The 144,179-nt window shown below is 40.1% G+C and overlaps 8 protein-coding genes across 10 annotated transcripts; 4 read left to right on the plus strand and 4 right to left on the minus strand.

Moving 5' to 3' along the window:
- Positions 1-6,366: 6,366 nt before the first annotated feature.
- pargl (poly (ADP-ribose) glycohydrolase, like) lies at positions 6,367-15,282 on the plus strand. Of its 2 annotated transcripts, none has more exons than XM_034096065.2 (18): positions 6,367-6,518; positions 7,900-7,980; positions 8,262-8,345; positions 8,658-9,475; positions 9,965-10,084; positions 10,269-10,355; positions 10,742-10,813; positions 10,906-10,992; positions 11,083-11,243; positions 11,315-11,388; positions 11,474-11,546; positions 11,922-11,997; positions 12,088-12,235; positions 12,875-12,953; positions 13,577-13,685; positions 14,135-14,231; positions 14,313-14,441; positions 14,521-15,282. In XM_034096065.2, the coding sequence occupies exons 2-18, from the start codon at positions 7,902-7,904 to the stop codon at positions 14,637-14,639; spliced, it is 2,412 nt and encodes an 803-aa protein (XP_033951956.1). In that variant the 5' UTR covers positions 6,367-6,518; positions 7,900-7,901; the 3' UTR covers positions 14,640-15,282. The 2 variants fall into 2 exon arrangements, with proteins under 2 accessions (XP_033951956.1, XP_071061127.1); XM_071205026.1 differs by lacking the exon at positions 6,367-6,518 and adding an exon at positions 7,132-7,200.
- Positions 15,283-24,270: 8,988 nt separating this feature from the next.
- On the minus strand, positions 24,271-47,781 carry ogdhb (oxoglutarate dehydrogenase b). Its single transcript, XM_034096504.1, has 23 exons — positions 47,653-47,781; positions 45,950-46,350; positions 43,421-43,609; positions 42,463-42,556; positions 34,575-34,690; positions 33,984-34,138; positions 33,702-33,848; positions 32,912-33,002; positions 32,451-32,630; positions 32,235-32,363; positions 31,810-31,989; positions 29,855-30,007; positions 29,121-29,223; positions 28,887-29,015; positions 28,652-28,802; positions 28,266-28,393; positions 27,889-28,067; positions 27,691-27,762; positions 27,109-27,234; positions 26,952-27,024; positions 26,669-26,832; positions 25,950-26,104; positions 24,271-25,804 (listed from the first exon to the last, which is right to left on the minus strand). The coding sequence occupies exons 2-23, from the start codon at positions 46,181-46,183 to the stop codon at positions 25,684-25,686; spliced, it is 3,069 nt and encodes a 1,022-aa protein (XP_033952395.1). The 5' UTR covers positions 46,184-46,350; positions 47,653-47,781; the 3' UTR covers positions 24,271-25,683.
- A 1,204-nt stretch (positions 47,782-48,985) lies between these two features.
- Positions 48,986-90,617, minus strand: LOC117456043 (calcium/calmodulin-dependent protein kinase type II subunit beta). 2 transcript variants are annotated; one of them, XM_034095761.2, is made up of 21 exons: positions 90,377-90,617; positions 86,543-86,637; positions 84,995-85,054; positions 84,008-84,062; positions 83,128-83,193; positions 79,348-79,420; positions 75,634-75,736; positions 72,658-72,741; positions 72,473-72,567; positions 72,260-72,382; positions 70,705-70,788; positions 69,450-69,492; positions 66,945-67,016; positions 65,683-65,717; positions 57,029-57,094; positions 56,221-56,265; positions 55,617-55,665; positions 53,314-53,389; positions 52,200-52,294; positions 51,871-52,107; positions 48,986-51,262 (listed from the first exon to the last, which is right to left on the minus strand). In XM_034095761.2, the coding sequence occupies exons 1-20, from the start codon at positions 90,436-90,438 to the stop codon at positions 51,872-51,874; spliced, it is 1,617 nt and encodes a 538-aa protein (XP_033951652.1). In that variant the 5' UTR covers positions 90,439-90,617; the 3' UTR covers positions 48,986-51,262; position 51,871. The 2 variants fall into 2 exon arrangements, with proteins under 2 accessions (XP_033951652.1, XP_033951651.1); XM_034095760.2 differs by having other exon boundaries at positions 65,683-65,720.
- Positions 90,618-92,368: 1,751 nt separating this feature from the next.
- On the minus strand, positions 92,369-97,958 carry nudcd3 (NudC domain containing 3). The gene is made up of 6 exons (XM_034095722.1): positions 97,602-97,958; positions 96,699-97,102; positions 94,902-95,034; positions 94,663-94,806; positions 94,390-94,578; positions 92,369-93,387 (listed from the first exon to the last, which is right to left on the minus strand). Exons 1-6 carry the CDS (start codon positions 97,797-97,799, stop codon positions 93,277-93,279), a joined length of 1,179 nt encoding a protein of 392 aa, XP_033951613.1. The 5' UTR covers positions 97,800-97,958; the 3' UTR covers positions 92,369-93,276.
- Positions 97,959-98,201: 243 nt separating this feature from the next.
- Positions 98,202-100,733, plus strand: mrps24 (mitochondrial ribosomal protein S24). Its single transcript, XM_034096051.1, has 4 exons — positions 98,202-98,437; positions 99,748-99,825; positions 99,923-100,034; positions 100,244-100,733. Exons 1-4 carry the CDS (start codon positions 98,396-98,398, stop codon positions 100,525-100,527), a joined length of 516 nt encoding a protein of 171 aa, XP_033951942.1. The 5' UTR covers positions 98,202-98,395; the 3' UTR covers positions 100,528-100,733.
- Positions 100,734-101,171: 438 nt separating this feature from the next.
- Positions 101,172-116,298, minus strand: gnsb (glucosamine (N-acetyl)-6-sulfatase (Sanfilippo disease IIID), b). The gene is made up of 13 exons (XM_034095580.2): positions 115,980-116,298; positions 114,496-114,555; positions 113,922-114,125; positions 113,131-113,196; positions 112,880-112,978; positions 107,443-107,610; positions 107,274-107,356; positions 106,649-106,767; positions 104,905-105,008; positions 104,711-104,812; positions 104,515-104,625; positions 103,979-104,089; positions 101,172-103,242 (listed from the first exon to the last, which is right to left on the minus strand). The coding sequence occupies exons 1-13, from the start codon at positions 116,157-116,159 to the stop codon at positions 103,093-103,095; spliced, it is 1,557 nt and encodes a 518-aa protein (XP_033951471.1). The 5' UTR covers positions 116,160-116,298; the 3' UTR covers positions 101,172-103,092.
- Positions 116,299-118,169: 1,871 nt separating this feature from the next.
- polm (polymerase (DNA directed), mu) lies at positions 118,170-136,029 on the plus strand. Its single transcript, XM_034096582.2, has 12 exons — positions 118,170-118,501; positions 121,799-121,976; positions 122,411-122,509; positions 122,605-122,775; positions 122,854-122,925; positions 124,320-124,440; positions 124,523-124,655; positions 124,744-124,846; positions 124,959-125,294; positions 125,368-125,451; positions 125,535-125,657; positions 135,943-136,029. Exons 1-11 carry the CDS (start codon positions 118,314-118,316, stop codon positions 125,619-125,621), a joined length of 1,572 nt encoding a protein of 523 aa, XP_033952473.1. The 5' UTR covers positions 118,170-118,313; the 3' UTR covers positions 125,622-125,657; positions 135,943-136,029.
- Positions 135,966-137,772, plus strand: ved (ventrally expressed dharma/bozozok antagonist). Its single transcript, XM_034096520.1, has 3 exons — positions 135,966-136,185; positions 136,775-137,034; positions 137,422-137,772. The coding sequence occupies exons 1-3, from the start codon at positions 135,966-135,968 to the stop codon at positions 137,770-137,772; spliced, it is 831 nt and encodes a 276-aa protein (XP_033952411.1).
- Positions 137,773-144,179: the final 6,407 nt, after the last annotated feature.

Here is a 144,179-nt window from a genome sequence, read left to right on the forward strand (position 1 = left end):
TCACAGTAGGATGGAGTGAATGACTCCTCAACAACATATCTGCACACAAAACCTGAGACATCAGTGAGGCGTTGAGCCTCCTTTGACTCTGAGGCAATGCTGCAACAACCTGACCTCCAGGAGGAAATAAAAGGGGGGGGGAGGGAAATGGGGAGGGTTGAGGAGACAAAGAGAGAGTAAAAAAACAAAGCTGCCTGCACTCACAGATTAAAGAATGTGGTTAATCTCGCTTTTTTCCCCCCGAGGCAAGCGAGGAGAAAAACGGGGACAGGAACAGTGCCATCTTTTCTAAAACTTGATTATTCTCATGGCAGTTCTATAGAGTTCAGGCAGATGGCTCACCATATTGCACACATAACTCTAGGTGTTATTTTTTAATATTCATGCATAAAAGTGGTTTAGACAGAAAAGGCATACAGCTGCCACCAGGGGAGACACATTTACTCTGGGCATGTCTCCTTACTTTCAGGCCTTTTTAAGTCATCCTTGTGTTTCTGAAGTGTTATGTGTGCATAGCATTGTAGTGACTTCTCTTTGGCATGAGGCAGAACATTCCAGGGAAATGGCTGACCCTGTGTAACACAGGGAGGAAGTGAGGTGCTCCACCCTTTTATTGCACAAGCTGCTGTTTCCTTACAGACACATGACATTGTGTGTGGGAAAACACAGCCACACATAATATAGGCAGCTAGAATAGCAGCATGACTATCATCACAAGAACACATGACAGTGTTTCCCCCTCAGCTATGTCTTAAAAAAACCATACAAAATCTTGATTTTCACCCTGCATTCATCAATGACCTCCCATTTACTCCAGTACAGTGCTGAAACAAGAGAGCATTGAGTATTGTTGTGTTGCTAATGACTGAAACAATTAATCTATCATTGAAAAAGTTGCCAATACATTTTCTGAATAAATCTCGGGCTCAACTCAATTACTGTACTTAAGTGCAATATGTGACACATTAAAGTGTTACTATTTAAACTTATTTTTCTACTTCCCTTGAGAAAAATATTGTATTTTTTACTGCACTACATGTATCTGTCAGCTATTGTGACTGTACAAATTATCATTTTAAAAACATAATTAATTTATAAATATAGTGCATTTTTAACTTAAAAAAAGAGTGTATAGAATAAAGTTAAATAAGCCATCAACCACAATTATTAATACATACCGATAAAAAGCAGGAGTAATTTTTTTTATTTCATATTTTAGGAACTAACATTACTCATGTACTTTTAGTTCATTCATATTCTAAAAATAAATGATTTAATGTGAAGTGGAGTACTTTCACAGTGTGGTATTGCTTTACTTTTTAAAAATTATATAAATACTTTCTCCACCACAGCCATAACAGATAACTCCTTTTCTCCTGATGTCTCTCTCTCTATATCCAGCTTGGCCATCTGTGTGACCCTCCATTTGTGCGATGTGATGATGCAGTAGTGTATGTTTTTATTGTTACTCCAGTCTCACTGGTTGAAAGCAGTTTGACGCAATTAGCATGAACTCCAAATCATCCTTCTGTCCTTAGACCCCTAATTTTCATCTTTTTACATGTTACTCCTACGACCATCTGGTGCTACAGAGACTCACTTTTCCTTTCTATTTTCATCTCCACAGAAATGATACAGCCCTGTGAATGAGTTGTTGGATTCTCCTCAGCAGAAACTTACTGCATTTTATCCAGAACATCAGGAGCAGCTTGACCAGAGCTGTGCCCCCCTGATGGTACTGTAAATCCCCGGGTATGCTTCAGCAAGCAATGGGGGGAATTATCTGAATACATTTTTTACAGCTATTTTAACTTTTCAGATTAGGTTTTACAGTTAAATATTATAACAATAACAGATTTTTAAACCTGTGTTTTTCCCTTTTTGGCTCATCTCAAAAACGCAATGTCTATCGGAGGCCTATTTTCATGGTCTGGACCCAAAAAGGGAAGAGAATCCAATATTTACCCAAAGTTAGAACTTAGTTTCTTTACTTTTTTTGTTTCCACTTATATACAACCCATCAGATGTATCTGGTGACCAATTGCAGGGGCCCATATTGGGGGGGCCAGCTGGTTTACATGGATGTAATGTGAACTATAATATACACCACTGAGTTGTTTGATCTGTAACATTATATTGCATTTGATAAGCTGAAGATATATTGTGTTTAAAAGATTAATTGGTTTTAAATAACCAGTAACCACCGTTGTTAAATAAATAAATGGGGTGGAGTAAAAAGCAGAGGTGGGAGAAGTATAGATCTTGTAGGTGGGGTAGGTAATTTTGGAGAAACCAGCGAGTGCGCTAGAATTTGAAAATACACAACCGGAAAAAATCTGCCACTTCCTTCAGACTTCCTTATAGAGCCCCTCCTCCAACACACACAAACGCGCACATGACCAATGAGGGCACGAGATAAGTTTGTGCACAGATGGAAGGCAGACAGGCAGGTAGGCCATCCAGTTATTTTAGCCGGGCCGGATCAGATGATTGGTCGTGCTTTTTACAGTACTACAGCTTCCACAGATGACTTTTTTTTATGGATTTTTTGTCAAAGCACTTAAAATATTCATTGCTATCGGGATGATAAGAGCATTCATTACATTACATTACATTGCATTTAGCTGACGCTTTTATCCAAAGCGACTTACAATAAGTACATTCGACCAGGAAGATACAACCTTGAAGAAAACAGAATCATATAAGTGCATCAGGTTTCATAGAGCCAAATATTTCAAGTGCTACTCAACTGGCTTTAGATGGGCCAGTCCTTTATTAGTATATAAGTACTCTGTTAGCAGTTCTTTGTTAGCAATTCTATCGCTCGAAGTGGAGTCGAAAGAGATGAGTTTTCAGTCTGCGCCGGAAGGTGTGTAAGCTATCTGCTGTCCTGATTTCAATGGGGAGCTCATTCCACCATTTTGGAGCCAGGATAACAAACCCACGTGTTTTTGCTGATGGGAACTTGGGTCCCCTTCGCAGCGAGGGTGCAGCGAGCCGTTTGGTTGATGCAGAGCGGAGTGCACGTGCTGGGGTGTACAGTTTAACCATGTCCTGGATGTAGGAAGGGCCAGATCCATTTGCAGCATGGTATGCAAGTACCATTGTTTTGAAGTGGATTCTAGTAGTTACCGGAAGCCAGTGAAGTGAGCGGAGGAGCGGTGTGGTGTGGGAAAATGTTGGAAGGTTGAAGACCAGACGAGCCGCTGCATTCTGGATGAGCTGCAGAGGTCGGATGGCACTTGCAGGTAGACCAGCCAGGAGGGAGTTGCAGTAGTCTAGGCGTGAGATGACGAGAGCCTGGACCAGAAGCTGCGTTGCTTTCTGGGTCAGCTGGGGACGCATCCTCCTGATGTTGTAAAGCGTGTATCTGCAGCAGCGGGTTGTAGCAGCGATGTTTGCCGTGAAGGACAGGTTGTTATCTAGGGTCACACCCAGATTCCTTGCAGTCTGAGTCGGGGAAACAACAGAGGTGCCGATGTTGATAGTCAGGTCAAGAGTGGGACAATCTTTTCCCGGAAGGAAAATCAGTTCAGTCTTGTCAAGGTTGAGCTTGAGGAGGTGAGCAGACATCCACTGAGAGATATCAGCTAGACAAGCAGAGATGCGTGCGACCACCTGGGTCTCTGAGCGGGGAAAGGACAGAATTAATTGGGTGTCGTCAGCGTAGCAGTGGTATGAAAAACCATGCGGGCTAATGTCAGATCCGAGCGAGTTTGTGTACAAGGAGAAGAGGAGGGGACCAAGAACAGAGCCCTGAGGGACCCCTGTAGTTAATTGACAAGGGTCGGACTCAGACCCTCTCCAAGTTACCCTGTAGGTGCGGTCTTTGAGGTATGAGGTGAGGAGGGAAAGTGCAGAGCCTGAAACTCCAAGTTTTTGGAGAGTGCGAAGGAGGATCTGATGGTTCACCATGTCGAATGCAGCAGACAGGTCCAGAAGGATGATAACAGAGGAGAGGGAGGCTGCTTTAGCAGTGTGCAGTTCCTCAGTGACAGCAAGGAGGGCAGTTTCTGTGGAGTGACCTGCCTTGAAACCAGACTGGTGCGGATCCAGAAGGTTGTTCTGATGGAGATAACAGGAGAGTTGTTTAAAGACAGCGCGTTCAAGTGTTTTAGACAGGAACGGGAGGAGAGAGACAGGCCTGTAGTTTATAACATCAGACGGGTTGAGAGTGGGTTTCTTTAGGAGAGGGTTTACTCTTGCCTCCTTGAGACTGTTTGGAAAGTGACCAGAAGTTAGAGAAGTGTTGATGAAATGGGTGAGAAACGGTAGAATATCAGGAGCGATAGTCTGAAGGAGGTATGAAGGGATAGGGTCCAGAGGACAGGTGGTAGGGCGGGCAGAGGTAATGAGGGTAAGAACCTCACTTGGCGAGAGAGGGGGAAAGGAGGTTAGTGTGTGGGTGGAAGGAGGGTCTGGTGAGCAAATATCATCAACCTTTTTTTCAAAGTGGTTAACAAAGTCGCTTGACAGAAGGGAGGAGGGGGAGGGGCTTTGGGAAGGTCCAAGAGGGTGGAGAAGATGGAAAATAGTTTTTTAGGATTGGAATAGAAAGATTGGATCTTATCTTGAAAGTGCTTTTTGCCTGAGAGATCGAAGCAGAGAAAGAGGAGAGGAGAGCCTGATAGGTTAGGAGGTCGTCATGGTGTTTGGATTTCCACCGTTTCCGCTCTGCTGCCCTAAGGACGGTTCTATTAGCACGCAGTGCGTCATTTAGCCAGGGAGCAGGAGGGGACTGACGAGCCTGCCGAGATGTTTGAGGACAGAGAGAGTCCAGACAGGATGAGAGAGTAGAGAGGAGAGTTTCTGCAGCAGAGTTTGGAGGCAGGAGTTGGAACGAGTCAGACGAAGGGAGGGTTGAGAGCACCGATGAGGCAAAGGTAGAGGGGGAGAGGGAACGAAGGTTACGGCGGACAGGTGCAGGATGAGAAGAGATTAGTTCGTTATGTTTGGAAAGGGGTAGAGAGAATGAAATGAAGAAGTGATCGGATGTGTGGAGCGGGTTTACAGAGAGGTTAGAAGTAGTGCAGTTCCTTGAGAATATGAGATCAAGGACATTGCCAGCTTTATGAGTTGGTGGGGACGGAGACAGTGAAAAGGCAAAGGTGGTTAACAGAGATGTTAGTTCGTCTATCTTCCCCGTCTGGAGGTTGAAGTCTCCGAGAAGTACAGCGGGAGGGCCAGTTTCAGGGATGTGTGAGAGGAGATTATCTAATTCCTCCAAGAAGTCCCCCAAGGCGCCTGGTGGACGGTAGAGAACAACAATGGTTAAATGTATAGGATGGGTTACTGTGACGGCATGGAATATAACAAAAAGGGTATCGCAAGCCGGTTTCTCAAACTTACCTACCCCACCACAAGGTAAAAGTACCAGTGTAGGAATACTCTGTTACAAGTAAAAGTCCTGCATTCAAAATGTTGCTCAAGTAAAAGTACAAAAGTATTAGTATACAAATATACTTAAAAGTACCAAAAGTAAAAGTACTCATTATGCAGATGTTTTGATTATAATTATTGATGCATTAAAGTGTCATGGAAAGCTGGTAAAGGTGCAGCTAGTTTTAATGACTTTGTATACTGCAGGGTAGCTTGTGAATTTACTCCAGGTATAAATAAAGTCTTATTTAAGTGTTGATTATTACATTATTAATCAAAATCTGCAAAGTAACGTCTAAAGGTATTAAATAAATGTAGTGGATTAAAAGTACACGATTTACCTCAAATGTGGAATGGAATGGAAGTACAAAGTAGCATGAAATGGAAAGTATCTCAAAGTATTTATATAAAATACTTTTCCCACCAAAAAAGCATGATATACTGTTTTAATTTTAAAATGTAATGTATGAAGTATTATTATTATTATTATTATTATTATTATTATTATTATTATTATTATTATTATTATTATTATTATTATTATTATTATTATCTTGCATGAGTTTGACATCCAAATGATAGAAATAACACAATTATTTTTGAAGTGGTTTTGTGGAAATCCTGCAACAACAACAAAATCACAGCTGGTCTGCTGCTGCCACCTTGTGTTAAAAATCTCAACTTCACTTCCTGTAATACTGTTTTGGTACCAGGCTGGTAAAAAGTGTAGTTTAGAATACAAATAAAACATAAATAAAATAAAAGGTTAGTATACATAAGGAACCTGGTAAAAATAATTACCATCAAATCTAATGTCCCTATTCTCCGCAATAAGATTATAGTTCATGCTGGATTAATCTAAATTTTAGTTAAAACGAATGTTCTGTTGCAGAAGGTTTTTAACATATTATAATGGAAAACTGCAATACCACAGCACCGTTTCGTGGATAATGTATAACTCACAGTTTCATTGCAGAAGAAGCACTGGCGCTTTAGTTCACTTTCGTTTTCGCTGCAAAGTGAAAGTAAACTTTAGCCTGTGTTTGAGGAGTCTTAACTGCGTTTTCATCGATGAACGCAGTTGTTGAAGATAATTAAGTGAAATCTGAACACATTATACTCGCTGTCTTTTGTGAAAGGTGAGTATTTTGATTATTGTGCTTTGTTGTGTACTGCAGCTCCTGCGTGACAATGACAGACAACATGTCACACTCGTTGATACAGTATATTTCATTTGTTGCCTTTCTGCTCTTAAAACGTAAGATTTGTGTGTGGGACAAACTAGCAGTGGTGGAAGAATTACTCAGATCATTCATTACCTTAATTGAAAGTCGAAATGACACATTGTGAAAATACTCTACAAACTTATTGTACGTTCAATGTAAATTATTATCCTGGACTAACATTATTGATGCATTAACGTTTAGTATATCCAGTGGCGGCGGCGCCAGGGTATGGCTGGGGTAGGCTACAGCCATACCAAGAAATGGCTTAGCCCCACCATGAAAAATTATGTTAAAGTAAGCTAAATAAAGTCCGCCAACTCGCGCGGAGTAAATTGCACAGACAGCAGTTTGTAAGATTGATTTCAGTAGCCACTTGTCTAGAAATACCGAAGACTAGAAACTGTTTTGAAAACGTTTGTCACGTAGTGATTGTCTTCTCAATAGAACATCTTTGATAATGTCTTCTGGCCAATCAGAATCAAGATAACTGCGTGGTGTTGTTGCAGGAAGTCCCAACGGAGAATACTTTTGCGGTAGTACATCTCTATTCGATACAACATTACGGAATAAGACCCCACGGTTTGATGATTGATAGGTGTGTGGGCTGTCTTTCATTTTGACAAACAGAACAATGGGGGCTGTCCACCCTTATCCACAATGTAAAGTAATTCACACAGGCTCTTCCCTCTTCTCTCTGTGGAGCAGCAGGTTCAGCTTGCAGAACAAAATAACAAAAAACTAAAATGGCTTTCATTTTTTTTTTTAAATATGTCGTGTAGTAATAGATTTATTTATTTTTCTTCTCAAGAGAGTAGCAGAATGTGTATGTTATGTTAGTATTTCAAAAAAATCTCCTGGGGGAGAATCCCCCCAGACCCCCCTGAAGGGGTTGGGTTTTCAGCATGTCAACTCTTTCACCTGTGGGGAAATTGCAGGATTGGCTCCAGGTCGCCCTTTTTATTTACTACAAGACAAATGTGCCTTTTTATTTCATACAGTTCGATTGGGATTGAGACAGGGAACTAATCTAAACCTCACACATGGCGTTTCACTGTCAAGAGGAGCGTGTATGTAATTACATTGCAAATACTGACTTGAGCCCCACCACTGTATGGGTTAGCCCTACCATAGAGTACCCAACAAAAATACTCTGGAGCCGACACTGTATATATCAATGTTAAAGCTGTTATGATCACCTACAATCAGTCTTTGTAAGGCGGTCATGAGGTCAAAAGTTTAGGACCAATCCCTCACTTTCTTTTTACGAACTGTCATGTTTTTGTCTTACCTCCAGGGATGGCTGAGGGCCAAAGCAGCAACAGCTCCATGGAGATATTGAAGCCTGACATACTGCACAATGGCAAAAAGAACTCAGGTGAGGCCTCCTCTGCATATAACTATTAAAAGAGTAAAAGGAAATGCAGTCCACTTTAATTCCACTTCATTAAAAAAATGTGTTTTGCTTCTTGTTGCTTAGTTTACTGTAATTTAGCTTCACAGTGCAGGATGTTGAATGAGGAACATTTCCCTGAGCTCACATTACATTTCAGTTTAACCCCTGGACATACTTGCAGGATTAGTTGGAAGCAAATCAAGGTCTGGCATGAATCTTAAACAAGTGATGTAGAGAGTTGAAGCCTGCTCTCTTACCTCCAGATGTGGCCGACGGAGGAGAAAGCAGCAAACGCTCCAGGGAGATGACAGAAGGGCTTCAGACTGGAACACTGCACAAGAGCAAAGGTCAGGCCTGCTCCTCCTGCATTTAGAGATGAAATAAGTAGTTGCCTATAGATTATAATATCAATGAGGGAAAGTAGGGAGATTTAATTCACAGTATTTATAAAGAAGGGAACTTGAATGTTTTAATTGGGAAATCGTATCAGACACAAATTATAATTCCCAGGAGAGAGAAATGTATTATATTACAAGTTTGAAATGTCCAGCAACATATTCTGGATTTCTGAAAAATCTTGTTCTTCTTAAGTGTTACCTAGAACCTTTTTGTGGGTGTCAGCCACTTCCTTTTCACTGTAATTTGTCTCTCACCTCCAGAAATGTCAGTGTACGGCAGAAACAACTCTGATCAGGTGAAACAGTGTTTTCAATCTGCTATAAATCCTGATGGAAAGGCAAGCTCAGTTCAGGCAGGCCGCTCATCCCCTGGACCCCCCTACCCTGCACCTTCCTCTACTGGACCCTCATACCCTGAACCCTCCTACCCTGGACATTCCTCTACTGGACCCCCCTACCCTGCACCTTCCTCTACTGGACCCCCCTACCCTGCACCTTCCTCTACTGGACCCCCCTACCCTGCACCTTCCTCTACTGGACCCCCCTACCCTGCACCTTCCTCTACTGGACCCTCATCCCCTGGACCCCCCTACCCTGCACCTTCCTCTACTGGACCCTCATACCCGGAACCCTCCTACCCTGAACAGTCCTCTACTGGACCCTCATACCCTGGACCCTCCTACCCTGGACATTCCTCTACTGGACCCTTCTCCCCTGGACCCTCCTCCTCTGGACATTCTTCCTCTGCACCCTCTTCCTCAGTACCCTCCTCCTCTGGACCCTCCTCCTCTGCACCCTCTTCCTCAGCACCCTCCTCCTCTGGACCCTCCTCCTCTGCACCCTCTTCCTCAGTGCCCTCCTCCTCTGGACCTTCCTCCTCAGTACCCTCTTCCTCTGAACCCTCCAGTTCCCAGGATGTTGTAAGTGCTCCACATGTTGAGGGGGACAAAGAAGTGAGGAAGAAGATGGAGGACGGCCCTTCATCTTGTTGCCTGCTGAAGGATATGAAGAGAATTGCACAATGTGACAACACGCTGGGACCTCTGGACTTCAGCAACAAGCACACTGTCCTCGTAGATGTAAGATGTTAGCCTTCTTCTTCTATCTCCAGTAACTATGTACATTAACTCAAGTGCTATACTCAAATACAATGTTGAGGCACTTGTACCTTAACTAAGTAATTTATTTTTCTGCTACTTAAGACTTCTACTCCACCAACAACTAAGATCATTCACCAAATTAAATTATGAATTCCACAATGTAGTAATACTCTTTTATAAGTCGTGCAAAATGTATACCTTATGCAGTAAATGTACTCATCCTGCAGGAAAATATGCACTAATATCTGATTATATGTGACATTATTAGATTCATCAATATTAGAGCAGCATTTTACCTTTATAGATGATTGATGTTAAGCTACTTATAACTAGTTTATATACATTGAGCGTGTTCAGTCAGATGGTTCCTCTCAGGGGTCAAGACATGATTAATGGGGGAGGAAATAAGAGATATTATGTTCCGTTTTATAATTTTCCTCTCATCGTTTTTTCTTATTTTATACTCAGGTGGACGTTTTCAACTGTGGAGCAGGACCTATACCTCAGGACGGAAGAGACGTGTGGCACAATGACTTTGTGAAAATGCCGTTTTCTCTGTCGAGTCACATAAAGACTGGATATACGAAGGTTAGTTTGAAGCTGTTCACATTATGTTTATCCAGAGGTTGGTAGGGACAAGACAAGTTGTAGGAAATATATGATGTCCTCATTTTCAGGGATACAGATACATTCTCCTCCAGACTAATGGTGGATTATATCAAAACGAATAGAGTAAATGTCCTGAGAAGTTATTTGATTTTTCCATCTACAGCAAACCAACACGGTTAGGTGGGAAGTGATCTCCAAGCAGCTGAAATCTCTGTCCAAGAAGAAGACAGCCAGCGTCAAAGATTTGGAGGTAATCTGGCTATTCCATCACCATTTGCATATTTTGTTTTGCACGTTGACCATATTTCTCATACTGTGAACAATAATTTCCTTCCTCTTAGTTTCAAACACTCTATACTTGTTTCTTTTGAATGTATGTATTTAGGCGTCCCATCTCCTATCATAGCGGTCACTATCAATAAAGGACAAGTGCCCCACAAACATACATACATGTTTTGTAGTACATTTCCGTTTTATATTTTTGAGGCTTGACTCTTTTCTCTCACTGTTATTTGGGACAAGAAGTAAGGCACAACCCATACTGTATATACGTCGGCAATAAACCTGATTCTTATTCTAACGTGTCTGCAGTACACATGGATTGTACTCCTTCAACCTGTGTATCTCTCTCACTAGGATGCTATCATCAAATATAACCCAAAGTACAAAGGTCAGTGGTCCTTTGATGCCCTCTCCAGCTTGGTTAAGGTCAGTGCCCACGTGTTAACACATTATTCAAACATCTGTTTTGTGGCAGAAACCCCTTTAATCATTTTGTTATAATTATATTTCATCATCAGGCCGACCCGAATGGAAGTAATTACTCACCCAAACTATTTCAAAAGATAGCTGAGCTGGCCTTGAGGCTGCCTGAGCTCGTGAAGAAGGTATGACACTCACTGTCTCAGCTTCACTCTACAGTAGTCACTATCACACTGATATTTGATAATTGACCAAGTTTGCATCTATGTTTCCAGGCCGTCCCGCTGCTTAAGAGGGGACACCCTGCAGCCATCACCCTGTCACAAACTCAGATAGCCTGCCTGCTCGCCAATGCATTTTTCTGCACTTACCCTCGCCGCAACTTCTCCGGTCCTAAAGCAGAGTACCACAACTACCCCTCCATCAACTTCACCAGGTCAGAAAACACCCATACCACTCTGTTACACATCCAATTGCCAAGCCTAAATACTCTATTCTTCTGTGTAGTCTGTTTGGTAACTCGTCGTCCCGGAAGGAGCAGAAGCTGAGGGCCATCATGCATTACTTTCAGGAAGTCACAGGTGAGAGATAGTTGATGCTGAACCTCATCTTCCTCCAGTTTGTGAGGAGTGTCAGTGAAGATCTCTGACTGTTGATGTCTTTCAGCCAAGAAACTAACAGGACTGGTGACGTTTGAGAGACGCTGCCTCAAAGACACTGATCTACCCAACTGGAGAAGGTAATAATATTATTAATATGTATTTATAGAGACATCTCAAACAGTTATACATGCTAGAATAACTAAAAGAGAATTCAAGTTAAATATAAAAAGACTATAGCCATGCTAGCAGATCCTGTGGGGCCAGCAGTGTTCATGTCATGGATTTATATAACGATGTTCCAACTTGTAAACATAGTTGAACCTTTTTCTGTACGATCTTTTTAAAGCTTCAGGTATATTCAACCTGTCTATTACTAATAAAGAAATACCTTCAGTATAATCAAACGAACAACTTACGTATGTTGACCTTAAGGTGGCACCATATGAAAAGTAAGGATCACTAACGTTTGTGTAAAAAAGTGAACTCATTATTCTTTTTTTTAATTGTGGCAGCTGTAAAAAGAAGATGCATAAACTGCACGTTGCCTCACATGGCACCATTGAGAATGAAGGAAAAGGAATGCTTCAGGTAAGATCTGAACTAAAGCATCGCGGTCCCTAGCTGTTTTTGTCCAGAATGTATTTAAATAAGATTTCTTGTACCTTTGTTTTTGTGCAGGTGGATTTTGCCTCCAGCTGGATCGGTGGAGGTGTGCTGGGCTCAGGTCTGGTGCAGGAGGAGATCCTGTTCATCATCAATCCAGAGCTGATCGTGTCCCGCCTCTTCACTGAGAAACTTGGGGACAAGGAGTGTCTGATCGTTACAGGTACCGTAGTGGAGAAATTATAAATGGATTAGTTATTGTTGATCAAATTAAATGTTTTAAATTACTTAGTAAAAGGTTTTATGTGATTGTAAACTGAATACCTTTAGGTTTTGGACTTTTGGTCGGGCAAAACAAGACATTTAAAGATATGAACTTTTTTACTATTTTTTTGACATTTTACAGACTAGAAAAGTGTATGTGTAACCATAAGGAATCAGTGACCAAAGCACACAAACTGTAGTTTACAGACATTGCCTGATCTCCTAAATACTGACCCAATTGTTGATTAATCCGATTTAAAATAGTCCCCAAAAAATGTGCTTTGAATCGTTTGGGTTGTCTTCTATAAAAATGTCAAAAGAAGTGAAATGTTTACGTCTTTACTAACCTCCCCAACTGCTGTGGATAGCTTAAATGATTATCAATCTCTTCTCTGGCGTTCCCAATGTGTTCTGCTTTTATATGTGATTTTGTTAATATTTTGGACTGCCGTTTAGACAAAAAAAGGATTATGTTTGTGTAGCGTTCTTAAAGATTTACCATTTCAGTAAGAACCAATGGGCTTGGAGCTGAGAGAGACAGGAAGTCAGAAAGTATTGTGACAGACTAACTCAATGTTGGCTTTTCTCTGTTTCTCAGGCTCCCAGCAGTTCAGCAATTACTCTGGTTTCGGGGACACCTTTGAGTGGAAAGATCCTCATGAGGAGCGCCTCAACAGGTATAATCACTGTCATGGCCTGGCTCTTGGCCATAACAAAAACGTGGAACAGACATGATATAAGGAAGATATTTATTGTAAACCAAACGACTAAACAAAAAAGAGCTACCACAATGGGATGTGTTAATCAGTAAGATCAGTAGTGTAGGTGTGGGTGTGTGAACGTGGTGTGGTGCAAGGTGTTGAATGCCAAACTAAGAGGAAGGGAAACACAAGCATATAAGTCAGGTAGCTGCTCTCAAAAACAGATCCTCCAACCGAGAGAGCGAACGAGACACTGGCCGTTTCTCAATGTCGAGGAGGCTTGCTTGGTAGCACATGTATGCAGGCCATTTAAACAGTGATTCGGTGCCACTCGATGATGTAGCATCCTTGAAATAGTGGCTCTGGAGTAGCCTTCCTCGACATTGAGAAACACGCTCTGGCTCGAGCCTTTAACTCCTCCGGTACTGGCGGCCAGGTGCCCTCAATCAGCCCTCAATCAGTGCTGATAGGGAGGAAGGGAGACCGTTAAAGGGCCATACACACACAATAGGAGAGAGTAAAGCAGGGGTCGTCACATCACTTTTATTATACGAGCCATATTTGAATACATCCGGTTTTCTCACATTTGATCTTTATAGAGACGAGTGGGCTCGGCTGCAGAGGCAGATCGTGGCAATCGACGCTTTGCACTTCAAACACAGAAGTGAGCAGTACAATATGATCGATGTCACACGGGAACTAAACAAGGTGAGCTGTGTGTATTGTTATTTTGTCATTAATCATTATTTTCATATTATATGACCTAATAATCATATACTAAAAGCCCATATATGGTATATTATCTTTTTGCTGTTGCCTTAAATCAATGCATAACCCACCAATCTTTTCCTGAAATAAACGTATAACAAATCTTAAAGGAAGTATCCAACCACAACTTATATTTTTGCCTTTAATTTGATTAAATGTTGTATTTTTCTTAATTGATCTTTTGGCATGCTACAAACAGAAGTAATAAAGTGTTGGCTCTTGTTTTGGAAAAGTATGTTTGCTTCTGGCTTTAATTCAAAGGACTTCTCAACAGTAATTGTATTATTCTGCTTGACCAAACATTCTCTATCAGTAGTAAAGGTACATTTGCATTTTATCAGGCATTGTTTTATCTATAGTAATAATTTTTCTTTTTTTCCTTAAAAAAGGCATACTGTGGATTTAAGGGTCATCAGTCCAATGAGCCCGACATCGCTACAGGAAACTGGGGCTGTGGAGCTTTCAATGGAGACAAACAACTCAAAGGTACTTTTTCAGTCTCCATCCATTTATTCTTCATCCAGGAACGCATTCGACACTTGCCTTGAGCTTTTCCTTCATTTCCAGCTGTGATCCAGCTGATGGCAGCAGCACAGGCAGAGCGAGATCTGGCCTTCTTCACCTTTGAGGATGAAAGTCTGAAGCAAGGCCTGCAGCAGACATACCACCTGCTGGTCACAGAAAGAACTACAGTTGGTGAGAGATTTCAGGACATCAGACTTGTCAAATGTTTCTTGTTGGTTCAAAACGTTTCTAATAGTCTTATATTTTGCAGATAAACTGTACAGACTCCTTCAAGACTACTGTGCCACTCAGCAAGTGTATGGCAGTGTACATGTGGATCTGTTTAAGTTCATCAGGATCAACTTCAGCACTTCCAAGAGTCTGCTGTGAGGACTGATTCATCCCTACCTCTGCATCTGAATTTGCACTTAAATCTAAAAGTGATCTTTAAGTAAAAGAAATGAAGAAGCGTCTGTATTGATTAAAGATCATCTTTTGCAAATGTACCTTATTTTGATCGTTAAAAGCGTAGCGATAGCCAGGAAATCTGGGCAGAGAGAGATATGATGTGTAACAACGAAGAAAAGACATGGTTATTGAACACGGCATTTTTCAATGACATGCCTTAAACAAGGCTTTAGATCAATTAATCCAGAAGGTGTTTTTGATTTAGTTTCTACACTTTGATTTATTCACTTTTTCCTCAAGCCGACTGGCCAAATTGAGAAACTCATAAAAAATCAAATGTCTCGGTGTGAATCATATGTCACATTTTTAGCTCCATCAGTTGCTCTAAAGCCTGAGAGAAGTTAGCGTTAGACCAGTACTCTCACACTCAGTCAGCTGCTGCAGGTTTTGCAAGTTAATCCATTAACATTCAGCTTTACAAACCATTGTGACAAGGCAGTTGTTAGTGAGTCTGCTGTACTACCTCTTACTGTACTACTTAATATTACAGCCGTTTCAAATCAACTGAGGTACATGGTGTAGGAGTTACATGTGACTGTGCTGATTAATAAAGATTGAAAGCATTCTCTGCATGTTGTGGAATTTTTGTTTAGTATATGACACCCACTTGAGTTGGAGAATCTCATTTTGGCTGGGGCACTAGTCAATACAAAAATTACAAAACACATAAGGAAAAAAAAACATAGCATACACTTCACATACAGCTCTCTTACAGCTGTTAACAAGAACAATTGGCTACAGTGATCCCTGGATAATAAATCAAATACAGGTATTGTACAGGTTCATCAGCACACACTGATTCTTGAGAGTCGGGACAAAACAAGTCTTATTTATATCAAAAATAAATAAATAAATAATGATTGACATACTCACAAAGTTAGAATTGTGAATACTGATGTTCTGTTTTAGCATAGATAATTACTTTTTTGAGGGATATTTGTTTAAATGTATGACCAGTGGTTAGACGGCCCATGTTATTTCTCTTGTCCTCAGCAAGAGGTCACAATATTCACCAGCCCCCAAAATCTTTAAAAACCTCTACAATTGTGAAAACATTTATATCAAATCAAACATAAGGGTTATTAATGTATAAAACAATGCATGCCATGAACATCTAAAAATATTTCCCATAGAAATCTGCATATCAAAGTTGTGTCCTCTGTGTCCGTCAGATTTTGTCATAAACCTCATTAAATCAGGCAATAGCATGGTCAGCTATATCCCTGAGGGTCCCTTTTCATTCCCCTGGCTGTGGTGAATACATCAATACCACACATTGTCTGGTATGTTTGACATTTTTTGATATTTTAGATGAACAATGTCAATTTTCCTATGGTCACAGCTGGAGCATGTCAACACCATCTCTCTGTTATGATACCTTTTAATAAACCATATTGGACTCAATGAAAGTATTTTATTGAGATTATGGAGACAGCTAGCAATAGCCAAAAAACTAGCTAGCTAGCTGCAGTGTTTTTTTCTGCAGAGGGAAAAAACATGCCATTTCGTCAACTCCTTCAGTCAACTCCGTCAGGTTTTATGTCTGACGGAGTTGACATGTAAGCTGACGGAGTTGACAAATCCACCAATAACCGCTTAAAGGTGGGGTAGGTAAGTTTGAGAAACCGGCTCGAGATACACTTTTTGTTATATTCCATGGAATGCTCTTAACCCTATGGTATGATGTTGCCTCCAGGCAACATACCCATTTTTTGCCTTTTACATTCACACAATACATCTCAAATTATGATGCAATACTTTAAAAAAGAGGCAGGACCATAAGGAACCAATAGTAGTGTTTGAATTTGTCCCATGACTCTGGTGGCCAATTTGAAGACCCTGTTTGCTGCCTTCCCCACAAGGATCAGCTCAGCCATTTCTTTCCAAGAAATGTGTCTAAACACGTCATTTCCTGCGCATTTCTTGTCTGGAAATTTTTTTATTCACAATAATAGGTGAGTAAACCTTATTTTCTAATAGTTTAATATACTTAATTTGCTAATTAGGTAATGGAAACTTGTTAAAATGCAAATGTTGCCTGGAGGCAACATCGTACCATTATGGTCAATTGTAAATGTTGCCTTGAGGCAACACCGTACCATTATGGATTCACCATGACATTGGGGTATTGTGTGTTTAGGTATAAACTGTTCAAAAGCATACCATTCATCATAGATCTCTACAATTTAACCAAGATACATTTTATGTTAAAGCGAACCCAACGATCTGTGCAAAGATGGGATAAGAAAAATAAAGAAACATTGCAGGTTACCGGCCCAAGTGTCGTGCATGCATAGAATAAAAGTATGGGAGGAGTGGATCTTCTAGACTCGCTGATTGCTCTCTACAGAACAAAGATCAGGTCAAGGAAGTGCATCCCCAAGAAAGAAATGTACAGCCTGCTGAAATTCAAAGCTGAAGTTGCCAGTTGTCTTTGCAACGAGAGGAAAGTCTTGAAAAAGAGGGGGAGACCATCTCATAATGTTGACAGAGACCTGGCTGAGAAGAAGCACAGAGGTTCTTCCTCATCAGTGCCATCAACACATGTGCATCAAGACCACACTGACCATTGGCCTGTGCGGGTGGAGAAAAAGGGCCGGTGCAAATACCCTGGCTGTAAGGGTGAAAGTGCAGTGATCAAAGTGTGTCACGTACCTGCTTCACTGCTGACAATAACTGCTTCATGAACTTCCACAAGCAGTGAGTCTATTTTGTCAAATGGCTCAATAAAGTTTGATGAAAGATGCCTGGCTCTTCGCGTATTTATTCCTAAAGGTTGTTTCACAATAGTAGTAGGCTACAATGTGCCTGTAGGCAACTTTCAGACATGTAATCTTGTTAAAATATAAAAAATAAAGATTTTCACATTTGAATTGGCATGCAATTTAACCTGTTGAGGCTATTTAGTATTTTGCATGAGTTTTTAAATACATTTTGTTCAAATTTGAAACAATAACTCTCTTTTTCATAACTTACCATTATGGTACAGTGTTGCCTCAAGGCAACGTACCCCAAAAAGTACCCCCAAATAATTATTTATTTAAAATTTCTTTAGATTATGTTTATTTAGTCTATTATATGACAAAAAAACACTCCAAACATTTTTTCCCCAAATGGCATCATAGTGCGTACCATAGAGGGTTGTTTAACATCCCGATAGCAATGAATATCTAAAGTGCTTTGACAAAAAATCCATAAAAAATGTCATCTGTGGAAGCTGTAATACTGTAAAAAGCACGACCAATTATTTTAGCCGGCTCGGCTAAAATAACTGGATGGCCTACCTGCCTGTCAGCCTTCCATCGGGGCACAAACTTATCTCGTGCCCTCATTGGTCATGTGCGCGTTCGTGTGTGTTGGAGGAGGGGCTCTGTAAGGAAGTGGCAGATTTTCTCCGGTTGTGTATTTTCAAATTCTAGCGATCTCGAGCTGGTTTCTCAAACTTACCTACCCCACCTTTAATGTGCCAATATTATACTATTTTCGAACATAGTAAAGGAATAGAATGTTGTAATGGCTGTGTCTTATCTCCCACTACTTCCACTGGACATTGATTTTGTCTGCACAAGCCAGTGTATGTTTTCAACATCTGGTTGTAGACACACACTGCACCTTTAAGATTTTACATCAATCAATAAATCAATCAATCAGTCATGTTAAGTAAATGGACATCTGATTCCATACTAATATTCAAATACATTTGTCATGTCTTTTGTATTAAAGGAAAACATGGCTAGAGAGAAATTGTCAGTTGAAGAGCGAAGGAGAAGAAATAGAGAGTACCAACGAAAGAGAAGAGAAAAATTAAACAGTGACCCAGAGAAGAAATATGCCATGCAAGTAGAGGACAGACAGAGGTGGAAGAGGAGAGTTCAAGGCGAAAAAGTAATACAGATAGACAAGATGGGAGACAGGGCACAGAGGAATCTGAGAAAGTATAGGAGAGAGGCACAGAAAAGGTCCAGACAGAAAAGGTCCTGCGAAGGTGCAGTGCAGGAGGCAGACACTCTCCCAGATAGTCCGCAAGATCAAGATTTTCTAGAATACAATGCCAGAGAGTCTCGCAGACAGGAAAGGGAAAGAAAGGAAAGAAGTAAAACACGAAAAAGCCATTCAAGAGAAATAAAAATGTTGAAAGAGAAGCTTAACGAAGCTTAACGAAACAAACTAAGAAAAACAATATTGCGCACAAAAAAGGCTACAGTTAAAACACCACTGGACTCTTCAGGGACAGAAACAAAGAAGATGCTATCAGGAAGCAACATAAGGAATCCAAAGATCAAAAAAGTTCTTCTATTCCACAACATCATCAGAAGAGCGCTGAAGAAAAACAAACAACCTCCTGGGCCACGGCGCCAGAAACCAGCACTCAGTGTGTCATCAGGCAAGATCCTAAAAAAGTACCGTCTTCTTTACCAAATCCAGCAGTTTGTCTCTGCACGTGTGACAACTGATAAGACTGTCACAATCACCAGGAACAAGATCAAGCAGCAGAGTCCATGATCAACCTCCATACTGATTTTCTTATCAGGAACCCCACTGTAAAGCTGAGCTATTCTTCATTCTGTGCTCTGAAGCCCTTCTATGTCACAGCACCAAAAGCATCTGATCGGAAGACCTGTCTGTGTCAAATACATGAGAATGCATGCTTCATGCTTGATGTCCTTAGAATGTCTTGTGTTGTGAAGTCAAACAAACTAGATGACAGTTTTCAATTAGTTTGTTGCTCTCCAGCAAGGGAGGCCTGCCTTTTTCGCACCTGCTCACGATGTCTAAACAAAGGGACAGTTACAACCCAAGAGCAAGAGCAAATCCATGTTCAGTGGAGGCAGTGGGAGAGAGTTCAAGAAGACGCAGGCAATGGAATCCACATCAACACTAAGCTTGTCCAACACAGTGGCAGCCTTTCAGAGCTCATAAAACTCTATGGGCAAAAACTCAGAAATCAAACCACAACACATGTTCAGTGCGAAACCAGTCAAAAGCATACATCAACACAATTGAGTCCTGTGATGAGAGTACAGCAATCGTCCATGTTGACTTCTCAGAATCCTGGAGATGCAAATATAAATCTGAAGTTCAGGCCTGCCATTTTTGACTAAATCTGCCACAGATAACATACATACTGGAATGTATTACACAAAGGGGGGAAAGGCAGCATTTTGCACACTGTCCGAGTCGAAGAGACAAGATGCTGCGGCAATCTGGACACACATGGAACCTGTCTTAAAAGATATCAAGACTAAATATCCACAGGTCACCACTGTGCACTTCTGGTCTGATGGACCAAGTGAACAGTATAAGAACAAGAAGAACTTTTTCTTTTGTCTGCTATTCCACTTACACTAGGGTTTGAAAAAGCAACGTGGAACTTCTTCCCCACATCCCACGGTAAAGGCGCACCAGACGGCATTGGCGGAACAGTAAAAAGAACAGCTGACAACCTGGTACTGAGAGGAAATGATGTGACAGATGGACAACATTCTTTGAGAAGGTCTCAAACAGTCTGAAGGGTGTTCAGCTGCACTACATTGTAGAAGAAGACATGGAAAGATATGATACACTTCTCATAGATCCTCTCAGACCGGTTCCCTCAACAAGACAAATACACCAGGTAATCGCCCATGAGAACAGGATCCACTACAGACAACTATCCTGCTTTTGCAGCAAGATGTTGGATTGCCAGTGCTTCTGCCCAGCTACCTTCTATTTTCAGGGCCCAGATGAACAGCAGAGTGATACCCGTAGGGCAAGAAAGAAAATACCTTTAAACTTGTTGTGGGGTGAGATGGGAGGGGAGATGGAAGAGGATGTGGAAATGGAAGATGTGATGGAAGAGTTGGATGAGGAGCCATTGAAAGGTCCTGAGGGTACTGTGACAGTAACGACTGTTAGCAGCCTTAATAATGGAGACTGGTTAGCAGTAGTATATGATGACCACTGGTGGCTTGCCAAGACCATTGCTGTGGATACTGAGCATCAAGATATGAAAGTGGAATTTCTGCATCCCCATGGTCCAACAGCAAAGGTTAAGCCCAAGTGTGGCAAGAAGGATGTCTGTTTCTGCCCAGTTCAAGACATCATAGTAAAACTAATGGGAAATGCATCACCAGTCCAATCAAGAACAAGAGAGATCTACAGTATTGCCCCTGATGTGATGGACTTCATAGAGCGTGAGCATGTCCGACGCCTGCTGCTCAAGGCACAAGTCCCTTGTGTGACTGCATTCATGCTTTAAAGCATAGTGTGTTTTTCAATGTAAGCACCTCCTCAACACGTGTGTTCCTGCTCTCTTCTTTTTCCTAGTTTTGAAGTATGCCATGTTTTGCAGCATCACCTATGGCTGATTGTTAGCTTAATTACATTTCTTCACTTATTTTTTGTAATAGTTGGAAACGGTGCAATTTGTTATAGTTTGAATCGCTTTATTTACAGTTTGTTTATTTCAGTTGAATAAAAAATATGTTCAGTATAAGACAAGGAGTTGTTATTTATGAATCTATTATTGTCACTTCCATCTGTTTAAAAAAGTATTTGTTCATTAATCAGAAATGCAAATACAATTTTGTCAACTCCGTCAGTTTCCTGTCAACACCGTCAGATCTTCATCAGAAACCTCAGATGTATGTTTTTGTAATTTTTCTGGGAAAAAACTAATTCTTTCTTCAGTTTTTGTTGTTTAAGTAATAAAGGATCATCAGATCTACACCCTCTTGTGTCTTATTCCCTTAAGGATTTTTTTTCTTTAGTGGCAAAATAAAAGTGTATTCATAACAGTGTGAAATTAAGCCGTTAGTTTATATATTATATGTTATTGCATATAAGAGTAACGAAACACTATTACAACATACATCAGAACTTAAGATTCTTGTTGGGCTATTATAATTATATAATTATATACTTTTAGTGTGTCTGACGTAGTTGACACAAATCAAGTTTTGTGAATTTATTAAAAATGTGTTTTAACCTCCAGCCTGCACCTTTACATGGTTAAATAGCACAGATCGTAATCTACATGAATATATAACTCTAATCAATATAGTGTACATTTTCAAAAAATGTTTTTCAGAAAGTGTTTTGTCCCGACTCTCAAGAATCAGTGCAAGAAATGCACTAATTAAAAAAAATAAACATTGATTTATGAGAGAATAAGATTATTCTAAATGTAAAAACAGCTTTATATCAAACTGACCTGGGTCAGGTCAGGTGGTCTGGTGTCTTGTCTGGTGATGGAAAAAGCGGGAAAGGGGTTAATGCGAGTTAGGAGGGAGGGATCTGGAATCACCTCGTAGGGCAGTGGTTCTCAAACTTTTTCTGTCATTCCCCACTATGAACAGGTGGGCCTTTTCAAGCCCCACTTGTTCCTCATCGCTCCAATAAAATGGTAGGCCAAGCTTACAATTGTCAAATGTATCGTTCTATAACAGGGGTCTCCAACCTTTTTTAGGATGAGGGCTACTTTAAAAAAATAAAACAAGTCGTGAGCTACTTTTACTCCTCTTTTAGTTTTTTTGCATTTTGTGTATATATTTAGCACATTTTAACATTATTATGTGCACTTTGAGCTAGGGCTGCTCAATTTTTTTTAAATAGGTTTTTCAGTTGAATTATACTTAAAGTTCAGGGTAATCAACTGTTAAAAACATACTTTTCAAATTATTTTCTTCAATAAATTGATATTTTTCAAAGTAAATGGTTAATCGTTTTTAATAATCGTGATATCAATTATTGACCCAAATAATTCGAGATTATGATTTTTGCCATAATCGAGCAGCCCTACTTTGAGCCCAACATGAATTTATGGATACAGCTCTCAACACTCAGATGAAAGGGAGCTGTATACTTTTCAATAATCCAAACATCTTTAGAATATGATCACAACCAACAACAAATCATTTGAACTCGTTTATTCTTATTTTATGTTACCTTGTTAGCATTCTTTCTTTTTATTTATGCATATTTGACTAATCCCTCCCCTTTTAAACTTTTTTACTGTCCTATAGTACACATTGGAATGATTTCTTACTTTATTTTTTACAACTTTATTAAATAGATAAAGGTGTGCTCTCTCTCTCTCTCTCTCTCTCTCTCTCTCTCTCTCTCTCTCTCTCTCTCTCTCTCTCTCTCTCTCTCTCTACACATTTCTTTTCTTTCCAACTGCAACGCTGTTGTGTGTGTCTGTGAGAGCCTTTCAGATGTGTGTATGAGAGATTTTTTACCAGTGGCGAGCCTGTCTCTGAGGGCCTAAGATATTCTACTAAATAATATTTAAAAACATTAAAACAAATTATATTTTTCTTTATATATTTTTTAAAAATATGTTTTTAGTAATATTTGTCATTAGTTTTACCAAAAGTAACTTGATTAAATTGTATTTAAAATAACATTTCCAAATAAATCCTTTGAATCTGCCTATTCAGTTTCTGTTTGAATGTGAAGGGTTAAATGAAAAAAGCTCCTCTGTGAGTCTGTGAAGACAGGAGCTGATTGGACGTCCAGCTATGAATTCACAGAGGGCCAGCTATAGTAACTGAACGAGAGAGTAATGTCAAATGACAGTACAATTGACCAATCATATGTTCCCTCTAAATGGGTGGCCTTTATTATCGCGGACTTTATGACAAGTTCCGCCCGCTGTGAAACGTTTCTTGTTTCCATAGCAACAACAACAACAACAACAACTGTCAACAGCGTAAACTCGCCTTCAAAATAAAAGCATGCCAAATTACACTTAAGACATACAACTGCAACGAAAGTAACAAACACAATGCAATATCCTTTTCAATTTCAAAGAACACAAATTGGGTTATCTACAGGTGTTGTTTTGTGTGGCAGAGGGTCGCTTTCATTGATGCGTTTTGCACCCCGGCGGGCTGTTGTTTTGATATTCCACCAGTGTGAAAAAAAAGAAAAAAAAGTTTTAATTTTTTTCAAAATAATTTTGTTGTATTTCGCGACCCACGTTTCACATCTCTGCGCCCCACACTTTGAGAAATGTCGTAGGGTAAAGCATTCATATTATACATCCATGGGGTAAAGTAGTCATTTTCAAATATTGGAGGCTTCTAAAAAAGAATGTCGATATACTTTATACATTCAAAAGTAAATGTACACTAGTATTTTCAATAAAAGTACACAGTTTTAATCTTATGATTTTACCCATTGTGCAGAATGGCCCCATTTCAGAGTAAAAGGCTAGATCTAGAATTATTCAATTATATATAAGGAATTAATGTAGTTTTCACTTAAATGCTGCTATAAATGTATGTATATAGGCTACTTCTGTGTATCTTGTCAATTTCAATACACTAGTTTTATCATAATCTATAATTCACAACATCATTATTTAGTTGATTATATTTTGTAGAATTATAATATATCTGCAAAGTAGACTACCTTTAGTTTTTCAATAAAAAGTTATAAAGACAGTAAGAGTTACATATTTAAGTATAAAGCACATAATTCAATGTTTAAAAATGTATAATATAAAAAAGACTATACAAGAGGTTTTAGTAGCTCAAATAAACTCCAACAGCACTGTTCACCAGGAACTATAATCTTTATTTTTTTAAAACAATAAAACATACAACACTTTATGAAAATAAATACATCCTACAAATCTGAGCAGCTGAGAAATCTCACATGTTGTATTACAAGTATTTTCCATTGGAGGCATGATTGTGTTTTTGTTATTGAAATGTAGTTTCAAGTAATCCATTACATTTGGCACAAACAGACGTTTACAGTGATGAGACAGGACGTTGAGGGAACCATGGAGGAGGAAGAAGATTTCAAGCATCATATATGAAAAAACAACAAAGTAGGTCAAATGAACTGAAAAAGGGGTGTGTGTGTTTATGTTACTGTAAAGGAGATGCACATGAAGCCTCCCCTCTGTTTGCATATAACAACCTGGGTCATTGTAAAGTCGCTGCTGAACTCAGATACAAGTGCAGAAATACATTCATACGGGTCCCTTTAATCTAGTTCTCTCAAAAGGCAGACATTAATGTTTTCAAAAGGTTTCACTTTTGAATGTAGGGGGTCAAATCAAAAACATAATAAAGGAGCTTAAAGACATCCCTTTATCCCATTATTTAGCTATTGTAACTCAGCCTTTCAAATAATCAATCAACATTACATGTGTATAGGTTTACCTCATTTCACTTGTCCACTATCACACTGTAGTTGTGAAACATTCTTGGACATTCAACTCCATTTTAAAAAGGAATCGTTTAATATTTTGGGGAATACGCTTATTTGCCTTCTTGCTAAGAGTCAGTTGAGAATATAAACGCTAAATATGACACTACTCTCGGCAGCTGGTTAGTTTAGTTTAGCATAAAGTATGTACACGTGGGGAAACAGCTAGCCTGGCTCACAGTTCCTTTTTTAAATGTCCCTACTAGCACCTTTAAAGCTTAACCAACTTATCGCGCGTGGTTTTCCAACTCATCTACCTCTCGACAAGAACACGCTTATGTCCTTGGAAATCAAACCATCCTTTAAATATGTGCACTGAAGTTTCTTCATTTCCTATGGTGGTCTAAAACCTTTTCCTTTGTAGGCAATCTGCAACAGATCAATTCATTTTTTTAAAGAATTCTTCTGGAGGTGATTGCATACGGTTTGTTGTGTGGATGTGCAGAGCAGGTTGCTAATACTAAAATGAAGATCGAGTATTTGTCCTACAAATTAATGTAATTGCAGGTGAACTTGCATTATTTTCTGTAATAGTGTCAAACACTGAACACGAGGTCTTCATGGTAACAGTGTTAAAGGTCATTGTGCGCTTTGTTTGAGGAGTACGACTGATAGTACTGTAGGTCTGATATGCAGGTATATTGAGGAAGAAACACATCAATGTAAAGTGTTGTCGGTACAATTTAAAGCCAGTCTGGGGAGGGGTCCTGCACTGAAACTAGACAGGCAGGTGAGAGCAGAGGAGAGGGAGAGTGTAAACCAGTTAGATCTTTCCTGAGAATGCATCCAGATCGAACGCTGCGTCCACTAAGCGCTGCAGCTCCGTGAGGTGAGTCTTTTTGTTTCCAGTAGCTGGAGCTGCTGCAGGGTCACGACCAGCATACCTGCAAACACACACACGCGCAAACACACACACACACACACACACACACACACGCACGCAAACACACACGCACAAACACACATATATAAGTGTCCATACATTCAAAGCAGAGATAGTTCCTGAAACTGTATTCCTGTAGAACTCACCAAACGGGGCGGGTATGGTTGGTGGTGGTGCAGATGCGGGGCTTGACGTAGTCGTGGTAACCCTGGTTCTTGTGCTCTTCCTGACACCACACCAGGTCAGCATTTGAGTAACGATCAGTCTCTGCTTTCACCAGATCAAACGGGAAGGGGGAGAGCTGAAAACAGAGAGAAAGGTCTGATGTTAATTATATATTTGGGCGATAATCCATTGTCATTCCCGTTGGGGGATATGGGGGACAAATGTTAGTTAGCGTTAGCCGTTTGCTACAACTTCATTCGTAAATTGTCAGCATTAAATGTGTGCTAAACTAGCTGTTAGCAGTTCCTGTTAGCAGTGTACCCATCGATATATAGATAACTATCACTGGATTAATTTGATACTAAAGAAAACGTCTTTCTACTCGACCGATTTCCCAGCTAATTTCTTTTATTTACTCACAATGTAAACCAGAGATTAACTATTTGTATATCTTTAGAAAGTGAAAGTTAAGACCCCAAAAACAGAATAAATAATTTACAATTGTGATCATTAGTCTTGACCGAAATACTTGTATGTCACAAGTGAAGCTGCCTTTATACAAACCAGGCACATACATCACCTCCAAAACTGGTTTTGTTGAAAACTGAAATCCATACACCCACTGTGCGTTCCCTTTCCCAATTTCTCCTCTTCAGTTTTAACTCTCTACTTACACACATCACCTTTACTCTTTTGTTACCTGTTCGATGCGGATCACAGCCACAGTGTCGTCCATGCCTCTGCTCTTGCGTTCCCGGGTCAGTTCATAATAGATCTTCCCGCTACAGAAAACGATTCTCTTCACCTTTTCTGGGCTGGCAGCTGCAGGCCCCTCGTCTGGGATTAGTCGCTTGAAGATGGTGGCTGCAGAATAACAAACACACACACACACTTTAAATAACACAGCAAGAAGCCAACCAGTGTTTTAGAGGGAAAGACCTCACCACCTTCAGTTTCCTGCCCATCTTTCTGTCAGTACTGACCTGGCAGCATGTCATCAAAGCTGGACTTGGCCTCAGGATGGCGCAGCAGCGACTTGGGAGTAAACACTATCAGCTAAAGAAAGAGCACAGGGAAATGCTCAGTGACCTTGAACCACATTATCTTGTGCTTTGAGTCCATTTAAGGTGTGTCACTCACAGGTTTCCTGAAGGGCTGCAGGATCTGTCTGCGGAGGACGTGGAAGTAGTTTGCCGGAGTGGAGCAGTTCACCACGATCCAGTTACAGTCGTACAGCTGATGCACTGCGAAGTTCTCAGTGATTTTCTGTGAGAAAAAAGTAGAGTTGCAATTCAGAGCTAAGGTAGAACTCATTACCAAAGAAACGTGCAGTCACCTGTTCATATTCTTTGTCTTTTCTTTCTTTCCAGGGAGAATCATTCTGTTCATTTTAGAACTACCCTAACCCTTCAATTCTTAGCCTACGAAAAGTACGATGAACTCTATAAACTCTCCATATAAAGTTGCCAGGCTCCACATCTGATCATGAGGTCAAACAAACATCAGACAAACAAGGAAAGTCATCTCACTATCTACACCTCCATGATTTTAAATCAGCGTCATTGTAAGTCAGGTTGCTACGGTCACTAGCCTTTTCTGATTTCACCATAAAGACAAACAAAGAGCTGGACTGAAAAGTGTCATTCTGATGAATATGAGCATCATCTAAAGTTATAAGGAGCAGTGACGGAGGGAGAGACATTTTATGTTTTTGACACTCACAGGGAAAACATCAGGGTCATCATTGCACATCTGTAGAAACCTCTCAGGGCGGGCAGACGAGTGCTCTGGACCCTAAGAGAAAGGGACACAAATGAACACCAATCAATAATCGACCGGTAAGATGTTTTTAACAATCTCCTGTGAGAATGTTGCTCAGCACTGGTGGCATTGCAGCGCCATGAGTTTCTCAGTTCCTACCATCCCCTCCATGCCGTGAGGAAGCAGCAACACAATGCCGTTCTGTCGGACCCACTTGGCCTGACCCGAGCTGATGAACTGGTCGATGATACACTGGGCTGTGTTATTAAAGTCTCCAAACTGGGCCTCCCACAGCACCAGCGCATTGGGACTGGCCATGGCAAAGCCTAGTTCAAAACCTACACACAGAAAACAGGCACAAACGGAGCAGGTTCAGTAAATAAAACACTATCCAACATTTACATAAGGTTTGTTCTCCAACTTGCTCTACTTCCAAAGTAAATACAATCCCAAGTGGCTTCCCTAGAAAGAGTTACCCATCAAGTTACAGGTACCACAGATTAAAAAGTACCACAAGTTGTGCGTATGCTACTCACCTAGTACTCCATACTCAGATAGAGAGCTGTTGCACACAGTGTAAGGAGCTTGATCAGGAGAAACGTAGTTCATGGGGATGCAGATCCTCTTGTCAACGTTCTGGTCGTGAAGAACATGGTGTCGATGGCTGTGGAGGAAATCACTTAGTTAAGTCAGTTCACGTGAATTTGATTTATATAGCACCAAATCATTACAGAGGTTGTTTAATGGTACTTTTTATACATAGCAGGTCTTATTTTCCAGTTGAACGTACAGCAGTAGTTAGTGGACAGTTCTCATAGTGTGGGGGGGTTTCTCTGAAGTCACTTTTACACAAAAGTTGCCCAAAACACAGAGAAAAATAAACAAAACATCAAGCAGTGAATGTTTTTTGTGTCAGGATTACCTGAACGTGCCTCTCTCCACATCCTGTCCACTGAGGCGAATGTGTATCCCCTCTTTGAGCAGAGAGCCAAAGGCCATGTATTCTCCAAGAGCCCAGTCACACATCCGCTGATCCACCATATTTGCACGGCCCTTTAGGATACGACTCAAACCTGAAGCATGGAAACACGGCATTAAAAAACAGACATGACAGCACAACAAGGGGTTGTTTGAAACCGGAGAAGATCATAAAGTACCTCCGTGTATCGTGAAGTCTTCCACAGGCACAGAAGAAGCGATGTTTCCAATATGTTTGAGCTCCTCTTCACTGATGCCAGTCGGAGGGCTGTGCATAGTTTTGGGTTGTCCATCCAGGTTGAAGAAATCTGCAGACAGACACACAAACGCATCACAAGGAAGAAATGTCCAGACCACATTCTGTAGAGAAGAGATACAAGTTATAACACAAATAAAAGAACAAGACTCCTTACCAGGCCATGGTGAGTCCAGCCAGTGTTTGATGTGAAGGATCTTCTCATCTTTGGAGCGGTTGTAAGCATCTTCGCATATTTTGTCGTACCTCACTACTTCCTCCTGAAAAACATTGATGCAAGTTCATTGAAATCTTTAGTATATCCGTCTCCAAAGAAGCAACTTTCTGTCTTGTGTTTAGTATATAGGTCTCCAAATATATTCACCTCCTCCAGAGAGTTACAGCGTTTGACAGCCTTTGATTTTGGCGTGACTTTCAGAACAGGAAGGATTCTGAAGAATGACCTCATTAATGTCTCAAAGAACTGACATGATTAATTGCCCTCAAAATGTCCTGTCTTTGTACAGTGCTTCATTCAATCCTCTTTTAAGTGAAGCTCCTCACAGGAATTGGAATTAGAAATGCATAAATGTTAAATCTCTTTATTTGTGCCTGAAATGCATCCATTATTCTGTCTCTGCTGCTATCACAACATCCATTTGCACAATTCTTTGTCAGACTATTCAATCCCCCTTTCATTGAGATGCTTCATAATGTCTCAGAGCCGAGACGTCTTTCACACTGCTGACAATGAAACCTACAGGGTTTTTCAATTTGCAAAAAAAGCTGCTTCCACGTGTTTAACCGGCACCACATTGTAAATGATCTCAATGGACATGTGACTCTTTTTTTGGCTTGTACATATTGAGCGTGCTTGATAAGCAGTAGCGACAGCAGGGCAGGCTGCTTTACCTCATATGCCTGTGTTGTGACCACTCCCTCAGCAATGACTTTCTCAGCAAACTTCTGCAGGACCCCTTTCTGCTTCTTGATCTGCTTGTACATGAGCGGTTGGGTGAACATCGGCTCATCCATCTCGTTGTGGCCATTACGTCTGTAACACACCTGAATGTGAGAAAACAAGAGATTAGGCATTTTCTTATGTCAACAATCAAGTGACCGACTCGGTACTTTACCTGTGTCACTCTTAATTGCTCTCTTGTCTCGTGCTGGTCAAAGTTCAAGGTTCAATATATGTATAACCACATTATGTTAGTTATTTATGCATGTTTTCTTTGTATTCCCTGTTCCTCTATGGATAATAAACCTGAACTGCTTTCCCTGCCTGTCCCCTTACGCCACTCTTAGCCTGTCGACCCCAATAACAAACAAGTGGGAAAAACTAATAAAAGGCTTCAATATACAGTGCCAGTTTTTTATTTATTAAAATTGTTTCTACATTGTAGATTAATACTGAAGACATCAAAACTACAAAATAACACATATTCAATTATGTAAAGGAAAAAGTGTTACAAAAATCCAGAATATGATGATGCTGGTTAAGTCTGCCTTGAATTCTGAATAAATCCCCAACAGTGTCACCAGCAAAGCCCCCCCCCCCACCATCACACTTCCTCCTCCACGCTTCACAGTGGGAACCATACATGCAGAAACCATCCGCTCACCTTCTCTGCGTCTCACAAAGACACAGCGGTTGAAACCAAAAATCGCAAATTTGGACTCGTCAGACCAAAGTACAGATTTCCACTGTCTAATATCCAATCCTTGTGTTTCTTGGCCCCAACAATTATCTTCTTCTTGTTGTTCATCCTCAGTAGTGGCTTCTTTGCATCAATCGACCACGAAGGCCTGATTCACGCAGTCTCCTCTGAACAGTGGAGGCTGAGATTTGTCTGCTACTTGAGCCCTGTGATAGTTGATGTGGGCTCTAATCTGACGTGCTTTAACTTGCGGTTCCTGCGGCTGGTAACTCTGATGTATTTATCCTCTGCAGCAGAGGTAACTCTTGCTCTTCCTTTCCCGGGGGGGTCCTCATGAGAGCCAGTTTCATCATAGCGTTCGATGGTTTTTGCGACTGCACTTGAGGATACATTCAAAGTTCTTGACATTTTCCGGATCGACTGGCCTTCATTTCTTATAAAGTGATGATGGACGGTCGTTTCTCTTTACTGAGTTGAGTCGTTCTTGCCATAATATGGATTACAACAGTAGTCAAATAGGGCTTTCCACTGAGCGTCACCCGACCTCTGCACAACACAACTGATGGTCTCAAACACATTCAGAAGGCAAGTCATTCCACAAATGGACTGTTGACAAGGCACACGTGTTCATTGAAAACCATTCCAGGTGACGACCTCATGAAGCCGACTGAGAAAAGCCAAGAGTGTGCAAAGCTGTCATCAAGGCATAAGGGGGCTACTTTGAAGAATATAAAATTATATTCTGGAGTTCTTAACACTTTTTGTTTACTAGATAATTCCATATGTGTTCTTTCATACTGTAGTTTTGATGTCTTCAGAATTAATCTACAAAGTAGAACAAATTAAAATAAATAAAAAACTTCGAATTCAAAGGTGTGTCCAAACTTTGGACTGGTAGTGTACTTTATCAAAAACAGCGGTTAGTTTATTTACCTTTCCAAAAGTGCCTTTGATTGAAACCTCCTGCTGACAGTTGACCAATTTCTTTAATTTAACATCTCTAGTTTCTCTCCCATTAACCTGTCCCCAGCTGCTGTCTCTCAATGTATCACTGGAGGATTTAGGCATGAACGTGACCTTTACTTTCCTCACAACCAGATTCACAACTTCCTAGATTTGTCAGGCTTCTCTTTCAAATTTCAACGAAGATGGATTGGTATATTATTGACATTATTTGACTTGACAAAACACCTCCTATAAACTTACCAGGTCTACGACTACGTCTTTGTGGAAAGTGTTTCTCCATTCAGATGCCACTTTACACACATATATTACAGCCTCTGGGTCGTCTGCATTGACGTGGAAGATGGGTGCGTTGACCACGCGTGCTACATCTGTCGGATAAGGAGAGGAACGTGCCATCCTGGGATCTGTGGTGAAACCAATCTGTGTGGATGAGAGTTTTAAATTACTACAATAACAGCTGTTATCATCATCAAGTGAAAAGTTGAAGACATTTTTATGATCTATTATGCCCTCAAACTTACAGAGAATAACATTAATGTAGCTGTACTGTTTTCTTTTCCATTTTATTTTGGTAATATTCTAAATGACTTTAAAATCACAGTATCACAGTATATGCTGAAATAAAAATATGGACACGATAGCATGCTAGCTGTGAATAAAAATACCTGGTTGTTGACCACCACATGAATGGTGCCATGTGTAGTGTAGGACGGCAGGTCAGACAGGTGGAAAGTCTCGTACACGATACCCTGGCCTGCAAATGCAGCATCACCGTGAAGCAGAATAGACATCACCTGTGCAATCATTCAATAGGTTACAAACATGTTAAGAACAAAAGGAAAGGTACTTCTTTTCTTCCATGTTTGAATAAACCTCAGTACCCTCTTGCCCTCGGTGTCTCCGCTGTAGAACTGCTCAGCTTTGGTTTTGCCCTGCACCACGGGGTCCACGGCCTCCAGGTGGGACGGGTTGGCCATGAGGGACATTGAGATTTCCCGGTCGCTGACCCGGTTCATCCTCTTGTGATACATCCCCAAGTGATATTTCACATCACCAGAACCCTGAGAGCAGAATATCACAAACATCAACCTCAGGAAGACAGTTTAGCCTTAAACTTTTGGTTAATTGATGGCATTTAAAAGGAAATAAATAAAAAAAATTATTGTCAGTTGAGGCTCTTTATCAAGTCAATAAATATATTTTCTTTTACAACAAACAAATAATCACTGAATATAAAATAATCAACAGATTCATTGGAAATGGTCATTATCAGTCCTTGCCGCCTTAAAACCACTGATACCACTGTAACCATCTAAACCAACATTTAGTGACCGATTCAGACCTCATCAGCAGCCTCTAGCTTGGAGTCAAACTGGCAGAAGATTTGGTCCAGCTCTTTCCGGATCACGTTAGCGAGAACATTCAGCCTTCCTCTGGAGATGGAGAAGTTACATTAGGAAGGAAAATTCGAGCAAAGCCTTTTTCATCAGATGCTATCATGTGACAAAAAGGGTTGAAACCCCCCTAAACTGTAATCACCGAGTTTATTAGAGACACTGATATTCGTCAGGGATCAAATTCATAAAGTGGAATAACATCATCTTAGAAAACGGACAAGTCAAATCAAGCAATCTGATTGGTTCTTAGCCGTGACATACTGAGCGTATACCACGGGTAGAATTGAAGTTACCCTTCACAACAAGTCAGTATCCCTCCGCGTCTGAGAAAAACTGTATACAGTTGGGCTGAAAAGCAAACTGCCTGTTTGTCAAACCACGCCCCTTAGCTGTGATATAATGAGCATATACCACGGCCTGTCGTGAGCTATTGCTTAAGTATATCATTGTACATGTGAAAATACACATATTTAAAAAAAGAAAACACTCATACAAGACAGTTCAACAATAGTTATTAAAGGATGAAGGAGTTAACAAATCATGATCATAAATGTGTGTATGATCAAAAGTCTCATATCTAAGGTGGGAACATCTACTAAACCTTGATTTTATCTTCCCAAGCGTCAACAATGTGTGCATTTATGACAGGCAAACGCTGTAGGAATTGAAATAGATTTTGGCCCTGAAAAAGACCGTTTGATATCTTATTGGATAAGATGTAATGTCATTGTCTACCTGTGAGGCATCCCCATGATCACACTCTCCACTCCGCTCAGACTGGACATGTCGATGATGGTTTTGAGGGCCGGGATGAGCGATTCACAACCCTCCAGACCAAAGCGTTTCTCTGACGACCATTTCCTCTGGAGGAACTCCTCAAACCTGTGAACAGGTGATGCTGCTGCGTCACATTGTGGCTCAGAACATCTATCCCCCTGCCCAAACTCCCCCTGCAGCTGCTTTGCATGCTTTTATAGTTGAGGAGTATAAGGAGTGTTGAGGAATGTGTAGACAGACCTTGTGGAGCGGATCATTCTGGCCAAAAGAGTCTTCTTCTCCTCCAGACTGAACTGCATGATTCCAGGTGTCTCGAACTTCTCTCTGATCCACTGGCACTGCTCCAAGTCGTTAATGAACATGAACTCTACTCCAATGTGTTGACAGTAGGCCATCTAAAAGAGAGAGAAGAACGTTTTAACTCTACTCTTCACTATCATGTCGTGGTAAAGCTTGAAGCTGATCTCAGTGTTCACTTGGTTGCTCAAACGCATTAAAGGGGCCTTATTCTGATCATTTTCAGGTTCACATTTGTATTTTTTGCTTCTACTGTGACATGTTCACATGCTTTAATGTTCAAAAAGCTCTTTACTTTTCTCATACTGCCTGTGCTGCTACACCTTTTCTCACCCTCTGTCTGAAACCAGAGCCCAGTCTGCTCTGATTGGTTAGCTGGCCGGCTCTGTTGCGCATGTTAAATAATTGCTATCAAATGTTTTTGTTATTATTAATTACATTTTTGTACTAAATTTGTTTTTATCCTGTTACTATATACTTTGAATGGCACCACTGCTAAAAGGTGTCCATTTTGACACATTTTAAATACTTCACCTCCAGTCGTCGGATAATCTCTCTGAGAGGCAGAGATTTCTCGCTGCCCCCGATGAAGGTGGTGGTGGGGAGCCGGAACACCTTGTCCAGGTCGGATTCCGCCAGTCCGTAAACACCTGTTTCAAAGACATTGCCATGAGCAGAAAGCGTTGGCATGCAAATCAGGTCAAGGTCAGGGTTCAAAACAGCTTGGAACAGAAAAATACCACATGACTAACATATTATTAAGACACAGAAGAGGAGGACACATCTGTAAATAGAAGACTATCTGGAATGTGTGACCCCTGCTTACTTTTTTTAAGTTTACTTTTATTACCATTTAACTGCCTTAACAGCTGTCTCAGCTGTCAGATGACATTTTGTCCAGATTACTAAAAACATGGGAGCGGTGGAGATGAGGAGGTGTCGGCGTTATGGTGATTTACTCGGAAGGCTTCAGTAGAAGCTGCTGGGAGTCCCAGCAGCTTCTACTGAAGCCAGTCCCCAACTCCGGGGACTTCCGGCCGGGGACTTCGGGTGGCAGTATACGCCGTGAAGTTGTTTGCGGCCTGCCAGTAAACCCGAAGAAGAAGAAGAAGAAGAAGAAGAAGAAGAAGAAGAAGAAGAAGAAGAAGAAGAAGAAGAAGAAGAAGTGACGTCAGCGGCTTCATTTGCGTAATCCTCCGTCAGGGACTTATTCCGGTGTGAACGCGATCCACTCTTTAGTTCCATGGGGGAACTAAGTACGGCAAAGTACTTGGTGTGAAAGCGGCAGAGACAAAGAAAGGACAAAAAGTAGATTATGTTCTCATTATTGGATCATTAAGAGAGTTTGAGAACACCTCATTATATCAAATCGGTCACATAATTGTATCTTTTGTTCCCTGATGAGGCCAAAGCTCTCTTGTGGTTACTACAGAATCATCACTGAACTCAACACAGTTTTAAAGTGTCCCAGCTTTCAGGCCCCGAGGCTCTGGGCAGACCTGACAAACAAGGCAAGGCAAGTTTATTTATATAGCACTTTTCAACACAAGGCAATTCAAAGTGCTTTACAAAAAATGAAAGACATTAAGCATCAAAAATAAAAGCTAATAAAATAAACATTAAAAGGAAAAATACATGGATAAAAGTTACAGTGCAGTCTAAAATATGAATAGTTCAATTAAACATTAAAAGAAAAAGTACATGGATAAAAGTTACAGTGCAGTTTAAGATATGAATAGTTCAATTAAAAGCAGCGACAAAAAGAAAAGTCTTCAGCCTGGATTTAAAAGTAGTAAGAGTTGCAGCGGACCTGCAGGTTTCTGGGAGTTTGTTCCAGATATTTGGAGCATAATAACTGAACGCTGCTTCTCCATGTTTAGTTCTGACTCTGGGGACAGAAAGCTGACCAGTCCCTGAAGACCTGAGAGATCTGGATGGTTCATAATTTAGCAGGTGGTCAGTAATGTATTTTGGGCCTAAACCATTCAGTGCTTTATAAACCAGCAGCAATATTTTGAAATATATTCTTTGACACACAGGAAGCCAGTGTAAAGACTTCAGAACTGGAGTGATGTGATCCACTTTCTTAGTGTTAGTGAGGACTCGAGCAGCGGCGTTCTGAATCAGCTGCAGCTTTCTAATAGATTTTTTAGTGAGACCTGTGAAGACACCATTGCAGTAGTCCAGTCTACTGAAGATAAAGGCATGGACAAGTTTTTCCAAATCCTGCTGTGACATTAGTCTTTTAATCCTAGATATGTTCTTTAGGTGATAGTAGGCTGATTTAGTAACTGTTTTAATGTGACTGTTGAAACTCAGGTCAGAGTCCATGACTACACCTAGATTTCTGGCTTTATCTGTTGTTTTGAACATTGCACACTGAAGCTCAGCGCTAACTTTTATACGTTCTGCCTTGGCTCCAAAAACCATTACCTCAGTTTTATCTTTGTTTAATTGGAGAAAGTTCTGACACATCCAGTCATTGATTTGTTCAATGCACTTACTCAGTGTTTGAATTGGAGCATAGTCTCCTAGTGAAATTGTTACGTACATTTGTGTGTCATCTGCATAGCTATGGTAACTTATTTTGTTGTTCTTCATTATCTGAGCCAGTGGTAGCATGTAGATGTTAAAGAGAAGAGGCCCCAAGATGGAGCCTTGAGGAACCCCACATGTCATATTTGTCAACTCAGATGTGTATTTACCTATAGAAACAAAGTTGTTTCTGTCCTTTAATTAGGATTCAAACCAATTTAGAACTGTTTCCGAAAGTCCCACCCAGTTTTCTAGTCGGTCTAGTAATATGCTGTGGTCAACAGTGTCAAACGCAGCACTGAGATCTAATAATACTAACACTGAAGTTCTGCCACTGTCTGTGTTTAAGTGGATGTCATTAAAGACCAAGATCAGACATGTTATGTGTCTTTCAAATCAGCTTGAAAGGTTTTCACCTGAAGCTGTGGCTTTTGGCATCTTGTTTTGTTTGTCTTTGTAATGCAATGTTAACTTTATTAATCTAGTTTCCATTTTGTTACTGCCTCTATCAGCATTATAAATTATGATAAAGCCTGACTTTATAGATCTGTTATTTGTGATGTTCTTGTAAGAATCCAAAGAAAGAAAAAAAGGTTTAGTTGTTAAATACTATATTTTATTCATTCATTATTTCTTCATCTATAAAATGTGCAATAAATTATACTGTGAATCTTACTTAAACGCTTGCTTGACAACTATATAGAAACTGGTTTATAAATAATCTGTTATTTGATTCATTAATTGATTTGTTCATATCTAAATGCTGCTAAAATAACATTTCAGTGAGTAAGTCAACTATTGAAATTAGAGGTTTTGTTTTTAGTTTAGAACAATTATCACATTTATAATTAAACTAAGCTATGACCGAACACCAAAAAATGCAATGGAACAAAATCATATTTTTTTTCACTAATGCATCAACTAAATTGTCACATTTTATAACATTCCTTGTATTTATGAGTTTATTTAAACAATACTTGACAGGACATTGCTAACGTCACCTTTGACTAAATTGCACAGTATGTTAAACAAGACACAGTAAAAAGCAGCTGACGTGGTTTAAGCAGGAAACAAACAGGACTGATAGGTTGGATTCTGTGTGAGACACTATACAGTAGCTTGAGCTCGTGTTGATCTAAAGCAGTGTTTCTCAAACTTTTTCATACCAAGGACCACTTAACCAATAAAAAAACTCTCGCGGACCACCTAACTCCACTATTATCCAAAAACACATCGTTTTTTACAAATCGCCTGAAAATGGTACAAACAAGTGGCCACATGTGTGATGAAGGTGTTTATCTGGGCTATATCATGCAATAGAAAGTGAAACGTAAGCTCGCTCCATTGCGGAGATATTCCCGCGAGAGTGCGGAAAACTTAAATGTATTTATTTCTTTCAAATGTGAAATTGTACCAATATACTCACGGACCACTAGGGGGCGCTCACGGACCACCAGTGGTCCGCGGACCACACTTTGAGAAGCACTGATCTAAAGCAGTGGTTCTCAAATGGGGGTACGCGGACCCCTAGGGGTACGTTGGAGTACTGCAGGGGGTACGTGAGATTTATTTTATGTTAATGAAAGAAATACGTAATTAATGCATTTAAACAAACTACTAATAGTAGATTAACTACTTTCTTCAAAAGTTTACAGTAATTCTGGATAATAAAATGGGAACAATAAACGGGGTGCTCTCTTTTCCTCTCCCTCTCCTGACAGCTCGTCAGGCTCGTGCAGCTCGCTGAACCTGTAATAAGTGACCCGACAGTAAAGAATAAACATATGTATAACTAGTTTAGCTTGTTCCAGAGTAGATAAACAATCTAAGTGTGTTAGGTCTAACTCTTAGTGTATTTTGCTCCACTCAACGGTCCGTCACAGCGGCGGAGCTTTGATCCGGAAGAGCTGCGTGTGCTCCGTCAGCAGCAGCTGATCTGATCTCTGATCTCTCTCTCGTGTCTGGTTAGACTTCACTCGCGTTTATGTCCAAATCTATCAGATCTAGCTAGTTCTAGTTAATGATATGACTGCCTGCTTATCAAAGGACCTAAACAATAAGCGTTGCTTGGCAACGGCGTGTGGCTGCAAAGTATAGCATTATGCATATGTTTATATGAGGGGTCAAAATCCCATGCTCATAAAATGCTCATATCTTTTTCTCTTCATTCCGCACGCCCCAAAATATACTAATTTTAGGAAAAGTAACGAAGTTTGAGCAGTGTGGGTTTTATATTAACAGAGTAACACATATCAAAACGCGAAGTGCAGTTTGCCTCCCTGTCAGAATGACAAAGATCCTCAGTGAAGCTCAAGCCCATGTTTCTCACTTCATTGTAAGTACAACTTATTAAAAAGATCAGTTCAATGGAACTAATGTCGTCTTAGTGTTATTTTAGTGATGGATTGTAAACATTTGAAATGTAGCATTTAAGTGTTTCTCAGTTACAAGGTTGTTGTTATAATAAATAAGACTAAATGAAACAGAGGAGGGGGGGGGGGGGGGGGGGGTGTATCTATGTGTGTGTTCGTACACCTCTGTCAGCAAATGAGTGCAGGCTGCTGTGCTGAGGACAGGGGGTTTACAATCCAATATGGCCGAGTACGCTCTCTGTGTTACATAAGAGATCTTTAGACTCTCCTCTGTGAACAGCCCCTGCATGACATTTGAGAAAACACACTTGCTTTCTTTGATGATTGCAAAGTTTAAGCAGAATAATTTAATGCTATAATAAATAAGTGTCTGTGTCCAATCTAATCGCAGTAACATTTCAATGAAGAAGGCCCAGATAAGCCCGGATATGCTCTGTTTGATGCCACTGGCAGCTGAGCAAAGGTTAGACGCAGCCAACAAACACACACACGCCTCCTTTCCAAGCATTACTCAACACATTTTCCACAAGAAGAGATGAAAACCAACATGGAGTAGAGCAGGGAGAACCACAACACTATTTAATGAGCTAATGATAAACCACAGGAAAGTGGTTTCAGGAACACCACGCAGCAATAAAAGAGCAGAACACAAGGTTTTAAGTTCTGCTCCTACCTCTTATCAGATTTGACAGACGTTCTTTAAAAAAAGATAAATCTGGAGGCATGGAGACACACTGTAGTTAAGTATTTCACAGAGCCTCTCATTAATTCTTTCAGGCTGATTTGGACCCCTAAACCGACCCATTGCTCGACCTCTGTGAACCTCAGCGCCACCAGGACAAAGCAGAACCCGGTGAGACTGAACAATGGCCCGAGTATCTGTGGAAACATCCTACAACAGCTCATAACAATCACCTGTGTTTGAACTCAGAGGCCTAACCTTTTCATGAGGAACAATGACAGTTCGATGCAGGCATGCATAACTCGCCACAGCAAACACACACACACACACACACACACACTTTCCACTTTTGAACTATTTGCACTCCTGCGACAAATCTGACAAGTCAGTGTTTGGTTAACACAGTAATGAAACATGTTTTAAAAACTGAATACCCAGTAATGAAATACCATGGAATTGGCTGATGTTGATCACTCCCCAATATATGGTGTTGTGTTAACAACCGCCAAGCATGTCTTCCTATCTTGTTTTCCTCAGAAACTATAAAATAATATGCCTTACAGTATGTGCTGATAACAGGAGGGACATAAAGATATCCCTCAATAATAATCTGGTCGAATACATTTGAGGTATAAATAATTACAAAATAAATAAAAGCGAAGGCACCCCATTTAGTAGGGCATACTTTACTTGAATACTTTATATCCCGTCCATTAGGGATGAATTATTGTGTAATAAATTGTTAGATATTTAGATTAAGTAATAAGCATCAATAAAACATCCTTTTGGGTTGACAGATTGTGCGAGGCGTTTGTCCTCCTCTAACACAACTCCCTTTGTCTTGTTATCTTGCCCTATGTTTCATATTGATAGCTTCTTAGAAAAAGAAAGCATTGGACCATGTATTTATGACTTACCCACAATAACAAATAACTAATGCAGTTATTGCTGTTAGCAATTATTTATCAGTCTCCTCTTCTATTAAATAATCTACTATGTCTGCATTCTGACCTCAGCACAGGGTGACTTAATTAAAAACACATGTGAGGGTCAATTTAAAGTGGACCTATTATGTTATATTGGAAAAATATATTGTAGGGCCATACCTATATAAAACATGTCTGTGAAGGTTTTTTTTCAAAATACCAAACAGATCACCCATTGTAGCCATCCCTCATACTGCTCAAACCCCTCTTTTGCAGCCCTGTTAGAGAAACACGGACTTTGGGTCCTTAGCTTGAAAAAAAGGAAAGAAGAGGAGGCGGAGCTAATGCCTGATCAGAATTCTACCGGAGATAAAGTTAAATTCTGCTGTGATAAACCGCCATCCTGTTTAAACCACGTCAAGGATTATTTCTGAAACAGTATGGAGCTCAAATGCTTTTTCTCTTGCAGGTTTATCACAAGGGAGTTCTTTTTTAATTTCCTGCTTTTTTAAACACATGTGCTCTACACAGTACAGGTTAGCTCTGAGTGTTAGCGAGGCTTGCTAATGTAAACAAAGACGTCCAAAACACGTCAGGCATTGTTTCGGATAGCAACTTTCTCTGGGTCCGCCGACGTCACCTCGGATGGACACGTCAGTTCGGATGGAAATCTGTATCCGCTCGTTGTACACCCGTTTTTAAAAGATTTGGGTACGGAGGAAAAGAGAGAGGGTTTTATTTTCTGACGCTGCGTGAGTTCCCCGACGCACCGGGGACACATATTTATGTAGAAAAAACATCACAAAGTGCATTTTTCATGATAGGTCCCCTTTAACAAAACATATGGACACATTGTATCGCCTCCAGCAACATTTTGAAGGTTAACCGTAGTTGTTATATTTGGCATATGAACTAATGAACTGCGGTGTAAAACATGTTGTCTGAGTTCATACCAACACCAACAATTGTAATGAGTTAATCTTCGAGTCATGTTTTTGACAAAATAGGGCCGTCGAATGGGCAACTCAAAGCGTTAATTCTCAAAAACAAAATGTATCAAAATGATACAAATCTAGGTAACAGTAAAACCTGAAAAACGGTTTGATAATTCATTGTCTATTAAACTATAGAAAAAGGAGAATATACGCCTGCCAGAAGTTGATCTTTTAATGTCTAAAAATAATAACTTAATTATTTAAATATATTTTTGTATATATTTTTGTATTCATCTTTTATTTGCTTAATTGTAAAATGCAGCAACTGTCATAAAACTACATTTCCCCTGTGATAAATAAAGTAGAATAAAGATAAATACAATTCTAATTCATAAATACACCCCAAACATCCACAAGTAGAGCAGAAGTTATTTTGTTTTAGGAAATGAGATCAGCTTTTGGCTACATCAATAGTTGTAGAGGAAAGTGATAAGGACTTTTATTAATGAAATGGAAGCATTTTCACAAGAGTCTGAGCAATTGCTCTGAAGCCCATCGCTCCTGCTCATCTGCTTGTCACTCAGTTTGTTATGGGAGGGCTTCAGCTCGGCAGCCATGATGCACTGCGGCTTCAACTCAGCCACGTGGTGACCTCTGACCTTCAGCAAACTCCATGAAAGGAGGAGTGTGTGTTGTTCAACGCAAGTAAACCAAACAGGTGGGAGGCCGATGGCAGAGGGGAGCTCACTCAGGATAAAGAACTGATGGATGTGTGACACGGACAACAGGAAATACAGAGTGGTAAACAGAGGAGAGTAGAAAGACACTCATTGAAAGGTGGGTGGCGTTGCGTAAAAAGAGATCAAGTGTTTGAGGTAAAAAGGGATCCAAATACAATACAACAGGAACTGTGAATGACAGGGACAGAGAGGAACATCTTATAGAACATGTCAGGAGGTTTCTATTTCTCACCAACGTTCTGGAAACCGACGGTACAAGGGGTATCGTCGAAGTCTACACAGCTGATCTCCAGGGGGTCCAGCTTGGCTATGTGATGCCCTCGTACCTACACACAAGGCAACGCAGCTCATTAAAAGTGTGTGGATGGTTTCACAGGTCAACCCATTCCTGCAGATCAGTGTCTGTCTGCTTTAGGAAACTGCTGACCACTTCCTACAAGATTTACTAAACTATCTACAGGTTAGCAGAATCTTAAAAGCAGATGTTGGAAGTTTTTGTAAAAAAAAAGAAGAAAAGTACTGCTAACAGATTTGATTAACAGGACATTCATTAATTAAACAAACTGATATACTCGTTGTGCAAACCTACAAAATATATTTACCCAAGTGGTAAAACATCATATTAAATATTTCAAAATGTGCTACTGTTTACTTATTCTCTACTAAGATTCAGAGGCACATTTTCAACCTGACAATATGTAGTCACCGAATACCAGCTGCAATGCTTAAAGTACATAAAAGGCTTAGAAACATATAATATCATCTATATAATAATATAACAGTAGTTTACAAATGAATAATATGACATCTGCTACTTTTGTGTTTTGGCTTTATTTCATTATCCTGGATCCAAAAAAAACATTTAATTGAACATTGATTTTGTTATGTCTTTAAAAATATTGGTTGATATGTTGTTGTATGATATTTTAAAACTCCCAAGCATCAGTATCAGACCCTCAAATTCAGTATCTACCGTCTGAACTTAGCACAGCTCTAAAATGCTTCGAAGTAATAATACTGTAAAAAAAAGTATGAAGAGGAACAATAATGTGTATAAAATATGTTTACGTTCTGAATTATAGTCAATGTCCCTGTCAGAAAATAGTGTGGAGTTCTAGAAATGATATAAGAGCTAATTCAGTGGTAAAAAGGATTGTACATGTGACATAATCAGCTCAGGTTTAGTTTACCTGGTACGCCCGTATGAGTGAATGCACTGCTTGATGATCCTGCACCAGTTTCTCCAGATTGGGCTGAGCCCCCATCAGGGCCTGGACCCCGAGCAGTCCCTGAGACGACCCGCTGAGGGGGGGGGGGCTCTGATAGGCCGCACCAGGCGGAGCCCCGGCGTTAGCGTTCCGGAAAAATATATCCCAGGACTGCAGGGAGAGACAGGAAAGAGAATACAAGAAGGTTAGTACTCACCACAACATTTGAACTGAGGCATTAATGGGAATGGGAATTATTCCCATCAGCCTCAGTTCCTATCTGACGATGGCCCTATTTAAAACCCTATTTGGAGCCATCAAAGTGATCTTTATTTGATTTTATAACTTTTTACTGCAAATGTTGTCCTATGGGGGCCCTATGATATGCCTAGCAATTTTCACTTCAACACATCCAATAACTTAGAACCAGAATGTCAATAAAAAGTCAGATAATCGGACATATTTTTGCGAAACATTGTCTTTGAACCATAAATGTCTTAGCCAAATGTTGTGCCAGTCCATCTAGTTGATGTCGAGCAATTGCCTTGAATACTGGAACATGTGATCTGCTGAATAAAAAATAAAAACTTGGAGGATCACCAATGTCATGTGATTAGAAAAATGATCCTTGAGGTTCCCTTAATCTGTCACTGTGAGGAAGCACAGCATGATGAAGGAAACCTGTGTGTTAATCATTTGCCATAACAAACTGGCGGTGTCTTCCTGAACGATGATAAGGTGTCCTGAATTACTCGGCTGCACTGTGAAGATGTTGCCTTGTTCTAGCTTAGAGATAACGATTAATGTACTATATTTTCCCGGCATTGCAAATGTCAGTGTGAGCTTGCAAAGAAGAACGTATTGTAACGTTTCTTCAGTGCTGGCCTTAGCTATTTGACTGAGCTTTCAGGTACAACCATAAAATGTTTTAATTCAATCAGTTTGCCCTTTTGATGATGTGCTTTACAATACTGCAATTTCCACCATACATGTCAGGGCAATCAAACAAAAACATTGAGATATTTCAGTCCGGACCAAAGTTGTGCACACTGCACTATGCTTGACCTAGCATCTGTGTTTCTAAGCAGAGAGGAGAGTAATTGGTTTATTTATCTCAGAGGCTTTTAGGATCAGTAGTCGCAGCGTAAAGGAAGCTTCTTTACTTCCGCCTCTGAAGTGGCATATCAGCTTACAGGTAGAGCGTTACATAACATTTTTACTACGCCGCCGTAAAGGGATATTAACTCTTGGAAGCACATGCCTCACTCCATTACTTGCAGACAATGAATAGAGCAGTCATTGTGCTTAGACACATCTTAATACATGAGCAACAGTAGAACTGGCTGAAGGCATGAGCAGTCCTAAAGCAAGAGAACAACAACCCTCACATGAATACGTTACATGAAAAGAAAACATGTATATTACAAATCGTACTATATAGGTAAGGATAATCTTCTGCCCTTTGCGGTCTCGACACCGTGGCTGTTGAACTCAGTATCCTCTTTTAAATCCCTCCTCAAAAACACATTTTTATCTCAAAGTTCAGAGTGCATTTTGACTAGAGTAGCATGGACACTTGGTCTGTGTGGGGGAAAATTCTGAAGCAATTGGAGTCAGGGCTCAGAGAGAGCCGCTGGAGAGCTGGAGCTTTGATGGCAAACACTGACGGTTTATTTGGAGCTTCGACCGGAGAATTCACAAGACATGTCACGGGCCACGAGTTGACCACACGGTAGAGATGCCACAATCAATTCTGAAGAACTCTACCCCAGACCCGTGTATTTAGATAGTTCTGAGAGAATAATCCACATTGTGCACAAGATAGAACCATAACACCTCGATCAGCTGACGCCAACAGGCAGCAACATGCAGGCAAACCACTGAGAGCACAGCAGCCAAGGTTACAGGTGCCGGTGCTCAGCCACGACAGTATGTGCTGATAAATCATCATCATCATCATCATCATCATCATCATCATCATCATCATCATCATCATCATCATCATCATCATCAAGTAAATCAAGTCATTTAAATGTAGATCATTTAAACCCTTTAACAGGCTGACGTCAGTTTGGCCACTTAGGTGCTAATGAGGTTTATTGCAGTAGGGATGTTGTTCAAAAACTTCTATATGATATTAGTACAATCGTAATGAGATATGTAATTGTACAACGTATGTAAACCTACTTTGTTTCCTGGGTTCAACATCTTTCAACGTGAAATAAGCACACTCACAATGTGTGTTTTTTCCTCTGCTGTGCTGCGTGTCATTCACTTTTTGCTCGCTGCTGTGGTTCCTGAGATGTCAAACATCGATAAGCAAATACACAAACACACACCAGAAGTGTCTACGCTTACCTTTACCCTACTAACTGCTGGACAGGTATCTGTAACCATTGAGAAACATTTGTTGTCGGGCCTATCAGAAGGAAAGTGAAGGGGCCCTAGTGAATAGTAAACCTGACCTGAACCTGTTTTGTGTGAACATATCAAGCACAAGCTGTACCTTACCTTGTGGACATTCCTGGGGTTTTCCAGCCATGCATAGTACATCTCCTCCACATAGTTAGAGCTGGTGCCATTAAGAAAGGGCTCAGCAGCCACAGATGTGTTCAGGCGCCTCGCAGGCTTAAACGTCCGTAAACCCCCTTCTATTGCCAAGAGTCTGGGCTGCGATATGCTCTGGGCTGACTGTGCAGCCGTTAAAGGCCGAAGCCTTGCCATTGTAGTCCTTAAGCGATGCATGGCTGCAGATCAGCCACAGCTACTATCCCTCCTTATTCCTGGAAGAAAGATACAGCAGCACTGTCCCCGAACAAAATAGATCCTCCAGGCTCCTCAACAGCTGCCTTCTTGTTCCTCCTCTGCTGGCTTCTTCTGCTCTTTCTCTTCTGCCGGTCGTCCACTGGATCCTGTTGAAGGAAAACAAAATATTGGGCAACCGAAACATTGTACATCATGTGCAACAAGTTAGCAAAGATAAGATTATGTTTCTGACATAAGGAAAATAGGCCTTTGTGTGGACTATGTTTAGTGGTGGATTAATTCACAGTTTCAAGTCAGTTTTTGAAGCAGCAGGAGAGTTTATGTATCAAGTCAAATTAAACTACTGTATTTATTGTCATGAAGCTAAATATCAGGGCACACATGTGGGTCCTTAGTAAAATAGTTTAGTTTGGTTTTGTATTGTCATTTGCACAACTATTACAGAGAGGCAGTCGTTGGCAATTGTAGATCTCAGACACAATGCGTAGAAAATATGTAGACAGTACAAATAAAACCATAGTGGGTTAGTTAAATATAGTGATAACTTATACCATATATATTGAATTACTATGTGCTGTAAAGTCATGTACATGTAAGGCAAGTCAAGGCAAGTCACGGCAAGGCAAGTCAAGGCAAGGCAAGTTTATTTATATAGCAGCTTTCAACACAAGGCAATTCAAAGTGCTTTACAAAAAACGAAAGACATTAAGACAATGGCATTTAAAATCACTCATTAAAAAGAAAAGTTATATGTTGTATAGATCAGATGATAAAACTCAGTACATTAGGTACTGAACATCCTAAATATAGCTAGACCACCTATACCCATGGGGGAGCGTCCCACTCATAACCAATACATCTGGGTCGGACACACACACACACACACACACACACACACACACACACACACACACACACACACACACACACACACACACACACACACACACACACACACACACACACACACACACACACACACACACACACACACACACACACACACACACACACACACACACACACACACACACACACACACACACACACACACACACACACACACACACACACACACACACACACACACACACACACACACACACACACACACACACACACACACACACACACACACACACACACACACACACACACACACACACACACACACACACACACACACACACACACACTTCCTAGCATACATTGCTTTAATCGAAAAGATGCGAGTGGGTTTTCAATCTGAGCAGCTATTTGTCCGGTAAAACAAGTTAATTCACACGTATTCACCCACAGCTCCACGCTGGAAGCAAACAAACTGCATTTCAGTCACTGTAACCTCACGTGCAGGACACACAGTCCGTTAAAGTAACGTGTCTCTCTTCTAAGTTGACTGCAAAGCTTCAACTTTCGCAATCGTTAAAATGTTTTCTCGAGTTTGTTACCTTTTGTCACTGGTGTTCGCGTGGCTCTCTGCCCGGGTGAATGAGGAGCAAACTGTCCTGAAATCCAGAGCCCGGCCGGATGCGGCGTGTGCGAACTAAAAAAACTCACTGCAGCGCGAGAGCTGAGGAGCTGAGTCGCGCGCCCGAGCACTGTCTAATCACTCTAGTGCTGATCTGCGTCACGCGGGTTCGTGACGTCTGCAAAAGTATGAACTGTCCTCAAATGTGTACTTACTTACAATTACAACACAGAAGTAAATACTTTGCTCCTTCGATGATGTAAACATTTACAATATCTCTTAATATAGAATAGTAAAAGTATTCAATTCAAATGTTTTATTGTGATGTGCAAAATCTCTTCAGCGAAGATCTTGGCAATGAAAATATGTAGTCCCTCTTCCAACAGTGCAGCAGACAATAAGACTTAACAAAACAAAAATAAATAACATAGTGCAAGAATTAGAATTGTGCAAGTAAATATGCATGAGTATGTAAACTGTACATGTCAAATTGAAGATAGGACAGAATGTACAATAAAATAATATTGGAATAAAATACTGCCTATTGTATAAATATATAAATATGTGGATTGTTGACAGATGAGCTATAAAGACATCTAAAGAGCTCAGGAATGAATAAACCTTATTGCTGTATCGGAAAATGTTTTACCATGAGTCTGTTACGATAATAGAAATATGAAAGTAAAAGTAGCTCCAAATAATGCTTTAGGCTTTACATTATGTACTCTTGCTACTACTAACCCTAACCCTATATAAGAGCAAACGACTTTTTTAGCCAGATCATTCAACCACCATTTCCCTGTAAATATCACAACAGTATGTCTGATTTCCTGACTGCTGATTTCCAACATGATTTGTTACAGGTTGTACTTTAACAGCAGGTACATTAATATGTTCTGCTTCATTGCTTTCTTTAATAGATGACTGCATTAAAGGCACTGACTGCCTGGAACAGAGCAGTAAACGTCAACCTTCGTCCTCCTGACGCTGATTATGTGAAGGCAAGTTAATGAACTTCCCATCCGGATAATGTTAACATTGCTTTTACTATTTTAATGCACCGAGAGAGTATTTATCACACCTTCATATTTATTCGCTTATCTATAGAAGATCTTAAATTATAAGAGTATAAAGATTTAGTGGCATAAAAGGGAAATAGTTTTAAAAAAGTTGTATTCTTTATCAGATGTTTGATCAACACCCACTGATTCCTTATATTGAGCTCTTTCTACTCCAACATGTTAAACTGTGCCCTGTAAAAGTACAGGCAGATGGTAATTGACCAATAAAATCACTAGACGGGTAAAAGCACATTCACACAAAGAACATATTTGCATTGTCATTTTATTGATTCACACACTGATTACATCTGATCACATTTTAATATTGATTAGACTTGGAATGCACACTATTGTCATAATTTTCAGTATAAGTATAATACATTTTTAAAAGAAACAAGAAAAGCTTTGTTTTACATACAGGGGCGTTCATTTATTATCATTAAGATGTCTCCTGATTGTGTAAGGCTCTTTTAAAACAGTTAAAATAGTGTTTGAGATAAACAAATACTAAATAATGGAATACTAATTGTTGGTTGAATAAGAAATTAATGACCAGTGGCCTTTAAAGCACTGGTAAGATTAGACAGTAGGCCTACAGGAAACTGTTCCGGTTTGAAGACCTTTATGCTTATGGTACAAATTATAATAAAATAAACATAATTCAACCTGCACACAATGCTGTCTCGACTTACAAAGTATTCATTTGGTTTTTTTAATTGTATTTCTTAGGTATTTTGTTATATTTAATCCTTTGTACTCTTATTTGCATCCTTCTTAGTTTTACACAGTGAAAATAAACCAAAGCAATCGTAATAAACTTTAAATGTAGTTTGAAATGAAGTTACTGGAGTCCTGACAACTGTCTGTATTGGTTTGTCATTGTGTCTTTCTCACACTCTGCTTATTATCTCACCAAACAGATCACATTTGAATTTTAAACCCTGCATTTGAACTCAGATATGCAGGAATTCTATGTAGTTAGACGTCAGCGCCCTCTTGAGGAAAGACTGGTGTATTGTCAGGAAACCGGAATAAGATATTTCCTGTATTACACAGCACTTTTTAGATGCATGGTTCTGACTCGACAGAAACCTCTTTATTTGAAAATTATAACTGAATGAATAAAAAATATATCATTTTGTCTGGTCAATAGTTTTTTAGTCAGGATTTCTAAAATCCTGAGAAAACAATCCTGATATAATTGCATTTATTTGCTTTCCAAAAATATTTTGGGGTATTTTATTTAGAAGTGCAGTCAAGTAGACAGCTCCATTTAAGAAAACTAAATACATCTTAATTTAGCCCTAATGGGAACTTTTAGTTTAGTAGCATTTTCTTCAGTCTGGTCTAAAAAATAAGAGTTGGGACCTCAGTATTTTTGTCTTTGATTAAGTTAAGAGACATTTTGAAACTGGATCCAGTCATTTCTTTTAAAGGCATATTCTGTCATGATCCTCACCACTATAGTACACTATTATACTAACACAAAAAATAGTTTATGCACTTACAAAGCCCACAAAATAGAGGCAATAGATTATATCTCGCTAGCAGTTCAGTCCAAAAAGAGAAAAATCAACAAAATGCACGATAACACCCAACTTACCAATGTTATTAACTTGGAATATCATGCAATGAAATACCATCTACAGCATAATTGTAGTTAAGTCACCACGATGAAACTGGAAATGTACAAAAACAGCGTGATACTATAATTTCAACCATTGTCATAATTTCTGTAGTTAACTTGCAATGTTCAGTACATAGAGAATCAGTTAAGAACAACAGTAATATGTTAGCATGCTGCATGTTTTTCACTGTCTCACAGAGCGGCTTAGAGGGGTCCAGTCAACAAACGGAGGCGTCGGTTTGGGGTCAACTGCACACCAGAGGAAAGCAGGATAATAACAAACAGAAAACTCCATTGAAGAACAAAACAAAACGGATAATTAAATACACCCACTGGTGTCTCTCTGTGAGACATGCGGTACCGTTTGTTCATTTCACACAGGCAGCATTAGTCGTGCAGAAAAACAGCCACAGGGAACAGAGGTAGGAGTCATGCTCGTCATAAAAAAAAGAAGAAGATACCAGAATAAAAGGTTTAAAATGACTGATAAATATACTGTACAGTTGAAAGAGCACAACAATAGACTGTAGCCATACTAATACTAGAAGTTAAGTGACAATAATTTATGTTTGAGAATAAATAAGAAGGTAAATCTTCAGCAGGAGAGTGCACCGCTGGAGGCTTCGCAGCACAGAGGACAGATGTTGTCCAGGTGTGTTGGGCAGCTGCAGGGAACTGAAGACATGACGCAGGCTATAAAGAGTTTCCTTTTTCTTTTGGCTGATACGCCCTCTGCTGTAGTGTAGGTTTGATGATGGTAGCATAGGTGTTACTGTCCGTTGTTGAGGTTGTGGAGAGAGAACAGCGAGATGGGTGTGCAGAACCTCTCTCAGAGCTGCTCTCTCAGATTTTCGATTGATTTATTCTCTGTTCCTCACGGCTTAATCATCAGTCTCTTTTATCTGGAAAGAACGGAGACAAATAGTTATATTTAGCTGTTTAAACCTGCTATGGGAGAGTTGGCCACTTGGGGGCACTAGAAACAAGCTTTAAACACAACACTGACATAATACAACATGAAGCTAAAACCTGTTAGCTGACAGTGGAACTTACACAACAACACATACGTTCAAAATGTACTCTGTGTAGCCGTACACAAACACAATTATGTAGAGTATGTTTACGTGTATGGTTTATTTAAAAAAAAGAAAAGATTAACGATTATAGGTTTAACAAAATAAATAGGGAAGAGCCCCTAGTTGCATACCCCCCAGCCTTTCTTCCCTTCCGTTTCTTTTTTTGTTTTTGTCAACTAAGTATTTTCCATCTTTACTAATATAAAAGCCAGAAAGCCAATGCACCCTGCCAAGAAATAGTCAACACAGCACATGACCTCCATTGAAACACAACATGCCATTTATACAAATAAACAAAAAAAGGAAGAAACAGTACGTTTTAGGGGTGTTTTTTGATTTGGTTAAACTTTGGACGGAGCAAGGCTAGCTGTTTCCCCCTGTTTTCAGACTGTATGCTAAGCTAAGCTAAGTGTGTGTGAGTGTTGACTGTGCACCTCATCCCTGCAGCGGGGCAGCGGGGGCGCCTGAGCAGTGAAAGTGGACGTTCTGCCACCGGCTCTCCCTGCGGTGCCATACTCTGGTCTCTTCTGATTGGCTGGAGCGGGGATGTCCCTGCACGTCCACAAACTGGGTCAGGCGGATGTAGGCGATGCAAGCGGCCTCGTCCCCGATCATGTGCACGTGAGGGTTGAGGATGGTGGTGTGGATGGGTTTGCTGTTCTTGGAGAGGACTGATGGGAGAGAAGGATTACATGTTAGAACATTTGAATTAACCAACAACTCAGTCTCTAATGGATGGAATCATTTTAATTAGTAGTCTTACGATTGTCAAAGTAAAATCTATGGAAGTCCATCCCCTCCACCAGATTACCCAGCCCCTCTGGCTCGAATGAGGTCAGACCGGGGTCGCAGATCTTCCTGTAAAAAACATGGCCAGAAAATCTCCTTTAAATGTCATCATCAATGATCAATTATGCTTGTGAAGTATGCTTATGCTGGTACAACTCCTGGTTAGTGAACAATAATAATCCAAACTATTATTTTAGCAATTATTGTACACAGTTATATAATAGCAGAACAGGACGCAAATGTTCTTTGCCCCATTTTGATGACATCATAGTACCATTTTGCGGTATTGTGATGGGAGAAGAAATGAATGGAAAGTCAGACATGAAATTATAAAAGCTTAACTTATTAATCATATCGAATTTGTTGATTTTGACTTAGTATCTCTTAACTCTTAAACGCTTTACATTTTCTCCCTAAAAAGTTGTAATCATAATTTTGATTTGTTAGCTTTAAGTTTGGAATAACTGTCAAATAAATGTATTAGGAAATAATAATTTAAATCAAAATATGTAATTATTTGGACGACTTTTGACCAACAATCTCCTTTACTATTTACTCACTGTATTGTCATTTTACTTAGTAGTCAAAGTGCATGTTTTTACTAGCAATTCACATCTTTAATAGTAACGTAAAGTAATAATAAGTAAATCAAAAATGTGACTTATTATCAAATAATTAAGTAGCTTTAGTATCTTTATATTGTACTTGATTTAGTAAATAACATACTAAGTATTATCACATCATGAATATTTTACTTTCATAATGCACGATTCAACATCTATTGTCTTCTCCTGGTCTAAAAGGTCTCCCACCACTGCAGGCTCACTTTGTCCAGCCCCCCCCCCCACCTCCCACTCAATCTGCTTAAGCATTATTCCTAAGTATGTGGTGGGCAGACAAAAAGAGAGCGTGAAAGGGTACAACAATGACTGTAATCGCTCTTGTATCTGTTAGTGCACAGACAGACCACCTTTGTATGTCAATCAGACGAATGATTCTCTGTGGCTGGCCACTTTATTTTCACAGTATGGAATCAAACTTTTCCTACAAGCTGTGGAGAAACCAGAAAGAGTTAGACGTGGACTCACGCATACGCCTCAAAGTCTCCATTGTTCACGGCTTCAATAAGCTGCTCTGTGATCTTTATGATCTCCTGCTTGCGAGCTGCAGAGAAGAAACAAAGTGATTTTATTTCACACGACAATTCAACCAGATAATAACTTAACTCTTAACTCAGCTCATTAGGCAACTCATTCACAAACATTAACGGCCACACTGAGGATGCACTCACCGAATACCACGTTATTCATTGTGAGTTTTATCAGTCCTCAGTGAAAACTCCACCATGCTACAGCACATATCAACACTTCTTCCATGCAGAAAGTTGTTCCCCTCTCCGTGATCCTCGCCTACATATCCACCTTTTATTAGAAATGCTAAAAAGTCACTTCCTGCCCGGTGTAGTTGCTGTGCCGCTGTCCATCCATCTCCCATCACATCTCTTGTTCGCATGTGAAGTTACTTGAGCTCATCGCGCTATTCTTGTCCCAGCGCTTTAGATGAGATTTACTGTGTCCTGCTTCTCCCCTCATACTTACTTCCACTAGAGGAGGCTTAGCTCGCTCTAATTTACTCGCTCTCTCTCCCTCTCTCCCTCTTACTCCCTCCCCTCACTCAGTATCTCAGTCTCTCTGTCTGTTTGGAGTTCTTTATTTCATCTTAAGCCTCCATACCAGACCCCATTAGGACAAATATATTTAAAAAATACTGAGCCGGGTTAAGTGTGTAATATCCCCCCAAAAACCTTCTATTTTCTTTATATTTAAAGTTATTAATTTGTGAGATTTTTCTTGTACATTTACCACTGTGATATCAAAGTGTTTTCTTATAAATGTTCCACTTTATTCTAGTGAAGTTGAGTTCGATGCAACACAAAAGGCTCTGTAAAAGTAGAACCATCACAGTATAAATGTAATATTTGATGGAAAGGTTAATTTCACCCAAACACAATATGTACTTACCTACCTCTATTAGTGCACAGATCATTTAGTGTTTTATTTCTCAAGGCTTTGAGTTATATTTTGGAAAGGTTTTTGCCTTCACATGATTACAGTGCATTGCACCAGGCGGTCTAGACCCACCAAGGGGTCGAAGGTTCTATCTGGAGGGCTTTCAAGGCTTAAGGTTCGGATGTACTGTCTTTGTAAAAGATTACACCTTATTATGGAGATAGAATACAACTATTAAAGAAAGTTATGTTATCATAACATCTCCATCATATCATGTTACAGTTATCTCATGGTTACTAATTGACTGTTTTCTTCCATTATTAAGGGCTCACTCCTTTTAACTTGCAAGAAGGTGCCACAGGTGATCAACAGTTTTGAATCGTGTTTCCTTTAGGTGTTAACAAAGATTCCTGTCCATATTTGCAAATCAAAGTGAGACACTTGTGGTCCGGATTCGTTCAAAAAACATTACAGCAATGGTTATTTAAAGACACTCATGGCCGAGATCTGCACTTTTTAAGTTAATAATAAACTGATGTGAAATGTACAGTTACACTCTCTAAAGGCATCATTTATGGAATATTAATGTAGCTAAAAGTAGCATTACCACAGTGTACTAAATGATTGGGATTAAGTACAAGAACAAAAGTGATTACCTATGTGATAACTTTAATGTTGCAGCAGGTAAAAGTGGAGTTCAATTCATAATAATAATAATGATACAACTTTATTGATATAGCACCTTTCATGCAAGATGCAGCCCAACGTGCTTTGCAGAGTAAGACAAGATACAGAATAAAGAGTGAGGAACATCATTAAAAACAAGTTATAATCAAACAAAAATAGTTATTTCACAGAACCGTGGAACGATAAAACATGAACAGTGATCCCACTAAAATGACCAAATTAAAAAGATAGGTCTTTAATTGACATAAAACAATTTAAATGGAGTTTGATAAGATCCAAGGGGATCCCCAGATTTCTTGTAAAATACTTTCTGTACTGCTAAAAGAAATGCATTGGAGGATCTGAGTGTCCTTGTAGGTTTTTAAAATGAAAGGCAGTCACTGTGTGGAAGGGCAAGGCTATGTATAGCTTTGTAAATCTTTAAAAGCACTTTAAAATCAATTCTGAAAGACACTGTAAATAGTACAGCACAGGGGAAACGTTATCTCTTTTTTGTGTTTGTTAAAATCCTGGCCGCAGCATTCTGAAAGGTTTGCAATTTCATTAAAGATTTTTTAGGGAGACCATTAAAAATAGAATTGCAGTAGTAAAAAAGTGTATATACCGCAGGATAGATGTATCATAATAATATGTCATGAGCTAGTCTTGTTTTAATAATCTGAAGCAAAGTAACCAATGCTTTCAAATAAGCTCACCTTTCACATCCTCATCCTCAACAGTGGTGCTGCTGCTGTCAGAGGATCCCTGCAAAGCGCACAGACACACATATTAATTGCAAAATCACATTAAAAGCATACACACACTCGCAGAGACACACTCACTCACACCATTTCTGGCATCGAATCTACAGCACGACTCAACTTTAACACACCGGCCAAAAATACAGCAACAGATACAGCTGTACGTGTGACTCAGTAGCACACGGCTGACGGACACACACAACTGCAAAGCACATGACGTTTAGCCACCGCGACACACACTCTCCACAGCTGGGTGTCGGGGGGGTTAATCTGTGAACAGACATGGATTCCTCAGCCAGCAGCGGGACCCACGGAGCTCCATTCATCTGAACACAGAGGGGCAGTGTAACACAACCACCTCACCGGAACCACAGCTCCGGCCTCTCACACTCTCTCCATCCCTCTCATGCGTAAAGAAAAATATATTACGCCAAAATACACACATCCAGCTTCATCTACGTACAGCTTTACCCCACACAGACAGAGAAACGGAGTGCAGACGAGGACGAGAAATGAAAAGAGGACAGGAAATAAAGAGATGGAGTGAGGGAAGATGTACCTTGTTCCCATCTATTGGATTATAGATGACAGTAGTCTGAGGCTCCTGGAGAAGAATGGGGAGAAACGAGAACATGGGAAAGAGGCAATAGAGAGGGGAGCTTTCATGGGGACACAATGAGAGTTTGAGACATAAGAGGACGATTAATAGAGAGTCAGACGTGAGCGGGTTAATGATGGAGGATGGTTGTAAGAGTTCCTACATTTAACCATCTATGCTAATGATCTGTGCTAATGCTAGATATCATTCTCTCTCACACACACTCACACACTTTGAATTACAAATGGAATCATTAAGAATATAAAACAAGCAAAACATATTTTTTTCTGTCTATATGGCAATTTACTTCTTAACCTTAAAGTGCTGTTTGCAACACTGATGCAGCCAGTAGCCTTCATAAAGCGGTCAGACACATGTAGGCAATTCAACATACAGTATTTCCCTCTGAGATGTCGTGAGGCTAAAATATAAAGTTAGCATAAAAGGGAAATATTCAAGTAAATAAAAAAAACCTTATCCTTATTGTAGTAAGTTACATTTAACCACTGGCTAACCGTCTCATGGCGCTGGCTCCCACTCGTAAACACATTAGAGTGTTTTCATGTAACTCCTGGCAAGAAGGGGAAGCAGTGCATTTCCCAAGTTCTCAACACATTCCTCAAAAAGCTGCAACCCTTGAATTAATAAATGAAGTCATAGCAATACATCACGCCTCTCTCCCCCTCACGTTCTTTCATACACACTCCTACACACTCTCCATTTGAAAAGTGTAAAGACCCGACAGACAGACGGACACGGAGCTGCGTACCAGTGCAGCGGTGACGTGGCCTTTGGGACTGGTGACTGTGCTGTTTCTCGTGCTGTTTGTCTGCGGCTGTGCAGGGAACACAAAGTGCTACATTAGTGCTCAGCAACAATGGTGAGAGGTGCCATCTGCCGCTTGTCAAGTGGGTGGTTACTTTGGAAAAAAGTGTAATACCACGCAGAAAAAATCACAGATAGGATCAGAAGAGTGCTCCAGAGTCAAGAATAGAAAAGAACGGAAAGCACTCAACTTCCAGAGAGCAATCAGACAGAAAGCATGACGCGCTGTACATCAACAAAGGTTTCCTCACATTTCTCACTGCAGAATTCATTAGATAAAAAGCTTTTCTACAATTCATCATGTCTTTTGTCCCTGCAGTAAGATTGAAATGAATCCCAGTCAGAGCTTTGATACTCCAGCCTTGGTCTTTTACGTTCTCATTGGCCTCTCCTGCTCGGGATGCTGTTTAGCAGATGGTGAATACAAACCAATGACAGCTGTGCACCTCTGCAACATCTGTCAGACATACACGTCCATTTTGTCGAACTGCATGGGCTCCTACATTAGAGTCTCTTAATGTATCTCTCCCGAGAGACACATATCCAACTGCATACAAAGACACACAGCGCGTATGAAACAGGCCATTCACATAAGACACCATGAACAGCCACCAGCATGCTAAACATACAGACACCTTGTTTTATAAGGACGCACATACCAACAGCTCCTCTGACAGCAGGCACAAACACACACATGCAGGCACGACGCGGCGACTTCATGCTTTAAACCAATCAAGTCTCTATTTTTCTGCTCATTATATTCCTCGGCAGGGCTGCCTTTAATTGGAGAGTGTTCGACTGAATAGGAAGAAAATGGTCTGAAACTAAATTCTGGTCATTATAGACGGAAGATAAGAGAGAGAAATGGCGGATGTAAGACCACTCGTGAATATGTAGATTTCCCATGATACCACCTGTTCCGTGTTTTTGAGTATTTTAATTTGATTTCTGGGAGACAAAGGGTCACTAGGGTTATCAAACTGACACCTCACAATGATAGAAAAACACTTTTTAAGTGACTCCATACTTGCTTTCAACACCAGTGTGACTTTTTACCCTGCGTCCTCTTTAAATGCAGGTCTTAGAATAAGTTAGAGTTCAATATTACAGGAATCCACAAATATGTGTCTTAATGATACAAAACAGATACATCTGAATTCATAGAAACAGTGCACCCAAAAGAGGCCCTGCGGTGGGCTGACCACCCGTCTGTATTAATCTCTCACCGCAACTCCAATGGGAAACAAATGAAGAAATATTCCCGAGTCAAACAGGAAGTGTGTGACAGTGTGTGTAGCCCTGAGGTGACCCCAGCTGTGGCATTAACTCGAGCATAAAGGTCGCCTATTAGCGTCACTGACAATCAAAGGGCAAAAATCAGCCTGTGTATTTCCCAGCATTGGATTTCCCCTTTGAAGGTAGACTTGCTGTGATGTTTATCCAGAGGCATACACGAGCATCCAGCCGGAAAGTCCCATTTCAAATCCATCATCTCTGCAGCCTTTTTCTGTGCTGTCCATATTTCGAGACTCCGTGAACACGTTGGGATATTTTGGTTTGGAGAGAAATGTCTCTTTTTGATGAATTGATTTGTAATAACTTGTGTGACTTTTACGTCCACTATCACCTCAAAGTTTGGATGTGGCCAATACTTTGATTCATCATCAAATACCTCCAAAACAAAAGACATTTACACGAGCCTCGTTCCTATTTGAGCATGTTAACATTGTCATTGTGAGCATATTAGCACGCTGACAATAGTTTAGCTGTTATGAATTTGAGGCATTCTTCCTTTGTAAATAATGAAAAGGGAGAAGGAGAACAAAGAGAGCAGTGCATCATATATTGTGTTGAAAGCAGTCTGTAATCGAGAAGGATGGACCTGATGTTTTTGGAGGGGGGAAGTGATTTGTATTCCTACTTCATAAATTATCTTTGAGTTACAAGAACACAAAAGACAGGTTCAGCCTTTTGAAGTGAGCGTGTGCTGTGAGACCGAGTAATGGTGTTTAATTGAGCAGGAAACAGAGGAAAGGGGTTTGCTCCGCTTGCACATTAATTACACCCTTTGTGTGAGAAGCTCTGAGTCGGCCATTGTTTGTGAGTCACACTCGGATTCAGCTAAACATCATTTTAGATGTATATACGAGGTATTGTTCTCTCGCTCCCAACAATGTGTGTTGAACACATTTGTGATGATTTCATGTGAAATGTACATCTTTGTCAGATAGTGATTACATGTAATTAAAGCAGCGTTAACTGGGATAAATAATAATTGCTCAATTGTAACTTAAATATTTACGCTATTTCCACCAACTACTGGGTGACACGGTGACACATCTAGCTGTGTGGCTTCTAAATGTTGGAAAGTTACAAAAGCAATTCTCTGTTGGTGCATGTCGATCAGCAACACCTTTCACATTTGAAAATATTGAATTTAAATTGAACAGCAATGGAGCTAAATGTAATTTATCTATGTTTCTATCATAACTTAAGTACAACTCAACAGGATTTGCTGCATTCAGACTACGTTTCTGTGAGACTAGCACTTTCTAAATCTGTTCCAGCACATTTATGGCCTGATAATAGTATTGGAAATGTCAATGGCTCACCAAAAACATTAGGCTTTATCCAAATTGTAAAGTAATCTGATGAGTAGTGTGTCATCACTTCTGTTATCAGAGCAACAAGAAGCACATGGCTCCATAGGACACTCAGTATAAATGGATTGGAAAAGGCAAACTGAGAAAGAGAAGAAAGGAGCATATTCCCAGGAAATGGCTGGAAAGTGAGAAGAGAAATAGAGAGAGGAATAGAGAGAGAAATAGAGATAGAAAGGAGAGAGAAAGGAGAGATAAATAGAGAGAGAAATAGAGAGAGAAAGGAGAGAGAAAGGAGAGATAAATAGAGAGAGAAATAGAGAGAGAAAGGAGAGAGAAATAGAGAGAGAAATAGAGAGAGAAATAGAGAGAGAAAGGAGAGAGAAAGGAGAGAGAAATGAGAGAGAAAGGAGAGATAAATAGAGAGAGAAATAGAGAGAGAAAGGAGAGCGGGTGCCCGTGCTAATGCAGGAATATACTGAAATAGCTCCAGGGTTGTGTGCATTGGTGTGACGTCAGGGTGCAGCAAAGGAGAAACTGTGATTATGTAATGATAGATTAATCATCTGGTGGGAAATAATCTGAGATTAGCATCAGGCCACCCGAGGAGAGAGGTGGGAGGGGGGGGGGTGAGGGGGGGTGTCAGGGGAAGAGAGGAAGGAAGAGGAGAGGCTGAAAGAGGGAAAAATAGGCCCAGGTTAATGAAAGAGAGTGTGTCATAAGGAAACAGGTTAGGAGAGACTGAGCGAGAGGAGGAAGATGAGGAGGAAGATGAGGAGGAAGATGAGACTCCTCTGCCGGGGGTCCTGCCAACCCTATGTCCTGTGCCGTTGGAGGTCCCGCCAGCTATTCTTCTGCCGGGGGTCCTGCCAATCCTATGTCCGTGCCGTTGGAGGTTCCGCTGAGGGTCCTGCCAACCCCATGTCCTGTGCCGTTGGAGGTCCCGCCGACTGTTCTCCTGCCGGGGGTCCTACCAGCTCCATGTCCTGTCCCGTTGGAGGTCCCGCCGACTACTCTCCTGCCGGGGGTCCTGCCAACCCTATGTCCTGTGCCGTTGGAGGTTCCGCTGGCGGTCCTGCCAGCTCCATGTCCTGTCCCGTTGGGGGTCCCGCCGACTACTCTCCTGCCGGGGGTCCTGCCAACCCTATGTCCTGTGCCGTTGGAGGTTCCGCTGGGGGTCCTGCCAGCTCCATGTCCTGTCCCGTTGGGGGTCCCGCCGACTACTCTTCTGCTGGGGGTCCTGCCAACCCTATGTCCTGTGCCATTGGAGGTCCCGCCAACTACTCTCCTGCTGGGGGTCCCGCCAACTCCATGTCCTGTCCCGTTGGGGGCCCCGCCGACTACTCTTCTGCCGGAAGTCCTGCCAACCCTATCCTAACCACCGTAGCCTAACAGTTGCACGTTACAGAGGCACGTCACGTCACCTCGCCACGCAACCCCCCCCCAAATATATTTCAGATCTGTGGGAAACACTGCAATCTTGTATGAACATGATCCATATCTTTTGCATATGATTAATTATCTTGTTTTAAAAATATCCATTTCCTATGGACACAAAAAGTATCTTGCGTAAACAAGATAGATATCTTGTGCATATTACATTTTAGTCTTCTGTGAACAAGATCCAAATCTTACACATTATTTAGTGGGAACTAGTGTTGTCACGATACCAACATTTTGGTTTCGATACCGATACCAAGTCAAGAATTGCGATTCCGATTCTTTTTCGATACTTTTCTTAAAAAAAGGGAAAAAGTCTTAAATATAATCAGGGATGCAAACTCATCAGGTATGAAAAAGGTGACAAGGATCCGAGCCCCCCGACCCCACGGAATATCGGCTTTAAAATTAGGAATAACATGATTTTAGCAGTCAGAACAACTAAAGCAGCAGTGTTAATAATAACAGAAACGCCAAGAGTCACATCTAATATAAATATATATAAAAGCTTTTATTTTAATTGTGTAGCAGTGAGTTTAACATTTTGGCAGCACTGTTGAGCATTTTTAAAATGTATTTTCATGCCTCTGTGCAAGGCTGAGTCTTTCTATCTTTATATTCACTGGTGTAAAGTAACTAAGTTCATAAACTCAAGTACTACTTGGGTACAATTTGTAGATACTTGTACTTTATTTAAGTATTTCAATGTTTCTTTTGCTACTTTGTACTTCTAATCCACTACAGTTCAGAGGTACATGTATTAATCCCTTTAGTTACTTCACAGATGTGGATGAATGATGTGAAATATAATCAAGTGTTGAATCAGACTTTAGTTCCACCTGGAGTAAATCCACAAGCTGCCCTGCAGTCTACAAAGTACTTCAAACTAGCTGCACCTTCACCAGCTTTGAGAACACTTTCATGATCAATCATTATAAAACATATCATATATATTATTCTGAAATGGACCAATCTGCACAACGACTACTTTTCCTGTCGCTACTTTAATACTTTTACTTGAGGAACATTTTGAATGCAGTACTTTTACTGTAACAGAGTATTCCTACACTCTGGTGCTTCTAGTACAAGACCTGAGTACTTCTTCTTTTACTGTCGCTACTTTAACTATATTTTGATGATAATACTTTTGTACTTTTATTTGAGGAACATTTTGATTGCAGGATTGTTCCTACATTCTGGTACTTCTACTTTAACTCAAGTACAAGACCTGGGTACTTCTACTTTTACTCAAGTACAAGATATATACTTATACCACCTCCGTTTATAGCCTATGAAAAAAACTAATAGAAAACGAAGGCTAACGCTAACGTTAGCAGATAGTGATGCTAGTTTGCTAGTTAAGTTTGCTCAACGATAATATTGCGACAAAAAAACTTTTCAGTGCACATCACGCTCTGCCGCTCCGACAGGGAGCTCTGCTCTGAACACCTGAACGGCCCGTTCACAGACTTCTGGCGTCAACAAGCCGAGGCGCAGCGGCAGTTGCACTCCCACTTGCAGCCATGCTTCTCGTTTTCTCACATGCTCTGGCAGCTAGCACGTGGCTGCGTGCACGAGAAATGGGAGGGACTTAGAACGTGCTTGAGAGGAGCGGGACTGCAAGCACGGCTGCAGTGCAGGGAGTGGAAGCAGAGCGCTGAACACACGCGGCTCTTATTAAAACTGCGCTTTTTCACGGGAGTACTTTTCCCCGTCATTCTTAAAGTACCGATACTAATGAAACGGAGGAATCGTACCGTTTTTAACGGCAGGGTATCGCGGTACCTTTCAAGTATCGGTACACCGTGCAACACTAGTGGGAACACTTCATTTTAACATATGCACATGTTTGTGGCAGCTACCTTACCCTTTTTATGCTTCTAAAAATAGCTCGAGATTATTATCATGTGGAGAAGATAATACATTTGTGTACTTGATGTTGTCCCAAGATAAAAACTAAATGTCATGCTTGTGGAGTGCTATAAAAAGGTCTATTCTTCATCCGAGACAAATCTAACCCTAACCTTCATTGAGCTGCTCACTTAGAGTTTACACAAAGGCTTCACACCGACTCATGCAAGCACACATGCATAGCAACACAGCAGACACACACACACACACACACACACACACACACACACACACACACACACACACACACACACACACACACACACACACACACACACACACACACACACACACACACACACACACACACACACACACACACACACACACACACTGCGACAGAGTGCATTAAACACTGACCACAGACACTTGATGAGTGCAACACATTACAAACACTTGTGGGACTGGAGAGGAGAGAGGAGCTAACAGAGGAGCAGCGATAACGTCAGTCACGGCAGAATCTGAGTACTCTCTTCAAATGAGACGGAGCAGGGACCAATACTTTAATGAGCTTAGTTTTGGCACCGGGATTTTATTTTGGATGAAAAATGTCTGCAGTGGAGTGATGCAAAAAGCGAGCTGTGCCAAACTGAAATGTCAGCGGAGAGGAGGAAATGCAGCTCCATAAGTGAGCGTCGGAAGTGAGAGGAGACAGCCTTCAAAATAAAAGTCCTTGTCGTGTTTATATTCCTAAAGTGAGATTTTACGTCAGAAAGTGTCCTTTTTTCTTTAAGTTTGAGTTTGTATTTAATTTGTACACTTAAAGTGACTTTTGTGATGTTTTTGAATGACAGTTTAGACAATTAGACGCCTCCAGCTAGTTCAGAATGCAGCTGCACGTCTTCTTACTGGTCATAAAAAGCGCGACCATATCACCCCAATTCTGGCTTCATTGCACTGGCTTCCAGTTCGGTTCAGAATAGATTTTAAACTCCTTTTATTTGTTTTTAAAGCCCTAAATGGGCTGGCTCCAGTCCTGCCTTTATAGCCGAACTCCTCCATCGCTACACCCCAGGCAGAGCCTTAAGGTCGGCTGATCAGCTGCTGTTGATAGTGCCTAAGACCAGGCTTAAAACCCGAGGGTATCGAGCTTTCGCAGCGGCTGGCCCTAGGCTCTGGAATACTTTGCCCTGGGGGTTTTTAAATCAACACTTAAAACTCACTTTTTCTCTTTGGCTTTTGTTTAATTATCTATTTATTTATTTATTTATTCATTTAGTTATTTATTTTAATATTTATAACATAACATAGGATTTCATAAAGTATTTTTAAAATAATTTATACATTATTCAAATATAGGAATAGTAGATAGGATTAATTAAAATATAGATCCGGAGTTGAGGCTGATCCTCTTGCTGTAGTCCTGTGTCTTGGATCCTCTATCCTGAGTTCTGGATTAAGTCGTGGACTTCGGGTCGTGGAGGAAACTTTCTCTGCGGTCCTGCCTTGGGTCTCGCCATGCTGCTTCCCTGATGGCTTCCACAGGATTGTAGCTGACATCCTCGTGGATTCATCTTCTTATTACAGACACATGCATTTCCTAACATTCGGTCTATATGCTGTCAAATGTATTATCTCTTCGATTTACACACGGCATCTATTGCACGTCTGTCCGTCCTGGGAGAGGGATCCCTCCTCTGTTGCTCTCCCTGAGGTTTCTCCCATGTTCCCCTTAAACTGTGGGTTTTCTCTGGAAGTGTTTCCTTGTACGATGTGAGGGTCTAAGGACAGAGGGTCTAAGGACAGAGGGTCTAAGGACAGAGGGTCTAAGGATAGAGGGTGTTAAATAATGTTTCAAAGAGTGTTGCTACACACAATGCTAACAGGATGTTTTGATAGAAATGACATCCATTTCAGAGCATTTTACAATATCTAATAATTGGATATTGTTGTATCTTAAATTGTGTTTTCGTGAGTGTTGTCTGACTGATATATTGTTCTATTGTGTTTTTCAATAGAATTATTATTATTATTATATTGTTTTTGAAATATTACTCATCTTTAAGAAGAAAAGGTACATTTTGAAATTCCAAACATTGCCATTGGTTCTTATTTTCTATTATTCCACATGTATTCTAACACTTTTTTTGTAATAGACTATTTTAAATAAAAGATGTTAACTATTGTATTTGATGGAGCGAAACTACATAAATAATACTCTATACTAATCTGGTTCTTCAGCCAGTTTAATTATTTATTTATCAGGATTGCTTTAAAAAGCTACACTTTCTGGGAACTATCAAATATTCAGTTGTGTCATATTTACTGAAAGTCATGAGGTAAATACAAAAAGAGGATTTTCAATCTCAATGAGACGGCTCCTGGCTAAATAAAAGTTGAATACATTTAAAAAATGAAGGTAACGATGCCTCTCTGAGTAACATGAAGGAATGACAGAACTGGTAGAGCAGTAAATGACAAACAAAATCTGCTGTGCCTTTAAGGCTGAAAAGACTGTCTTGAAAAAATATTAAAGTGAACGCTGCAGCACTTGACAAAGTCAAATCACCTCGTACGCCTTTGGACGAAATATTTATAGAATAATAAAAGTAGTTCTGAGCGTGAAGGGCGTCCGAACAGCGGGCAGAAAAAGGATTGTACAGAGGAAACGAGGCAGTGAGGTAAGAGAAGAGAGCAGCTAGCTTACCTTGACATCAGTCTTCTTGTTGAGGAGACTCTTGGCTGCTGCAGAGAGGCAGAAGGACACACCCTCAGATGGGAGAGTACACATCATACACCTTCAGATGACACAGCTCTGGATCTGCTCACTCACACACAGCTGCAGATGCACACTGATGCATGCACTGGCTAAAGTGAACCACTCAACACTGAACATGCAGACCACAAACAGAGTGACAAGGCTCGTCTGTCCACATGTCCTCCCCTTCTCCACCCTTAAGGGAAAGACAAAAAGCCACACTGTACAGGATGTATCCCTCCCTCTAAACAGAAAAAGAAAACCCTCCCTCCGTCCTGTAAAAAGACATTAAAAACCCAACGAATAAACACACACTTCCAAAAACCACCATCCAACTGGCACCTCCTAACCCTGATCCAGTGCCCAACGCGTTAGATAAGCAGAGGGCATCATGACGGGGAAAAAAAGTCAAACTAATTCTCCATATAATCCAAATACACTCACGCACACACAGCTACAGATAAAGGGGGGAGATTAGGAGGAAAGCATGCTGGGAAGTGGGATGGCGATGCAGGTATGTGATAATGGGTTTGTTAATCTCAAGAGTATGGATTAGTATGAATAACGGCAGAGGTCATTTATGGTCAGGAATTATAAATGACACTTTAATAAAGCGGTATATCAGGTCAAAAATAAACATGCAGAAGTTGTCACGTGTTTTGATGCTGTGTATGAATGATTTAAGACACAAAAAACTGCCTTCACTTTTCCCTTTGCACCTCAGACAAATGCATCCCTTTCTGAAAACACAGCTACATTCAAGCTACCGCACGCGCACACACACACACACACACACACACACACACACACACACACACACACACACACACACACACACACACACACACACACACACACACACACACACACACACACACACACACGTCCTATTTGTCTCATAATTCCCCTCGGGACATGTGACTGTATTGCACAACCCATGATAAGCAAAGATATCTGAACAGTAATACTCTCTGCTTCCAGATAGGAGATGTGGATGCTTACCTTGGCAGACGTTGGAGAAGCATTAGAGGAAGGAGAAAAGATTTAGGAGCAGAGATTAAAACAAGATGAGGGTTAGTGTGGGATGTTGTGACTCTGGGGGGATTTCCACTTAATCTTGTCCGAGTTCAGGGAAAGGGAAGGATGGGAAGTTTTAGGAGAGGAGAGAAAGAGTAGTGAGTAAGGGTACAGTTGAGATGGGTTAGCAGTACCTTGCTCCACGATGCCAGAGGTGGTCCCAGGCACGTTGCTGATGGAGGCGGGGGCTGTAGTCTGCCGACCCACTGGACCACAGAGAGGAAGGGAGAGGGGGAGGAAGTACAGTTATTGGTTAATGGAGTGAATCAGAATGAGATCCAGAATGCTTTCTTTTTCCAAGGACATTTCATTTTTGACAGTTGCTCCTTTTCAGAATAAAATAAAAGATACGATACAAAATAAAAATCTGTATATAAACATAAAAAATTAAATTAAAATGTGTGAAGGAAATATAATCACAAGAAGTCAAATGTCCAATAAAAGACTAAATAAAATAATTTATATACACAAATAAAAGTAAAATGTCCAAAAAATATATATATTTATGTAAACATAAGAAGTAACATTTTCATTAAAAGACATAATAAAATAAAATAAAAGATACATTCAAAAATAAAAACATGTATATAAAGTTAAAGCAACATGTGCGAAGTAAATATAAAAGAAATATATAATTAAAAATAGATACACACATATATATATTTATATATAAAATATATATAAGAAGTAAAATGTCTGATAAAAGACAAAATACAATTTATATAAACAAGAAAAGTAAAAATATGTAGTAGCTATTCGTTGATAATGCTGTTCTTTTCAGAATAAAGATGGCAAGAATAATATGTTCTTATTGGAGATGTACATCTTTAAAAACACGTTTTAAAAGAAATCTCAGCTGTTTCCTTAAAGATCTGGCCCCTGTCGTTTTATCAAACAAACAGGAGTACAAAGTACATGTGTGGGGACAACAATGAGCAGCAGGGTGGCGTGTGTGGGATTAAGTTGAACGTGTGTGTTCACAGTAATGAACAAACATGTCACCCAGTGCAACAGGGGTGCTAATTGGTGTGTTTTGATAGTTCTTTGGACAATAATGGAGCTCTATGGCACAGACTAAGAATATGTAAATTGTTTGATAAACACACAATACTTGTTAGTAGATGTATTTAATCAAATAAAGGAAAACCTCTTTGAAGAATAGTGCATTGCGTAATATGGATATTCGTTACATAAAATAGTCCATCTGTCCATTGTGGGGTTATTCTTCCAACAGTAGACTTCCACAGGGTAAAGTAAACAGATGGATGCATTAGAGTGTGTGTTATGTCATTCCTGTTATAAGGCTCCTCTGATTGTGATTGGTTCAAAGATACACTGGTCAGGCTTCACTTATTCTATAGTCTACTGTGTAACAGCTGATATCAGCAACTGCTGTAAGCTCTTCAAATATGTTTACATGACAGGGTACAGGTTTGCTTTTAGGTGACAGAAATGTGTTGAAGAAACAGTTTCCCCCATGTGGTACTTTAACTTAAGTAAAAGTACAAACACAACAATGTAGAAATACTATTGTACAAGTACTGCTTTATAAGTTAGCATCAAGGTGTATCAAGTAGCAACAAGTAAAAGGACACAGGATAAAATATATGATAGTATTGATTTAACATGATTGATGCAATAATGTGTTTATTACTTTGAAATTGGTAAAGACGGTGCCGATTGTATTTATTTTGTATACAGTTTGTCAACAAGAAAGTATTCAAACTGTAAAAGTACATATACATCTTAAAAAAATTATTTGACGAACAAATCTAAAGGATCTGATTAACAAAATGATGTGAGAAATGTGAAAATTATGATGTGTTTTTATGTTCAAAAAACATTCCTGTGGTGAAGGAGAAATATCATCTCTTTGCATTGTTCTTGGTGGGGAACTAGCTTGTATTTGTATCTTGAAAACATAAACTATCAAATATGTGATTATCTTGGGATTATTAATGTGCTCTTCAAGCCATCACATTCTGACCAGTTCATATTTCTTGTGTATAAGCAGCAATATAGTTACTATGAATAGCATCTAGGTCATGTAATCGCATACCAGGAGAGCACTTTACATACTGGAACTACACATGGTAGGTTATGGAGATGAATGTGTTTTTATTGTGAATAAACCATTTGGAAGCCTGCTTAGCGCCGGTGGAAAGACTACAGCAGGATTCATTCGTCTACAGCGGCAATAAACCCACCACACGGGCCCCCTCGCAATAAAGCGGGATCTCATTACGTGTGACATTGAATATGATAAGTTGTGTACAAAGAAATGTGTTGTGTACTTCGTGATCGATCGGATGTCACCGAACAGAGAGGCTCGACAGAATCAACTCAGACTGCATTTAAGAATCAGACAAACAAGTTATACTGTGTGAGAATACGGACATTAAAACCGAGCAAATATCTCTGCTGAGTTTCCTGCTTACTCTAACACTGCCGCCCATCAACCTGCTGTGTGTGTGTGCGTGTGCGTGTGCGTGTGTGTGTGTGTGTGTGTGTGTGTGTGTGTGTGTGTGTGTGTGTGTGTGTGTGTGTGTGTGCGTGTGCGTGTGTGAAGAGATGGCAGAAGACAGATGGCATGTCAGCCTGCCCCCCCCCCTCTCTCCTGCTCAGGGAGCTGCACTCACCAGAGAAGTTCCTGGAGACGAGCATGGTGGTCAAAATGGCCCCCTGCGGAGGAAGAGGAGGAGACGAGGGTTACATAAAAATGCGGGACACTCTTTCAGACAAGCAATCCCTTTATGATAATATGGCCATTTTAAATGTTGTGTATAAATAAGCACCCACAAAAGCACTCTCTCAGGTCTGACTTGTAGCATTTTTTTGAATCTCTTTTGAATGAAATGCTGCAGAAGCACGAGGTAAAACATGCAAACAGAGAAAAATGGCCATTGTGTTTTCTTAATCTTCATTCGTTATGCATACATGTCATGAAATCAATCGAATTACCCATGAAACACTATGATGCTGTTGATGGGGAGATTACTGTCATATTAGATCAGAGTTACAGTAGTTCATGCCCTCGCTGTGGGACCAGGGGAAACGAAAAGCGTTTGCACAACCAACAAGGCCAACAACTAACATTTAGTGCAATTGTAACCAACTTTTCTGAACATCTGCAGAAAGACAATTGAAATGGAGGCTCGTTTCTCTCCACACTTATCCTCCATCTTCGCCTGGTGACTCCTAGTGTTTTCAATCTTCCTTTATTCAAACAATATGAACGAACACATTTCCAGGAGGCTTCACAGAATTTGAACTATTAAGCATTAAACAATAATACAAATGTAACCTCCTGCCATTCCTTGCTTTAAAAAGACGGCAGGAAAGAAAGCTACATTCCCTCTCTAATAACATTTCATTATGAAGCTGATGTGCAAGTGTCTCGGTGACGCATCACTCGTGATGATGATGATGATTATTAAAGCATCAAAAATACGTTTCAAAAGCCTGCCAGATGACAGGAAACACACCTCGTCCTCACTGCCACCATTTATATCTCATCTCTGTTCTCTCTCTCGCTCAATTCAACTTACATTATTGCCACGGTGAAATTACATTTTCCACTCCAGAACAAAATAGACGATCACGGAATGACAAGATCTCTCTCTGAGCGCGTGAGGTGCCAAAGCACTTCTTTTTGTAAATGTGGTCTCTGAATAAAACATCAATGTAAAAGTCCGAATGAGAGGAAGCTGTCACTTTCCCAGACCGAATCAACCAGTAATGCTGCATGCTGCATATCTGAAAGGGGCTTAAGGTAGATAAGATGGCACCCGTAAAACGATGAGATATTTGGGAGGATCTATAGATTCAGGATTGAGTGATGTTACTTGGTAACCAGAGGGAGATGCAGAGAAGGGAAAGACATCATGTTCACACCTTGAGTTTCCTCCTGGCGTTAAACTTCTTCAGGCACTCCACGGTCTCCTGTCTGTGCATCATAGAGGCCACTGTGGAGCGTTGCTGTGAGGACACAAGAGAGGAAGAGATAAAACATTAGAGGAGCGGCTCCGACAGTGACAGGTGTATGTGGGCAGGAGCTGTCGGAGACACTCGCTTCCCTGACGTCTGTTGGTGCTGAAGCTCTTTAGGGGACGACTTTCCGGCAAAATCGTGTGGGGGTATTTTCAAACTCTGCCTGCGGTGCCTCTTTAATAATAATAATAATAATTCCTTACATTTATTATAGCGCTTTTTCAATGACTCAAAGCGCTTTTACATATACACACATTACACATATATCATACATGCAATGGTCAGATACTGTGGACAATACCCACAGGAGCAAGTTCAGGTGAAGTGTCTTGCCCAAGGACACAACGGCCTGACGCAGTGGCGGCGGGAGCAGGTTTCGAACTGGAGTTCCCCAGCACTCCCCCTTGATCTAATGATCGGATGCACAGACCACTGCGCCACCCGTCTCTTTAGATACACCTGGCTTTGGCATGAAGACAGACTGTAGATACATTCAAACTGTTGACTGTTATAGGATTGATCACGGGCGAGTGGAGACACTTGCATAGCGTTTAAAAACACAGACTGGAAAAGGTCTGGTCAAACTCTTATTTTCTCTTCCTGGACTTTAACTGCACATTTTAGAGTCTCCCGGGTGTCTCCAAAAGCTGATGGTCCTGATACTCTTGAAGATGAAGAGCAAACAGAAGTGAGACAGGTTGCTCTTCTGCCCTCCTGGGTACTACATGTTTCAAGATAAGCTGACCCAGAATCTGCAAATATGAGAGATTGCATGTTTTGAAACAGATGGTGCCGATATCTGGCAGCTGGGGACGGATGTTCATAAACTTGCTTTTGGAGGATTTATAAATGACACATTTGTGTGAGTGTGAAACAGCGGCAATGAACGATTCTGGTCCGCAGGAACAGAGTGCGTCGTATACTTTTCTTCTTCTTTGCTTGAATAGCACGTAGCAGAAATAGAAACAGTGCAATTCAGACACGGAATGTATTGTTTACATTTTAAAATATCGTGCTCATTTCCAGGTTCATATGAGTATTTAGTGCCCCTACTGGGACATGTCTCATACTGCCTGTGCTGCAGCATCTCTTTTCACCCTCTGTCTGAAACCAGAGCCCAGTCTGCTCTGATTGGTTAGCTGGATGGCTCTGTGGTTGATCAACAGCTTAGAGATGTCCCGCCCCTTAGCCTATCATGTACACTGTGTTGGAGTGCTAGCCAATAGAAGCAGCATGGAGCTGCCAGTTTCCCAGGCTTTACAAAAACAAAAGTGACCCTCAATCATTCGTGTGATTTCTCTTTTGAATGTTGAGCTGATTACCTGATCTATTTCAATAAGTGCTCATTTTACATTTCTATTGCAATAACATTCAGCAATGTAGTTGAAAGAATACCTCTAAAAGAGCTTGTTCGAGGCATCAGCGTGTCAACATGTCAAGTGTTCCTATATGTACTTACGCAGACCCACGGGTGCTTCAGAGCCTCCTGGGCAGTGATTCTCTTGGCTGGGTTGATAGTCAGCATCTGGTTGATCAGATTTTTAGCCTCCGGAGTCACAGTGTCCCACTCTGGGGAGGGAAACTAAACACACACACCAATGCACGTCCACATATATTAGATATGAGCCACATCATGTTGGATTTACAGTGAGAGAAACAGAGGCAGGCTCACATCGTACGCTCCGGCTTTGATCTGCTGGTAGAGTTTGTGCTGGTCCTCGTCCCAGAACGGAGGGTATCCAACCAAAAGGATGTAGAGGATCACACCTACACAGCCAAAACACAACGTTTGTCTGAGTGACGAGAAGGAAAGCGAGGAGGCGGCGGCGGTTAGAAACACATCAACAAAGAGCTCACCACATGCCCAGATGTCTACTGGTTTACCATACGCCTCCTTCCTCAGCACCTCTGGGGACAAGTAGCCGGGAGTCCCCGCAAAACCTGCACAATAAACACAAACAAACATCAGGGTTTAGTTACAACACATTTTGACTTGGATTTCTATGAACCACAACTCAGGGTTTGTTTGATGCAGTTTCAAACCATCATTAAACCTCTTGTTTTAAAACAAGAAACATCACCACAATTGTCCCCAAACGTAACCATATGTTTGTTATTGTAACAGAGTTGTCATTTTAACCTTAAAGTTAAGCTAAACTTAACCAAGTTATGTTTGTGCCTCAATCGAACTTAAACTGTCACGTTATGAAAGGAAGTCCAAGACAATTAAATGTTGTCTTGCGAAACAAACATAAAAAACCAACAGCATTATGTTCTTGTTGTTTGGCGGACTTGTTTATCAGTCTTGATGTAGCTGTCCATGGTGCTGAACACATCAACCAATCGGTATTCTATACATTATAAATACTGAATAATTAACCATTTCCTGTTTGATTTGATATCATATAGGCTCCAGCAGCCCTTCACGATAGCCCTTTGATCTCTGAGGTGGTTTTATGGAGCTGTTTGATGGTATTTAAAGGAGAACACATTTGGTTGTTGGTGGCTTACTGGTTGCAAATGACAATCTGTAATACTTATTCAGGGCTGACCGTGTTGAGGTTTTTGATGAAGGGTTCAGATCATCTGTGCCAAAGTGAACTTCAGTTTAGATGTCACATGGTGTGCTGAACGCCTGGTTAACTGCAACATGTAGATGTAGGTCGCAGCAGCAGTGACAATAGCCGCATTCACACTGCGGTACTTTTCCCACAAAGGTTCATGCGAACTTAGTTCATGCGAACTCTTTAGTTCGCATGAACTAAGTACATATCGCGTTCAGACCGGAAAAAGTCCCTGGGGGTGGATTAGGCAAATGAAGCCGCTGACGTCACTTCTTCTTCTTCTGCTTTGGGTTTACTGGCAGGCCGCAAACCACTTCACGGCGTATACTGCCGCCCAAAGTCCCCGGCCGGAAGCCTTCCGAGTAAATCGCCAGAACGCCGACACCTCCTCATATCCACCGCTCCCATGTTTTATTTGGTGTTGCCATAAGTTAGTCTCTCTGCGTTTCTGCGCTGGGCTAATGCTAATAATGCTAATGCAAGGATAATAAAATGGCGGCTTCACACAACTTTTTGGGAGTTTTACGGGGCGTGGTTTGTAATCCGCCCAGCCAATCAGAAATATAGCTCTTTTCTCACAAAAGAGCCGCTCGAAAGTCCCTGCTAGAGAGCAGGGGGTAAAAAGGTTCGCATGAACTAATTTTAGTACCGGCTCTTTTTGGTGTGAACGCGATCATGAACTAAGTTCGCATGAACCTTTGTGGGAAAAGTACCTCAGTGTGAATGCGCCTATTGGGAGAATTTAATGCAAGCAGGTTCTCGTTGTCAAAGCTCTAAGTAAGCCATGTGTGGACTCTCACACAGCATAAAGGGGCCTTGCTAAATATGTAAACTGATGCGACACCATACCTGTCAGTGACGGGGAAACATGGTGATGATGAATCATGTCCAATGTACAAACTCCATAATCTCAATGTACTACTCACTAAAGACTTTACTTAAGAGTGTTTATTATGTAGTGAATAATAACTAAAAGCCAGTCCTTTGTTGTGCCATGTTGAGGATGTTTGAGGCAGCATCATTTACACAGTCTTAAAATCACTGCACTCAGTACATTATGAAATGGAGTTGAATGAAAAGTCAGAGCTTTCGGCTAGCCGCAGCAATATTACTAATTGATCCTCATATTGGCTCTGTCTCCAAAAGTCACTTAATGCACTTTATTACATCTGGCTGAAATCCATGTGTCCTTATCCTTGTTAGCGTTCTAAATCTGAAAATCAGCACAATGCAAAAAGGGTATAGAAAGTACACAGAGAGATGAGAACAAGAGGACAACAAGAGGAGGCAGAAATCCCTTCGTGTTTATAGACCGGAGGCCACGCTGACAAAAAGGATCAGAAGACGGTATGGATGAATGTTCCCGAGGAAGCCTACACTTATCGTCGCTGTCTTCAGAGTGACAGCGCTGCAGCACATCAGAGCTGTCACACAGACCTTCATCACAGGAGGAAGAGGAGGGACACAGACCGGCAGATGTTATTGCAGATTTTCTTTTAAGAGACACACTGCACCGTCCGTCTGTGATTCTCCATTCTACCATCTGTGGGTAGCAGGTACTTGTTCATCTATGATTCATTTAATGTTATCAAGAATGTCTTTAGAAAAGTGTTGGAGGTGCTCTTCATGATCACCATTTAGTTAGCTTTAGGAAAAAAGAGCTGGTGTCAAGATTCTTGTTTTGGTGATCAAGTACATTTACTCAAGTAGAGTACTTTTGGGGTATTTCACTAAGGTATTTATTTCTGTTTATTGAATTGAAGTTTATTTGCACCATTTGAAATACAAGCATAACAAATAGCAATGGATACAGTGCAGGAGGATCCAGAAAGCCCACCTAAATGCCACTAAACACAATTATATATAGAAAAATACATATATATTAAATAAATGTAAACATAATATGACTACATAATAGTGGTGGTAAACTTTTGGGTCATGACATAATACAAAAAACGAAAAACTAATAATACTTTATCCTTCTGCTCCACTATATCTAACCCTAAAAATTAATATTCTACTTTTTCAAATTTGTGTTAGGATTATCTTAATCAGCTACCAAACTCAATGTGATGTTTAAATTCAGAAGGCTTCACTTACATCATCGAGAAGCTGCTTTTAGCCGGACTCTGTTTGAACTCACAGAACCATTATTTAAAACAACTTCTTCAGTTTGACTTTTTGAATGTTTAAAAGTAACTAAGTCCACACGAGCACACTGCAGACGTGTGTGGTGTGTGTGTGTGTGTGTGTTGTGAGTGTTACATACCAAACCACGCCTGCTGCTCTCCTTGCACCTCGATAGCCAGTCCAAAGTCAGCCAGCTTCACCGCTGCGTTCTTACACTTGCTGGCCAGCAGCAGGTTCTCCGGCTGCACGAGAACAGTCACGTCAGCAAAACTCTCATTTTACAAATCACATTTCTTAAAAACATCATCCCAACACCTTCTAAATCTGGAATGTTCCAGAAGAAAGCAACCAGACAAAGAAGAGTCCTTATTCAGTGAGATAAAAGGATGCCAAAGAATAGCTGTTATTTGTAATTCCTCCCACACAGGAGCAAGGAAGTCTGACTGAAAGAGACACAACCTTTTTTTGTGTTTTTGCAGTCATTTGTTTACATCTTATGTAGTTGTTTTATTGTCTCAATGTCATTTGTTTGTAAGTCTGTGTGGTCATTTTGGGTCTGTAGGAACCGGGCTTGTCTTTGTGGTTCTTTAGCCTCTTATTGTTGTTTTGTATCTGGTGTCAGGTCGTTTTAGTGTTGAGTGTTCGTGCTGGTTTGAGTTGTTTTAAACTTCCGTGTAGCTTTTCTTTTGCAGACGTCTGATTGATTTCCAACAGACATGTGTCACTTCATTTGTTGGTTCCGCTCTACCATTTTCACATGAGAAAAGCAGAATTGAAAGTGTGACAAACCACTCGGATGCAACCAATTAAATCCAGATCAGAGGACTAAGAAAAACTAAAGATGCGGCTTACACAAATTCATAGCAACACTTTCACATACTCTAAAACCCACTCCGAGGCTGAGACGGACAGATGGGACTTAAAAACATTGTATAAGCCGTTTGTTTACTCGAGGAAGACCAAATACAGCTTGTCTTGTAGTCGGTCCTGCTCTGACGCCGATGTAAAAGCAATCTGACAAACAACACAGCTCCTTGTTTTGATAAGCAGTAAATGTTGACAGTGATTGATTTGTGCCGTTTCTTAATAATCAGTCCTCCACAGAGACAGCTGGATGTTGTGCTCCAGCTGCAGGGCGTTCATCACGTCACCCTCTGCTGGAGGATTTAAAAAAATACTTGACTGCTAGAGAGGAAGGGGAAGCTCCTTATGTCATCAAATCATGTCACATGAGAAGATGTACATCACGTCTCAGCACCAAATATTGAAATGTCCATTCGTGAAAGATGTGACAGTCCTTCTTTGTCAGGGTGCATGCCACTTTGGGACACATCGGTGAGTCTAATTAAAGGTGGGGTAGGTAAGTTTGAGAAACCGGCTCGAGATCGCTAGAATTTGAAAATACACAACCGGAGAAAATCTGCCACTTCCTTATAGAGCCCCTCCTCCAACACACACATGACCAATGAGGGCACGAGATAAGTTTGTGCCCCGATGGAAGGCTGACAGGCAGGTAGGCCAACCAATCCGTTTAGCCGGCCCGGCTAAACGGATTGGTTGTACTTTTTACAGTATTACGGAATTTACACATGACATTTTTTTTATGGATTTTTTGTCAAAGCACTTAAGATATTAATTGCTATCGGGATGTTAAGAGCAGTCCATGGAATATAACAAAAAGTGTATCTCGAGCCGGTTTCTGAAACTTATCTACCCCACCTTTAACGTCAGACAATCCACTAATGGGTTAATCGCTTCTTGTTGCAGCTCTTATCCTGGCTATTCTCAAAAGATGACTGACTTTTAAAACCCCTTCAAATGACTTAGAGAAAAAAAAGACTTAAAAACCTTTAAAAAGACTTAAAAATAAAGGGCTCCAGCTGGAACGAGTTGACATTTGTGTTTCAACTCTGAAGAGTCAGTGACAAGAAAAAGGACACTGTGTTGTTGCTCTTTTCTTTTCCTTTCTACAAAGACTGCGAGCTGCACACTTCATTTAATCAGGGGAGAACATCATTCCCATGCAGGAAGAAGGAGACAGTACATCTTCCCTTCTGTCTCTGCATCTAAAAGGAACACACTAACATACAGAACATGACACTGAGCATCACTTATCAATCTCTGGATATGAAGTGTCACTGTCTTTTCAGGTAAGTTGATAACTGATGAATAACTTTCAGCCATGAACAACTAATGAGAACAACAACATCTGTCTTCCATAACTTAACAAACCTCCACGAGGGAAGTAATCACAGCACAGCCTTCCCTGCAGCCTCCTCTGAGTGGGAAGCCTTTAATACACTTCAGCATAGTAATTGTGGAGCTCCCCAGAGTCTCAATGCAATAACATGTGAGCCGAGGTCAGTGTGGAGAGTCTCATAAAACATGCATATATGAGATGAACAGTAAAGCCTTCACATTAGAATAGCCTTGTTCTAAATGTGCCCCTTTTTAGAGATGGGAAAACACTTACAAATTGCACAAAGGCTGTAATATATATTTTCATATTCAAAGTTATTAATATTTTTACAAATGTAAACAGCTTACCTAATTCTAGTATTGATATTTTATTATACACTGTTCATCTCGTTCTTTTTAAAATCTTTTATATGTATTCGTGTGTCACCTCTTACATGTGCTATCCTTTGTTTTCATGAATATCCTCTTGTTCATGTTGCTGCTAAATAAAGGTTGATCTTATCTTATGTATTTAATGTGAACAAAGATATCAACACTTAATGAACTCGTAATATCGGCTTACAAACACCCTACAGTATGTGTGAGTGTGTTATTCAGTAATATCTTCATTTACACGGCAATTTTTTTTTTAATGTTGTTCAGAGCAATTACAAATGAATGATTGTAAAGTCACAGCATGTGTTCTTGATGAAGTCAGTCACAAGACATGTGTCCTGTCGAGGGGAGCGTTTCAAATGTATTATTAAGATTGAATGTAATTAGCACTGCTGCACATGTTATATATTTAATTTAATATGCCATTCTTGCACACTAAATGTAAATAATATCCTACTTTTATATTGTGTTAGCTGTAAATTGTCCCGATAGCATTTTATTTGTCATATAGTTTACAGCTTTTTATATTCACGGTCAACTTTTATATTATCACCTTTTCAGTTCTGTTTCATCTTCTATTTTGAGATGTTTACATTGTATAATTATTTATTTTCTATTTCTAATGATGTGCAATACTTTGTTTTACATACTGCTTCAACGAAAACATTTCCCAATTTGGGATCGATAAAGTCAATCTTATCTTATCCTATCTTTCTCTATCACGCCTGCAACTTGGAGCAATGCAATGAACCTCGAGAACAACTTAACAGCAGGCAGAGAAGCCCCGCCCCACAGTGAGGTCACGGTGTACCGACACACCCTGAAGTACACTTCTACATCACTGCGGTACGGTGAGAGCTTCAACATATGGAGTGAAAAACAAGGTTTTCAGCTGCTGTTAAGTTGCTCTTCCACTTACATTTCAATTCAAAACATTACCTTAATAGAATCGACACAGTATCGACACTTAAACGCATGCACAGACATTAGTTTCTGACACACAGGAAAGGCACAAACACATGCAGAGACATGCACGAACATGCTAGGTTTAAATACTGCACTTACCAGCTTTCAGAGTCTGGTACAACAGTGAGACGCACACAAATACAACTTCAAATCACTCTCAACACACACACACACACGCAGACACACACACACAACACACACACACACACACACACAACACACACACACACACACACACACACACACACACACACACACACACACACACACACACAGACACTTATACACACACACATCCCTGCAGGTCACTCACCTTGAGGTCTCTGTGTACCACCCCCATTTGATGGCAGTGGAGCACGGCCTCCACGATCTGCTGGATGCAATGACTGCACGCAAACAGCAGGGGGGGCAGGTTAGTCTGAGCACATTCACTCCCCCAACTGTCACATCCATGCAGGGGCAGCCACATCTCAATACAAGCCACACACACACACACACACACACACACACACACACACACACACACACACACACCACACACAACACACACACACACACACACACACACACACACACACACACACACACACACACACACACACACACACACACACACACACACACACACACACACACACACACACACCACACACACACACACACACACACACACACACACACACACACACACACACACACACACACACACAATCTCTCTCACACACTCACTGCACATTCACACCACCCAAAAAAAAGAAGAAATGTGAGAAGAGTGAAGCTGTCTGTCTGAGGGAGAAGGTGTGCAGTTATCTATTTTCTGTTTTTCAAGGGAGAGCCAGACATTAGTCAGGCAGGGTGGGAGTGAGCTGCGGCACCATGTGGGAGGCACTGTGTCTAACCTGCACTTTTCCCTGTGTGAGTTATTCAGGATCAGTGACAACACATTTAAGCAGGTTTCCGAGCATTTCAAGTTCACCGCTGACACTGCTGCTTTTACTCTCTCTCTCTCTCTCTCTCTCTCTCTCTCTCTCTCTCTCTCTCTCTCTCTCTCTCTCTCTCTCTCTCTCTCTCTCTCTCTCTCTCTCTCACAATTCTAGTTCAGGCCGTCTTAAATAGTGCAACAAGAGTCCCAAAGCAAAGAACCTGGAGACGGGCAGACGCGCAATAAGAGTCAGACAGCAGGCACAGGCATTTTAAAATCACAGGCAGGAATAACACAAGCATGGAGGCAACCCTTGCACAATGAGACACGCGCACACACACACCTTGAGGTCCCTGTGCACTATTTCATGTTGGTGGGTGTAAGACACACTGTCTAAGATCTGATGGATACAGTGACTGCGGAGACAAAACAACAGGGTGAGGAGCAGATAGGAGGGAACACAGGAAGGAAAGGAAGCACAGGAGACAGTTAAACAGGGAACATCTGACAGCAGGAGGTTGTTTCCAGGAACAGACATGTATACGGTCAGTTCACCAAAATAACACAGATATCTTATTCAGATTGTTTAGATGTAGTTTTACGAAGATTTGAAAGCATTTTCTCAACATGGCACCAAGCATTGGCAGCATGCCAGAACTGTTCCAATGCCTGCTTTTATTATCGTGTCGGATGCAGTACAGGTTTATTTCCCATCAGATTCGACTCATCACATTTCAACTCATTTCTGTATGACTGCAGTTGAAGCACTTCAATGAAAAATGCTATGTCTTTCAAAGTAAATATAAACCACCACGCTAACTATTGTAATTAGCATGCAACACTCGGTGCAGCTGAGGCTGATGGGAATGAATCTAATTTTCTACTACTACTTAATTTATACCAAATACTTAATTTATACCTAATCAAATTTAAATTGTGACCTGGCATGAAGTTAAAGTTCCATCAAAGATGTATAACTCGTGCTGAGGATGTCTGAACGAAATGGCATGGCAATCTTTTCAATTGTTTCCTCCAAACCAAGAAACCAAGAAAGACAACCTCATCGTGGCATGGGCTGAAAGTCAGGTGATCCCAGGTTAGTAGGTTTTGAACATGTACACACATTTTTATGGTTATTCATCTGATTAAGTCTTAACCAAGTAAATTATCGACATTATCTCGAGCTGCTTTTGCTAAATACTCAACTCAGCAGGTGCCTGCTACTCTCAATAATCCACAGACTTTACCGTCAACAGTTTTATTGTAACTACTTAACACTGAATAAATAGTCCCTTGGGATTATCCCGAATGATTGGGACACTAATGTGGAAAGGCACGCTGCTGCCAGTGCTAAGAAACGTTGTTTTATTGCTGTGAGTCGCACACACTAAACGACACACTCCTCCACAGTATTGGCATGCAGGCAGACGTCTAAGGGACACACATCTCAAAACCTGGGCGCATAAGACCAGAACTCTGCATATGGCGCGATACTAACGGGGAGAAAATATGTTTTATGTCATTTGGGTGAACCTGCCCTTTAACGGGGTGGAGAAAGGAGGGAAGGGACGGAGTGACGGGTGCAGATGGAGTACAGAGAGGAAACTGTCAGTGAGATACTGCCGTGCTAATCACACACCCACACACAAACACATTGAGTGACACACACACACACACACACACACACACACACACACACACACACACACACACACACACACACACACACACACACACACACACACACACGTAATTTATGCAAAGAAACAAGGAAGATGAGAGGGGCAAAAAGAAAATAATCAGGAATGTAGAGTACAGAGGAGAAAACATAGATACTTAACACATTTAAGATGATTATCAGGGCTCTTGTGTTAGTGTGGTTGCATAGCGCCCTACTTTTACACTGGAAATGTAGTGTGTACTGTAAACACTGATGAATGGTGAACTGGTGAATACAAACAACAGTGCTGGTGTCAGTGTTATTCATCAAACATCAATTAAGTTTCATTTTTAATCTTCAATATCCTTTCAATTCACTTCAATTGATTTCAGGCTTTCATTAAAGAGTTAAAAACTCTCTGCGTTGTGGATTTGCGAGTTTTGTACCAACAATAAATACTATTTCTAAGTTGGTTTTGAACTGTACTGTTAAAGTATATTCACACTGGTAAAGTAACACATCATATGTTTTCTATGCAGTAAAGTAACTAAGTAGATTTACAAAGTACTGTAATTAAGTACAATTTGGAAGTACTTGTACTTTACTTGAGTATTTAAATGTTTTGCTACTTTCTACTTCACGACAAGTCAGACGTTTACTACAGTAAAATATCTGAATAATTGACATGAAAAAAAGCCTGGAACTAAACTATGCTTTTTATCATTTTTGCAACAAGTGAAAAGTTAATTGATAAAGACAGATGAAGGCAATTCTTAAAATAAATGAACCAACACCTGTTCGACTGATATTCCCTGGAGTCCACTAAAAAACTGAAACATGATTTAGTCAAATGAATTCAACGGAGATGGCGGAGATGTTCTTTGCAAATGCATTTTCCTGTGGAGGTTTGGTGGTTATTATCATGGTTTACAACCTATGCTGCATAATGTGTATGTAGACAGAACTACATTAAAACTCTAAAGCCCTACATAGGACAACAGATGGGGTGATAAAAAGGAGAAGATGGATGAGGAGTGAGATTTTATTATTATGCAAAAAGAGCCTCAACATCTTTTCCTCTTTTTACTGCATCTCTCTTTCTCTCCTTTTAACATTTCCATCCCCTCCGCCCCTTCTCTCTGTTGCCTCCACAAACCGCCTCCACAGTCAAATTGATTTAAGTCTACTTCCTGGGGGGGGGGGGGGTTGCGGCGTGGGTGTGTGTGCATTTTGTGCATGCATGTTTCCCCTCTGACTGTAAATTCAGACTCTGGGGAAAAAACTCCAACCTCCATATCTATTCAGTCCACAGGAAAATGCGCATCGAGGTATTATCCATCTGAACTAGAAGACTGAATACGCCAACAAAAAAAGTGTCACAATTGTTTAATGAGAGGAGCCGAAATCTCAGGGCTGCGGGAGGACTGCAGAGGCAGAACACATGAAGGGGGGGGGGGGGGAGAAGGGGAGACAGGGGGAGACATGAGAGTCGTCGGGTGTTTGGTGTGTACCTGGCATCTGCTTCACTGTAGTACTCTCTCGCCACAATGTCCTCAAAAAGCTCCCCGCCTGTCACCCTGAGAAATGTAAAGAATGCGGTTAAAAACGGCAGATTACATACATGCTTGCACACACACACACACACACACACACACACACACACACACACACACACACACACACACACACACACACACACACACACACACACACACACACACACACACACACACACACACACACACACACACACACACACACACACACACAGGAGGGGGATGTCCTCATTAGGGGGAAACCCCGGCTGCAGGATTCACTCTGACTGGGTTGCCATGGAGACTGGCTCCAGTGCGGGGGAGTTTGTGTGTGTGTGTGTGTGTGTGTGTGTGTGTGTGTGTGTGTGTGTGTGTGTGTGTGTGTGTGTGTGTGTGTGTGTGTGTGTGTGTGTGTGTGTGTGTGTGTGTGTATAAGCCGCAAGGATGGAGGTAGGGAGGGGGGGGAGCGGTGGACTGTTATGTAATGGGGGGAACTGCCTTGGAAGCGAGGAGGGGATGAGGAGGGGTAAAGAAGAAGAAGAAGAAGAAGAAGAAGAAGAAGAAGAAGAAGAAGAAGAAGAAGAAGAAGAAGAAGAAGAAGAAGAAGAAGAAGAAGAAGAAGAAGAAGAAGAAGAAGAAGAAGAAGAAGAAGAACGAGGAATGCGGATTTAAAGAAATAAGTAAAGAGGAGACAGATGCAGCAAGGGTGAGAGGAAGGGAGTGTAAAATGAAGCACCAGGGTAGAGGAAGGAGGAGGAGGAGGAGGAGGAGAGCAGTACAGCAGAGAAAGAGAAGAAGAAGAAGAGGCTGGGAGGAGGAAGGCAGGAAGGACATAAGGAGAGAGGAAAGAACTCACAGGTCGAAGAGGAGATAGTGGAAGCCTTCCTCCGAGATGCTGTCATGGAGACGAACTGCAGCAGGGCAGAGAGAAACAGACATTACAGATTAAAGAGGATGCATTATTATGTCTGTGTTCACCTTCATTTTGTCATGGTGCCTCTACGGTGACGTGACTCCATGCTTTAATGTTCAAAAAGCTATTTATTTTTCTCATACTGCCTGTCTTTTCACCCTCTGTCTGAAACCAGGGCCCAGTCAATGTGGCAAAAAAAACACTGTACATTGTATAGTGTATATATATAAATATAACCCACTACACTACAGGAAAGAGAGAACCCCCAAAAAGCACAATAGGGCCCCTTTAAGGCATCAAATAATCATATCCTTTTCTCTAGGAATGATTCATCCTCCTATCTTTTGATGAAATGCTCATTTAGCCATAAAGGACAGTATGGAGAGATTCTAGATGTGTCTTTGGAGTAGAAAACAAAGCAAAGACCAAAGCAAGTGATGCACAACTGGGAACCCCTGGATCATCGGGGAAGAGATGCCGACCAATGGTGAATGGTGCTGATAAAACATGCTGTGTGGGAAGGTTTGAATGGAGAAGCAGCAGCACTGCATAACTCGTCATGTTGTGGTGTAGTTCTTCTTTTGTTTTCAGCTTGAGTATGTTGTTGTCTTTCAGAAAGCAAGGTTAAGCAAACTATACAAAAAGTATTAATACCAGCTTATTTGTACAAAAGGGAAAATAGCTGTATCAGTCTCCTGCTTGTATTATTTACAAACTCCTAATGCAGATAATTATTTGATTGAGTAGTTTCATTGCAGGATAGTGACAGAAAACAAACATTGAACGTGCAGTTTACTTATTGAATTGATCAGTGATTTATCGAGTGCCATCTTGTCTTGCTTTGTCTTCAAGGGTCATACGGTCAAAAAGAGCCACTAATCTGATCTGGTGTTTTCTTTAAGGAGGCAGCACTTCAAATAGAATACTTACCGATGTTGGAGTGCTTGAGCAATCTGCAGATCCTGGCTTCTCTCTCCAGTTTCTGATGATCTACAAGAGAGGCAGACTTTAGGATGAGAAACATCTCAAATGTATATCTGCAAACGGACATTACAAGAGACGACAGACGCTAATGGTTTCTTTACAAAAGTGTCAATGATATCAAATACTCTATATTGTAATGGAACTAACTTTAAGTGTGTACTGACATTGAAACGGTAACTTTCTCAAGGTGTCTGGCAAGGGTGATGAAAAACACAACACACACAGACACCCCCACACACATGACCTTCATACACAGATGCCCTCAGCCTAGGGGCTACATTTGTCCCAGATGCCCATTTAACCTCTCATTCCAGAAAGAGGAGAGGAGAGGAGGAAGGAGAGGAGGAGAGATCAGAGGAGATGAAATGATGATATGATGAGAGTTTTAGGAGGAAAAGGCAGCAAGAGGAAATAATATGAATGGTAACAAAAAAGAAATGTACGAAGTGGATGAAATGAGATAAAGGAACATTGATAGTAGAAGAAAGGAAATGAGGAGAAGAGGAAGACGAGTTGAGGTGACAAGGTGAGAGGTGAAAGACAAGCGATGAGGAAACAACACTTATATGAGAGGATACATGGGAGTGGAGGAAACAAGGGAACAGGTGAGGAAAACATGTGTGTAGGTGTACAGTAGGAAAAGAGCAGAGGAGAGGAGAGGAAGCCAAATAAAATGTAACAGTGCGGAGAGGAAAGGAAAGGAGAGAAGGAAACAAAACTGAGGGAAAAGGAGGAAGGGTGGCAGGTTGAGTGGAGTGCTGATGTTAAATGAGTTTGATCCAAGTGTCCTCTGCCTGGTTTCTATTTGATTGACAGCTCTACAACGATTACTGCAGGTCAGACACAGACCTCAGATCAGTGTCAAGCTCAAATGATTGAGTGATCCGACCTCAAAGGACGAAACAGAGAGGCAAGAGACAAGCTTATTAAAAAGGTGGTGAGACTGAAGCTACCACCTGCAATCTCATTTCTTTTCTGTAATTACATCATTGTTGTAGAGGATTTCTGGGGCACCTTTTTTATAGTATTTGATCAGAATTATAATGGGAGACAAAGACAGGATGACATAACGTCTAAATAGCTGCAAATAGCATTATAAAGAGACACTGTTTGCACATTCTGTCACAATCAACACAACAATATAATAGAGATCAAGTTCAAACTCAAGATGTTATCCTGAGTAATTACATTTCTGACGTCCTTTTAAATGCTCAGATCGTTTGTCTGTTGTGGATTTATCCGACTGAAACTGTTATCTTCATCTCTATTTCCTTTTCTCTCGTTCTCTCGGAGGAACAGACGTGGAGACTTCACACACTGGAATCAAACACTTGCTAAAATATGCGAATGTGAGCTAGATCTAGGACATACACACACATACAAATCAGTACGAAAACACCCATCATGCCTCTCTGCTTCTTCATATCCTTGACGAGCCACTGGAAGAAAAAAAACTCAACACGTGTTACAGCTCTGTTAATGACTTCCTCTCACCTCTGGCCGAGAGCTTTTTGGTGTTGATGATTTTGGCGGCATACTCTTGGCCTGAACAGAGTTTGACACAGCGGCGCACCACTGAAAAGGCTCCCCTGGGAAACAAAGACAGGGGACAAGAAGAAGCGACGGGTCAGCAGCCATTTACGCTTTGTCAGCATCAAACGGGCATCTCGGCTATCAGATTGACCTCCTCGTTGTCCTGGACTTCTCTCTGCCTTCAAATCACTCTGATCTGCATGCATGACATACACGAATCTGGGTTGTAGGCAGCAGTAGAAAAGAAGCCAGTGGTGGAATAAATACTCAGATATTTTTCGTCAATGTAGTAATACTATACTGTAGAAATACTCTGTTACCAGTCCAAATCCTGCATTCAATTCAATGTAAAAGAACAAAAGCTATCAAAACGTACACAGTTGCATCTTGTAAAGGTTGAACCCATTTTATTATATACTAGTATGTTTCTTAACATATAATAAAACATCATCATTTATCAGTTGTCTCAATCTGAAGCTACCTATCAAAAAGTAAAATCCACAAAATTATAAACATAACATGAAAATACACAAGTATAGTAGAAGTACTTCGAAATGTTACTTAACATAAGTAATCGAATGTACATGAATTCCACCACTGCTAGTCCCCATTGCTGGAGAAGCAACTTACTTTTAAAATTACATTTTACACAACAATCATGTACAGGATTTCTCATGTTATGCTAGCTTGCCAAGAAATAGGTGTAGAACCGGTTATAAAATTAAAATAAAGGTTATAATCTACAAAACTTCAAATTCTGTTCAGTTTGACCAGAAAGCTTTATGTTAAGTAAGTAAGTAAGTAAAACTTTATTTATATAGCACCCTTCTCAACACGGATGTACAAAGTGCTTTACAGTACAGTACACAGGACACAATACAACTATAAAATGTAGAATAAAAGGCATAAAATGTTCTGATCAGTGATGCTAATCAGCCGCTCCACTTCAAGAAAGAAAACAGAAAGTAAAAGCTGGAAGCCTCTGCTCCATAAAATCAATGTTGTGTCCAATAATGGGCTGCCAACACGCATCTCTTCCTAGCTTGGCACTAGGCTTTCGAAATTTAATTTTCACATAATTTATTCTGATTCAAATGTAAAGAAATATTACTAAATCAGAAGCTAACAAGCCATGTTTGCTGCGATGTACGATAGCTACTGTACTTGGTTATTAGAGGAGCTGAATTTACATTAATGTTAAATGCCAAAACCAAATTCCCAAAGATACAAGAAAAATATGCAGCATAAATACAGTGCGGTACTTTCTTTTGCTGTTGAAACTCTTAACATCCATTCAACAGTGCACCCTGATGTCAAAGTATTCTTCTTCTCCTCATGACTCAGACTTACATATAATAATCTTTGAGGTGAGTAATATCAAACAGCATGAACTCGAAGAAGAAGAAGAAGAAGAAGCCCTGAGGAGAAGAACTGTAAGTGTGCTTATGGAGGGTTTTTAGGGACACATTTCCTCATCAAATCAAAAGGAGACAAACAGAAATAACCACCTCTGTCACTTGTCAGAGCTAATTTTACCTCACCTCAGTATTGTTACGCAATGAAACACACTCCCCTCAGAGCCCCTGCCTCTCTCCAACGTGAATACATTATCAGGAGGCCGGGTGACTAAGCATGACACTCGCTAACACTGCTGCCGTGTGCTGGGAGAGATGCTCCGGCATGACAGGTGACCTGCAGGTGGGAGTCAGGGGGGTCTGCATCAGACTCTAACAACTCTCTGATTTAGACTCTTTAAGCCTTTTTTATTGGTAAATGACAAACCATGTGGTGGCCATAAATGAAAGAGAATATGTGTAATATCCAGAAAAAAATGATATCTATCAGAGATGAGAGAGGGAGATTATGTTTGATCTTGAAAACTAATATAATAATAAGCTGTTCTCATTTCACAATGTAGCTGTTACATGGGGTTGACATCTCAAGACAAAGACAACTGAGTACTGTAATTTAGGATAATTATATCAAGTTTGAGTCATAGCATATATTATGTTAATAATTGTCAGTCTATCTGATTTATAATTATGCAACATACTATTTTACGTCTCGTATTGTTGCTGAAAGATCTTGGTACAGTAGCAAAGCCTCAATTGATTCAATACATCCTTCAAGATGCTTTGAATTTGATTGGCAGATTACAGCTTTAGCAATTAGCCGAGTAATGGCAGCTCTACCAAGTCAGAGTGAATTATCTGTCTCTTTAGCGGCTAAAAGCTCCACTATGTTCCTCCTTAATCTTTCAATGTGTCTGTCTGCTGAGCAGGTAGTGTGCATTACACAGGCCTTTTTCTCTCAAAGTGACGCTCTGAGATCAGGGAGAGTGAACCAGAACGCTAAAGCTGCTTCTTTGGCCTCAAAGTGACCAAGTATACATATCCATTTTTTTGCAGGTTATAAATGTCTATAATGAGTCTGACAAACATTGCAGCGCTGACTTGGTGGAGTTGTAAGAATACATTTACCATATTGATTAAAATCCAAATATTCCAAATGTACATGTAACCCATGTTTTTATCATCAAGAAACAGAGAACATGTTAACAATTAGTCAGCTGGAACTAGAGCTTTTTTCTTAATAAATGACTAATTAACCAATTAACCAAAATAATTGCTGATTGGTTTTTCGGTAAATCGCCTAATCATTACTTCAATTGTAACACAAGCCCACACCCTGACTCTTAACACTTATCTCAACATCCTTCTGTGTTAACATCTGCATTACACAAACACACACGCACACGCACGCACGCACACACACACAATAAAAAGGGAGAGCACCAGCAAATGAGTAATGAGGTTCCGTTATCAGTGAGGGCAGCTGCTGCTGCTACAGCATCTCCATTGTCTTTAACTTATCACATCTGAAACAAACACACACACACACACACACACACACACACACACACACACACACACACACACACACACACACACACACACACACACACACACACACACACACACACACACACACACACACACACACACACACACACACACACACACACACACACACACCACACACACACACAGAGATCTCAGCTTTCACTAAAGACCAGTAAGCAGAAACTGAAGCGTCCACACTGGAGCTGAAAGTACCCGGCGCTGAGCTGTGGAATACATGTTCCTGTGAGGCAGAGAGATCCTCTCTACCCACGCACAGCCTGACAGAGACATGGAGTCCACTTCGCATCCACCCACTGTGGCACCCATCGCCTCTCCAGTCTCTCTCAATTTGTCTGCATGCTATTAGGGGCCACACATCAATACATATCTCAATTTCTCTCCTTTCTTTATCACAGGATCATTAGATTATCAGAGCAGGCAGCAGCAGTCCTATTCTCTGACTTCTCCTCTAAGCTTGGTGCCACTGTGATTAAAGCCAGCTGATGATGAGGCAGCTTAATACCGACACATCAGCTCCTTCCTGATATTAGGCTTATTTGTCCCAAATTTGAGCCCTTGGGCACTGAGGGGAGGAGGGGGGAGGGGGGTGTTCCCAGAAGTGTCCCCTTCAGCGCATCCTCATGCACAATCCAAATATCTGCCTTTAAAGAAGCCTTTTGAGGTCAAACATAAATAATAAAAAAGTCATGCATTGAGATATCATCATAATTTAAGGTTTTTGGAGATGTATAGGAGAGCTCCGGACCAGCGTGCGTTTTGTTGTGAAGGGATGGAGCCGCATCCATCCCCGCAGATGTGCAGGGCTCCATCCCTCACGGTCAGGCTGCATGCAGGAGACTCAGAAAAAAGCGTAATGGAAACAGCGGCTTACTTGCCAAGCTCCTCGTAAAGCTGGAATTCGTCTGTAAAACGCGTACAAGTAGTGGCTGCCATGATGTCTCCCCTCCTCGGACGGGTGCGGGTGCTCAGTCCGAAATGCACGATGTGTCGCTGCGGAAGGGAGGATCTCAGCTCTCAGGCTCCGCCCACCTCAAACCTCCGGACGGCTGAGTGGTTCAGCTGCAGCCTGGCACACACACACTCACACACAGCCTGGCTCGATGGGTTGGCACGGCACTGGCAGTGAGCTCTGAGGAAAGACTCTTTAAACTGGAAATGTGAGCTCAACACATGACGTGTTCCTCTGGGTGGAGAAAAAGGGAAATGTACAAATCAAAATCAAAGGCAGATTTAATGCCATTTGATTACCGGAGGTGGGATGCAACTAAGTATTTACTCAAGTGTACCAAAGTATTTATATTGTATGCTACTTTGTACTTCTACTCAATTTAAAAGGGCAAATAATGTCATTTTACTCCACTACATTTATTTAACAGCTTCAGCTATATTTATAACAAAATGCAGCATCTCTAAAAATTAAACTCCTCTTTCACAGAAAAGTCAAATTCTTTACATATTTTACAAAAAGTCACAACAGTAAAATGTACTTGATGAATAGTTATCTTGTAATGTCACATATATAAATATAACTAAATACACGTAAAGGCCCTTTTCCTGCACAATAGTTACTTTGACTTTTTATAACTGTTCACTTTTAGATAAGTACGATTTTGAATTCAGCCCTTTTTTTTTTTTGTAATGAAGTATTTTCACAATAATGTATTTGTACTTTTACTCAAGTAAAGCATCTGCATACTTCATCCAGCACTGGTGATTATTTTAAATCCTATAATGAAGAGATCCCCCTGCAGCCGATAATCACTTCTGCTGCCTGTCTGAACCTCGTTAATAAGGGAGGAAATTAAAAGCGGCAGATAATATTTTCACAGAGGAATTCAGTAATAACAGGGGCTTTGTTTTATTTACAGATTTAATTAGACAGGGTCGGTTTTAACTGTCAGGAGGCCACAGGGCAAACAGTTGGTGTTGCCCCCCCGCCACTGTGTGCGTGTTAGTCAAAACATTCCATCGAGTACTACAGACAGCTGATTTTGAACTACTGCTTTAAAAATAAAACTTCATTTAGAAGATGGAACCTGTAGGCAATATATAAACTAAATTGTATTGTAGCCCAGTTACCAACATTAGATTTTTTGAATCTTAACATTTTGGGAAATATTCTTTTTGACTTTTTATGGCAAAAGCTAAAAAGATGGATTATATATTTTGCCAAAATCAATTCATTTAAATTAGATTGCAGCAATCAGTGGAGTTGCTTCTTTGATATCATGGCTTAACTCAAGAGGGGAGTCTATTGGCAATTGCAAGCGCTGTAGAGGATGCCAAGTTGTGTTAGAATATGGGAAGTAAACTCGAGGAGGTTGTTACATTTCTTTCGGACAGGCCGATGAAAGAAACGCATGTAAGAGGGAAAGATCTGATCTTTACAGTATCTAACAATGTCAGTCACAGCGCTCCGTGTTGCTTCCAGCTGAGAAGATACAAGGCTCTCATTAAATGTACTCCACTCTCTTTCCATCTCCCTTTTACCCCCCATCCCTTCAGCACAATATCAACTCATTCTTTCCTTTAGAAAGTGGAAAGATGGATTATAGATAACACAAATGTAATTGTGAAGGCATTGTAGCACTATCCAGAGTTAGAGGGATGCAGAAGACGACTGGAATCAAAAAACTAAAAGCATTGATTTACTTTGAACCGAGTGATGCTGGGAGAATCTTTATATCAAGCTCAGTTTCCAAAGTGAGAAGGAACAAATTGATGCGTTAAGAGAGTGGTCAGACTCCATGAAAGAAAAAGAAAGATGCGCAAAGGAAAACAGTCATTATACGAGGTCAGGTGATCAAAATGGGCAGAATACCTGATTGGAGTCTACTTTAGAAAACATTTAACACTTGCTAAATAGAATGAATGAGGGTTTTATTTGGCAAATATTTTTTTTTGGTTATGAGTCAGCTAATCCAGTGAAACAGTCAAATAACCTGATAATAACTTGTGGGAAAGACAGTCCTTTCCATATTGTATTATCTGCTATTCTTTTCTGAATAATGACAAAATAAGAGAACAACATCATCGACTTATATGAAGAAAAACGAAAAGTCTGAACCGGTAACGAGATGAAGAGAAGGTGAAAAACAAGAGTCCTTGCTAAAGTCTTCAGGTAACAGATTCACCGAGGGACAAGATCTCAGTTTACATTCTTCTTTTTTCATAAAACATTTCTATTTGTACTTACAGACACTTCAGTTGAAACGCCCAAAACCTGGTTTATATCGCTGGAGAGGGGTTCCATTTGGTGTAAAAACTAAATGCAACAGACACACTCAAACTTCCAGTGAAGAGCTGAACACATCAGACCTGAGTGTCCAGGTTTTTCAATTGAATCATTTCCTAATATTTAAATATGGGCAGTGGATTTTCTTTTACCGATTTTCTGAAATTAAGTAAAAATGTGCGCTACATTTGGAAAGCTAACCTGGCTACTGAGAGAAGACTAAAGGCTGAACATTGTCGGCAAATTGGTATGGGAATTCAATAAAATCACTCATAGGCACTGAAACGTTTTTTAAATAAAGAGCAAAACATGTAACAAATGTATCAGATATAATTCTGACAAAAAACATCAAATCAGCGTATGATATAATGACAAGTCCTCGTCGGTATTCCCACTCCAAACAGAACCAGCTCCAGGGCTGCTCTCCCAGCTGAGGACGAATATAACAGAGCAGCAGGTAAATGTTGACTTTCCTACAGCCAGCTTTGCAAAGAAACTAGCATTCAGTTCGTATTTGGCTGAGTTTTGTCCGGGCTTCAGAACTGCACCGCGCTGGCCGGGATGTCAAACATGGACGGGTCGAACTGCTGGCCCCTGAACGGAGAGCCTTCAGCGTCCCAGCCCTTCTTCAGCATGTCATGCACCTTCTGTGGAGACACATTGAGGGAGATGTGTGAAATACAGTATGCACCATTCGGGCTATCAAAACCCACAGCGCCATCTAGGGGTAAGTCAGCTCGATGTGCAAATGCTGAGCGTAAAAAACACATTGATGCTGATTCAGACAGCGAGGACATTTCTATCAGTGATTTCATATCATCATGTGTCGCTTTCACTACTGTACAAGTCGTGAGTGTTTCTTATTTTCCAAAAAAACAACAACAGAGTGAAACATCTTCATTCTAGTAGACGAAAATCATGTTGATTTTAAGAGTTTTAATCTCCAGTTTAACTTGAATTTAAATCATATTCATAATTTAGACACAAAAACCTAATATTTGTGAATGAATGACCAGGACCTTCGGCATTAGTTCCGGCTTGTGAAAAATGATGTGGAATGAGGAATGGTATAATTACCATAACATACTCAATGAGAGATACTCAATTTGAAATATAATTGTGTCCCGACAGAAAAAGCAGCATTTGTTATGTAAGGATTTTGAATTGTTAAAATATATTATTGGATCTCAGTGTGAGAGGAGCATGCAAGCGTCCCTTACAGGGGGGATTCATTTGAGGCGTCAACACAAAATACTGCTTTTAAATCAAATCAATGTGGCGCAGTGGTTTAGTCTGCTGATCATCAGATCAGGGGACAGGTTCAATCCCACCTTGTATCCAGCCTAAATTGCTCCTGAGGCTATTGTCCACAGTATTCAATGTATTACATGTCTGATATATGTAATGTACAGCAATTTGAGCACTTGGAAAAGCGCTAAAATAAATACATATACATATACATATATGTCTGAATTAATTTGTATGGAAAACCACCTGTTTCTGAATAAACAATACAAATATTCCCCTCAGAATTATAGTGAAGTATAAGTATAAAGCAGCAACAAGTTCGTCCAAACTGTTTAAGTACATTTCAAGAGTAGATGTGCTGTTTCCATGGCTTAAATCGCTGTATTGAGTTGGGTCTTTACCGTTTCGTGACTCTGTGGTTTTCCCTGCAGCTTCTGATGGTAGTCGAAGGAGAGTCGGTCCAGAACGGCGTGTTCCTCTTCATCAACCGTTGCCATGGAGCGCTCGCGGTTGATTTGGTTTATATCAATTTCTGCTTCTCCTTTCAGCACTGCGCTCCACCAAACCTCTGATGTCTTAATGAGGGACAGCTGGAGGTCCAAAACAATGTGGTCAATGAAATGATGTTCATTTAAAAGATACAAATCTGTAAACATGTATGAGTGTTTACTCACGACCACACAGTTTCCAGGCTCCAGACACCACAGAGAGTTTTCAGTGTTGATCTTGTGAGTGAACTCTCCCTCCATCAGTGTTTTTTCTTCGGCACCCTCGATCACAGACACCTGCATGCTGCTGGCCAGCAGAATAACTCTGACCTGACGACGCACAGCATGTTAAACTCACAGCTGAAATCAGTAGAATGATAATTGAGGAATCCCTGGTATGTCAGGAGGTAGAAAACACTGTTTACCTGTTTGCCTTTTAAAACCGTCTTTGGCACAAAGACGCGGATCTCCACGTCGGTGTAGTCCTGAGACCAGCTGTAGTTTTCCCTCACAGCCCCGTTGTAGGTGTCGGGGTCGGCCTGCAGCTTGTCCCGACTCCTGAAACACAAAATACACACAGACAACAATCATTTAATAACCCATGATATGTCAAATATCTTGTGCTCCTCCCCTGTCATTTATTTGACATGCATAAACACCCACTGGAATTCAATTAAGATTATTATCAGATTATTCTATACTGCAGCTGGGCAATTATGACTCAATGTGTTTGAAAAACGATTCTATCAGATATAAGCATACAACCTGGATTTTGGTATGTGGGTTCGTTAAGTCTAGGCCGCATTGTGCCACACAAACCTTTTAGACGATGCGTCTCATACTAGGGGTGCAACAACTAATCGACTTAATCGATTCAAATCGATTACCAAATTAGTTGCCAACTAATTCAGTCGTCGATTCGTTGGTGAGGTCATCACGTGTGTTTTACGCGCCGTTAAGCTCCAACGTTATTGGTCTTTTTATCGGTACTGGAGACATTTAAAAAAATATGTCATGTATTATTGCTACAAAAACATTATCTCGCAGTCTTAGTGTCGCCAACTTGTTTCTAATATGCAAAAAGACAAACAAATGCGTCTATGATATATTTTCCATCTTTCCAATCCAGAAGAGAGATCTCTCTCTCCCCCGTCTGTGTGCGAGGGGGCGGGGCAGTTTACACACACGCAGCTGCTACATGCAGCAACACACTGCGGAGATGGCGGAGAGAACGCGCTCCGAGGTGTTGTTAAACTTTACCCGTCTCGATGTGGAGAATGCTCGTTACCAAAAGTGCAATGAGAGTTTAGCATGTAAGGGCGGTAACACGAGCAATTTGTCTAAACATTTAGCAAAAGTGCTCCACATCCAGACGGAGGAATGCACCGGGTTCCACTGTCTTTCTAGCAGCTCTGCAGCTCCATCCACGAGTAACGTTTCCACGTCAGGTGTTATGTATGCTAGCAGCAACACACAGAGTTAACTACATTATACAAACACGGGTTAATGATTAACTGAGTTATTTAGTTTGTTAAAGTTTCAGCTATTCTGTTTAAAGTTCTGTCATCAGATTATTTAATACGATTTGTTAAAACACTGTTGTTTCTTTTGATGTGAAATATTATCTATTTACTTTAAATAAAAAGCAATGTTAGTTTTGTTCAAAATGTGTTTATATATTTAATAATATATGCATTTTTTAATCAAGTATTCATCTTTATTGTCTTCATTGTTAGTTTCCACATGCCTAAAACAACCTCAAGCTACATCTAAAAGTTGATGGCGTTTGAGAAATTGTGCAAGGCATAATAGTCCGAATAGTCGATTAATCGTTTCATTAATCGATAGATTAATCGATTATCAAATTAGTCGTTTGTTGCAGCCCTATCTCATACTCAAACGCTGTGGTAGAAAGTCGACTTACTATAAGAAAGACCTGGTTCTGAAAAAAGTCTGATTGTGGGGTCACCCTTTGGCATTAGTCAATTACAACTGTTGAGTTTTAAATCTGATGTGGGCGTTGGAAACTGATGGCCTCGGGTCCGTTCCAGTCTGGGTCAGTTTCTGTAGACAGTCGGCAGATACAATCATAAAGGTGTCCCATCTTTAAACTTAGAGCTCATGAAGATAATACTGACAGCACAGTGTGCATGTACAGAGATGTACTAATATGACATTTGTCAAATGACTGAATAGAAGCTTTTAAGGATAAAGAAGCTCACCCTTCTGCTGAGGTTGTGCTGGCTGCAGCTGCCTGGTCTCCCTGAGCTGGCTGGCTGGGACCTGAGCTGCTGCTGTGGGGCTGGGGGCTCACAGTCGCTGCTGAGGTTGTGCTGGCTGCAGCTGCCTGGTCTCCCTGAGCTGGCTGGCTGGGACCTGAGCTGCCGCTGTGGGGCTGGGGGCTCACAGTCGCTGCTGAGGAGGAGGCAGCAGCTGGAACATCAGCAGCAGCATCTGAAGGGGAGCTCTCTGTCTGTGCCTCCTCTGAGCTCTGCTCCACGGTCTCCTCTGCCACCTCCAGCTCTTGAAGTGCTGGAGGAACACATCGACTCCGCTCTCTCCTCTGCACCTCGCTCAGCTGCCTCTCTCTGTCCTGATCTGCCATCTTCTCAAAATTCTTAAACGTCTGAAGAGGAAATGAAAGATTATTACAGGTCAAGGCATGAATTTCACTAGTTTTTACAACTTGATTCAGATAGGAGGAACTAAACAGCTGGCTTTTGTCTCATTGAAGCACAATAGCTTTATCTAAACCTGAGATTTAAATCTATTGTTAATTAGTTTCTCCAGGCTAAAACTATAATGCAGTCTATTACAACAGTCCTGCAAATAAATACTCTCTTAAATACAGTTGTAATGGTCCGTTTTTGGTGTTTCTGTTATTTAGCCTACCCTCATTGATTTACATGGGATGGGCAAAACAATAAAAACACCTCTCAATGTATCTGTCAATTTCACAATCCTCAAACCAACACATCCTGTAAGAGAAAAGCAGACTATAGAAATGTATTTAGTATACCAGTGATCGAACTTAATGATTTGTTTGTGTTGGTTGCAAGGGGTTTAAGAGTTAAATTGCCATTTTGCCATGACACTGAAAACACCAGTTTGTTGACTAACTTCACCTTGAGCACCATCTTCTCCGCCACGCCGGGAGGGAAGCCCATCTTATCGTTTGGACCTGCCAACAGGCGATAATAGTCCGTCTTGCGGTACAGAAACCCAAAATAGACCTGGAGAAAGTCCTGAATGTTTCCAACGTGCTGCAAGATCCCGAGCAGAGCGTTGTCGTACATCTCTGTCATCTGCAGAGGCGACGCCATCGCTGCTTTCACTGTATAACCGTGTTCACTGACTTTAAAGATATGTAAAACAGCGAGTTATAACCTAGTTGTAAACTTCTTGTGTCCACAAATATGAGTTTATGAATAAGTAAGACTCGCCTCTTAACGCCTGGTTCTCTTTCCAGAACAATAATAACACTTCCGGTTAAGTATTTTCAAAATAAGTGCACCATCTCCACAAACACGTACAATTTGACCCATTTAATTACACAAAGCCCAGAAACGTAAATATAAAGATATATAAGTGTCCTGTGTATGCTTTACATCACTAATGATGATTACAAATAAAAAAATTCAAACCAAAAGGTTGTCCAAATGGTTTATTTTGTCTCTATCCGGTTAGTACAGCTCAACAGTCGTCCGCTGGAAACAGCTGCCTAACTGTCGGATAAACAGTTCCACTGTACAGGCATAGTTTACCGGAAAAATAGCAAATTTGCCATTTAACCATTACTTATAATCAGTGCAATGTTGCAATTTTATTTCAATATTCAAGCTATAACAGAATATTAAGAGTAACAGTAATACTCCTTAGCTCTCTGGGGTCCCAACATTGTTTATGTTAATCAAAAAACATGGCGGCGGCGTCCTTGAGCACACGGAGCGCGAAGCTGCTGGTAAGTAAACTAATATTTATCTGTTTTTAAATACTTATTTATGTTGACATTATAACATATTGGTTTGCTATGCTGTATTCAGCTGTACAGTTTGAGAGGGGGTTCATTAAAAGCTAACAGTTAAAGACAAGTACCAGCCGCTTACAGCTTCCTGTGTGTCATCTCGTCAAAGCGTTTGATAAGGATATCCTTACTCTTTAACATCTATAAGATCTATTTATGTATTTACTGTGTCACATATTCAGTCTGCATTGTAATTATCCAGATTATTCTTAATGTTTTAACACATCTATGGTGGACAAACGACGTATACATTCACATAACTGTATTCGTACAGTGTACTCTATTAGATGATGCTTTTAGATTAATCTTCCTGCTGCATTCATGTGTATTTTACATATTGTAGTGGCAATTTCTTATGTTACCTTATATGCTAAAACCAAATGCTTCTAAAAGCATTGTCTAACACTACTGTACCATTTATTGATATCTGTTTTCTCTACTCTAATGAGGGTTATTATTCTCAAGCGCTTCAAGGTCACAGAGCTGATTTGACAGACTATGTTGAAACTACTCCTCTTCACACAAAGTTTTAACTTCCATATTCTAATAACCGTTACACTTTATATAGCTCATGGACACAGGTGTCTAATAGCGATATGAGACATCCGTGTGAAAGCAGATTTCTGAGGCGTTCCGTCATGCTACACAAAACTCTGTCTGCCCGCCCTATCCTGTATAGCTTTGCTATTCTGTGACTATTGCGCACACTCCTGCAGACTATCCTATACACTGTGAGACCTGTGCCTTTGAAGCTTCAAATAAATAACCAACAAGACAATGCTGTTTGCTTTCACCAGTTTATTATTGATTACTCTCATTGTACATCTTTACAGTATTGACGAGTTTAAAAATATCCACGACAATATTCATGCTGTAGATGTTTTAGGATATGCTTAAACTACTTAGTATTCTGTTGGTTGGATGTAGTGGAGTGAAAAGTCCAATATCTCCCTTGTAGAGATGTAGTCGAGTAGAATAATAACATAACATGGAAATACACGAGTAGATCAAACTTACTTACATACACTACTTAACCACAGTAGCTACTTGAGTAATGTTACTTTTTAAATTCTACAACCGGGCTTAACCAAGGGTGGATATGAGTTAGGGTAAACTGGGATATGGAACTGAATTTCATAATTTCACAATCCCAATTTATACTCTTGGGTAAGCCCATTAAAGCCTTCCGTTCTCAGCACTTGTTGCAGAAATCTGATGTTTTTTCTCTCATGGTGTTTCCTCTGCAGAGCGCCTTGGCCAGGTCTGGCTCATTATGCAGCCCGTCTGGAAGCAGAGCCCTCCACGTCACCGCGGTGTGCTGCAAGGTGAACACTGAGCTCCAGACATCATCAAGTTAACAAGCTGACGTCTGTTCAACATGTGTTTTTTACTGACTCTTTCCCTTTTCTTTTATCTTATAAGAATCATGCAGCTAGGGTCCGAGTGGGGAAAGGAGACAAACCTGTGACATATGACCAGGCACTACCCCCTCATTACATCGGCCACCGCAAAGGATGGCTGTCGCAGCACACCAGTACGTATGACCACAATTTTTAAAGAGCAATTTAACAGCTTGGATCTGGTGTTTCTCTCACTCCAGACTGACCAAAATGACTATCTTATTCATTTTTTCAATTATTAAAATCAAGATTTTGATCCAGAATTTATCCACGATACCTTAATTGATTAACTTTGGATTTAGTGCTGCTATCTCAATACTACTCTCCTTGCCGCTACTACCAGGTAACCTGAAAGGAGAGGGGGGTGCAGCTGAGAGGACCATAGAGGACGTCTTCATCCGGCGCTTCATGTTCGGGACCTTCCACGCCTGCCTGGCAAATGAAATTGTGATCAAAAGGCGCGGCAACCTGCTGACAGTGTGCGCTTTAATGCTACAGAAATTACCACCAATGAAGTTGTACTTCCTAATAGGCTATACAGAGACACTGCTGTCACACTTGTACAAATGCCCCGTGAAGTTAGAGATTCAGACCCTGGAGGATAAACCTGTGTACAAGTACATCTGATGGATATGTGACATGCTAAAGCTGCATTATTTTCTTGTAGATATAACAACGACTGGATTCTGTTATTGTATAAAATTGTGACTTTGTTCTGGTTTCCTTTTATCTTTTCTCAGTGTATCTAAACTTGACTTATCAATTTTCATTGGATTTCAGTTTCAGGGTATTTGTGACTCCGGATTAAAATAAAAATATATTTGAAAAACTCATCTGCAATGTCTCTCTCTAGAAATCCTGACTCAGTTACTTAAAGCTGCCATCCTGGTTAAAAGTTCAGGTTGCATGTTATGCATGTTCTATATTAATTTCCTCCACGTAGGATTCAAAAGCAATTGGCCCTCCCTTTTTAGCAGTTATTAGGATATATAAATGTGTTTTTTAATGGTTTATTACACTATAATGTAGTTGCAGGCAGATACAAAGCTGCTGTACAAACTTAGTAGATGAAAATGTAGGTAAACAAACAGTAATAATTTAAAATGTCTTATGAGATTTTATAATTAGTGACACTTAACATGTCCTCAAAGATGATTAGAACTACATTATAGTTCAATATGTATTTATTTAATATTTCAGTGCTTATAAATGCTAAATTGTACTTTATTAGCTGTGTGAGACCTCTTTGAAATATCCACATAACAAGTTCATTTAAATGTTTCTTTTGATTTAATCACATTGCAAATACATTCACATTTAAGGCACGTGAGCCTCGTCAGTGCAAACACAAGGCACACAGGATCAAAGCGTTCATTTCATATGGTACCAGGTACAATTTCCCCTTTCTCATAATTACAAAATCCTCAACATATCTCAAAAGTATCACAGCCCTTTTTCCATCTTTCTGTTTAAAAAGGCTCAATAATTTTTTTACTAATAACACAGTGTAAAATATTGTAATAAACAAACATCATGATTGAAAAACTAAAATGGTGTTAAGTCTTTAAATCTGAGGCACAAATAGGAGAAATAATCCAACACATCACGATGTCCAATTAAAAAAGCCTTTGTGTCAGAACTCAAGTACTGCTGAATAGATATAAAAGTACGAGTTACAAATATTCAGAAAAGAGCTTTACCGTGCATAGGTAATATTGCAAAGACTTAAAAAATTAAGATAAAGCCAGCAGCAAAAGGACTGGAAACAGCAAGCCTGGCTCTGTGCAAAGGTAACCAAATAAATGTAGCATGACCATTCAAGTTTAAAATTGTTTGTTTAATTTATACACAAACTGACTTGTCAAAACGACAAATAGTAGTTTTATTGTTTGTTTTTTCAGTTGGTCTATTTCCTTCCAAGCAAAATTCAGGGACTCAAGAAACAGTCCCGCATTCCTTGATAAAGTTGCAATTTATTATTTCTACCCAGTTTCTATCTGAAATAACCAAACAATATGACATTTTGATTGGTGAGCTATAGAGCTGCAGCTAGGTGGATTTTGTTTACCTTTGAACAGCACCAGACTAGTTGTTTCCCCTATTTCCAAATGTCTTTATTGTGCTAAGTGAGTTTACCATATGCTTTTTATGGACAGACGGACATATGAGTGGCATCAATCTTCTCATTTCCCACTCCTAACATATCAAACTATTCCCTTAGATTAATTCCCTTGATTGAATACATGACATCCACAGTGTACAAGTGAATATTTGGTTATGTGTCATTTGAACAAACATTTTAGTTTGGCATTTGAACCTTGAATAATGGTAAAAATCATTAAAAAAGCGTTTTATTCAGTTCATACGTAGAGATGCAGAACAAGAAGGACTGACTGACTGACTGTAGATCAGCACTATATGAACTGGGTAAGGAGTTATCTTAAAATAACATATAGTAAACTTAATGCGAGATGTATGAGCACAGCTCGAGAAAACGGACGGAACATTTTCATAGCACACATTTTGGCATGCCATTGTAAGAGAAACACCGGTGTTAGGAATACATTTAAAAAGGAAACATTTGGGAAATATGCTAATTTGCTTTATTGTGGAGGGTCTGTACAAAAAAACCCTTGTAGTTGTGCAAGCACTATTTATATTACTTTAAGGACAATTTCTTCCTTCTTCCCAACCAAGAAATAGGCACTGGCACTTCGGTCTTAGAAAGATGTTCTAAGTATTGAGCTTTAGAGGTAACGCTAGATCCAGGCTAGCTGTTTCCCAGCCTTTATGCAAAACTAAGCTTACCACCTGCTGACTGTAGCTTTATTATTTATCTAGCCCATGACTTCAAAGGATATTCAGAATATAACTCTGCAAGAAAGCTAATTTCCCAAAAAACATTTCCTTTAACAATAGCTTTTTTCTATTCAATTGTCCCAGTAAACCATGGCAGAGTGACAGTGCACAATACCAGGACCCTGAAACTGAAGCAGCTAAATAGAATCCAGCCATCCTTCCTTCTTATTATCAACACCAGTGCTTTTCCTACGGAGACATGTCACAACACAAGAAACATGGTCATTAAAAAGCCCAATCCAGCTATCATACTTGTGGTATAATTTGGTCAGATAAACGAACCCGTCTTCCACTGAGGGCATGAAGCAGCTTTGACAGAGCGCTGACTCTGCTTTACTTGACGTCCCGGCAGCTGTTTCCCTGACAGGACTGGAGCTTTATGAGCCGCTGGTTCATCGCCTGCAGGACGGCCGGGTCCACCGACTTCAAGATGTTCTCCAGCTGGTGGGGGTCTGACGTCAGGTTGTACACTTCTACAAATGACTGGGGACACACAGAGGAACAAGAAAGAGATATTCAGATCCTTTTTAATGAAAGTACAACAACCACACTGGGCAAATACTTAATTTCCTGCATTCAAACCTTGAATAAGTAAAAGTATGTAGCGAAATTTATTTTTAGGATGAAAAGTAAAAGCTGTCTTAAAGCAGCATACTATTAGATATGATGTCTGGATTAATATAAATGCTGCATTAAAGTGTATGTTGCATTTTACTGCTGTAGGAGCTAAAGGCTAGCTCATTTAAACTCCTTGATATTATGTTCTGTCGCTTAATCTCCAGCAATTCATACTATTTTATAAGATCCTCATATGATTTCTGGCAATGCTCCCTTTTTAGAACTTGTCATGAGATCGGAAAAAAAGGAAGTTTTTTTTATCTTTATGACGATGCATTTTCCAGCTTATGCATAAGGGTTATATATATATATATAGTTTATTTAGTTTAAGAAGTAGAAGATAAAGAAACCCTTCCTCTTTCAGTTTATCACAAACTTTAAAAATCAACACATCTGGAGATAGATTTTAACGGGACAGGAAGGGGATACAAAAAAAATGATAATTCAAATGAACTAAGGCTGTCAATTTTTCTTTCTAAAAAAAAAGTGTAAAGCAGCAGAAAATGAAAATACTCAAATAAAGAACCTCAAATGGTTATTAAGAACATTCATTGAGTGAATGTCCACCACTGTCTGAATGTGTGTCACAGTCTCACGTTACCTCACTGTCTGCGAACTCGCAGTACTGCAGGTCGTGTTCCTTGTCGAGGGTCCTGACACAGGCGTAGGTGTTGTTGTAGGCGTCTTCACACACGCAGTCCGGGAAACATTGCTGAGGAAAATCAAGTGATGAGTCATCGCTGCAGCTTATAATTACTGTCATTATTGTTTTTGGAAGCTGAAACCATACACACTCCTGCCAACTGCAGAGGGTAGTCATGCAAACTTCTGATATGCAAACATGTGATTTAAACCCAACTTTATTTAGCAAAACAACTGCATAGCTGTTCAGGAACTTTCAGTCATATCACACATGCCTCCCCTGCAGGTGTTTGAGGTTACATTTCCTTTCCTCTGAGCATTTTCAGATCATGAGATGTGTCCGAAAGCTCCAGAAATGCTACTGAATAAACCTTGTGTGAAGATAATCATGCATTTCTGCTGGAAAAAGGACTTTAACAATTAACCAACAATTTGCGTATTGATATCCTATAATTATTCGTTAAACGTTAGACTTTTCTTGCTGTATATACTCACAGAAAGTCCAGGGCCCAGTTTAGGACAATCAGGGTCAGCTTTTTCATGTCCCTCTCCGGTGTATTCAACAAGGAAAAAGGGGCGTGCAGTGCCATTACGCAGCGTTGGGGCCTAACAGGCAGAGAATTATTAGGGGATGTTATTTAAGTTTGAGAAACAAATGACAATTAGAAAAACATTTAAAGAAGAAGCTGACCATCTGAGAGAGGAACGACTGCCCATCCACATTCAGAGTTGTCAGGTTGACACCAGATATGTCCAGAATGGTGGGAGCCAGGTCAATATTCAGCACTAGAGGCTGAAAGAGCCATAAAGAAATGATTAAAAGACAAACTAATACTATGGATTAGCAGATGCAAAGAAAAACATGCGTGTAAATGTGTGTCAGACCTGCAGTGTCTGGTTGGGTTTTATGCCAGGACCGCGGACCATGAGTGGGACCCGGATGTCAAATTCATACAGCTGCCTCTTGTCAATGGGCAAAGAGAACTGACCTGTGAACAGTGGAGATTACTGTGAGGCAGCACACAGACAGGAAGTACAGAGTATATACAGTGGGGCAAAAAAGTATTTAGTCAGCCACCAATTGTGCAAGTTCTCCCACTTAAAAAGATGAGAGGCCTGTAATTTTCATCCTAGGTACACTTCAACTATGAGAGACAAAATGAGAAAAAAAAAAAAATCCAGAAAATCACAAATTATGGTGGAAAATAAGTATTTGGTCAATAACAAAAGTTCATCTCAATACTTTGTTATATACCCTTTGTTGGCAATGACAGAGGTCAAACGTTTTCTGTAAGTCTTCACAAGGTTTTCACACACTGTTGCTGGTATTTTGGCCCATTCCTCCATGCAGATCTCCTCTAGAGCAGTGATGTTTTGGGGCTGTCGCTGGGCAACACAAACTTTCAACTCCCTCCAAAGATTCTCTATGGGGTTGAGATCTGGAGACTGGCTAGGCCACTCCAGGACCTTGAAATGCTTCTTACAAAGCCACTCCTTCGTTGCCCGAGCGGTGTGTTTGGGATCATTGTCATGCTGAAAGACCCAGCCACGTTTCATCTTCAATGCCCTTGCTGATGGAAGGAGGTTGTCACTCAAAATGTCACGATACATGGCCCCATTCATTCTTTCCTTTACACGGATCAGCCCCAAAGCATGATGTTTCCACCCCCATGTTTCACAGTAGGTATGGTGTTCTTTGGATGCAACTCAGCATTCTTTCTCCCCCAAACACGTCTAGTTGAGTTTTTACCAAAAAGTTCTATTTTGGTTTCATCTGACCATATGGCATTCTCCCAATCCTCTTCTGGATCATCTAAATGCTCTCTAGCAAACTTCAGACGGCCTGGACATGTACTGGCTTAAGCAGGGGGGCACGTCTGGCACTGCAGGATTTGAGACCCTGGCGGCGTAGTGTGTTACTGATGGTAGCCTTTGTTACTTTGGTCCCAGCTCTCTGCAGGTCATTGACTAGGTCCCCCCGTGTGGTTCTGGGATTTTTGCTCACCGTTCTTGTGATCATTTTGACCCCACAGGGTGAGATCTTGCGTGGAGCCCCAGATCGAGGGAGGTTATCAGTGGTCTTGTATGTCTTCCATTTTCTAATAATTGCTCCCACAGTTGATTTCTTCACACCAAGCTGCTTACCTATTGCAGATTCAGTCTTCCCAGCCTGGTACAGGTCTACCATTTTGTTTCTGGTGTCCTTTGACAGCTCTTTGGTCTTGGCCATAGTGGAGTTTGGAGTGTGACTGTTTGAGGTTGTGGACAGGTGTCTTTTATACTGATAACGAGTTCAAACAGGTGCCATTAATACAGTTAACGAGTGGAGGACAGAGGAGGCTCTTAAAGAAGAAGTTACAGGTCTGTGAGAGCCAGAAATCTTGTTTGTTTGTATGTGACCAAATACTTATTTTACCGAGGAATTTACCAATTAATTCATTAAAAATCCTACAATGTGATTTCCTGGATTCTTTCCCCCCATTCTGTCTCTCATAGTTGAAGTGTACCTAGGATGAAAATTACAGGCCTCTCTCATCTTTTTAAGTGGGAGAACTTGCACAATTGGTGGCTGACTAAATACTTGTTTGCCCCACTGTATGTATCCGAGTACCAGAGGAGGGGCTCTCACCTGTGTGGTATCCGTTATCAGAGGTGTAGATGATGTAGGTGTTGTCCAGTTCCTTTATGCTTTCAAGTTTCTTCACCAGCAACTCCACCATGTCGTCCACAGATAACAGGGTCTGCCATCTGACGGAGAGATCATTATTTACATTGTTTAAAGTCTACAGTTCGGTAATGTGCTCTGATATAAAGGATAAATATTAAATATAGAATATGTGCACTGTGCAGTGAAATGTAGGGTGATATACAACGTTACGTAGGTTGATGTCCAGAAAATAATTACAAATTGAAATAAGAGTACAAATAAAATAAATATAAAGGACAACATCTCCATTATAATGTACATACTATGACGTGTTAATTCTTTATTTTTGAAATAACAACCTAAAAGTAATTTCCTTTTCATGTATTTTTCTTATTGAAAAGTTCAATTATATATGAATGGTTTTGCAGAACAACAATGTATGTCCCAATCCTTTTCTTTGATTCTAATCAGTGAAAAAACATTCTCAAATGTGAAAAATATTCTGGGAAAAACAAACTAAATAAAGACTTATAGTAAGGAAACTGTGACATCATAAATATTAATTTAAACACAACTTTCAGTCTGAATCAGATTTGTCTGGCAGTACCTCTTCCTATACGCATTATCCAGGAAGGTGAGGGAGGTTTTGGGCATGGGGCTGACAGGCTGACGCAGCAGCCAGTGTTTGTCCTGAAGCACAAAGAAACATATCGATTTGTAAATAACATTAAAAACTGTCATATATATCAACAAATATTTGATCATCTTGAACACACCTTCCCTGGTTTGTCAAAGCTCCCACCTCGAGGAGCTTTAACGTCGCTGAACTCCTTCTGGTACTGCGGGGCTGCCGTCCAGGGGGAGTGAGGCGCGGGGGGGGACAGCATCATGAAGAAGGGATGCTGAGGGCTCCTGTCATCCAGGAAGTGAAGCGACCGGTTCGTCTGGATCGAGGAGAAATAAGCAGGGACTGAATACACTACTTATTAAATACACATATGGAGATACTAACACGGAAACAGCCACTTAGTCTGTTATAACCTGGATCAAATATCGTGTAATAAACACTGTTAGTATATAAATTGGAAGAAAATAAACTGGAAGAGGTGAAAACCGGGAGGGTTGATGCTGCATCTGTGAGTCATTATAAGCACAGGATATGTAATAGAGCTGGTTAGAAGCTGCTAAACACATGTTATTAGATGTGAGGCACAGACTGTGATTTAAATACGGCCTTTCACTGCTGAAGAAAACTATAGTTGCTTATTGGACAAATGGAGGAGTCTCCACCGCCCTTAACCCCCCCTATCACCTTTGAGGATACTCTTCCTTCACCCCCCAGCTCTCTCTACTCTCCGTTCACCCTTCCACCCTTGCCCAGCCTCCTGGAGTTTGACCACATGAAGGAGATACAGAGGGTTAGCACCAATTCCTTCCTGGAGTTCAATGCATGAAGGCGATACGCAGGGTTGGCAGCATGTCCTTTACTCCCGCCCCTCAACGACGCCCACCACAATCACCGAAGCAGAGACGCGCACCATCTCCCCCGTCGTCATCACCGTGCCTACGTCAACCACCTCCCCCCCCCCTTCAAGACAGCATATGCGGTCTCCAATGCCTGATAAGAATGTGTGTGTACAAAACGCAGCAAACTCTAACTGATATGTGCTGGGTCCAGGCTCAAGGGCATATGGCACTCTCAACTCTTTCCAGGACAAGCCGGGGCGCTGCTTGCCAGTAGCTTTGCCGATATCTGTGTTGATAGGTAATAGATTGAAACAGGAAGCGCTCAAACGTTTGTGTGAGTTTATCAAATTTAGCAGTGATTCCATGTCAGCCACAGCTTGTCACAAAAAATCTGACAGATATTGTATTTAACAAACTTAAACTAGCTTTATTAAATGTCAGGTCTATGGCAGGAAAAACATTTTTAATCAATGATTTTATCACTGAGCACAATCTCGATTTTATGTTTTCAACGGAAACTTGGATTGAACAAAATAACAGTGCAGCTGTTCTTATCGAATCAACACCTCCCAACTTCAGTTTTATGAGTCAGGAAAGAATGCATAAGAAAGGAGATGGAGTTGCTATTTTGTTCAATGATTCCCTTCAATGCAGCAAGACATCTTATGGGAACTTTGCTTCTTTTGAATATGTTCAGCTGAAATGCTCATGACTTTACTGAACTGCTGTCTTTAGTGTGTATTGACTTTGACCGTCTACTAGTCATTGTTGGTGATTTTAACATCCATGTTGACAACCCCAGGACAGAGGGGCTAAAGAACTGTTTTGTGTTCTTGATAACTATGGACTGACTCAGCATGTGACGGAGCCCACGCACAATAAGGGGCACACTCTGGACTTAATTATCTCAAAGGGTCTGAATATATCTAACGTTGTGGTGACTGATGTTGCACTCTCTGATCATTCCTGTGTTTTCTTTGAGAGCTCTATTTCTGTTCACAAATTTTTTCAAAAAGAGGTAACCACAAAGCGATATTTAACTGAAAATACGAGGGAAATGTTTACTCAGAATTTTTCTTCCACACTTGCCACTGCTAACATCTCAGTAAATGAGCTAGTAGATCATTTTATTTCAAAAGTTAAAAATATAATAGATGCCATTGCTCCAACTAAGGTAAAGGAAGTGACTGGGAAGAAAATATCTCCATGGAGAAAGGCCATGACCGTGAGAACAGAGAAAAAAGAGAGTGTCGAAAAGCTGAACGCAGGTGGAGAAAAACAAATATCCAGGTTCATTTTGAAATCTATAAAGAGAGACTTGGCTTTTAGAATTTGGAATTGAAAAATGCACGACAATCGTTCTTCTCTGACATCATTGCCAAAAACAGAAACAACGCACGTGCCTTGTTTGCTACCGTTGACAGACTAACAAACCCCCCAGTGTCAGTAGCCTCTGAATTTCTATCCACCAGGGCCTGCAATGATTTTGCCTCCTTCATCACTGACAAGTGCCTCTGTATCAGGTACAGCAAATGTGTTGTCCCTGTGTCCACTTAAAATCAATTCAAACACCATGACACAATTCCATCAGATTAATGATAAAAACCTAGAGGATATTATTCAACTTCTAAAATCCTCCTCCTGCTGCCTTGATATTATTCTTACAGGATTTTTCCAAAATGTTTTTCATAGCATACTACTTCATATAGTAAACACATCTCTTCACTCAGGTGTTTTTCCACAGGCCCTAAAAACGACAGTCATTAAACCGCTCTTTCTAATCTAGATGCTTCAGTAATGAACAATTTACAGGCCCATATCAAACCTACCATTTCTAGGTAAAACCATTAAAAAAGTTGTTTTTCAACAGTTGAGTAACTTCTTGCATATAAATAACTGTTTGGATGTGTTCCAGTCAGGCTTTCGTCCAAACCACAGCACTGAGACTGCTCTTGTAAAGATCTTCAATGACATCCACTTAAACACAGACAGTGGCAGAACTTCAGTGTTAGTATTATTAGGTCTCAGTGCTGCGTTTGACACTGTTGACCGTAACATATTAGACCGACTGGAAAACTGGGTGGGACTTTCGGCAACAGTTCTTAATTGTATTGAATCCTACTTAAAGTGGACCCATCATGCTATATTTGAAAAATATATTGTAGGGCCATACCTATATAAAACATGTCTGACGTTTTCTTTTCAAAATACCAAACAGATCACCCATTGTAGCCATGCTATTTTGGGTCCTTAACTTGAACAAAATAATTAAGAGGAGGCGGAGCTAATGCCTGATCAGAATTCTACCGGAGATAAAGTTAAATTCGGTTGTGATAAAACGCCATCCTGTTTAAACCACGTCAAGGATTATTTCTGAAATAGTATGGAGCTCAAATGCTTTTTCTCTTGCAGGTTTATCACAAGGTGAGTTCAAAACACGTCAGGCATTGTTTATGATGGCAACTTTCTGTTGGTCCGCCGACATCGCCTCGGAAATCTGTATCCGCTCGTACACCCGTTTTTCAAAGATTTGGGTACAGAGGAAAAGAGAGAGGGTTTTATTTTCTGACGCTGTGTGAGTTCCCAGACGCACCAGGGACACATAATTATGTATAAAAGACACCACAAAGTGCATTTTGCATGATAGGTCCCCTTTAAAAGGACAGAAACAACTTTGTTTCTATAGGTAAATACACATCTGAGTTGACAAATATGACATGTGGGGTACCTCAAGGCTCAATCTTGGGGCCTCTTCTCTTTAACATCTACATGCTACCACTGGCTCAGATAATGAAAAACAACAAAATAAGTTACCATAGCTATGCAGATGACACCCAAATTTACATAACCATTTCCCAAGGAGACTATGCTCCAATTCAAACACTGAGTAAGTGCATAGAACAAATCAATGACTGGATGTGTCAGAACTTTCTCCAATTAAACAAAGATACAACTGAGGTAATGATTTTTGGAGCCAAGGTAGAACGTATAAAAGTTAGCGCTGAGCTTCAGTCTGCAATGTTCAAAAACAAAACAACAGATGAAGCCAGAAATCTAGGTGTAGTCATGGACTCTGACCTGAGTTTCAACAGTCACATTAAAACAGTTACTAAATCAGCCTACTATCACCTACAGTACAGAAAATATCTAGGATTAAAAGACTAATGTCACAGCAGGATATGGAAAAACTTGTCCATGCTTTTATCTTCAGTAGACTCGATTACTGTAATGGTGTCTTTACAGGTCAAATATATTAGAAAGCTGCTGATGATTTAGAACGCCGCTGATTCAGAAGTCCTCACTAACACTAAGAAAGTGGATCACATCACTCCTGTTCTCAAGTCTTTACACTGGCTTCCTGTGTGGCTTCCTGTGTGTCAAATAATTAAATTCAAAATACTATGACTGCTGCTGGTTTATAAAGCATTGAATGGTTTTGGCCCAAAATACATTTCTGACCTACTGCTAAATTATGAACCATCTCACTCTCACTGGTCAGCTTTCTGTCCCCAGAGTCAGAACTACACATGGAGAAGCAGCGTTCAGTTATTATGCTCCAAATATCTGGAACAAACTCCCAGAAACCTGCAGGTTGCACGCTGCAACTCTTACTACTTTTAAATCAAGGCTGAAGACTTTTCTTTTTGCCGCTGCTTTTAATTGATATATTCATATTTAAAACTGCACTGTAACTTTTATTATCTTTGTTTTTTAATGAGTGTTTTTAAATGTCATTTTATATCATTGCTTTTAAATTAGTATTTCTAGATATCATTTTATAATATGTTTCTTAATGCTCTTAATGTCTTTCATTTTTGTAAAGCACTTTGAATTGCCTTGTGTTGTAAGGTGCTATATAAATAAACTTGCCTTGCCTTATTAACTTAACTGACTTATAAAACTGTCACTGATTAGATGGTTGGTTTTCTTCATGATTTGGAGCCGATTTATTTATTTTTAGCTCATGATCAGGAATTGTATATAATAGTCTTTAAGTCGTGCTCAAATACCATACGAAACACGAAGATATTGATCAATTTCCTCTTCAGTGTAATTGGTTTATGCCAAAATTACCTCCCGTTTTCTTTTTCTTCTTCTTTTAGATACAGTATAAAATGGGACAACCAAAAACCTAATGCCACAAGACGCTTAGGAATATAAATGAGTCTTGCTTTCACCGAACAAACAAATCAATCTGTTGCCGAGAAGTCCCCAAACTTTATGGAAGTGTGATACTCAAAGGCGTACCATGAACTTAAGAACAAACAATAGAACAGCAAGTGAAGTACAGCTCCTCGTAAACTATATATAGAGCAGAATAGGTCAACAGCTGCAGAAAACTCATCTGTCACCTGATGTGGGTGACAAGCAGCAGCATGACACCACGAAACAAGACGACATGCATTTGAAGGAAAACAACCAAAGCCAAACATCTTCAATCAACCACTAAATACTTAAATGACGTTAAATACAACATTTTAAAAATGATATTAGCTTCTTTTTCTTGCAGTTTTAGTACACAATCTAGTTGTTGATGATTAACCTTCAACACTGCTGACTGGCAGACACTCTTTAGACACATGTTGTATTTATGAGACATCAGCTGATTCAGACAGTTTTTAGGTGAACACTCTTTTTTTCCTTCCTATAAGTCCTTACATAATTGTCCCTATAGATGTCTCAATGCATGACATAGTGCTGATCACAGACCGGGTTCATGCACAAGTCATTGCACTCAGTACTTACGATCAGGTCGGTGAAGTAGTCCTGTTCATAACTGTCTGCATGCTTTTCCTCTTTGCCGTTGACTGACAGTGTGTAGTTGTAGTACTGCGAGTTCCCCACCTGTAAACATATAGCAATGCATGTGACAACAGAAGTACTCGGACATACAGTAATAGAGTGTGGTTACGTACGCGCGCGTATGTGTGTGTGTGTCTGTGTGTGTGTCTGTGTGTGTGCGTGCATGCGTGCATGTGTGTGTGTGTGATACTCACCAATGCATGCCACTGGTCCCAGCCCGGTGGAACATGACCAACCTCTCCTTCGTCCTTTTTACCATACTGATGGCAGAAAAAAAAAACAGTTAAATAAGCCATAGACATTAGAAAGTGTGTAACAAGAGTTCAAAGCAACACTTTGGTAGAGCATGATGTGTGGCAAATGTTATCATCGTCAAGCATAATTATGTCCAAAAGTCATGATCTTTGTTTTGTTTAAGGCATGCGTTTTCTTAACTATCTTTTAAAATAAAAATGTCACACTCATGAACAAGTTCACATTTGAAAGGTAAGAAAAGTTGTATTATGCTGACTTTTTCTAAGGAATTGTATATTCTTTGTCTATGGATTACCCTGTCCAGTCCAGACTGAATTATATCAACCATTATGGGATTGCTAGCTATGAAATGTTGTACCGACACTCATATCCCCCTGAGGAAGAATTGTAATGACTTGGAGAACCATTCATTTGTATTTTTGAGCCACCATATGGTTCACTTTTCTGTTTTTGTATGGAATTTATCCAATACTTTTAATATTCAACATTAAACATGCTAAACATCTGCTTGGTAGCATTATTCCTATGGCTTTAGTCTGTGTAATTTGGTTAAAATTATCTTTTAAAAACGGGAAACATTTATATAACATGTTTATAACTTTTAAATATATTTGGGTCAAGTTTAAATACTTTTCAAGCAGTCAAGCTTTAGCACAGCTTCTTCTTGAATCATAAAACCACGATATATACTGAACACAGAACAGCTTATCAAGTTTACACGTGGTCAAACCTGGTTGAGATATTTCCCAGCGAAGAACGTCTGGTACTTCTGCTTGTTGAGGTAGACTGGGAAGGCCGTGGACTCGGGGCCTTTCTGCCACTGAATGCTGGAGCAGTTCCCTGACAGTGAGTTGTTCCTCACCTCGTGGTTGTGGGGGTACTGACCGGTCAGAATGCTGCTCCTGCTGGGGCAGCACAGCGGCGTGACGGTGAACTTCAGCAGAGAAGAAGGAAGCGAGAGCGGTGACGGAGGACGAAGAAGGAGAAGAAGTGGTGACAAAAGAGAAGCATGACCGGGGAGTGTTCAGTTTCCACATTTTAAAACATGTGAAATCAAAGGGGACTGAAAAAAGGATGCAGGCCGTTTAGTACAACATGTACTCCAAGTATGCAACGAAGAAAAAGTACTAAAATATAATGTAAAATATCCTGTGATATTTGACTGATATTAGAAAATAATTGTGATGCATTAATGTTAGAGCAGTATTTTAGTATTTCAGCTACTCAAGTTGGAGCTAGTTTTAGTACTTAACACATAACACATTTACTTTCCACCACTGGGTAAATGTAGAAGACGTACTCACAGCATTCACAAATGTTGCTCCTGCTTCTCCTATTAAGGCTTTAGTTTTCTTCATGGGGGTCTGCAGAACGGAAACAAATCAGATTCAGAATTAGACAAGTGACATGACTCCTCCTACTATTTCACAAGAGCATACATTTGATCTAAAAAGTAATACAGTTAGTTGGTGATCATTCTAATCGAGAAAAATGCCAATCACAGTTTCCCAGAACACAAAATGAATCATAAGAAAAAGAAAGGCGGCAAAATCCTCAAAAGTTAGCAGCTGGAATCAGAAAAGGTATTGTCATTTATACTTGAAAAAGCGACCCAAATCATAATTTAGCGATCGTTTCAGCCCCAATAGGCGTGATCTATACATTTTCAGCCATCGGAAAACTAAATGCAGTGTTTCCTGTGCATTCTCGCCAACGCTTTCAATGAAAGTAGCTAGCACTTGGAAAGTCCCTAAAAAGGCACAATATGATATCATCTTCAACATTATTAATTGGCCAAAAGCTAAGTGGTTGTGTCCGTTAATTGAAAACAATGCAAAAGAAGAGACCACATGGAGTTGGTAGAAGAACTGTGAACTGTGGTTCTGAGAAAAGGGATTAGGTTTTTGCACCTCTAGAAACGCTAGAGGTGGGAGGAGTTGAAAAGTGATCTATTGCCACTTTAAGAAGAGTAGCACAGAGCAGCTAGCATTGCTCTGGACTCTAGTCTACTCACTGTGCAACAGTGTGGGGGTGGCAGTGTTTCACCTTGTGAGTCTGCATGTGTTTCATCATGACCATCATGCTCCTCCGAAATCAAGTGCTACAACAGAAGCAGTTTTGACAGGAATGACTATGTCACAGAGTTAGTGTCAAAACCTTGCAAGATGCACTCATCAAACTCTACAGATGTCAAGTTGAGATTAAAATGAAAGCCAAGTTTGAAGATGGGAGTTGTTCGTACAAGGGCGCCACAAATAAAGGGGTAGGGGGGTAGAGGGAACTCCCCCCCCCCTCTCCTTTACAACCCTGGCCCCATTTTGGCATTGCTGCTGACCATCACAACATGGTCTCGAGTTACCTTTTAGTTTAGAATGTACTTGTACTTGCAAGTTTGTAGCTCTAGTCCCTGCTCTGTTTGGGGTGTTTATATTCTTCGTGTGTATCCAACAAGTTGTGTACTACCTTGCAATTGTTATCATTAATCGTATGTCTCTTAACTATGTTAATAATGGACTTTCAGGAGTCAAAAGAGCTTCCTGCATTACAGCTGACAGCACAGCAGATGAGAGGGCAGTAGACTTTCAACCAAGCTTCAAAGGACTGCATCTGAATTATACGAACAATTAGGCGATTAAAACACCATAAAGTATGATAATATGACTCCAAATTCAATGCTAGCTTACTATAAACTGTATTTATTGGTAGGAGCTTGCATCAAAAGTTACTATACCGTTTCTTTATGATCAATTTATGAAAACATGTGATTTTTTTAAGCGGGTCAACTCACCATCCCCCCCAGATGAACATCCTGATCGTCGGCGAGGATGAGGATGATGTTGCTCGGTTTGTCGGTCTGTGCAGAGCACCTGACGCAGCAGGTGAGCAGCACCGTGAGGAGGGTGGCCGCTGCAGGGAGTCCTCTCCGCCGGGGTCCTGTCGCTCCTGGTCCGCTCCTCAAAGCTGCCATTAGGCCACAGCAGCACCGAGCCTTGGCTACGCACACTCACACACGCCGGTGTTGAGCTGGAGCTCGGTTTCGTTTCCTGGTCAGGGGGAGGGTGTGTGTGTTGTTGGCTGAGTGTGTGCAGGCTGGCAGTTTGAGGAAGTGGAGTCGAGTTCTTGGTGGTCATATGATCACACTTAGAAGGGGAGGAGTTAAGACCGAGAACACATTGTCCAGCATGGAATGTATACTACTTATAAACTACAAACTTCCTTATTAACTTTTGCTTTTTACTAACTGAGACATGCTTTATTACTATCGGCACAATAATCCCATTTAATGACATACATAGATGTTTGTTGTATTTATTATTAATTATTATTTTGAATATCAAACATTGTATCATTTTAAAATCAAGTTCAAAATAATTGTTTTTAAAACGTTGTTAATCATAATAATATTATATTGCATTATATGATATTGTATTGTATCTTATATAGAAAACATATTTATTAAAATATTTCCAAATGTATTAAATTAAACTTTATTAAACTTAATTAAGTAAGCTCTTAATACAAATATACTAACTAATTCATTGTTATAGTATTACATTTTATTATATAAATATGTAATGTAGCATCTAAATGCACAATATAATATTGTGTATGCAATATTATATGTTGCTATGAAATGTTTTTTATTTTACTTTGCATTTCAGTTTGAAAATGATGTAATGGTGACCACACATAAATAACTTATATAATATAATCTAGTAGTAATAGTCTAATATCAATATTCAAGCCGATATAACAATCTGACACGTATATTTTATAGTCTATTGCTTTAGTTTTATTGTCAAGAAAATAAAACCTTATTTTACACAAAAGATGATCTGAAAGCAATTCAACAATAGATCTCCATGTGATTCCTCTTAACTTACCCCCTTGAAACCACCTGAGAGTTATTATAGATCAAACAGTTTATTTCAGGGTTTCACATAATTATATTCTTTTATTTTAAGAGTTTTAAAACAGAAAACTCTGTATACTATGTTTGTAGTCTGAAGATATTTAATTTGCATTGAATAGACTATGCAAATCCAATGTAGACACGGCATGCAGAAGAATTCATAATATTCCATTGACTCCTGGTTTCGAGAACACATGGATGCTTAAACATCCATACAACCCATTTTCTGTGTGGAGCACACATGTTCTTTTTAGGTCATTATCTCCCACAAAAAAAGACATATGCTGATCATAAGTATAAGCCTCGACATGTTATCAGTCAAATCTGTGAGCACTTCCCTTTACTGATATTGAGGGGGAGCTGTTAGTGGTAAATGACACTTAGATCTAAAGTCATGCATAGCATCTCTTTGAGGCTGTACAGTAATGCTTTGAAAGTGAGAATAAATGAAGCGTACATCATGTTTTGAACAATATTTTTTCCTACAGTCAGTACTGTCAACCTGGAGCTTTTCAAACAATGAACTATGCAAACCGCTGAAAGTGCTTTCTGCTGTTATTACTAGTGACTGGGATTAAAGTGGAAGAACCAGCTCTATTCACCAACTTTCAGCCACATTAAAGGATGGAAAGTACTATTTATAGTACACATTTTAGGTACTCATACTACTTCAGTATCAGTATCAGAGGCAAACAATGTATTTTTTAAATCACTTAATTTATTGGATTAAACAGAATAGAATAGGATTAATTCTTTATCATTTTGCAAAATATATTTTCAATTTTATAAATTCACTTATTTAATATTATAAGTGGTGTTAGTGAGTGTTCATGTTTTAGGTACACAACATAGGAAATTAAGCAGCAATCCTGCATTATACACCAAACAGTAATACAAAAAAGGAGACACTTGTTATCCATGTTACTGACCGTGAGTATTTATGTTTATTTTAATAATATTAATGTTAATAACTTAAAGCTGTCTTCCATACTGGGCCGTTTCAGTGTTCAGCTCAGTTTCCACTCGGAACTATTTTGGTAGTGCGCATGTGCAGCCGGTGCATCAACACAGCTGCATCCGGTTGCACTGCTGCACAGAATTGTGCTGCTATTTCTTTTTTCTGCGGCTTTCTTTCCCTCTAACCTACCCCAGAGAATGAGCCCATTTACGTTAGACTCCTTAACGTCTTATTTAACCATAAAGTGAAACATGGTGCCGTTGAAGAGAAGGAAAGTCTCCTCAGGTGCTGGGAAAACTGGGAATACTTGGAGTGGAGTACCTGCCAAATTCCCTCAGGTGGTTTTATTCCTGTTGGAAAGGAAAATGGGAGCCAGTCGAAGAGCATTTCTCTCTCAGCTCGGTCAAAAGAAAGGATTTCAGGTGGAGGAGTTGTTCAGGTAAGATAAAATAAATAAAGTGTATAGTACAATTGAGAAAAACAGTGAAGAAGAGTAACTAAGTACATTTTGTCTTTAATAGCTGTCAGAATAAAATTTAAATTCTTCACTTGACTATTTAAATTGTTAAGCTATTGGTTTCTTACAGCTTATATTTTAGAAGTGGTACTGATTAATCAATTTGATTGATTCATTTCATTTCATTTCATTTCAAACCTTTATTTATACAGATAAAATCCCATTGAGATCATTGATCTCTTTTCCAAGGGAGACTTGCTCAAGTAGTTCCACATGAAACATAAAAGCATAAACAGAACAACAAAAGGACATCATACAGCATAATTTACAAAATGATCCACATAAACAGGTACCAATAGCTTCTGATTGACTAGCATCCAACCGAGCTTTAAAAACATTTAGTGGCACCAGATTGTTCAGTTTCCATTTCATTTGCAGACTATTCCAAGACAGAGGAGCTGCGCATCTAAAAGCTGTCTTCCCTAAGACAGTCCTAGCAGTTGGCACATTTAATAAAACCACAGCATTCGATCTCAGGCAGTAGCCACTTACAATTCTCCGTGAGATCAGGGAGCAGATATAAGATGGAAGTTTCCCAAGCATGGCTTTGTATATAAACATGTACCAGTGACTGAGCCTCCGCACAGTTAGTGAAAGCAAACCAGCCCTTGCATACAGGGTACAGTGATGGGTTAATGCTTTACAGTTTGTCACATATCTCAGTGCACTGTGATACGCAGCATCTAACTTGACCAGGCAATTGGCAGGTGCATTCATATAGACCAGATCCCCATAGTCCAGCACAGGTAAAAAGGTCACAGTGACTAGCCTTTTCCTGGCCTCAAGCGAGAAACAGGACTTGTTTCTGAAAAAGAACCCTTGCCTAACCCTCAGTTTTTTTAGCAGGTTATTGACATGAAGTTTAAAAGAGAGACAATCATCAAGCCAGATACCAAGGAATTTGTAACAGGCAACAACTTCAAGTTTTGTTCCTTGCGTAGTTACAATATCTAAAACAGGCTCTGGTGTCTATTTTGCTTTTGAAAAGAGCATTACCTTGGTTTTATCCACATTTAAAAGAAGCTTTAATTCAGAGAGCTGAGTCTGAATAGTGTTAAAAACAGCCTGTAATTTAACAACAGCCTCTTTAATGGAGGGACCTGCACAATACATCACAGTATCATCCGCATAAAAATGTAAAGTAGCTTCATCCACATTATCACCTACGCTGTTAATATATATGGAGAATAAAAGTGGTCCTAAAACAGAACCTTGTGGTACACCATTAGAAATGTTTAACCACTCAGAAGACAGTCCATCAAAATGAACACATTGGGACCTTTCAGAGAGGTAGTTCACAAACCACCCCACTGCATGGCTGGATAGGCCAATACTGAGTAGCCTCTGCTTTAAGATGAGATGATCAACGGTGTGAAACGCTTTGGAAAGGTCAATAAACAGAGCTGCACAACTCTGCTTATTATCTAAGATACTAGTAATGTCATTCACCACTTTCATTGTCGCAGTGATGGTGCTGTGTTTCTTTCTGAAGCCTGACTGATGTTTAGACAGGATATCATTTATACATAAAAACTCCTTTACTTGTTCACTCACTAGGCGTTCAAGAACCTTAGCCAGAACTGACAATTTAGAGATTGGCCTATAGTTATTTAAAATAGTTGCCTCCCCTCCTTTCAGTAAAGGCAAGACATAAGCAGACGTCCATACTTTTGGAATTGTATTTGTGCTGAGGGAGAGGATAAAAAGAGAAGTAAGAGGTGGAGCAATAAAATCTGCAGCTATCTTTAAAAAGAAAGGTTCTAAGTTGTCCGGGCCAGCCGGTTTCTTAGGATCTAGCTTAGATAAGGCTTCATGAACAACATCAACAGTAAAAGGGGTAAAACTGAAAGGGTTTTCCAGACCACGTTGTTCAGAGTCACAGACTGTAGTGTTTACAGAAGCAGAGTTAGTGACAGAATCAAACAGAGAACCACAGGACACAAAATGCTCATTAAAGCAATTTAGCATAGTAGCCCTGTCCGATATAGAGCCAGATGCTGTGGTAAGGCACCGAGGTAGCTCATTACGGATCTCACCGGTTGATATCGATTTTATTGCTTTCCAAAATTTCCTAGGATTATTTAGGTTTTCTGTGGTAACTGACAAATAGTACTTCGACTTTGCACTTTTGACATTTGAAGTGAAGCTATTCCTTAGCTGCCTAAAACGCAGCCACTCTATCTCTGAGCCTGATTTCCTAGCCTTTGCCCAGGCCTTGTTTCTCTCATGAAGGAGACTGGACAGTTCAGCAGAAAACCAAGGATTGTCTCGTCCCTTTACTCTAAATTTACGCAGGGGTGCATGTCTATCAATGATCTCCATAAAACCAAGATAAAAATAAGACCATGCGGTTTCCACATCAGCACACAGATCGATTTTACCCCAATCAAAATCAAACAGATCATGCACAAAACCCTGCTCCACAAAATGTTTTATGTCTCTCTTGATGATAATGCGAGGTTTAACCTTTTGGACCTTAGTGTCCCTAATTGTGGCTACAACACAGTGATCGCTCAGATCATTTGCAAATACTCCCACAGAAGAATATTTATGGGGAACATTAGTTAAAATGAGATCAATTAGGGAGGATTTATTAGGGGACTTAATATTTGGGCGATTAAGTTGATTGACAGAAAATAAAGTTTCAACTATTGAGATTGCCTTTATTCAACTTGTTCAGCTTTACAAGAAGATTTTGTAAAGGATTTTGTATTACTTTTTAGTTTTTCATATCCATTTATGAATCCAGGGGTGACTTGTCTGCATTGAGTGCTTTTACTTTTAAAGGTCCCATGTCATGGCCATTTCTACTGATCATAATTCCATTGTTGAGGTCTACTAAAATACATTTATAATGTGCAATTTTCCAAACTCACATTGGTTTCTAATACAGCATGTCTGTATAGCATGTGTATTCACTCTCTGTCCTAAACGGCTTGTTGGAGCTCCTGAGGGTTTGTGACTCTGCAGACCGTCAGGGGACGGGTAATAACCAGAAAAGCATGACATGGGACCTTTAAGTCAGCTTACACACTCTCATACATTGATGATAACAATTGTTCAAAAGCTTGTACGTAAATGTGTATTTTAATCTACATTCCCCGGACTTTCCAAAAAGCTAATCATTTATTGAATTGAGTGATTGAGTGTGCTGCCATGCTCTCACCTTTGGGTACAGTAGTGTCTTTGAATCACATGTTGAATATTGTGTATTCACAGTGAGAGCGTCACACATGTGATTTCTGAGAATAACTCTGGAGATGAGGTCAGGACATGGCTGGACTCACAGATTGGAGGTCAGTGCAGGACACCGGCTCTCCTTCTGGACATCAGCTGGTACACAGAGAGCATGAAGGCGGGACATCCTGTTGAAATCCTGGACAGACATAAACTACAGGTGCCTTTTTCTTTATCAGCTCCAGATCTTTACTATCAGATCAGAATTTCACTTAAATATTCCTGTGGCGCATCACGGCTTCCCAAACATTTTCAGATCATAAAAGATGGCGCAACAAACCATACATTTAAAATGTATAAAAATACAATTGCATTTTCTATCGTACCCATATTAATTTACGTATTTGTTATGAATTGAAGTAAAAGTAAAGATAAGATAAGAGGTACTTTATTGATCCCAAATTTGGACATGTTTGTGTTGCAGCAGCATAAAAAACAACAACAACAAAACGAGGCATTGCACATAGTAGAAATTAAAGAATAGAAATAAACAATACTAGAATTTTGATTTTTTTTATAAAAGATCTCGGATGAATCCAGCTCTTGGTTTTTGGTTGTATTTGTGAAGCTGTTGAATCCCTCTGTCTTTAACAGGAGCAACAGGTTGATGAATCGAAGGAGGTGGAGAGTATCGTGCCGAGCTACGCCTGTCAGAGAAGGACCACCCTGGAGAACCACAACACCGTCTTCACTGTAATAATGTTCCCCAGCCAATACTTATATTACACCTGTTGTTAGCTAAATGAAAACAGAAAACTGAGAGATTGAGGATGTGTTTTCTGTCTCAGGATGCGCTGTCTCTCCTGGCTGAAAACGCTGAGCTCAGTGACGAGGACGGACGAGGCGTTGCGTTCCGACGAGCCGCCGCCGTGCTGAAGGCTCTCCACAGCCCGGTGACAGACCTGCTGCAGCTCAGAGGGCTGCCCTGTCTGGGAGGACATTCACTCAGAGTCATCAAAGTCAGTGGAAAGATATCCCTTTTATATCTCCCTGATCACTATCTATTATTCATCTGTTTTTATTCTCTTTTCTTGCAGGACGTTTTGGAAAATGGAGCATCCAGTGAAGTGGAGTGTACAAAGCAGTCAGAGCGGTTTAAAGCACTGAAGGTATGTCAGCTGTTTTGCCCATAAACTTGAGTGGAGTTTTGTAAATTCTATGATTATTTGTGGTCTATAGAACAACCAAAAGGGTGACCAGATTATCATTGAAAGAAAATGTTGCCCTAACACAAAAGTATTTGAACACTTTCTGATTTTTCTTTCATTGTATGCTTTATTCTTGTGAAATATGGGACAATTGTACCTCAAGGCTCTAAAAAGCCTTCAAATTAAACACTCTTCTTTGAATGGCTCACATGTCTTGTCTCTGAGGAGAAGCAACAAAAAAGAAGAAAAGTAAAACAACAATTATTCTATTTTACTTTTCTTCAATTCACTATTCAGCTTAATTTAAAGGTGGGGTAGGTAAGTTTGAGAAACCGGCTCGAGATACACTTTTTGTTGTATTCCATGGAATGCTCTTAAAATCCCGATAGCAATGAATATCTATATATTATATAAGTGCTTTGACAAAAAAATCCATAAAAAAATGTCATCTGTGAAAGCCGTAGTACTTTAAAAAGCATGACCAATCATTTTAGCCGGCTCGGCTAAAATAACTGGATGGCCTACCTGCCTGTCAGCCTTCCATCTGGGCACAAACTTATCTCGTGCCCTCATTAGTCATGTGCGCGTTCGTGTGTGTTGGAGGAGGGGCTCTGTAAGGAAGTGGCAGATTTTCTCTGGTTGTGTATTTTCAAATTCTAGCGCACTCGAGCCGGTTTCTCCAAAATGACCTACCCCACCTTTTAAGATGGCTTCTTAAAGAGTGATCAGCCATTGATTCCCTTGTTAAGGTGCTACAGTAGTAAGTTTAACTAGCTTTAACAATATTTCAAGAAATATGTGACATATAGGGAACTTATTTTCTAATATGTGAACCATTTCCCAAAACTCAGGGACATTTCAAAATAAATCAACGTCAAATGATTCACACTCTGCAACATGGATCTCATTTCCTCTCCAGCACCACCTAGTGGCTCTACACTGGATCCCTCTGCTTGATTTATCCTCTTTAATACATAAGCCAAAAATCTGAAACAATTCTATATCGTTTAACTGTCAACAAATCCTTTAAAAATGTCTTCAACAAACACACACTGCAGTTCATTTAGCCTCATCCAGAAAAAAGTCCTGTTTTTAATTTTGTGATTTTGAAGAGGTACCCTTTGTTCATCTTGTGTAGTAGATATTAAAAACAATTATACAAAAAAACGGAAATTATTTGGTCTTCTATGTTGTTGTTTTAATGGGATTTATTCGCAATACTGAACTTATTGAATACTTCCAGTCTTATAATTTAACAACTTATTAAGGTGACCAATGATTCTTTAGTATTTGTTACTGGATCAAATCCTGATTTGTATTCCACAGTTTCATTTTTATATCATGACGTGTTTCAGGTGTTAACAGGTATTTTTGGGGTTGGAGCAAAAACAGCAGAGCGATGGATCAGAGAGGGGATACACAGCCTTCCTCAGTTACAGGACTCCGCACACACACTCAATAGAGCTCAACAAGCAGGTGTGTGTGTCGATGCCCATGTGTTCATTCACATTGTATTTCATCTTGTTTCTCCTCAAAGTTATATACTGTCTTCCCTAAGGTCTGGAGCACTATGATGACCTCAACCAGCCGGTCACTAAGGCCGAGGGTGACGCCATTGGAGAGATTGTGGAGAAAGCTGTCGTGTCTGTGTTGCCAGGGGCACAGATTACTCTGATAGGAGGTTTCAGGAGGTAGATATTATCCCATTGTCTTGTTTTTGAGATTTAAGAAGTTCAAACATATTAAATCAAGGGAAAAATAACTACCGACGCTCTCCAGAGGGAAGCTGACAGGCCATGACGTGGACTTCCTGATAACACACCCAGAGGAGGGCAGAGAGGTGGGGCTGATGCCTAAAGTCGTGTCCTGGTTGGAATCAAAGGTAAACCCCTGAGTCAGTGCATTTTTTTAAGATGACTTTTTGACAACCTGAAGTTATTTTAACCACATTGTCACTGCTCAAATGTTACAAATATAGTTTTCTGTCTCTCCAGGGTTTCTTGTTGTACCAGAAAACTACAAGAAACTCTTACCTGGAGTCAAAGGACGGTCCTGCTCGGCCTTCCTCCAACATGGACCGCTTCGAGAGGTGTTTCTCCATCTTTAAACTGCCTGAGGATGCGAAAGAAGGAACAAAACAAACAGAGACGCTGACAGAAGAGACACCTGAGGACACGGGTCGTCTTACAACCCCCTCGTTGGTTAAAGATGAAGGAAGTGAGTCGACAAAAGGTGCCAATCTCAAACCATGGAGAGCCGTCAGAGTGGACCTGGTGGTGTCGCCCATCAGCCAGTTTGCTTTTGCGCTGCTGGGCTGGACCGGATCAAAGGTGACTTTCTGATATATTATGCAGGATACATATTGCAAGTGAAATCCTTCCACTGAGTCTTTATTCTCTGCAGTTGTTTGAGAGAGAGCTGCGCCGCTGGGCGGGGCACGAGAAGGCCATGTCTCTGAGCAGCCACGCTCTGTACGATAACACACAGGTAAACACCTCTAATACACTGTTTAACACATTTGATTGGCATGGGGGGTAAATGAATAGCAATGCATGTTTGTATTTTTACAGAGCAAGTACCTGAGAGCTTCATCAGAGGAGGAGATCTTTGCTCATCTCGGTCTGGAGTACATCCCTCCGTCAGAGAGAAACGCCTGACCGGAGCTGAGGATCTCCTGCAGGAGGAACCAGCAGGTACCATGTGGGGGTCATACCTGCAGAGAGGGGGGGGGGCAGGGGGGGTTAATGCAGTATCAGCTGGTGGTTCAGCCCAAAAGACAGAACTGCACGGGGCTCTATTGATGCAGTCATGTTGCTTCAGGATCCATGATTATTAGGTAACCTAATCCATGACTGATTCCAAACTAATACCATTTTATAACTATAAGATTTTAGATCTCTGAAAAGCTACCATCAACTATTTTATCCACGGTCACAACAATCGCAGCATTTGAAAACGCAAGAAGATGGAATATGAAAAATATGATGAAGGAATACAGAACATTTTCCCTCATAACTTTTTACCGGATTAAAAATGTAACTTTTTTGTTCGTCAACGCGGAGTTTTGTGTGCGGATTCCTCCGTGTTGCCGTCCCGCTGCACCGCTGGACTGGCCTCTTAAAGTGCATGAGAGTAGCTGCGCTTGTATGGCCTTTTATTGCCTTTGTTTGCCCCGTTTGCACTTTAATATGAACTGAATTCCAAAAATTGAATTTTCAAGCAATATTTGCACTGTAGGGAACCTGTGTTAGTGGACTAGTCAACTAGGCTAAGACTAATACAGTGTAGCACAGCAGTCCTTTAATAAATCACCTACGAAGGCAATGCTTTTCAGTTTGTGTTAAAACTGTTTTAGAGAGATGTTTATTCCACTTTATGATCATTTTGGATGCATTTTGTTTTAGCTGTAGTTCTGGCAAAGGAGTGAAGGCATCCAAAATTAAAATGTTTAAAACTGATATAATAAATGCTCTGGTCTTGCTGCTTGCTGAAGAAAGTATTTGTTATAAGCTGCTGAACCGTACAATCTGTTCTTAATACACATCCAATGAAAAGACAACAATGTGAACCTCATGGTGGCGCTAGAGGAAAAGTCAGGGGCTGCTTCCTCAATAACATGTTATTTAAATACATGAGATAGTTTGGTCTGGACCTATGGTCTGGACCGAATAGGTCGACCAAGTGACTAATATAGGGGAGTAAAGTGTGATGGGAATACATCTGCAGCCCAGCAGAAGATACTGTTAGAAAAGAAACAGGATAACAGTTTGACCTGATCAAACACCAACAGAGCCGAACATCGAAACACGCTATCTGTCGTTTGACAAAGAAACACAGCAGATAACTGTCAAGATTTATTTTATTTCATATCTGTACGACTCGTGTTCTTCTTATCAGGGATGCAAACTTGTCACCTTTCGGCGAAATTCGCCGTTTTGAATCCAAAATAGGTCATTTGTGTGATTCATGTAGATCTGCAATAAAAATATGTGTGGGCTATGGGGGGGGGGCCGTTATGTGCCATCATGACACGCATGGTGTTCTTTTTTATATATTATAAAGAAGCTCGAGTCTTCCTGCCTGTCGGCTCTGCTCATCGATGTATAAGGCTCTGCTGCTATGAGGGTCTAGCTTCAGCAGCTACATTACCTATGGGTGCGTTCGTTAATATTAACTGTGTGGTCCGGAGTCACTGTGGCACAGACTGGACCGCTGGTGAACAGCTGTTAGAACGGGCCGTTCAGGTGTTCAGAGCAGAGCGGCAGAGCGTGATGTGCACTGAAACGTTTTTCTGTCGCAATATTATCGTTGAGCTAGCTAGCTAGCATACATTGTCACTATCTGCTAACGTTAGCTTTAGCCTTAGTTTTCTAATAGTTTTTTTCATAGGCTATAAACGGAGGTGGTATAAGTATAGATCTTGTACTTGAGTAAAAGTAGAATTACTCAGGTCTTGTACTTGAGTAGAAGTACCAGAATGTAGGAACAATTCTGCAATCTAAATGTTCCTCAAGTAAAAGTACAAAAGTATTATCAAAATATAGTGAAAGTAGCGACAGTAAAAGTAGTCGTTGTGCAGATTGTTCCATTTCAGAATAATATATATGATGTGTTTTATAATGATTGATCATGAAAGTGGTAAAGGTGCTGGTGAAGGTGCAGCTAGTCTGAATGACTTTGTATACTGCAGGGTAGCTTGAGGATTTACTCCAGGTGGAACTAAAGTCTGATGCAACACTTGATTATATTTCACATCATTCATCCACATCTGTAAAGTAACTAAAGGGATTAAATACATGTAGCGGAGTAGAAGTACACCATGTACCTCTGAACTGTAGAGGAGAAGAAGAACAAAGTAACAAAACATTGAAATACTTAAATAAAGTACAAGTATCTCAAAATTGTACCCAAGTAGTACTTGAGTTTATGAACTTAGTTACTTAACACCAGTGGCTATACAGATAGAAAGACTAAGCCTTGCACAGAGGCATGAAAATACATTTTCAAAATGCTCAACATTGCTGCCAAAATTATAAACTGACTGCTACACAATTAAAATAAATGCTTTAATATATTTCTATTAGATGTGACTCTTTAGAGTTTCTGTTATTATTGACACTGCTGCTTGAGTTGTTCTGACTGCTAAAATCATCTGTTATTCCTCATTTTAAAGCCGATATTCCGTGGGGTCGGGGGGCTCGGATCCTTGTCACCTTTTTCATACCTGATGAGTTTGCATCCCTGCTTATACAGAGTGACATATTTTACCATCCTGTCTTTGTAAGTGTTCAAGGAACATTTCCCCACAGACACACCTGTGTGCTACTGATCTGTATTCGACAACGTCTCTTCCAAAAGAAAGCCACGCGGCAGAGAGACCACAAGTGATCTCTGGGAGAAGAACAGGAAGTCAGTGACAATATATAAAAAAATGTGTTATGCTGCTTCATACTGCTACTCCACTTCATATCAGGGGGAATATTGTCTTTACGACACAACCTTTTTCTAAAGCTACAGTCGCTGGCATCGTTTGAGTTAATATGGAGATGTTACATTAAGAAACCTGCTTTTAAAATACAACATATAAATAATAAGCCAGTGGTTCCCAAACGTTTAGTGTGATGATATGTCTATGATTTGTTAACAGAGAGTCAGACAGTCAGAAATCAACGAGGTGGAGTAACCGTTCGATAAATGACAAAATGTGAATACAAATGTGGTTATCATATCTTCTTTCTTCTTATTAATCACCTTATGATCCCTCAGATTTAACTGGTGATCCTCTAGGTTGAAAACCTTTGAACTAAACTAGCTAACTTGTACTCAAAGTAGTTAACTAGCTGACCAGAGCCGCTACAACTGAGAAATGTTGATCTAAAATGTATGCATCTAATGTCACACAAAACCAGTCACAAGAAGCACTTTACTGCAGAATGAGTACATTTACTGCGGAGATTGTGGTGAAAATACTTTCATACCTAGGGCGAGTTTAAATGCAGGACTTTCACTTTTATCCGCATACTGTTAAATAGCAGTATTGTTACTTTAACTTTGATAAAGGATCTGAGTAATTTTTCCACCACCGTGTTCCTTACATTGTTTTCTGTTTGGGTGTTACTCTTGTGTTTTTATGCAGGGAAATCTTAACTATAAAGAGTACTTAGAATGTTAATAACATATTAAACGTATACAAAATAAATCGCTTCTAATCAAAAAAGACGTGTGTTTTTTCTAGGAGATCTATTTCAATATTGATCTGAAATGAGAAGTCATACATCCTTCCTTCACAGTTGATTTAATTTCCATTTCCACAACCGGCCTCCCCTCTGTTCTCACAGAAGCCCAGACTGGCAGTCCCCTCCTGCAGGACAATGTCTCTCATGTCTGTCCTTCTCCCTCAGAAACTTTTGGTTCACACATACGGTGTCAAAAACAGAGATGTGTCAATGGTGATGCAGGAACATTACAAATAAATCCCTTTTTTACCTTCGTACTGCATTTCCAACTACCAGCACACTGTGTGTCACACTGTGTTTACATTTCATACAGCCTAATCGTGTTCAATCTGAAAAATAAATAAGATCATGGCAAGAAGTGTGTACCCATGTCAAAGAGAGTGGATGTGAGAGGAGACGGAGGTGTGAGCACTGACACAGCCTTTGATGTTAAACTGGTATTTAGAGGTTAATGAGGCTGTTAGGAAGAGGTGAAGGAAACGCCTGCGAGTTCACACACACACACACACACACACACACACACACACACACACACACACACACACACACACACACACACACACACACACACACACACACACACACACACACACAGGAATATATCTGCTGTAAATGAAGATCTCTGTCATACAAAACCTGAAGGACAAGACTGTATCAAAGGGATAATTTATTTAAATGTATTTCCCAAATGAAATACATGTCAAAGAACAAAAGTGCAGGGTTATTCAGATCCCTTTCTAAAGTAAAACACGCCAAACCAATTAAACTTTAGAATAATAGCATTATCAGAAAATATACATGAAGTATCAGCAGTTAAAATACACATTCTGCAAAGTAGTAAAATGTCTCTGATTCTGTGGCAAATTAAAGAGTGTTAATACTGATAAAGGGTGACCAGATAAACCTAATGGGTGGTGGGATGATTAAAGGAGAGGAAAGAAAAAGAATGTATTATTTCTTTTGTTGGAATATTGGACCATGTTCTCAGTTTGAACCCAGAAACAGTTATTGGAGTGAAATTTGTAGCGCATCTTAAATATGACAGCCAAGCACACAGACTTTTTGTTAGAGGTCACAAGCCAAACGTCTGGACACCACTGGTGTAATCCTGCATTTATTTCATGTTGTATTTGTATACGTTTATATCTTTTGAAAAAGACGTAGCTATATCTGTCAAAAACAAAACAATGGAGTAGAAATATAAAGTATTCTAACATGTGGGGGAAAAAAAGAAGAAATAGTTTAAATGTAATTGTGAGGTAGTAATCACATTACATTTCTTAAAATCAAACTAAACCAAAACAATTTTAAACCAAATTTAATTTTGCTCAAGGGTTTCTGCACAATCTGTGTTTACATCTGTTTCTGTCTGTTGTGCTCAAACACAAGACTTGGTGTGTGAATAGTCAACATTTACTTGGATATACATGAGATACACAACAGGCCAATAAAACGGATAGTAATCTGACGGTGCATGTGTGTGTTTGTGTGTGTGTGTGTAAATGCTCCTTATCCGTGCAGAGGGGGTCCCGGACCCAGACCCAGGCTGCTGCTGTCTGTGGGGTAACGGTCTCCTGCTGGGCCCCTCTTTGATTGGCTCCATTCAGACCCTTTCATCTCTAATGGGCCTGTTTGCTGCTCTGTTATGGACACAAACACACCTCGAGCCCCCCGGGGCGCTGAGCAGCAGACCAGAGGGAGACACATGTCCCAACATGGTGGTCACATCTCTGCATACTTCAGCTTATATCTCCGTCTTTATCACTTTCTTATAGAAAGAGTCCCAAATAAATATCAGTTGAACTCTTCTTTAGCATTTTGAAAGGACAACACCGCTGATGATCTTCATTTTCTCATTTCCGACAAATCCCATAAAAACATCTATGTGTTAGTTTGTCTCTACATTCTAATATCCTGTCTGAGGCTCCCAGCTCCAAGCCTTTTGGTTCCTACTTAAGACGACGTCAATGTTAAGTGTCTTTTGCAAATGAGTTATCTTACTAGCTATTTGTTCAATTCAAATGTACGAACCAATACGCTGCACGAGTTAATCCTAAATCCCCTTAAATTCATTCCTAATATTTCTTTAAAACACATCTGTTTCTTTCATTTAATTTCTTGACTACATGATCCACAATTTATCATTTTAGATCGATATACTTTACTTTACACTTTGCTCTTTTCCTTTCTTTGAAATAATTAGAAAGCTGTGTGCTGAAGTCCCCTTTAACGTAGCTTAAAACAAATAGTACACGATAATTAACAATAACACTCTTTTCCTTTTTGTGTTTTTAAAATGTAAAACATTTCTTTTGACAGGAAAAAGAATAAATAAATGATTTACGGTCTTATCCTGTTGCACTTTAACCCAAATGTGCATAAAAAACCAGAACAAAACCTGAAATTTACAAATAAAATGTGTCTGTTTCTGATGCTGAATGGATTCCTCTATGCAGATGAGGGTGGTGATGACGCCCAATAATCATTGATCTCCATTGCCGGCAGTCTCCAGCAGTTGCCCGCCCTGTCTGTAACACAGTCAGTTAAGGCCTCTTCCCCTGTCCCATTGATCCCTATCACTCTCTTCAAAGGCTCCCAGGGCTTTGATGGGGCCAGTGAGACAGGTCCTGGTGGACAAGCAGGCACAGCGACTCCCCTCTTCAAATGGGACAGTGAGGCTTGTCTTGTTTTCAGATTGTGACATTTAAATGTATCCCTAAAATCCAGGATCTGGTGGCTGCGCTGTGACGTAGCACACCCAAGCTTTTATGGCCGGTAATAGTGTATATCCCAAAAGCCCTCAAATGTAAACTCTGTCTTTAATGGTGGACTTAGTGATTGCAGAGTGACAGATTTAAAGGTTTTAAAGGTACTTTTTAGTCGCCTTCATTAGGGAATCTATTTATTTCCTTGTATACACAACGTTCTTTTTATTTTCACGAATATGTTACATGAGAAATATTAATGACCATACATACAATAATGCAAACAACGTTTCAGAATAATCATGAGCTCATACTAAACCAATCAACCAATACATTTACAAATATATTTAAATTTGAAGTCAAAATACAGACGTTTTAACAGCCACATTTAAACTGTTATTCTATATAAACCATGTAGGGAAATGTCTCAACCCTTAGGTTACTCAAGCATCTGTAACATAGCAATTCCAAATTAGACACTAAGTTTGTTTCAATTAATTTTCTTTTGCTGATTCAATTGGCATTTAGCTAAACTTACTGATGTCAAATCTAAAAAAAAGTACTTATTAGTATGAATACAGAGGGTTAATTAGTTCAACAAAAGGAAAAAGTAGAAAGACAAAGTTATGTACAAGAACTTCAAACTAAATGGTCACTGGCCATTGACTCTACAAGAGCCAGAAGAATGTATCCCATTTGCTATCAATAAAGTGCATCCATCTTAGATACAAGCACTCACAACAAGAGTTGCAGAAAAATGAGCGGCAGGTGATTGGTACAGTTAAAAGTTCAAAGGGGCCCTGATCATTTGTTGTCTCTCCGTCACCTCCGTCGCTGCCCCTCCGTCTGTCTGTGCTTTAATGGTGTGGATGGGTATCAGTGACCGCTTGCTCTACCTTGTCATCTCCCATCATGCCCTGTGACATGCAGGTCTGCAGGTCTTTGATGTTACAGACAGGCAGACAGATGGAAAAGCAGACAGACAGGTGAGAAGACAGGAGACAACACTGCAACATCCACAGATACCAATATCAATCAATATCAAGTCTGCAGCTTTAATCTTTTATAAACTGATCACGTTTAAGAAACACATTCATCGGCAAGGTTCATTTGAATGAGATGATGTCACACATGTTCTCCTGTAAAACATTGCTTGAGTGGGATTACATAATGCAGGACTCCACAGTCACCACTGATTTTTGCCATATTTTTCATAATCATAATAATAAAGTGACCTCCTTGAGCAGCTAGAGTAACATGCTGCTTGCACATTGATGTATCAGTAATATAATGTTGAGTATAAAATCAGTCTAATGGGGAATGTTGACTTGTGTTACTATAAAAAGTAAATTGCACTGATACTTTTACTGTAACATTATTTTGAATGCAGGACCTAGTATCGCTACTTTTATTTAAGAAGAGGATCTGAGTAATTGTATCCACATCTTTAAACCCTGTTTAGAACCAAACACTCAGAAGGAAATTGTAATATTGGATGAAACATATAATTATCAAAGGATGTAAAACATATTAAATATGATTACTTCCACAAAGTATTTGAGGAAGTATTCAAATTCTTTATTTCGTGAAAAGTACTGAGAATGTTTCTAGACTAAAGTAATGGCTACACAAGTGATAATCACTTGTCACTTATCATTACTTTAGATTTGTATTACTTATTTAGTTTATTGATGTGTAAGTATCATGTTGCTAACATTTAGTAAAAAGTATATTAACTAATTAATGTTGCTATTAATTCAGTGTATTCTGCATGGAATGACGTAAGTAGACGGAAACCACTTTAATACCAGAGTCAGTGTATCAGTTCTGACCACATCATCTTCTGAGTATATTTGTAATGTGGAGTACTCAAGCCGAGCCGAGATGAAGAGGTCTTATGGTGTCCTGTCTCGTGTTGGGTGTGTTGGTATCAAAGCGCAGAGCCTCTTTGAAGTGTCTCAGTCTCTGGGATGAGCTGTTAGCAGCGCGGCTCTCCAATGCGCTCCCCTCCGCTGCGCGCACAGACGGCGCGTCTGGAGGCGAGGAGATACCGGGCCGAGCACTCTCATTATCCTATCAATGGCACCGTTACGTGATTGACCCGATTAACCCTTTAAACCCACAAATTGTTTGGCCCACGCACCATTTGCACACAAAACAGCGCCGGCCTGCCTGCCCTTTTACGCGGAGACAGACTCGGGTCCATGCAGGTCCTGGTTGGGTGGTGGTGGTGATGATGATGAGCCACTTCACATGTGGGATCATCCTCTGCAGATAGTTACTTATCAGTCACTTTAACTTGATCCCCAAATCTCCATTTTAGCATTGAAAGTGACACAATGGCTTAAGATGATCTGAGGCTCTGCAGAGTAGGTTATTACCATTATGTTGAGGAGGTACTTTACAGCTACTCTTACTCTTAAAGGATCAGAGTACTTACCACCACTGCACTTAATGTCATATGATACTGGATATCAAACTTTACAATATGTCTGTAGTTTTGCCACTGGCTTAAATAACATAAAGGTATTTCTGATGACATAATTAATGTATTATTATAATATACTCTTGTATGAAATTAGTGTCCTTTTCCCCCAAAACACTCAAATGTAACACATGAGTTAGTATAAGTTATAATAATTTAATACATAATTAGAGAGTCATTTTTCTACTTTCATTAGTTTTTCCTGATTGTGTTTTACTTCAGTAATTGAAGTGATAAAGGAGTTTACAGAGGTTTGTAATGGAGGACTTTTATCAGGACATTTTACAATTTGTAACTTCCTCCCTTAAATTATGACAGTAGTCCTAAATACTAGTACTCAGTACTCTGAAATGTGTATTATGTGTTACATATGAGGTTTGTATAGAGTTTTGCTTAGAGTATTTCTTTAACTTCTATAAAGCTCTGTTTCTACTTCCACAACATTACACATATCATATTTATTGTGATGAGTGATCATCGTAGGATCATTTACCTTAATCCTGATTAATTTAAAAATAAATATAACCTAAAAACCTGTCACAGGTTAATCTTTTGTTATCACGTCATATCAGACAGTTTGCCTTTAATCTATGGATCATCCTGGATTAGCCATCGCTGTTCAATTAAACCACTCACTGCTTGTTGCTTATTAAGACCCCTTTTCAAATGGAGTTACATTACAAATGTTAAGTAATGACTGGATGACCAGTCTATGAACATTGAAGTGTGATTAATGGCAAGAAAGATCATCATCAGGGATGTAGCTAATGATTTTTTTATTTTCAATGAATCTCCAGAAAACAGTTTCTTTTTTAATCCAATTCTATATTCTTCACTTTGATGAACATTGGGTGTGATTTGCCAGAATTTTGTATTACATTATCAGTCAGACTTCTCTGTCGGACCAATAGCTTAAACCAATATATATGAAATGTACACAAAGAAAGCATAAGCCCTTGATTTAGCTTTTAACAACCAACAGACATTTCTGCTTTAAAAATAACTGAAATTCCCTTTAATCCATTCACGTTTACAAACTTTATGTAAGTTTACAAGAAATGTCAGGTGACAGAAAAAACATATCTTAGACTGTACCCAGTACAGTGATCTTTAAATATCAAACTGAAACTGTCAAAGTGAGGGCGGGGGGGGGGGGGGGGTATTTATTTACAGTAAGGACTGGGTTGTGGAGGAGATGGAGACAGTTTGGGGTGAGGTGAGTCTATTATCTTTTTTGGAGGCAGGAAGGAGGGGAGGTGGCAGGGGGGGGGTCCTTCCCAGACTCACTGGAGCCTTGTTGTAACAGCCTCATTGAGACTGAATGAGACATCTTAATTACTCCAGTTGTGAAAACTAAAGGAGGGGAAGGTGGGAGGGACGGGAGGATGTGTGCTTTGATCTTGGAGCTGAGGGAGTTTGAAGCCTCCTATAAATACAGACGGGCTCTGATAAGAAGGCCAGTTAAAACTCTCAGGACAGACCAGCACACCTTCCTCTGCACGCAGGACTCAAAACCTGCTTTCACCAAACACAAGGATTTACTCTTTTCCAGGACAAAACGTCAACACTGCAGCCATGAGAGGACAGTTTTCCATCGAGTGGATGGCCCAGAGCAGCCAGTCTTCCGACACAGAGAGCTCAGCCTCTGGACCCGCAGCCTGTGGGACTCATTCCGAGAGTCTGCCGGGCTTTTACTGCAGGCAGAAGTCCGAAACTGGACCCGAGCAGCAAGAAACCAGAAACCAGGGCCTCAATTCAATCAGTCTACAGCACCAAACCTCCCACAATAATCAAGGTATGTTCAGTCCAGCCATGAGAAGTTAACTTGAGTTTCCCCATGTTACTCTATAATTCTACTTCTATACATTTAAGGCAAAACATGTTTGTAATACCCCCATACAGACTCTATGATCAGCTTATACACATTCAATAAGACAGTGTGATGTTAAACAGGTATAAGGATATGTTTAATGTTTATGAATGTGCCAAGTTGGTCTGCGAGGATAGCATTTGTTTATGATATTAAAACAATTTTAACAGATTTCATATCTTATGTTTATAGAAACCAGGATTTATATTTCTTAACAAACACATTAATAAGGATCTAAATGTGATAACAACTGCAGAAACATTTTAAATGCAGGAATTTAATTTGTAATGTAAAGTAAAAGTACATATTGATATTGTGCTATATTTAAGTCAAAATCTGAGGTATTTGAACATAGCTTATAGCTCTTTTTTTTTATTCTACTCCACCACTTTTCTTACAGCATCAGGTACAAATGAAGAGTATTAGTATAAGTAGTTTTTACTCAAATGTTATCCGAATACTTCCATCAATGGATAATTCTAACATGATTTATTCTGTTATTTCCTCTGTGCAGTAACCGAGGGAGGCTTCAGCAGCGGGACAGAGGAGGAAACATCCGGCTACGAGAGTGAAGGGGGTCGCTCTCTCTCCCCCTCGGCCCCCACTGACTGCACCTCCACCCCCCCGGCATCCCCTCCCTCAGGGAGGAGACCCCGTACGGCCTTCACAGCAGAGCAGATCAGCAGCCTGGAGAGGGCCTTCAAGAGAAACGCTTACCTGGGAACACAGGACAAATCCGAGCTCTGCAAGAAGCTCAGCCTTTCTGACAAACAGGTACAAATCCTTAGATCATATTCGAGACAGCTTTTTCAGGTTCTTAGGTCATCTCCTTAGTGGTTTATTTTTACTTTATTTAGCATTATTTGTCTGAAAATTAAAGACCTTCACATGACATGGCTTTATTACAGTATTTTAAAACCCAATCCATAGATACACCTGGAAATATACATATATAAACCAAATTAATTAATATATAAAGTATTGTAGCTAAATCATTTAAGAGAGTTACGTGTAGGGCTTTTTTGGAGACTATTTATTGCACTTGTTTGTTTTTTTATTAATTTACTGCTGTTTGTTTTATTTTATTTGTTATGATATTACCCACGTTTGCGAGTGAAAACATTGTCTAATGAGACTTCTTCTTCTTATTATTTTCTTCAGATCAGAAACTGGTTCCAGAACAGGCGGATGAAGCTGAAGAGGACGGTGCAGGACGCCCTGGCTCACGCCTGCCAGGCAAACGTCACCTCTCAGTTCATGCATTACCCCGAGCTGCAGGCCTACAGACCGGGACCCTACCCCAGATATCACTCTGCAGCAGCAGCCCAGGACGTCCAAGCCACTCCCTCCTACATCCACCCACACAGCCTGCATTACAGCTCCCCTCTGCCCAGCGTCACCTCTCTGCCCCTGGACTCTTTCTACCAGTACAGCAGCCTCCCTGGAGTCATGCTGCCGTCTGCCACATCTCAGATAATGGGATCCTACTCAGCTTACCCTCAGTATTACTGACACTGAAGATGTGTAGCTACTGTAATATCTGCTGGTACCTTTTGTCAGACAAAATGAGATTTTATTGATTGTATTCATCTTATCCTAATAGGATCAATGCTATAGAAATATAAGAAACACAGGCAATGCTTTAAAGCTTGAACCATGATTTTAACAGGGCGTGTGCAATATTTTGATTTGTGTGTGGATATCTCTGCTTGTCACTGATGTATAGTTTGGATATATTTAAATTTGAATATATGAAGTTGTTTTATTTGATTTGTGTTTGTTTTGTCATTGTGAAATCAGTTTGCTAAAATAAAATCATTATTAAAATTAACATGTCATCTCATTTGTATGTAATCTGAACCTATGGAAGAAAAATATAGTTAGGAAAAGTGGGTGTAATTTAGCTCTGTACACTTACCTCAGTACTCTAACTTAAGGGACTTGTACTTGATATGGGTGGTTAGATCTCAACTAAAAAATGTTTAACAGTTTTACATATTACCAGTATATCTCAGTATTATTTTATATCTATAAATATGTATTACTAAATAAAATTGTATCTCAGTATTATAAATAGATCTTTATATTAAATTACATTATAAAATGACACAGAAACATTGAATCTTCTATTTAATTCACCAAAAAAAGATCATCTAAAAAGGGAAACATATTATATATTTCTTCTACTATACTATATATTTGCCTACTACTTTGGGGGATTTTATCATATTAAATTATATAATTGCATACTTTAAGTTCAAATGGTACTTTTGAACAGGCTTAAGGTTGTTTAAAACACTAATATAATGCAACCCCCATATGATGCAAATCAAACACACCTAGTGCTACGTCACCAGCAGGTGCATTCTGGGTGTGGCTAACCTACATGCTAACGTATACAATGAGGATGCCAATGGTTGGATTCTCCGTCGGGAATTCTGCAGTAACTTTAAACTTCCGTGAGGACTTGTTGTTGTTTGTTGACCGGTCATACCGGGACAGAGGTCGTGTGGTTATTTATCGTTTTGGAAATAAACAAGCAAAGAAGTTGGACCTGAAGAAGAGTCAGGGGGACGAGGTGTACGAGACAGGATGAGGCTCGAGCAGGTAAGTACAGTGCAACTACAACCACACACTGTTTACACTCCTGCGTGAATTTAGTATTGTATGTAAGTCCATCTTGTATTTTATATGAATACCAGAATTAATGGTAGCATTGTTTTTGGTGAAAATTAAATTTATTTTAAATTCCTGCCCTGTCATGTGCCAGATATCATTACTACACTGAACATGCACAACAGACCTTTTTTGTTTTTTGTTCTTACTCTTTTTTATATGAACATATGCAACTGTATCCTGTGGTTAAAAGGTGTAGTTTATCTTCACTAGCTTCCCTGTCCTGTGACTTTATGACTTCAAATTAATTCAGCTTCAGCATTGTATTAGTACACTGGAAAAGTATACACACATCTTTAATTGGATTTTAGTCCACCTTGTGTTTTTTCCATATGAATTTTCTTATGGCAATTCAGCAATTTCTTTGTTAAAAAGCCCTTTACTTTTTTATAGCTTCTATATTATATATGACCTTAACACTTCAAAATCAATGCAGCTGTGTTGTACTATACTGGACTATTGGGACTCCTCTTTTTCTTACTAAGGAATATTGTTGTATAATGGTAGTTGATGCACTGGTTGCAAAGTGTGCCAATTGAAAATGAAGATAGTGTTGGTTTGACATCAGCTCTGTGGTTTGATGTGTACATGTTGACATAATGCATTTAAAAAGTCTAATTATCATCTAATGAGATTCATATAATAATCTACTCCTTTCTGCTTTTATTTTTATACAATATTTGTTCCAGATTCAGACCAAAGGGAGAACTATTTGTCCCAGTTCAATATGTGTGTTAAATTCCCTGGATTCATTTGAAAAATCGGCTTATGGTTTTCCTGTTGCACAATTACTGAGAAACAGTGTTTTTCCAAAGCTATCATCTTCTAGGACACTGAGGTCGACTTCTTGGTAATGGATCAGGGAATTTCTTTTTTAGAAGAAGAGGACTTAAAGGTGGGGTAGGTAATTCACTAAAGAAACACTTTTTGTTATATTCCATGGAATGCTCTTAACATCCCGATAGCAATGAATAGGCTTGTTTGAGACACATTGCGGCTCGCCTCGAAAGTAGACGAGAGTAGCCGATCGCAGCCGGGGGAGGTCTCAAAAAGCTCGCCTGAAGTCGGACAGCTCGGAGACGGCTTCTTCATCTTCTTCTTCTTCTCTCGGTTTTTTGGCGGATTGCAAACAACTTTAAGGTGCATACCGCCACCTCCGGAGTCGGCTTGACTCGGTTTGCATTTATAAAGAATGCACAAATATGTTTAATCGTTAATGTCAGATATGTAGTAAATACATTTGTTCCTGCTCAAGATTAGATTAAACTTTATTGTTATTGCACATATTACAGGTACTGAGAGAACGAAATGCAGTTTAGCTTCCAACCAGGTGCAACAAGCAGTGAAGTGAAAAGTAATGTACACAATCTACAGAATAACATATAGAATGAATTGAATGATGAATAAACAGTGGTGTATGAATACACTAGATATCAGCCTGTGAGCAGTATGAACAGTGTGTATGAATATGCTAAGATATATAAAGTATGAAAACGGTAAGCAGTATAGTATCAAATATATAGATATTAATTTCATGATGATAAACATTGTGGAACAATGATGAAAAATGGGAATGGATGTGGCGACGTAAAACTGACACAAAACAACAACAAACTTTTGCCAGCCAATTGGAGAGTTTCATCGGCAGCACGTGGTAAAAACCACCAATGAGCGCTCAGCTCGAGATACCAGCGAGCCGTTTCCCATCAAGCATTTCGCTTCCGCAGCTCGTGGAGAGCAACTGCGCCAACTCGCCTCGCCTCGCTCTCAAGGCTGTGGGCGTCTTTGTCCTGCGAGATTTCAAAGTCTCATGTGGGCGAGCCTCCAGAGCAAGTCGGACAAAATAGAGGCTTCTCAATACTCAAATTTCCCCTCCTCGACTCCCCTCCTCGAGACTTAGACCCGCCCACAGGAGATGCGAGCGGAGGACCGAGGAGGGGAACCGAGGAGAGAGGAGGGGAAGCAGCAGACGTTTAAAGAAATGAGAACTCCTCTCCTCTGAGCGGTCATATTAAAGCGACGTCCGTTCATTATTACGTGGCAACAGCTGCATCAGCTGTCGAGTGTTTTGTCATATGTTATAATCTCTTTTAGATCAGCTGAACATTGTTCCCCCACATATTTACTTTGAATTCATTGAGAGTGCGGTATAATGAGACAATAACAGGCTACAGATGCGGACACACACACACAAATATATTTATATAAATATATACAATTTAAAGTATGAGAGCACTCTCATAATAACGTAACACAATCAGAGACTGGATATATCCCCCCCTCTCTCTGGTCGCTGAAATGGGGAATTGAAATTACGGGCCAAAAGTTGTATTTGCAAGTATTAAAAGTAAGGACATCAAACCAACTGAGACCCGTCTGTCCGCGGCATCTGCGCACTGTACAACACACACCTACACACTGTACAACACGCACCTACACACTGTACAACACACACCTACACACTGTACAACACACACCTACACACTGTACAACACACACCTACATACTGTACCACACACACCTACAGCTGCTAAAGCATAATCAGGCTACAGCCGTTGTGTATTTTATTATGTGAAGCACTAAATGGTTTTAGAAAAATATGGACTCTTTGTAGATATCTACTAAACTAAAGCAAATAAAGAGAGTAGGTCTGTTATACTGAGTGATATATATGTTACACACTGCTCTGCTTTCTGCAGGACCTCACAGCTGTTCTCACTGTAAACATCGCGTTGAGATGAGAGCAGGTTCTCAAATAATATCCAGGGGATGCATGCAGAGCTGTCATTGGCTGAGATAAGTCCGGCCGTGCGTCACGCCTCCACCGTTCCCGGAAATGCATCCGCGGAGGAGCCGTGGAGGAACCATCAGTGTATCCTCGGTTATAGCTCCTCCAGAGAGCCTCCTCGATGCTCGATCCTCGGTCCTCGGTGTGCATTTAGAGAAATGAGACGTCTTTCAAAATGGCGCGCTGAAATTCATTTCCGGGTCACTACCGGAGGACCGAGGAGTCGAGGAGTCGAGGAGGGGAAATTTGAGTATTGAGAAGCCTCTAAAATGACTAACCATCATGCAACGCACTAGCAAGACGTTGATCGCAACTGCGCAGGTCTTGCTTGTCTCAAACAAGCCTAATACATTAAATGCTTTGACAATAAAAAGCAAGTCCATCTCGGCCCGCGGCAGATAATTGGATGGCCTACCTGCCTGTCAGCCTTCCGTGTTGGAGGAGGGGCTCTGTAAGGAAGTCTGAAGGAAGAGGCAGATTTTTTTCGGTTGTGTACTTTCAAATTCTAGCGCACTCGAGCTGGTTTCTCCATTCTACCCGATTCCAACCTATACCTTTTTAAAACTGAATCAAAATAATATTCAACCTGAAAAATGATTTCAAATACTTATTTTTATTTTGAATACATCATTATATTTTTCAAAGTTCAGGATAAAAACTTGAACTTTCAAATAAATTGTATTTTTTTGAATGATCAAAACGTATTACCCTGAAATAGCTCCATAAAATCCAACTGTGAGGAAATCCACCTGAATAATACCTGATGGCCAAATAAGACAATGCTGCCACCTGTGGACAGATATAGGTAGTGCAAGGACAGCTCTGAAAGTAACTGAATACATTTGCTGAAGTACTGAATTTAATCCTGAGGTGCTCTTCCTTTACCTAAGACTTTCCATATTATGTTGCTTTATACTTCTTTTCGACAACATTTAAAACATGGTTACTTTGTAGATACAGATTAATAATACAAAATATAATCATGAAATAAAGGAAACTTGATCACATTTTAAAGAAAACAAACTTGTATCGTCTCTGCATTGATTTATTAAAAAGGAGTCGAGTTTTTGGCCATAAGGAATAATTTCCTTTAGAAATAACAAATGGTTTTTCTTCAGGTGATTTTATTCTCTGCACCATAAAAGAGACAAAGTGGCATTTGTATGCAATTTTTTCTTCTTGATATATTATAGATTTTTGATTTGATTTCATTTCAAACCTTTTATTTATGCAGGTGAATCCCATTGAGATCATTGATCTATTTTTCAAGGGTGACCTGCTGCAAGTAGGTTCCACATGAATACATATAAACATAACAGAAAGGACAAAAAGGACATCATACAGCATATTTACAGCGACTACAGTTTACATAGCTTGTAACATTTACAGATTCCAACAGTTTCCAATTGGATAGCATCTATCCTTGCTTTAAAAACATTTAGTGGAACCAAATTGCTCAGTTTCCATTCCTTTTGCAGACTGTTCCAAGACAGAGGATCTGCACATCTAAAAGCTATCTTCCCTAAGACAGTCCTAGCAGTTGGCACATTTAATAAAACCACAGCATTCGATCTCAGGCAGTAGCCACTTACAATTCGCCGTGAGATCAGGGAGCAGATGTAGGACGGAAGTTTCCCTAACATGGCTTTGTATATAAAAATGTACCAGTGATTGAGCCTCCGTACAGTTAGCGAAGGCAAACCAGCCCTTGCATACAGGGTACAGTGATGGGTTAATGCTTTACAGTTTGTCACAAATCTCAGTGCACTGTGATACGCAGCATCTAACTTGACCAGGCAATGGGCAGGTGCAATAGATCAGATCACCATAGTCCAGCACAGGTAAAAAGGTTACAGTGACTAGCCTTTTCCTGCATGGCCTCAAGCGAGAAACAGGACTTGTTCCTGTAAAAGAAACCTTGCCTAACCCTCAGTTTTTTTTTAAGCAGGTTATTGACATGAAGTTTAAAAGAGAGACAATCATCAAGCCAGATACCAAGGTATGTGTAACAGGTAACCACTTCAAGTCTTATTCCTTGCATAGTTACACTATCTAAAACAGGCTCTGGTGTCTGTTTAGCTTTTGAAAAGAGCATTACCTTGGTTTTATCCACATTTAAAAGAAGCTTAAGCTCAGCGAGCTGAGTCTGAATAAAAACAGAAATGTTGGTAAATTCATAAGCTGTCTATAAATAGTTCAAATATTTGCAACATTAAAATTATCTACACATTAATGGTTACATAATTTAAGGGTATAAGTCCGAAATGGGACTTTCTGCATAATAATAGCTCTTGGTACTTTTATTTGATGCCAATGCTTTTATTTATATAGTATTATTGTTTTAATGCAGGACTTTTACCTCAACAACTATTTCTAAACTGTGGGATTTCTACTTTTATTTTAGTAAAATATTTGACTTGCTTCTAAAATATGATGCATTATTATATATTTAACT

Source organism: Pseudochaenichthys georgianus, chromosome 12 (assembly GCF_902827115.2).
Source record: "Pseudochaenichthys georgianus chromosome 12, fPseGeo1.2, whole genome shotgun sequence".
NCBI classification, from domain to species: domain Eukaryota; kingdom Metazoa; phylum Chordata; class Actinopteri; order Perciformes; family Channichthyidae; genus Pseudochaenichthys; species Pseudochaenichthys georgianus.

Excerpts from the sequence above, each read along its gene's own strand:
- pargl (XM_034096065.2), top strand. The coding sequence starts at position 7,902 with ATGGCTGAGGGCCAAAGCAGCAACAGCTCCATGGAGATATTGAAGCCT. Across the intron at positions 10,814-10,905 it reads CCCTCTCCAGCTTGGTTAAG|GCCGACCCGAATGGAAGTAA; the intron begins GTCAGTGCCCAC and ends TTTCATCATCAG. Across the intron at positions 12,954-13,576 it reads CATGAGGAGCGCCTCAACAG|AGACGAGTGGGCTCGGCTGC; the intron begins GTATAATCACTG and ends TGATCTTTATAG.
- ogdhb (XM_034096504.1), bottom strand. The coding sequence starts at position 46,183 with ATGCATCGCTTAAGGACTACAATGGCAAGGCTTCGGCCTTTAACGGCT. Across the intron at positions 34,139-34,574 it reads AGATTATCCGACGACTGGAG|ATGGCCTACTGTCAACACAT; the intron begins GTGAAGTATTTA and ends TCTCTCTTTTAG. Across the intron at positions 28,068-28,265 it reads ATCTGAGTATGGAGTACTAG|GTTTTGAACTAGGCTTTGCC; the intron begins GTGAGTAGCATA and ends TTCTGTGTGTAG.
- LOC117456043 (XM_034095760.2), bottom strand. The coding sequence starts at position 90,438 with ATGGCAGCCACTACTTGTACGCGTTTTACAGACGAATTCCAGCTTTAC. Across the intron at positions 67,017-69,449 it reads CGTCTCCAGGAACTTCTCTG|TGGGTCGGCAGACTACAGCC; the intron begins GTGAGTGCAGCT and ends TCTGTGGTCCAG. Across the intron at positions 52,295-53,313 it reads GGAGACTTTGAGGCGTATGC|GAAGATCTGCGACCCCGGTC; the intron begins GTGAGTCCACGT and ends TGTTTTTTACAG.
- nudcd3 (XM_034095722.1), bottom strand. The coding sequence starts at position 97,799 with ATGGCGTCGCCTCTGCAGATGACAGAGATGTACGACAACGCTCTGCTC. Across the intron at positions 94,807-94,901 it reads CGGTTTTAAAAGGCAAACAG|GTCAGAGTTATTCTGCTGGC; the intron begins GTAAACAGTGTT and ends GTGCGTCGTCAG. Across the intron at positions 94,579-94,662 it reads AGCCTGGAAACTGTGTGGTC|CTGTCCCTCATTAAGACATC; the intron begins GTGAGTAAACAC and ends TTGGACCTCCAG.
- mrps24 (XM_034096051.1), top strand. The coding sequence starts at position 98,396 with ATGGCGGCGGCGTCCTTGAGCACACGGAGCGCGAAGCTGCTG. Across the intron at positions 98,438-99,747 it reads CACGGAGCGCGAAGCTGCTG|AGCGCCTTGGCCAGGTCTGG; the intron begins GTAAGTAAACTA and ends TTTCCTCTGCAG. Across the intron at positions 99,826-99,922 it reads TCACCGCGGTGTGCTGCAAG|AATCATGCAGCTAGGGTCCG; the intron begins GTGAACACTGAG and ends TTATCTTATAAG.
- gnsb (XM_034095580.2), bottom strand. The coding sequence starts at position 116,159 with ATGGCAGCTTTGAGGAGCGGACCAGGAGCGACAGGACCCCGGCGGAGA. Across the intron at positions 112,979-113,130 it reads GGGACCAGTGGCATGCATTG|GTGGGGAACTCGCAGTACTA; the intron begins GTGAGTATCACA and ends ATATGTTTACAG. Across the intron at positions 107,611-112,879 it reads ACTACTTCACCGACCTGATC|ACGAACCGGTCGCTTCACTT; the intron begins GTAAGTACTGAG and ends TCCTCGATCCAG.
- polm (XM_034096582.2), top strand. The coding sequence starts at position 118,314 with ATGGTGCCGTTGAAGAGAAGGAAAGTCTCCTCAGGTGCTGGGAAAACT. Across the intron at positions 122,776-122,853 it reads ATTCACTCAGAGTCATCAAA|GACGTTTTGGAAAATGGAGC; the intron begins GTCAGTGGAAAG and ends CTTTTCTTGCAG. Across the intron at positions 124,847-124,958 it reads TGTCCTGGTTGGAATCAAAG|GGTTTCTTGTTGTACCAGAA; the intron begins GTAAACCCCTGA and ends CTGTCTCTCCAG.
- ved (XM_034096520.1), top strand. The coding sequence starts at position 135,966 with ATGAGAGGACAGTTTTCCATCGAGTGGATGGCCCAGAGCAGCCAGTCT. Across the intron at positions 136,186-136,774 it reads AACCTCCCACAATAATCAAG|TAACCGAGGGAGGCTTCAGC; the intron begins GTATGTTCAGTC and ends TCCTCTGTGCAG. Across the intron at positions 137,035-137,421 it reads TCAGCCTTTCTGACAAACAG|ATCAGAAACTGGTTCCAGAA; the intron begins GTACAAATCCTT and ends TATTTTCTTCAG.